Here is a 116,737-nt window from a genome sequence, read left to right as displayed (position 1 = left end):
TTTATATTTTCTTGATGTTCATTTTATTACTTTTTTTCTTATTCTTATTTTTTAATTGTATATAGATTTTTACTATTCTATCTATTTTTTTTATTTATTATTTTCTTCATTTTTTTATCTTCATGTTGAATCCCTATTTTCTTTTTTCTCTCTCAATTGTATTTGTTTCATTTTTTTTCTCTCTCTAACATATTTCTTGACTTTTGTAAGGGTATACTCTTAAAATTGTCAGCGGTAATTAAATTAGATATTTATTTTACCTTTTAAATTAGACTTATAATTTTCTTAATTTAAGACAACTAGAAATTACACAGTACCGAAAGGGCAGTTCAAGGGTGCTAACCCTTCCTTGACTGTAACCGACTCCCGAATCCGACACATCATTGGTAAGATGCAGATCAGGTAAGAAATAAGGTATCCGGTCAGCCCATTTTGTTTAAAATAAATGATCGGTGGCGACTCCTAGTCATTTAATCCAAGTCGAAGTCCAATTCCGGGCGCACCCGAAAGACGGTTACGACAGCTTGGCGACTCTGCTGGGGACATGTAAGTGAGTCAGGCTAAGGTAGTTTCCAGTTGTCTTTTTAACGAAAATTATAAGTTTAAATTTTAAGGTAACATTTTGATCCTTATTGCTTACTTTTGATTATATTTTCGAGTAAATAGTTGTACTAACCGTTTTCTAATGATTTCAGCCTCCCAAACTTGTTTTTCACTTTAGGCTCTAAACCTGAGCTCCGAACCCTATTTAAGTGGGGGTGAAAGCAACGCCTTCGTGTGAATTTATTCACCGCACATGCCTAGCAAGTAGCCTTCGGGATTCATATACCTTATGTCTTCGTGTGAATTTATTCACTACACAGACATAAGGGAATGTGTCCTCTCGAGTTTAATTTAGTCCACACAAGCTTGTAATAGGCTTAGGACTAAGAGTCTGGCAAGCCCAAGAGGGCACCAGCAAGGAGAACTCAGGTACCTTTTTTTAGAACCTAAACCGAGAGAATACAGGGAATTAAAGCCCACCCTAAAACCTCATTTCCAAACCCTAGGCTGCTTTTATATTATTTCATGTTTTATTTCATATTCAAAACATGTGAACTAGAAATTTATGCGGTTAGGACTTGTTCAAAATTAACTTGCGGGATAGAGATCATGTCCGGGTAGGAATCATGAGCATGTGGGGTATATATCATGCGGGTAGGACTTTTATTTTCATGACTGATTTAATTATTTTTGTCTCACTAACTCTTTTCATTTTTTGTTCTTTTTTATTTTATTTTCATCATTTGCATCATTCAAAGAGGTGTTGATCCACCAAAAACGTGTTTGTTAGACATAAATAATTTGCATTAATGGACAAAGGGGTTGTAATACAAGAGATAAAAATGCAGAGGACATACTACAAGGTGAATATGTGTCACATTCAATCCAGAAGACGTGGTGCCCACAATTGAAGAGTATATTACTCTGCTGCATTATAAAGGACTCAGAATGAACCGGGTCAACATCAAGCACAATGAAAGTCTATCTTAGAAGAACTGACTAGTAGAGGTTGTAGGGGCAAGATGAATGTTACTGATCTTGGGGGTCCTTTCAAATAAAACAATGGCAAAACTATAGTTGAAATTGGAGACTTTTGCTGACGAATTCAAGAAACAGACAAATGAATTTCACATAGTTCTTATCAATTGAGGGCTTTAATGACGTATTCGTTGAGAACATGTTCAACAGAAGATAAATGCCAGAGATGCATTCATTCAAGACTTCTTGGACTAGTACAAAAAACAACTCAACATTTACACGGTTCATCCAGAGAAGCCAGAGCAGTTCGACAGGTTATTCAACGGGTGACAGACGAAGGCAGAAAACTAGTCAACATGTAGAAGATGTCAGGATATTTTTGTCTCTTAAAAGATAAAATATTTTTGTCCCCGATAAGGATTATTTATAATAGCATACATGTTTTCGGATCAATGCCTCGAGCATTTCATGCATTTTTTCATCTACATTTCATTTTTAAGCATTTTCATAAACATGAAATTTCTTAGTGGAGTATTCGATGAAGTGGTCCTAATCACGTGACACCACATAGAAGAGAGATTTTAATAATTAAAAAAAACTGAAATCAATACAGTGGGAGCCTGATCAGCTGATTGTAAGACAAAGCCTGCCATGATGATTTGAGAACAGAATCACCATATCCTGAAGGCTACGATATTGAAGCTGTGTGCAGTTACCACATAGGAAGCTTCAGATACTGCTCAACGAACTATAAGGCACCGAAGCGCAAGATCCAAAACCTAATAGATTCAGGGGCATTGACAGTCGAAGAAGAGGACATTGCATATACCATTTGCACTTAGAGCATTGTTTTGTTTGAACACGTCTTTGATCTTTCATGTTTGCTTAATCTTTTAAACGATTAAATTTATGTTACTTTCTAAGGTGGAGCAATTGAACAAATTTTAATCTTTAGTTCTTCCAATATTAAATGGATTAAGGATTCTTTTAATTCTTCAAGAATTATAGATTTTTGACATATGGAAAGATTAGACCTTTCTTATCTTGTCTCAAACCCCAAAATAAAATACATTGATTATTTACCCAAAATAACTCATGGTCATTACCAAAAAGACCAAATTTTGACATTACATCCCTTTGAAATTTTTTAACAATGCATTTATCTTTTTGATACACCCATATCTTTCTTTTAGTCAATAAAATCACACCATTGTCTTTTTAGACTCAAAATTGACATTTTTATACCATTAAAACCCAAGGTATTGAGTTGTTCATTTGAACATGAGCATTCTTCTAAGACACAACTTGGGGCATCTCGCAGGTAGCCTGAACATTGAGACATGTTGGGGGCAAGAAGCAGAAAAAAGAATTCACTCGAAATAATTATATCATGCATTAATTACATTGTTTTCATGTGAATAAAATTAATCCTGAAAATCTATCCCCCTGGGGATACCTCTTCTGTGAAAGCTTCTATGTATGAAATGATGAACGACTTTCTTTCTTTACCTCTTCACAACAGGAGAAAATAAAAAGAGAAAAAACAAAGGAAAATTGAAGAAAAAATAAGACAATATGCATATGCAAAGATTCTCTCGATTCAAACGATGCATCGAGATTCAAACTATGAGATTGATCAAGCACAATCATTTCTGAATCACTGAATCACTCCACTCGAAGATCATAGAGCATCAAGAGAGAGACACATACGAGCAGATTCAAATTGAGCAAGATATGATTGAAGACATCAAAATGAATTGATCCTGGTTCAATCACCCTTAAACACTTGTTTGAGCATTTTATCCCTTTCTTTCATAACCATGAACCATGACATACATTACGTGCCTTAAAAGTCCCTTCTAATCATACATGGATTTCTAAACAGAAGACATTATCTTCAGATTTCATCCCGCCCATCAGGATTAATCTTTATTTGCAAAAAATAGTGTAATTAATGTATGATAGAGAAAAATAGCAAAGGGGGTTCAAGACGTAAATTACGAATGACATCTTGAAACCAAATGAGGATTCGAGTTGAAAACCTGAAAAGGCGGCTCGAATACAAAAATTGGGCAGTTGAGGCGATCACACAAATTCCTTAATAAGGCATCGCACAATTCGAGCGTGACCATGAAAGCTGGGAATCGGAGAACACTTCCAATAGAGGAGTATACAAGCTACCCCATCAAACCTTTGAGCATCAAATAAACAAAAATGCCAAACCTTTGACCAAACACAATACCTGTGACTTTTTTATCATTTCCTTACTTAACCATTTCCTAAAAATAGATTTGACCTTGGCACGTGTCAAATAGCTATAATTTATTGAAGGATTAACAATGTAATTAATTCTTTGATATCCAATGAACTCTAGTTTTATGATCTGTCTCAAATGTAAAACCGTGAAAGGGGTAATATTTTAAAAACTTTTGATTAAACATTTTTCGAAACTCTTTTTTGATATTTTCAGAACTTTGAAAATAAAAGAGAAAGAAAAACATTTTTTTTCAAAACAAGACAATCTCTCTAGAGTGGATCTTTGTAAATGACATGTGGCTCTTGGTAAATGACATGTGGCTCTCAAACACAAAGCTCATGCTTAGAATCAATGTTGAAGCAAGAAATGAGGAACAATGAGGGCAACTTTGAAGATTCAATATCAAATGTAAGGGTATTTTTTTAGATTTAACATCAAATGTTGGGACATTTTTTTAGATCCAACATCGAATATTGAGGCATCTTTGGGAATTCAATATCCTGATGTGAATTATCAGATCTTTCGAATGTCTTTCCTCTACGTGCAGGAACCAGCAGGCAAAAATGAGATTTTGTCCGATGAATAAAACAAGAACTAATTCATTATGCATGCATTGTAGAGCATCATTTTTTTCACATGCATAATTTTTACAGCTTTAGAGTCAAGTTTCAACTTCAAGACGAAAGATACTTGATTCAAAGCACATTCAGAAATTGATGGTGGTTGCTCAACTTCACAGCGAAGGGGTAACTGTCTGTCGACAAATAACTTTCCAATTTCATTCAGAGTCAATTTCAAATTCACAACGAAGGATATTAGACTCAAAGCGACACAATTTGATCGAGAGTAGATTTTAACTTCACGACGAAGGATATCTAGCTCGAAGCCAAACTTCACGACGAAGGGGCCATCCACGATTTCAACTCCACGACGGAGGATATCGTACCCACACATCCACGATTTCAACTCCACGATGGAGGATATCATGCCATTTTGAGGCTCAACTTCACGACGAAGGGGCTTCCCAGTTTCAGAGCCAATTTCAACTTCACAGCGAAGGATATTGACTCGAGACAACACAAGTTTAACTTTACAGCAAAGGGACGGCTGGTTGTCAACAAATAATTTCCCAGTTCCAGAGCCAATTTCAACTTCACGGCGGAGGATATTGGACTCGGAACAATACAACTTACTTGGATTTCAACTTCACGATGAAGGATATCCAATTCCTGGCTCAACTTCACGGCGAAGGGGCCACCTACGGTTTCAACTTCACGACAAAGGGAATCATGCTCACCATTGTCTCTCTTGAGATAGTTTCCAAGTTTTGTCTCTCTTGAGACAGTTTCCCTTGAAACAAAATCTTGTCTCTCTTGAGACAGTTTCCCTTGAAACAAATTTTGTCTCTCGTGGGACAGTTTCCCTTGAAACAAAATCTTTGAATATATTTTCCTTGAAACAAATTTCGTCTCCCTTGAGACAGTTTCTTTTAAAACTAAGTTTTGTCTCTCTTGAGACAGTTTCTTTTGGAAAAAATTTTGTCCCTCTTGAGACAGTTTCTCTTGAAACACAAAAAAAACCCTCAAAATTGTTTCTCTTGAAAAAAAACTTTGAAAATGTTTCTCTTGAAACACAAAGCCTTCAAGTTCGATTACGCTCAGCTTTGAGGGCACATCATTTGCAGCATAACTCAAGGCTAGAAGGGTTATCTGTCAACAAAGGCCTTTGAGTTCGACTACGCTCAGCTCCAAGACACATCATTTGCAGCATAACTCAAGGCAAGAAGGGTTATCAATCATCAAAGACCTTCGAGTTCGATTACATTCAACTCAGAGGAAAATCAAATTTGCAGCATAACTCAAGGCAATAAGGGTTATCTGCCAACAAAATTGTCGAGTTCGATTCCATTCAGCTTGATGACAAATCAATCACACTACTTTCCGGTTGTAGTCGAAGTTTTCAAGTCGAGAAGAAAACATGGGTTAGCCGTGCCTTACTGACAAGCAACCATTTTCAAACAACATAGCTTAAGTCAATAAAAACTATCTGTCAACGAAGATTTCTGAGTTCGATTCCGATCCAAGAAGAAGACCGAAGGGTAACGAGAAGCCACGTGCCGATTCAAATTCCGAACTACGACTTCAATTCCATATCATGAACTCAATTTCATTTGCAACTCAATTCGACAGTGAGTTATTGAAACATCAGACTCAGTTTTCAGCTCCATCGAACGAAAAGTGTATCTTAAAATCTTTGCCTTATCCCCGTTATACGACTATGGGCAAAGAGAGGCAGTTGTCAACACATATTTTCGTCCGGGTACAACACTCTCACCAACCCTGATTTAGTGAGATTCAAAAAGCAAACATAGCGTTAGAGTTTTACTAGGATTCAAACTCCTAAAAATAGGATAGAGTTTTACTAGGATTCAAACTCCTAAAAATATGATAGAGTTCTACCATGATTCAAACTTCTAAAAATAGATCCAGAAGCATTATAAATAACCATTGTAACTCACAATTGTAACACATGATTTACATACAAAATATAGAGGAAAGCACGAAAAAATACAAAGGCAAAGCTATTGTAAACGATTCGAAAAGGAAATAAAAGGTAGCATCTTTTTTACCTTGATTCGTTCATTTCTCGCATGTGCATGTTATTTTTCTTGAAATTTGGTTCAAATAACCCAAAATGTGGGTTGCGCCGATGACCAAAAAAAGGCGGGGTTTCGAAGTTTCGAACCTAGATCTACCCCCAAGGCGTGCTCTTATTTTTAAATATTCAATTCTCTCCCCTAAATCCATTTTAATTCGGCCTATAATTTTTTATTTTTCCTTTTAATTTGAGCCCCTAACCTTTTTTTTATTCAATTCGGTCCCTTCATTTTATTATTAATATTTTTATTTCTTATTTTTTAATTCCAACATTATATTTATTATTATATATATATATTTAATTATATATTTTTATTATCTATTATTTTTATTGTTATTATTTTTACTTTTTTATTATTATTTATTCTTTCGTTATTTTAATATATATATATATATATATATATATATATAATTTTTTTATCACTATTATATATTTTATATATTACTATATTTTATCATTATGTATATATACTTTTGATATTTGTATTACTATATAATTTGGTTATTTGTTATTTGATTATATTGCATATACGTATATTTTTCTTTTTTCTCCTTTTCTACTTTATTTCAATTTTTATTTATTTTATATTTCTTGATGTTTATTTTATTACTTTCTTTCTTATTCTTATTTTTTAATTGTATATAGATTTTTACTATTCTATCTATTTTATTTATTTATTATTTTCTTCATTTTTTTATCTTCATGTTAAAACCCTATTTTCTTTTCTCTCTCTCAATTGTATTTGTTTTCATTTTTTTCGCTCTCTAACATATTTCTTGACTTTTGTAAGGGTACACTTTTAAAACTGTCAGCGGTAAGTAATTTAGATCGTTATTTTACCTTTTAAATTAGACTTATAATTTTTTTAAATTTAAGACAACTAAAAATTACACAGTACCGAAAGGACAGTTCAAGGGTGCTAACCCTTCCTTGACTGTAACCGACTCCCGAATCCGACACATCACTGGTAAGATACAGATCATGTAAGAAATAAAGTATCCAGTCAGCCCATTTTGTTTAAAATAAATGATCGGCGGCGACTCCTAATCATTTAATTCAAGTCGAAATTCAATTTCAAACGCATCCGAAAGACGATTACGATAATAGGGTGATTCATGGTGTAGTTTACCCTAAAATTGTCAGCCAATAAAGTGTTAAAACTCAATAGCCATATCTTCAACTATAATCGTCGTACAATTCATCCAATTTGGATTATTAATTAATCTAGTCATCGCGGTCCCAACGATATACAAAAAGAAACTCAAATATGCACAAACACAAGCAGTAGTATCTGAAAGAATCTCCACTGTCCAAGCCAAAGCCTTAATGATAACCAAGAGGAGCAGGCGCTTCTCTCAGCTCCTTACCCTGAAAATGTATATCCTGCATACAAAAGATCCAACCCCCATAAATTAATCCAAATCATGGCAGCAAGAAGAATACATAATTATCTGATAATAATTAGAAACCGATACAGAATTTTATATTAGAGAATGAACTTAAAATTTAAAAATTTCAAGGAAGGATGAACTATAATAGAGGAAAGTAAAACTTACCGAAGCAAAATGATTAACATCCCTGTGATGAGCTTCATCAGCACGGATCACAATGATAACATCCTTCAGCGTAGCATCTTTAGGCAATCTCCAGTAATCTATTGCAATGGAAGGGGCTGGAACGTTTTCAATTTTACCACTTTCAATGTCCTTCAAATACTCTGTATACGAGTGAATGGCTTCCTCCTCCAGATACCCAACAATTCTATGTGCTAATTTGGGAGAAAGCAAATAAAGAACAAAGAAGGCATTGAAGAATACTCCTTGCACAGTAAGAACGAGGAGCCTTTCGTACCACTTGGGTTGCACAAGCTCTATCATCGTCATTAAATGCATCCTCTCGTTCTCGGCTTCTTCGAGCAAGGCTTTGATCCAACCTCCACTTTGCTGGAACTTGCGGAGAGATTTAAGATGCAGAAGCATCCCTCCGACCATGCCGGGAACCGCCGCCACTGTTTCCAGCATCATAGCTCGACAGCCGTACCGTCTCTGGCATTTCAAAGGAGCTTGACTTAAGCATATCGAGACAAACATGAATCTTAAGCAGATTAAGGTAAAGGTAGAAAAGAAGGAAAACCTGGAAGAATATATCCGTAGGAATGCGAAGGATCTTGACTGTCCTGTAAGCAAATTTATCCGTGAAGTTCTTTGGCTCATGGTGCTTTTTCAAATCGATCGACAGGTCTGTTCTGTAAGTTTCCCATGGCTACATGAACAAGTACAAACAAACAAAACAAAATTAATAAATCAAATTAAGGAGTAATGGAAATCTCTCAAATCTCTAGAAACCTTTCTGCAAAAAGAAAAAGAAAAACAGAAAAATAACAGAGCAATCGTTGTTGAAATTGTTTTTATACGACATCATTAACAACACCTTAGATTTTGATCAATATAATAGCAAGTCAACAGAAGAGATTCAGGCGGAAATGGAAATTGAAAAGCCAAACAGCATAATTGATCCAAGAAAAAGGGAGGAAAATGCAAAAAAGAAGAAGAAAACGAGCTTTGAAGTTTAAAACTATAGAAAAAGAACGTATCGTACCATGAAACAGTTCCAGGGCCAAGCGGTGCCATCCTCTCTGGTGATCTTCGGTCTAGAAATCCCCCAATAACTCGACGTCACCACTTCCTTCCCTTTCGTCTCTTCCTCCGCCGATTTCTCGGTTTTCTCCTCCCTTTCAGACGTTGCTTTTTCCACAGAAGCAGGAGCAGAGCTCATCATCCTTCTCCATTCAAATCCACCAAACGTAACACCGTTATGTTGACCACTCAACTGCAAGCTCCTCCCAACTATGGCGGACCTGTACGCGTGTCCACTGCTGCTGCCGCTGCTGCTGCCGCTGCAGTAGCTTCGGCCATTGATCAGGCCCCGCATCACCGACCTTACTACAAAGCGATTCATCTTCTTTCTTGTTTTGAATGTTGAAATGCAATGAAATCGTGCAGGGATGGCGGTTATATATACTTGAAGAATAGAAGAAAGAGAATAATCAAGGACGGGAGAATAGGGGAAACAGATCATGATTCGGTGTTTCGCGGTGTATCTTTGTTGATTTACTCGTCTCTTGATCTGCCGTTACTTGGGGGGCAATAAATTTTTTGGTTGGCTGAGATTTAGCGAAGGTGAAAACATGGTGTGCCTTTTGCACTACCACATAGTTTGCCCGCGAACATCGCTGGAGTGTGGCGGCTGCTTTCGGGATCAAAATTCTCTACGGGTGAGAACTTTGTTAGTTTATCTGTCAAAGATATTTTATTCATTAGTAACGGCCGTGATAGGAAGTCTCCAAATCTAGTGGAGGAGCTTTAATAAAAATTGTATTTGTTTATTAATATATCATGTACTCATAGCGGCTGATATTTTGTTTTACCCTTGATTTTTCCTAAAATTTACCTCCCTGCCACTGGGATTTTCCGATCTTATGGGAATTGTTTTTAATAGAAAACTCTTCAACAGACAATGTTGTTGACGTCGCGAATCAGTGTTTGACTTACACGCGTCACCTTTAGGCAGATATCTGAAAGTTACGTGTCTCGTTCAGACGTGGCTTCTAATTTGCTGTCCAGAAAAATAATGGCCGCAAAATAGATGAAAAGTTTTGGACTAATGTCACATTTAGCCCCTAAACATTTAGGTTATGATAAATTAGTATATGGACTGATTTGATTGGATAGCGTAAAGCTTTCATTTTTCTGTCATTTTTCATGATATAAATTTTTTGATATCTTCTATAAACAACATAATTATCTTCTTAATAATAATATTTTTTAAAATTAAATATTAATTAATACATTTTAATGTTAGACCTACATTATTTCCCCGTCTACCTTGTATTGGTATCAAATTTATAACTTTCAAATAGTAAATATCTTAATTTTCTTCGATTAATTATTTATTTTACTGATGGTATCCACCTTAAAATTTTATTTATATATACCTCATTCAAAATACTTATATCATTAACATATATATGTCGACTTTCAAAATATTTGTAGATCAATTACTATCTTACAATGTCACTTTCAATACCCTCCCTATCATGTAGAAATAGATGGATATCATCAACCATTTACTCAAGATTAGGGTGAATATGAGATATAGATTCAAGAAGTCTAATTTTGATCTTATATGATTAAATATTTTTATTAAAAATAATTTTGAGTTAGCTCAAACCAATTTAAATTTAAAACAAAAAATATTAAATTAAATTCAACTCGTAATGATAATATAATTTCTCTTATGTGTTTAAAAATAATTACTATTAATTCTCTATATTTTATTTTCGGATATCTTCATAACTTTATGAAATAAAAAATGAAAATAATGATAATTATTATAAATGCACTTTTCACAAAATTTTTATTATTATTGAATAAAATTAAAGAATTTATTTATTTATTTCAAATTAAAACATTTTTTAATTTTAAAATTCAGTTCGAATTTAATTAAATAAAAATACTATTAAACGTCAAATCATATGAGATTCATATGAAAATTTCAATTTGTAAACTAAATTCGATCAGCTATAACTCGACTTACTCGATTCATACCATCTTACTAAACGTCAACCTCACGTTCCATAAAAAACATGTATCCCTCATTATTCCCTCATGTGTCATATCATGCACAAATTATTAGTGGAAAATATAAAAAAAAAATATTAGATTGATCAATATAAATATAATAAAAAAATTATCTAATATAATCCATATATATTTTAATTTAAAAAGATAATAATAATTATATATTAATATTTAAATTAAATCTAAAAAATTAATTAGACTAATATAATTTTGGATATCTCATTGTTAAAAAACTAATAATGATGTTGACGTGTCACCATAAAATAGTATCATGTCATCATTAAAAAAATATATAAAAAATATTTTGTCAACAGTTATGTTAATAATTGAAGATACTAATTTTTTTTACTCATATTATTATTATTATTATTATTATTATTATTATTATTATTATTATTATTATTATTATTATTATTAATATATTATTTAAAATTACAAGCCCAAATGGAAACCCAATTACAAACTTGATGGCCCAAACCAACGAACAAACCCTAACAGATTAGGGTTTTCTAATTCCTCAGCCGCCATCTTCAATTCCAGCCGTTGGATCTGGTTTGATCCAACGGTCCACAGTTTGCCAGAGGAAACCCTAGGGTATCAATACCCTAGGGACACGTCCCACCGCCGCCGCTGCTGCTTCCAGAAGACTTCACCGCCACACCAACGTTCCAGCCTCCACCACGTCTACCAAAGAGTCCAGAAGGCCGGCCGTAGCCGCACACGTCTTCCCCAAATGGTGAGTCACCACTGGGAGTCCGGTGACTCACCAAAGGGCATTCTTCGGACCGGTCTGAGACGAACACCGGTGATGGCTATAAAGCCATCACCCCATCTGCAAGAAAGAAAAGAGAAAAAAGAAAAAGACAGAGAGAGAGAGATACAAAGAAACAGAAAAGAAAGAAACAGAAAAGAAAGAAAAGAAAAAGAAAGAAGAGAAACTTACTGTCATCGGAGAACCCCAACCGCCACCGGATCTCACCAGAACCTTCGAAACGCCGAAGGTATTTTTGTAGATTCGCTCCGATTCAGAGCTTTTTAAGGGAAGAGAACACCGGGACCGTCCTTAGGACGATCCGATCTATCCAATAGTATAAAATTAAAATTTTCCGGCCACCGGATGCGGTGGCCGGCGGTGACGGTCACGGCGGCAGACGGTTGCCGTCCGGTGACCGGCTTCCCTCCGGTGAGGGAAGCTAGAGAGAGGGGAGAGCTTTGTTCATTCTCTCTCAGTTAGAGAGAGAATGAAAATTGAAAAATGAAAGAGATGGCCCGAAGGGCCGGCTGTCTTGGGCATTAAATAGCCCTTCCCAAACGACGTCGTTTTGGGGAGGGCTATTCGTGTAATTAAAGAATAGTTAAATCATTTCCGCAGCCATCTAAACTTGTAAACTTTACATTTTAGTCACTAAATCGAATTTATAATACTTTTAATTTGATCTTGAAATTTTAATTTTATTTATTTTAGTCCTTTTTATTAAAATAATATATTTAGGATAAATAACAGATTTAATCCCTCAATTTTAATAAATAATATTTTAATCCTTAGTTTATATTTTTAATTTATTTTATTATAATATCCGAATTTTAGATAATTTTATTTTAGTCACTAAATTATTAAATAAGAAAATAGCATGTTTAATCCATGCAATTCTGATTAATTATGAATTAGGTTTTTCAATTTTAATTTCACTATATTTTAGTCATTTATTTTAAGTATTTTTTTATTATTGCTTTTAAATATATAGTTAGAATTGTATTTTTACTTGTTTATATATTTAAATGTTGTTATATAATAAATAAATATATATTTTAAATAAATTATTTTAATATTTATTTTTAATATCGAAGAAAAGGACAGTCTTAATACAACTGGATGTCCTATTCTGATATTTTAAAATTAAAAAATTAAACAATATTATTTAAAATTTATCAATATCAAAGAAAAGAGCTGTCTTAAGGCACCTAGAAGTTCTTTTCTGATATTTTTAAATAAATAAATATTTTTTATATAATTTTGAAATAATAAGATTATAAATTAAATATATTTTTAAATTTTTAAATTTTAATAATAAGAGACAATTTATAATTAAAAAGTACCAATTTTGGGCGTTGTATGGGTGCTAATCCTTCCCTAAACGTAACCGACCACGAATCCCTTTTTATTAAAAAGAACGAATTTTTGGTTATAAAACGCAGATCAGTTCATTTTTTATTAGTGTTTTCTTAAAACTCTTTTAAAAAATAATTTTTAGGTATTCGACCTACCTGACCCAAAAGGCCGATGGCGACTCCCAAATTATTTATTTTCAAAATTATTTATTCACATCAATTTTCCCGCCAAATTTAATATTTCGTGCCCGGACGAAAACCGGTTACGACAGCTTGGCGACTCCGCTGGGGACTGGTCAAACTTTAAAATCAATTATAAATTGTCTCTATTAATTAAAAATTAAAAGTTAAGATATTTAATTTTTAATTCTTTCTTTTCAAAATTTTTATATTTACTTATTATTTTCATAATATTTATATGTTTCATTTTACTTGTAAGTATTTTATTTCGTTATTTATTTTTCTGTCAAACGTTTGAACATTTCTCCTCACACACAACACTTGCATTGCATAACATAAAGCTCTATAATTGAGTTTGTCCCTTTTAAGTGGGAGTGAAAGCGACGTCTTCGTGAGAATTTATTCTCCGTGTCAGACCTAGCAAGTAACTTTCGGGGTTCATATGCTCTATGTCTTCGTGAGAATTTATTCTCCGTGTTAGTCATAGAGAAATGTATCCCCTCGAATTGAACTCGGTCCGTTTAAGTCTGTAATGGATTAGGATTGAGGGTTTGATAGCCCAAGGGGGCATCAACAAGGACAGTTCGAGTACCTTTACTCCTAGAACTAAAAACCTGCATATAATAAACCCTAGAAACTCTCCCGGTCTGAAACCATGCCGAAATTTTGTCAGTAGGTATACACAAAGGAGAAATAAGCTCTAGCTTTTAATTTATTTTATTTCTTTTTCCTGAATAAATGCATGTGAACTAGAAATCGTGCGGTTAAGTTAAATTTTCCAAATAAAGCATTGAACTAGAAAGCATGAGGTTAAGATTTATACATTGATATACAGTTTTTTTTAGTTGGTATTAACTATTCTATTTTTTTTCATGTATATTACATTGCTCTAATCTGTTCATATTGATTTCTTTTGTTTGCATTACATGATCATGGCATAATCAAGAGGTGTTGACTTGAAAGATTGTTCATCATATTGGAAAGAAATCGTAAATGGACAAAAAGTTTTATGATCAAACAAAATATGATGCGACCGAAGAAAGACATCCTGAAGAAACTACGAGGATCGAGGGAAGTTCTGTACATAGAGAACCGGTTATATTAATACCAAAAGTATTAAACAAAGATCCTACCAGATTGATACCAAAAGCAATTTATGGTAAGAGCATCAGGCAGGGCATTCAGAGTAGTGAAGATTTTTATGAAGCTCAAGCATATTATTTGAAGGACTTGAACGACCAAAACAAGAAATTGAGCACAGAAATGAAAACCATGCATGAAGATTTTCAGAAGATCAGTCAAACCTTTCAAAATGCTGGCCTAGGAGGTACCCCAGAAGAATGGATAACAGGGGTCACCAAGCTGAAAAAGAGCTGCAACATATACGAAGATCTTGTTCAAGAACTTCTTGGACAGAAAAGATCTCTTACAAGGGAAAATGAGCAACTCCGAGAAGTGACACAAAAAAAAATGAAAGAGAATGTCATGGAAGAGGTTACAGTCCAGACAAGCAATATGTCCCTTAAGTTGATAGACTAATTTGGCTTTGGAGAAGTTAGGAATGAAATATATCCCTATATGTAAAGTTTTGTTTTATGTACCGAAACTTTTGCGTTCAATGAAATCTGTTCTAAGATGATCACTCTTGAGTAACACCTTTTCATACATGCATTTGTAATTTGCATTTGTACATTTTTACGTTTGTATTTACATTTACATTTTTAAATTTACATCATGCATTAAAACATATTTAATTAAATAATAATGTTTATTTATTTTCAATATCAAAGAAAAGGGCAGTCTTAATATAACTGGATGTCCTATTATGGTATTTTAAATAATTTACATTTACATTTTTACATTTGCATATTTACATTTGGCATCTTTGCATTTGTATTGCACAATTTGTATTCTTATTATTGCATTCACATATTTACATTTGCATTTGGCATCTTTGCATTTTTTATGTCATAATACATTAAAACATTCATTCATTAAAATAAGGATTTCAAACGAAGTGATCTTGGTTTTTCCTTGAAGCAAGAACGCTCAGCACGACACAAGAAAAATGTCTAAAGAAACTGAAGATAGGCTAGCCAAATTTGAGATAAAGCAGAAAGAAATACAAGAGGAATTGAGGAGCAAGTTGGTACAAATCGAAGCTAATTCTCAGATCGATCTACTGAACAATATGAAAGAAATGATTGATAAGCATTTGACTGATGGAAAGAGTCTTGTTGAAAACCCCACAAATTCTTTAGGTGTTACACCTGTTCAGATTCTTGAGTTCACCTCTATACCCCAGGAAATTCAGTCACCAATTTATTTTGCTGTTAAGAACTCACCATATCAAGCTGGAGCATCATTCCCCACTAATTGTCCTATTACTTCTGAGTTGGAGCCTGATGAATTTTGTAATAAGGTCCTTGACCTAAACAAATCAGTTGAGAAGGAAAAATTCACTCAACGACTGGAAAATATAGAAGAGGTGATAAAATCTATAGAGACAGTTGAGTCATTTTATGGGTTTGATGCCAAAGAACTAAGTTTGGTCCCTGGCCTGGTTATTCCACCAAAGTTCAAGGTTCCAGATTTTGAGAAGTATAATGGGACTACATGCCCTTCATATCATATTACTATGTATTGTCGTCGTATGACTGGTTATGTAGAGAATGAAAAATTGTTGATCCACTGTTTCCAAGACAGTTTATCTGGGTCTGCATCCAGATGGTATAATCAGCTAAAACGTACTCAAATACGTTCTTGGAGGGATTTAGCTCAAGCTTTTTTGGGTCAATACAAGCACATGACTGATATGGCCCCTGATCGAACAATGTTGCAAAGCATGAATATGAAGTGCAATGAAAGCTTTCGACAATATTCACAATGATGGAAAGACGTTGCTTCTCAAGTACATCCACCATTGACTGAAAAAGAGTTCACTACTTTATTCATCAGCACATTAAAATTTCCTTATGTTAATCACATGATAGGGGTTGGCCCTAATAATTTCTCTGACATCATCATAAGTGGAGAAATCATCGAAATGGCTATCAAGAATGGCAAGATAAGAGGCTCTGACAATACTAAAGTCAAGAACGAAGCTGGGGTTAATACAATGAGGTCTTATTCAGTTAAACATGGTGCCAAACCTTATAGAGTGATCAAGAAGAAAAAGAATGTGCAGGGATTTCAATTTCCTCCCTTCCACTGTTCGAGTGAAAAATTGCATCCAAAAATGCTCTCAGCCAGATCAATTACTCCACAACTTGATCAATCACAATGGCCTCCAAATGAGAATTGGACCTATAAGGAAGTTCCTTGGATAAATCAGATTAGAATTCCAAATTGTTCAGCTAAGGTTCCTGGTAACCTTAAGGGAAATTTCCAAGACCCTTTAGAGCAAGCAATTCAAAAATGCAAGATAAAAGAAGGGGTTAATGTTCAATGTTCAGAAACCATTGTTGCAACAAAAACTAATATAACCAAATCCTACGAAGAATATCAGGCACAAGAAAATGAGAAAAGAAATCAAAAGGCTCCCATGGATGTAATTCGAGATTGGCCTATAGGTCTAAGAAAGAATGAGGCAGATATAACCCAGAAGACACCTCAGATACCTATATCAGATTTTCCGAAAACCAGTAAGGCAAGGGGAAACTTAAGGAGTCTGGTTAATACTACCCCAGTTATAGCTGAAATGAGCATTCAGAACCCCCTCAATAACATGAGAGCATTCATTCGTTCAGAACGATCAAAGAAAGTGATAGCCTCGCGAGCAAGAAAAACTCTAAAGGTGTTTCAAGAATCTATCTCAGACCTGTACCCTCATTTTGTTAAAGTTCAATACATTACACCAAGATTGGTGAAGGTGTCACCAAGGCCTTATGCTCATTGCTATGATCAAAATAGCTTCTGTAATTTTCACTTGGGAGTATCTAGACATTCAACAGGGAATTGTTGGTCACTGTTAAAGGAAACAGAGACGCTCGTCGATAAGGGAGTCTTGACACAAGAAATGATCAAGAAATGGGGAGCAAATAAGGATAAAAATCCTGGGCCAAGTACATACCCAATAATAGAGGAGTGATGAGTCATGATAAATAAATAAGTGGAAGTGTTATCTACCACTATAGTACTTTTCTATTTTCAGCATCTTGTTTGAACTTGTTTTTTTGTTTCTTTCTCTGCCTTTTGTGCAAAAAAATAAATTGTGTTGCTTTTATGGTTATGAGCAAAGAATCAAGTTTTAATCTTGAGATTATTGAGTATCAAGTAGATTAAATATTCTTTTAAATTTGCAAGAGTTATAGATCTATTGGCAAGTGATAAAATTATATCTTCCATATCCCATCCAACACCAATTACTCGACCTTTACCAAAACCAAATCCTGACACTACATTTATCTGAGACTCTGAAGAAATGTCTCTACCTGTTTTTGAGACACAAACTCTAGATGTTTACCTTCTCGGGTAGAGTCGATTAATTGATGATACTACCTTCCACCATATACATGACTTTATAAGTCACACATTTGTCCTTCCAAATACAAAACCATCATAAACCAAAAGACCTCAAAAGAACCAAACTTTCAACTATTCGTGAATTTTACTGCAAGAAGAGACGAGATGAGGCATCATGGACCAACTCATTGATGATAATTTCGAGTGATTAGGGCATACTCAAAAAAGAAGGGGAAAGTGATTGATTGAAATAAATATATCATGCATTAATTACATTTTTTTCATGTAAATAAAGTTAATCTTGAATATTCATCCCCCTGTGGATACCTCTTTTTACAAAGGTTTCTGTGTATAAGATGATGAACGGCATTGTTTCATTTATCCTTTAATATATATATATATATATATATATATATATATATCCTTTGTTGTCCCCATTTGAGCCTGAATAATTTTTCTTCTAATTCAACCCTAACCAAGGATCACCCTCTACATTGGGGGGCAAGGTAAAGGATATTGGCTCATAAGAATAAAGATTGTCAATACAGTTTTATTACGAAGACAAGTTTCCATGAAGTCATGAAAGTTTTGAACTACAAAGTATGTCAAATACAGAGTGCTTGAAGATCAATCTAATCAAGAATAATGGAAAACCTCCAAAATGCAAAAGGAAAAGGAGGTGCTCAAAGCAATTGAAGTATTATACTCATCCAGCAAAGAAAGAAGAAAAAAAAGGAAAAAAAAGAAAAAGGAAAATTGAATCAAGATGGGTGATTTATTGAGCCTCAAGTTACAAGGTTGATCAAATACAAACAAGAAGAGCAAGAAATGCTGGAGATATGAGAAAATGGAAATGAATCCAAAATTTGGCAGTCTAGAGGGATCCAGTTGATGGAAAATTCCCCAGCAAGGCAGATCCAAGTCAAACAAGATTGATGGCATCAGAATGAATTGATCCTTGGTTTGATGACCCTTAAACACTTATTTGGGCCTTTTTATCCCTTTTTTTCATAACCATAAGCCATGGCCTACGTTACGTACCTGAAAAGTCCATTTTAATCGTACATGGATTTCTAAGTAAAAGAGAATATCTTCAGAATTCATTCCGCCTCTCAAGATTGATTTTTATTTGCAAAAATTGGTTTTTAAAATCTTTAATGCATGATATGAAAAATGATAAAAGGAGGGTTCAAGATATAATTTTTTAATAAAATATCTTTGAAACCAAAGGAGGATTCGAGTTGAAAACCTGAAAAGGCGGCTCGAATATTGAATGGTGCAACAACGACATAAGAGACGATCTTAAGCTCTTAATGAAGCACCACACATCTCAAAAACGTTCCTGAGAGTCTGGAAACGAGAAGCATCTCTACAAGGTGAGCATAACAACCATTTCTTCAAGTTAGTGGAAGCCCGAAGCAACATACTGAACCAACTTGAAAGAACCTACTTTACCAAAATCAACCTACACCTCAAATCAGTCAATAATTTTGACACTTGCCATAGGACTATGATTTTTGAATGATTTAAAAGTGTAGTTGATTTATTTGATATTCGTTAAACTCATTGTTTATGATTCGATTATATTGTGAACCTGAAAGGGGTAATACTTTGCAAAATTCTTTCATTCTTCAATAAAGAAAGGAGAAAAAACATTTTCAAACAGTACAATCTCAAATGAGGAAGATCCTTAAAGCAATTGTTGCTTATTCTACATCTGTTGTAGAAAAAGAATGAACGAAGCCAGAAGAATGAAGCGCTTCACATTTTTGAAGGCAAGTGGTCCAAGAAGCCAGAAAGTCTGGAGAATTGAACTTGTGACACTCTCCTATAACATTAGCAATTCATCAAGAAAGATTATCGTTTATCTCATACTGAGGGCGATAAGCATCACCAGAAAGATTATTTTCCCCAACCATCAATTCATGTTCTCTAGAAGATTACATCATAAAGCCATGAACAAGTCACTACCTGCACTCTGGTTATACCGTGATGCTGGCTCAAGTCTTGATACATTATTGCTACTTCTTCTATGCTGATCATTTTCTTTGTCAAGATGATATTCATTATGTCCTTCAGAAGATTGCTGAATTTGAATTTGAGGACTTATGGCACAGAATAAGACATTGGAACAAAATCTACCCTTATAGGCCTTTTATATAGGGTAACATTGGTTACAGGACTCCAAAAGTTGAAGATGACAAATTTTACTGTCAACTAAACCGTTCCATAATTCGAAAAGAGTGGGATATATTGAAGCAGCAGAAGAGACAGTTTGTTGTAGCAATCATTGCAAGTAAATGCACCAACAAAAATCTTCAAGCCCATCATAATGATGTTTATTTCTTCCAGTAAGGTTGTTACGCTGGATGCCACTTACAACAAGGTCGAATTCGACAAAACTACTCATCAATTGCTCCAACCGATCATCATTCAGTTCTTGCACATCTGTTTTCAAAAGTATGCCAAGACAGTAGAAGGCGATCTTTGCAGCACTAATCCCAGAGAAAAAAGACAGGACATTGATACCACCATGGAACATGTCTCTATACAGATCCTTGTGTATGGTTTTTAGGGAAACCTAGAAGCATTTCCACCTCATCAGATTCAAGTGGAACAATTTTATTCTTTTCAACCCATACCAGATTCCATTTTCAGCACTCATCAAGAACATACTTCTGGACACTCGAAGGTGGCTCATTGTCATAAGCTTCAAGAGCCTTACAGATCCTTTCTGTCAATTTGGCACTTCATGTACATGTTTATAAACAGTTCAACTTTGTTCTTGGATCCCAGGAAGGCCATCATTTCTTTCTCAATGGAAAAGCATCAGCATATGGAGGAAGCAGAATAAGAGAAAATCTGTTCTCAATTAGCAGAATTATGAATATAGCCCTTTTCAGTGTAGTAGCATGAAAATGCTTCGAATCTACAAATTATGGCTCTACATCGAATAAGTACTATGATATTCCAGTCCAAACATTAACTGGAGCAAGTGCCATGTGCTCATAGCATCTTCTGGAAGTGTTCTTTGAGTTATCTGATCTGGTTTGGTATGAACCCCAAAAACCAATCATTGGATTTGAAAGATGAATTTGCTCATAGGAGAAATAAGAAGACTCAATAGCATCTTCTGAAAGTGTTCTTTAAGTTATCTGATCTGGTTTGGTATGAACCCCAAAAAAACCAATCATTAGATTTTAAAGATGAATTTGGTCATAGTAGAAATAAGGAGACCCAATAGCATCTTCTGGAAGTGTTCTTTGAGTTATCTGATCTGATTCGATAGGAACCCCAGAACCGATCATTGGAATTGAAAGATGAACTGCATGATCATCTTCATTAAGAAGCTTCTTTTCAAGCTTCCTCTGCTTCTTCCTTTTCCACAAATCATAGCCCAAGTTTCGCCTTTGCTTGTAATTGAGATCATTGCATAATGGCTTCCTATCTTCTACCATAAGAAGTGCATCAGTAACCTTAGCCATTTGATCAGCACATATAAAATCTGTCAATTCTGCAATTGATGAATCTGAACCACATCTCTCCATGGTTATTGAAGCCTCAACCTCTGAGAATCCCATTTTTGTCAAGTATAACAGTTTACTCTCCTCATCAGAATCAGAATTCATGATTTCCTCGATATCAGAAGAACTATCAATATCTGTGAAATCATCCTGAAAGATCGCTTCATAATCAGATGAGTTGTTATCAGGATCAACATGTTGCATGGGTGTGGATTTTTGATGAGCTTGTACCATTGTATATGTAGTCTTGCCATTGCATCAGATTACTGTTTGCATAAATTGGTTTCTCTCCCACAGAAAAGTATATTTCAGAGATGGCCTTCACTGAAAGATGATAAGCCACTGTGTCAGCCTGGAACGGATTACCAAGCTATTTTTACTACTCTGTCTGACTAAATCCCTCCAGATACAGAAAATGGTCACCTCATTCAGAAGACATATATCTCAGATGTTTCTGTCAGAATGATTGAATACTTCTTAAGTTTGTGACAATATCAAGAGAATTCTTCCAGTTACCGGACAACACTGCTGTTTAGTGACGCCAGAATGAGAGTATTCAAGATAAATAGATTTGGGGCACGAATAAAGCCACAAGTACCTACAACAGTGCATTGTCAAAATTGAACCTTGTGGGGATCATAACATTTCAGTCAAATAGACATTGAGAGTGAATCAAACAGATCTAGAGAGATATCTTGAAGGCCCATTTTCAACCAGAAATAGAATATTGGGGCATCTTGGAGGCTCATCTCAACAAGAAGTATTGTTGAGCATACTTTTAGCATCTGTATCAGCCAATGTTGAGGCATTTTAAAGGTTCCTTCAGACATATCCATGTGGGGCATTTTGAAGGCTCAGATTAACAAGAAGCCAATGCTGGGGCATGCTGAAAGCCCTTTTCAATTAGAATCAGAAATGTTGATGTATTTTGAACGTTTATATCAGCAAAATACTGGGGCATGCCGAAGGCCCACACCATCATGTGTTAAAGATCATTGACTTGAGCAAATAATTTCCAATGAGACAGAAATATATAAAGAATGAAAATGGTAAAACAGTGGCAGTCGAGCTAACTACACATAATTGCTTCGTTCATCAGGCAGTTGCATTAGGGTCCTGTCGTTGAACCAATATCTACTCAGCAAGTATGGTTTCAAATACCCAATCTTATTAAACCATGTATCACATGACAGTGTGTTCTTTGTTAAGATACATCATGGTTGCATGAATAAAGATGGTCCCCATGCAGACTATTTGATCCAGGGTTCAGTTCCTCAATATCTCAGCTTTGAATTTTGCATTATGTGTGTTGGTGATGATTGAAAATAGCTTTTTGAGATTCCTGACAGTTAGTTTCAATCATACTGTTGAGGTTATGAAGCTGTTTTTCACATCAATTTTTGCTTACTTGATGACATTGAAAAGGGAGACTCGACTCACTTATATTAATGTTATTCCCGTTATTACTGGGGTTATCATATTCAGCCAGGGTGAACTGAGTTTTCATCTATTTTGGTTTTATCATGTGCATTTCATCCTCAACAGCAAGAATTCCATGAACTCCCTTCCGTACATGGATCCTATAGCTGAAGTGTTTCTACTTTCTACAATGCTCATTACAGAAGAAAACATGATCAGTATCACACTTGCCCTTGCCCGAGATGATATCAAGATCAGTTGGTATCTCTTATTCAATTCGATACTAGCATATCTTGTGGATTTGAGCAACTTTTTGGCCATACCAATATCTCATTTGTATTCCCACTGAGTTTTGTTCTCAAGTGGTCTTGTGACATCATACAAAAGCATCATTGACCAGAAATCCGGGCAGAAGCCACAGTAAAGGATGAATGTGTTGTCAAATGTTTTACGAACATCTGAGTAGAAGCTACAACAGGATGAATGTGTTGTCAAACGTTTTATAAACCAGTGATTATGATGCTGAACCAATGTTGTAACCATATGGTATTTCCATTTATTGATCCAAGATGAAGTCTGTCTTCTCCAACCAAGCTTAGAAGCGAGATATGATGAAGATTTCTTTCCACAGAAGGGAAACTGAAATTTTAACAACAAGAAACTAGTGGAGCTAACTAAGGATGAACGACAGGTTGTTGTTAAGCATCTCGACATGATATGGTCCAAGTTACTTTGTTCGATATCCAATTAGATATGGAGACATGAAATGAATTAGGATAAATCCTCCTTGTGATATGTTTCAAGAGTCAAATCAGAACAGACATTGTTCTTCTATTTAATCTCTGCTGAGTTTGGCATATCTACATCTACACTCTTCAAAGATGATAGATTCTCTCTTCAAAGATGATAGATTCTCTTTTTAAAGATAATAAATTCTCTTTTCAAATATGAAAGCTTTATTGGATTTCTACATAAGTCCCGACAAAGAAAGCTGATTTTATCCAAGACAAAATGGGGCATCAAGGTCATAATTCTGACTATAGCAAGAGTTCCACAAATGAAACATTTCTTTTGAGACTTAAATGAAGCAAAGAAGACACCACGATACAAGTTGATCAGATGGTTCTTCAGAAATGCAAGCTTGATAGCATAAGTTGCTACACTGATATCCAAGGGAAACCCTGCAAATAAATGATGAAGTGGAGGAAAACCGAGTTCACCATTTTGAAGTCAAATGAAGAATAACTCAACATTCATGCATCATATTTTAGGTGTTTACAAAAATAGGTGCATTTTCATTCATTTTATTCATGTTGAATTTTTAAACAGAAATTTCAAAGATTTTAGCAAAGATTTCGAATCCACTGGATGGATTATTTTTCCAGAGAAAGTTCATAATGAGAAGAACTCATCTGAAGAAGGAAGAAGAAGTTCATAATGAGAAGAATTTGTTCAACCTTTTACCTGAATTCATCAATTGATGGATCAGCCTTTCCAGAGAAAGTTCATAATGAGAAGAACTTATCTGAAGAAGGAAGAAGAAGTTCATAATAAGAAGAACTTGTTCAATCTTTTGGTTTGAATTCATCATTTGATGGATCAACATTGCCAGGAAGAGTTCATAATGAGAAGAACTCGTCATCTGAAGAAGGAAGAAGAAGTTCATAATGAGAAGAATTTGTTCAACCTTTTACCTGAATTCATCAATTGATGGATTATTTTTCCAGAGAAAGTTCATAATGAGAAGAACTCATCTGAAGAAGGAAGAAGAAATTCATAATGAGAAGAATTTGTTCAGCCTTTTGCTCAAACCCATCACTTGATGGATCAGCTTTTCCAGTTCGAGTTCATAATGAGAAGAACTCATCTGAAGAAAGAAGAAGAAGTTCATAATGAGAAGAACTTGTTCAACTTTTTGTTTGAATTCATCATTTGATGGATCAACATTGCCAGGGAGAGTTCATAATGAGAAGAACTCGTCATCTGAAGAAGGAAGAAGAAATTCACAATGAGAAGAATTTGTTCAACCTTTTGCTCAAACCCATCACTTGATGGATCAGCTTTTCCAGTTCGAGTTCATAATGAGAAGAACTCATCTGAAGAAAGAAGAAGAAGTTCATAATGAGAAGAACTTGTTCAACTTTTTGTTTGAATTCATCATTTGATGGATCAACATTGCCAGGGAGAGTTCATAATGAGAAGAACTCGTCATCTGAAGAAGGAAGAAGAAATTCACAATGAGAAGAATTTGTTCAATCTTTTGCTCAAATCCATCACTTAATGAAGCAGCTTTTTCAGAGAAATTCATAATGAGAAGAACTCATCTGAAGAAAGAAGAGAAAGTTCATAATGAGAAGAACTCATCAAAAGCTTATTCAACCTTTTGAATGACTCTATCACAGAAAAAAAGAGGTCATCATCATCCCCAGCAGAAAGTTCATAATGAGAAGAACTCATCTGGGGAGAGAGAAGAATTTATTCAATATCTTCATTATGATCAAGTGAAGCCAAATGAAAAAAATTTTATTATCTTTTCATCTTTGCCCTATTCTTGTTAACACAAGAATGAGCAAAGAGGGGCAGCTGAAGATACTAATTTTTTTTACTCATATTATTATTATTATTATTATTATTATTATTATTAATATATTATTTAAAATTACAAGCCCAAATGGAAACCCAATTACAAACTTGATGGCCCAAACCAACGAACAAACCCTAACAGATTAGGGTTTTCTAATTCCTCAGCCGCCATCTTCAATTCCAGCCGTTGGATCTGGTTTGATCCAACGGTCCACAGTTTGCCAGAGGAAACCCTAGGGTATCAATACCCTAGGGACACGTCCCACCGCCGCCGCTGCTGCTTCCAGAAGACTTCACCGCCACACCAACGTTCCAGCCTCCACCACGTCTACCAAAGAGTCCAGAAGGCCGGCCGTAGCCGCACACGTCTTCCCCAAATGGTGAGTCACCACTGGGAGTCCGGTGACTCACCAAAGGGCATTCTTCGGACCGGTCTGAGACGAACACCGGTGATGGCTATAAAGCCATCACCCCATCTGCAAGAAAGAAAAGAGAAAAAAGAAAAAGACAGAGAGAGAGAGATACAAAGAAACAGAAAAGAAAGAAAAGAAAAAGAAAGAAGAGAAACTTACTGTCATCGGAGAACCCCAACCGCCACCGGATCTCGCCAGAACCTTCGAAACGCCGAAGGTATTTTTGTAGATTCGCTCCGATTCAGAGCTTTTTAAGGGAAGAGAACACCGGGACCGTCCTTAGGACGGTCTGATCTATCCAATAGTATAAAAATAAAATTTTTCGGCCACCGGATGCGGTGGTCGGCGGTGACGGTCACGGCGGCAGACGGTTGCCGTCCGGTGACCGGCTTCCCTCCGGTGAGGGAAGCTAGAGAGAGGGGAGAGCTTTGTTCATTCTCTCTCAGTTAGAGAGAGAATGAAAATTGAAAAATGAAAGAGATGGCCCGAATGGCCGGCTGTCTTGGGCATTAAATAGCCCTTCCCAAACGACGTCGTTTTGGGGAGGGCTATTCGTGTAATCAAAGAATAGTTAAATCATTTCCGCAGCCATCTAAACTTGTAAACTTTACATTTTAGTCACTAAATCGAATTTATAATACTTTTAATTTGATCTTGAAATTTTAATTTTATTTATTTTAGTCCTTTTTTATTAAAATAATATATTTAGGATAAATAACAGATTTAATCCCTCAATTTTAATAAATAATATTTTAATCCTTAGTTTATATTTTTAATTTATTTTATTATAATATCCGAATTTTAGATAATTTTATTTTAGTCACTAAATTATTAAATAAGAAAATAGCATGTTTAATCCCTGCAATTCTGATTAATTATGAATTAGGTTTTTCAATTTTAATTTCACTATATTTTAGTCATTTATTTTAAGTATTTTTTTATTATTGCTTTTAAATATATAGTTAGAATTGTATTTTTACTTGTTTATATATTTAAATGTTGTTATATAATAAAAAAATATATATTTTAAATAAATTATTTTAATATTTATTTTTAATATCGAAGAAAAGGACAGTCTTAATACAACTGGATGTCCTATTCTGATATTTTAAAATTAAAAAAATTAAACAATATTATTTAAAATTTATCAATATCAAAGAAAAGAGCTGTCTTAAGGCACCTAGAAGTTCTTTTCTGATATTTTTAAATAAATAAATATTTTTTATATTATTTTGAAATAATAAGATTATAAATTAAATATATTTTTGAATTTTTAAATTTTAATAATAAGAGACAATTTATAATTAAAAAGTACCAATTTTGGGCGTTGTAGGGGTGCTAATCCTTCCCTAAATGTAACCGACCACGAATCCCTTTTTATTAAAAAGAACGAATTTTTGGTTATAAAACGCAGATCAATTCATTTTTTATTAGTGTTTTTTTAAAACTCTTTTAAAAAATAATTTTTAGGTATTCGACCTACCTGACCCAAAAGGCCGATGGCGACTCCCAAATTATTTATTTTCAAAATTATTTATTCACATCAATTTTCCCGTTAAATTTAATATTTCGTGCCCGGACGAAAACCGGTTACGACAATAATAATATTTATAAGAATTCTTAATTCTGGTAGTGATGTTCACAAGATGTATGAGTGTTGTCAATAGATTAATTTTTTTGAATAAATATTATCTTATAATTATCTCATAAAAAATTAAGAGTTTAATATATTTAATTTTAACATTAAAAATAATTTAATAAATATTTTTTAAATATAAAGTTGAGACTTATTTTTTTAGTTTCAAAATTAAGAAAGACCTTAAATAAAATTGGATCCAAACATTAGCGTTTGTACGATTTATAGTTTATAAATTTAAAGATTACAAACAATCCTTTTTAAACATTTAAAAGTTTTGTACGATTCAAAACAAAATGGACCCATTTTTTTCTTTAAAATCATGCTTAACTTTAATTTAGGTTTCATTTGGTACTTTATCGTTAAAAAATTAATGGTGATATTAGCATATTACCATAAGGTAATTTCATATCATCATTGAAAAAATAAAAAAATATCACATTAAGATTTCTGTTATTTTTTTAATAGTTGGTATCAAACTGAAACCTAAATTAAACATTATATACAATTTTTCAAAAAAATTAATCTTTAAGTACCAAAACAAAACAAAATAATAGTTTAGATATTAAACATGTAATTTACCCTTAAGACATACCATCCTTATCCCATCTCAATCAAGGTTTTTTTTTAATTCAAAAAGTGATATCAATAATGATAAAGAATGTTATATTTCTTTAAATAATTCAGATAAAATATTATTATTTATAAAATATATTAAACTTATTAAATAAAATGATTTCAATAATAAAAAAAGTATATATTTCAACCCTACCACTACATCACCATTAAGGCAAGACAATCACCTTTTAAAGTAAAATAAAAACGAGACAAATCTGAATTAAGCGATTTTAATTATTAAGGGATGATTGTTATATAGAGATTTTGAGTTTGCACACAACTATGCAGGAGTATTTGAGTGTAAGAAATTAAATGACTGAAAATCTTATAAATATATATTATTTTATAATTACCTAGATTAATTGAGAGAAAAAAATAAAACAAGACAGCCATGTAATACTACATCACCTTAAGCAAATGTAAAACACAACTTCCATGCCAGTAAGAAAATTACAAAACGATCTTATGAAAATTAAAATAAACTAACCATATTATCAATCATTTAAGAAAAACAATTGTGATCGTGGGATCGAGTCTCACGGTGTATAATTTATAATTGGAGATCTCCTACGGAAGCTGTTCTCAATCTGACGTTCGGGACAGCCTACTATTTTATCTTCCTTACCTTATTACATATGGGAATAAGATCAACTAATTTTTATAAAAAAAACAATTGAAGTGCTATTTAAATGAGAAAATTTGATTGCTAGTACCGCGACTCAACTATACGTTTTTTTTTTTTGAAGTACTTTGAGTTTTGAGTTCCGATTTTTTAAAAATTTGAAAGCTTAAAAAATATATACTATATAATATAAGACCGAAAGCGGTAAACGTTTCAGATCCGCCACCAAGAATTTGAACCCGCCGCAGGTGTCGCTCATGAATTGGTTAATTCTAACTTGCCACTATTCAACGACCTGAACTTTCCTGGGTGTTTCGGCTTTCACACAGGAGAAAACAAGACCCCGGAAAGATAAATTAATAACAGTCAAAACGAAGGAAAAATATCATAACATCTCAGCAGCTTTCGTGTATACTTTGCTCATCTCCAAAATCACACAATTTCAAATCGATCTGCCTTTTTTCTTCTTCTCAATGGCGGATCGAGCCTCGTTTAGTTTGGCTCCCCGATTAGGTCAGTTTTCCGTCAAGTCTTTTTCACCAGTGGTTTTCTAATTTGATGTATATTCTTTGTTTAGATTCGCGTACACTTTTAACTTGTTTTTTCATTTGAATTTGCGTGTGGTTCCGTTAATGATCTCTGTTTTTTTTTTTAAATTTATCCTTGGCGGTTTCCGTTTTAGAAAATATAGTTAGGTCCGAGGTACATAGTTTGATTCTATAATTGAGGGTGCGTGGGACGAATTTATAAATTGATAGCATTTAGTAACTCAATTTATCTGGATATCCCGTGAATTGAGGTTTAATTGTCCAATGGCGGAATGACCAGTGGTTTTAGCTTTCTTCTGCTTGCAGAGAGGACTGGGAAGTGTTTTCCCTAGCCATGAAGTTGTTCTGAAGTAAGGTCACTTCATAAAATCTTTAAAGACATTGAAGAGATAATACTAAATAACTCTATCAAATAGGCTTAGTGAATACAATAATGTGTCCATGGTAATCATTTCTGATAGGTATACACCAATTGGAATTGCATTTTGATGCTTGATAATCTGCTATAAAAGCAGACAGTTAAGTTTCCTCCCTAGATTATGAAAAGCAGAAGGTTTATGTGTCGTGGACAATTTGCAATTTTATCTTCCTTTCAAGGTACTGAAAATTCTGGAAACAGAGAATGAAAATAATAATTTATGTTTACGTACTACGTGGAATTGGTGCATGGTTTGAGTTATATAATTCTTTTCATTCGTTATCAGTCAATTTTTTTGAGAGAAATATGGGTCAAGAATGCTATTGAATGATAGCATGAATGAAGCTTTGTTTGTTGTTGCTAGATTCAGGGTTTTATTTCTCAATTCTCTTATGTTTTCTTGTGTATGTATTCTGTTAATTATATTCTGTTTCCTGATTGCAGATATTGAACAGATATTAGTGGAAGCCCAGCATAGATGGTTACGACCTGCTGAAATCTGTGAAATTCTTCGTAATTATCAGAAGTTTCTTCTTTCATCAGAGCCTCCAACCAGACCCTCAGGTAAGAATGTTAAAAACCATTTTAGAGCTGGATAAAATTTATGGCAACGACATAGCTATATTATGATTGTCAAGCAATTGATAAAAGCTACAGAAATAATTGTTTTGGAAGTAGATTAATCTTATTCTGTTGTTACAAGTTACATTCCTGAAAAACTTTGCTTAGTTCAACCATTAAGCTGAACAAAAATGCTCTAAGCAAAACATGCAAATTGATCTTATGACTGTGAAAGATAATTTGATTAAATTGTGATTGATTAGAACTCCAAATAGATTGACATGAATTTTAAACCTGCCAGGTGGTTCACTTTTTCTTTTTGATCGAAAGGTTTTAAGATACTTTAGGAAGGATGGACATAATTGGAGGAAGAAAAAAGATGGAAAAACTGTGAAGGAAGCTCATGAGAAGCTTAAGGTAAGTAATGCATCTATAGAGAATGAAGTTTTCTTGTCTGGATGATAATTTTCCTGATTCAGAATTTATTCAGTGGCTCATACTCCTGAATTGGAAAATTTTCGTAAGAGTAACTTCTTTAAAGCAATTTATAGGTTGGAAGCATTGATGTGTTGCACTGCTACTACGCCCATGGAGAAGAGAATGAAAGCTTTCAAAGGCGCAGCTATTGGATGCTTGAACAGTATGGATTGATTTTTATATATCCTTTTTGTTTTTGCAATTAGTTATAGGCATCCCAGGATGTTCTACATCCCTATGTCATATCACATTTTGCTCTATTTGTTGTGTTTCTTTATTCTGGTTGATTATTTTTATATTCTATTCTAAAACTGTGTGCTAATGCCAGAATGTTAAGGTACTTTAAGCATCCCAGCTATGATGGCATGAAGTAGTATCCCAGATAAAAGTGTTAAAATTTGTTTTATGGTTTCGCCTTGCGGACCATGTAAATGTAATACATGTTAGCTTCTTAATAAGCCTCTATTGGTTGGTAACTGTAGGAATTTGTGCAGTGTAATAGTTATGGCATGATCCATTTTCTTTAGAGTTTCTGCTACAATGAGTACATCATCTTCTCTTTACATAGACTTGTAAAAAAATTTAAGCATTTTTAGGAATGAATTTTGTATCCAATACTTCATTTGCAAACAATGTAACAATGCTATGAGTTCTGTGAGCCTATGGATATTGGATTCTATAGGAATCTGTTCTTTTTGGTGAAACATTTATGAATTATATACTCAATTTCTTGTCTATAACCTTTGTTCATTTTGTTTTGAATGATTTTGTTAATGTTGTAGGGATTTGATGCATATAGTTTTTGTGCACTACTTGGAAGTCAAGGTACTGCTCACTTCTATTTAAAATCCCCAAGTTTTTCCCTTTAATTTTTAGAAAGGCTAGATGATTGATTGTTTGCAAGATTTATTGTGTTGTAGCATACAGTCTCTATATCCACCGTTCTTTACCAACAACTTTAGATAAGAAATGAAGGAAGAAAATTATTTGGTACATCCTTACTCAGCACAGATCAGGACTCAGGTTGACAGTTGACTAGTTTCTTTGTGCCCTTCAATTCATGCTTCATTAATAAGAACCACGGTTGGACTGATTTAAGGAGAGGCGGGGATGGGGGGAATGTTTGTGAGGGTGGTGGAGTTGGGGTTGAACTTGGTAGTTATATGTTGTTTCTTGTTGTATTGTTCTCTGGATTAAAATTCCAACTTACTATTGCCTTCATAAGTATCAACATTGATTGATTGAGTGGTCAGAAATGAATGATTTTAATTTTAACTTTTGAACTATTTCTATTAATTCTTTAGTAGTTTGATTTCAACTATTGAATGGTTAATTTCATGTGTTAAAGTTTCTCTTACTTCAGAGTTCAGACCCCTATTGTCTTCAATTTGTTCAGGGTAGGACGATTGGAGGCATAAGAGAGACCAGTGATGTATCAAATTCTCAAACAAGCAGTCCTTCAACTTCTAGCTATTCTGTTAGTCATACAAAAGCCCCTTTCGGAAATGCAGATTCAGCAAGCCCTACCAGCACTTTAACATCCTTATGTGAAGATGCCGATTCTGGTATTTTTTGGTTCTTTTTTTTTCATTCAAATTCATGCTTTGCTGATTTTGCATTTGAGTTTGATGGGAACTTGAAACTCTTGCAATATGATTATGAAGGTTGGTCATCAATTCCTGGAGATAGACCTGGAGATATTAAATATGGCACTTGCTTGACTGAATCTCAAAGAGCTCTTTATTTTCCATCTAGGGAACAAGGCTTGGAGCAACATATGCCTGCATATGCTGCTGCTGCATCTTCTAATGTTTCAATGACTTCCTGTCACTCTAATACTATGAGCATCAGCCTGCAACAAGAAAACATGATGGAAGGAAAGTTATTAGCCGTTGAGAGTGTGTACAAGGAGTTTGGAAATCCCCTAGAGTTTCCCAATTGGCCTACGGATCCGTTGTCAAATTTTGAATTGCCATATGATACTAGGTCATTTGAGCAAAAGACTCATGATTTTCATTTACAGAATGCTTTTGAGGAATTTACCAGTCATGATGTTCTAAATGAGCTGCCTGCGCACAAAACCCTTCAAATGCAGCATACCGATGCTGATAGTAACTCCGTCACAAAAACATATCCTGAGAATGATATATATTTGAATGGAAATGACAACTATGTGTTCTCTCTGAAAAAACCATTACTTCATGGAGAAGAAAGCTTAAAGAAAGTTGATAGTTTTTCACGATGGGCTACTAAAGAACTTGGAGAAGTAGATGATCTGCAGATGCAGTCCTCGTCTGGTTTTGCCTGGAGCACTGTTGACTGTGGAAATGTATTGGATGATGCCTCTTTGAGCCCCTCTCTCTCCCAAGAGCAACTTTTTAGCATAGTTGATTTTTCACCTAAGTGGGCTTACATAGACCTAGAAACTGAGGTATCAAAGCTTTTGTGCATCTGAACTTAAGTTTCTGAGCAACTGGAAAGTTTGAAGATTTAATCAATACTTGCTTATTCATTTGGCCTTTTCTCTCTCCTGCTTTCTCACTGAAAAATAGATAACTGTCATGTTTTATTGTGCATTTTTACTTTTATCTTATTAATGCAATATATGTTACTGACATTGTCCTCGATGCTGTAAGTTTTTTCAAGGTCATGCAACTGCCCTTCCCCCTTTAGATGTCTATTCAGTTTTCAATTACTTTTGAGAGATGCCAAGTTAGAAAAATGGGATTTTCCCTTCTCATTTACTGTATCATGAAACAGGTGTTGATTATTGGAACATTTTTGAAGAGTCAAGAGGAAGTGTCAAAATATAACTGGTCATGTATGTTTGGGGAAGTGGAGGTTCCAGCTGTGGTTATTGCTGATGGCATTCTTTCTTCTCATGCTCCACCTCATAATGTTGGACAAGTCCCATTTTATGTCACATGTTCCAACAGGTTAGCTTGTAGTGAAGTCAGAGAGTTTGACTACCGAGCTGGGTTCACTAAAAACATAAATGTTTTTGATATCTATGGCGTTGCTTCAAGAGAAACACTGTTACGATTTGAGATGCTACTTTCTCTGAAATCTTTCGGTCCTCCGAATCATCATTTTGATAATGTTATGGAGAAACGGGAGTTAATTACTAAACTCATATCAATGAAAGAGGGAGAGGAATGCCACCAGATTATAGACCGCTCATCCAACCAATATTTGTCTGAATATAAAGAAAAGGAGTGCGTCCTTCAGAAATTGATGAAAGAGAAGTTGTACTCATGGCTACTTCACAAAATAACGGAAGATGGTAAAGGGCCGAGTATATTGGACGAGAAGGGGCAAGGTGTGCTACACTTAGCAGCCGCACTTGGTTATGATTGGGCAATAAACCCTACCGTTACTGCTGGAGTGAGCATAAATTTTCGTGATGCGAATGGATGGACTGCACTTCACTGGGCTGCTTTTTGTGGCAGGCAAGGACCCCCAAACTTACTCTTGTTTGTTTTATATGCTGGCTTAGAGCCTTCAATTTATATTCCGATAATTCTGACTGAATCGACGGTAATCTGATTATGTACTATTTGGTTATGAAATCATTTGATAACATCTCATGTTTTGTTACATTAGTTTATTGGCTTATGATAAAATTAAATCTCATGTTAGAAGCTGAACTTATATTGTTTTTTTTTGTATTCGACTATTTTTATTTTTCAAAACTCAGAGAGCAAACAGTTGCAGTACTAGTCTCCCTGGGAGCAGATGCTGGAACACTTACGGATCCATCTCCAGAATTTCCTTTGGGCAGAACTCCTGCTGACTTGGCTTCTGGTAATGGATACAAAGGAATCTCGGGTTTCCTTGCGGAATCTTCCTTGACCAGTCACCTTTCTTCTCTAACAATGAATGATCGAAAGGAAGCTGTACAGACAGTTTCAGATCGAATAGCAACTTCTCTGAATGATAGTGATGTGCAAGACATGTCATTGAAGGACTCAATTACTGCTGTATGTAATGCCACACAAGCTGCTGATCGTATATATCAAATGTTCAGGATGCAATCCTTCCAGTGGAAACAGTTGTGCAAGTCTGGTGATGGTGTGTCTAATGAACATGCCATTTCACTTCTAACGACTAAGGCATGCAGGCCATTGCAAAGTGATGGGGTAGTTTATGATGCTGCAACACAAATCCAGAAAAAGTTCCGTGGTTGGAAGAAAAGAAAAGAATTCTTGTTAATCCGGCAAAGAATAGTCAAAATTCAGGTTCATTGCTGCTTTTACTTTGTTGGTATCTTTGTTTATATTTTCCCTTTTTCTTCTCTTGTTATTTTTCCTCTGGGAAGGGGTTATGTCATAATCTGGTTGTCTCTATGCGGGTTGCCTTAAAGTGAAGGATAGGTCATCCAATGTCTGGAAACCTCAAGTGATCTCTTTTTGACATACTGATGTTTTCATGGACATTTTTTCCATGTGCGATATTGTTTTTCTTATTTGGGGGTTTTGACCATTTGATTTCTGTTGGCTCCTGTGCCCTAACCTTCTTCATTTGTTTATAGCATGTACTTATCAAAACTGGAAAGTGCTCTAATCTTTTACAACAAATGTGAAATTTAACACTTAAGTTGCAGAATCAGTTGATCTATTATTTACCTCATGAAAAGTTGATTTATTGATGTATAATTTTATGGTTTGAAGGCCCATGTTAGAGGACACCAGGTGCGGAAACAGTATAGAACGATCACCTGGTCGGTGGGAATTCTGGAGAAAGTTATTTTACGGTGGAGACGTAAAGGGAGTGGTTTGCGAGGATTTCGACGGGATGCAATTATCAAAGAACATGCTCCACAGTGCATGCCCCATGAAGAGGACGATTATGATTTTCTGAAGGAAGGAAGAAAACAAACTGAAGAAAGGCTGCAGAAGGCACTTACTAGGGTGAAGTCCATGGCTCAGAATCCAGAAGGACGAGGCCAATATCGTAGGCTGCTGACATTGGTTCAAGGGATTCAAGAAAACAAGGTATATGCTATTTCATTCGACATAAATTTCTAAGTAAAGTTGGCAATTCAGTAAGCTTGATGAAGTTAGACAGCCATATTAATGAGTCAATCTGAAGATCCTTCTTTGCACCTTGAACTTGCCTTGTTTCTGTCGTTTTCTGTTTTGCTTCAACCAGTGGATTCTGGACAACCTTTTGTTTGACTATTCAGAGACCTCCGTGTTTTGATTGTGAAAATGTGTAGAGATGACTGAATTGTTTTGAGATACTCTTCTACAGGCTTGCAACATGGTTCTGAACAGTACAGAAGAAGTGGCTGGTTGTGATGAAGACCTTCTTGATGTCGACTCTCTTTTGGCTGACGACACTTTCATGTCTTTTGCATTTGAATAACCTACCGAAACGTCCAACCTTGTACATAGACCGACAAGTCCATTGCAGCATTTTGGAAGGTCTCTAATTTCATGCTGTCTATAAATATAACATCCAACTCTTTTAGGTTCTGATGTATAATTTAATACTCTGCTCGGTTTAGGTGACTTGATGCACTTGACCTAACTCAATAAAGAGGAAGCTTGGAAAAATCCAGTCAGATTTCATACGATTTATCTGTGTAACAGGAAGTTAGACTATAGATTAAGCGTACATGGTGCTCATGGATAGTTCGGTATTTGTTTGTTTTATGTTCGTTTATCAAACTAAGTAAATGATCATGAACAAGATTGGAGCAGTGATCATGACTGAAGTGCTCACGTTTTTCCGGGGCAAATAATATTTTGGAGTTGCAGGTACAAATACAAATGCATTCAGCTCTTCACCTTATTTGGTGGTCCTGTTCCGGTCCGCGTTTTGGAGGCAATTTTATATTGCTGTCACAAAGCCAACCTGGAACAGAAATAAGGCATTGTTATATTGCTAACTTTTTTTGCATGCTACTAAAAGAAAGAAAAAACAGTCGAAAGCACCATTGTAAGAGGAAAACTGCAAACATACCTCTAACAGTTTCTTCTGACGGCCTCTCGATTCGATAGGGAACCGTCTCAACATGAAGAACCTACCGGCACAGAAGTTTGAGAAGTAAATAGACAAGGAACGGAACCAAAAATTGGTTGGAGTTGATATCTATTCTTACCTCCCACCATATATCATGAACCCCAATGCAGCAAAGAACATCATGACTGCGAAAACAAGAAGAAAATACCAGATATGTTCATCAATTCCTATGAAGCTATTCATTTGTTAACTTCATAAATGGACTGTTCAGACCAGAAACAAAGAGTTTACTAATTTCCACTGTAAGCTGGCTCTTACTTAATCGTACCGAAATCCATAGGCATGCCTGGTTGAAGAGGACACAATTAGGCAACTTTGATGAATTTTAGGTGTAGTTAATAGCTGATGGGTGATAACATTGCTCCTTTTACCTGAGCCAAGTATATATAAGTCCGTTGATGCTGTAGTACGCCGGCTGTAGTTTGTTAACAGGAAGGCTTCTTTCCTAGACAATAAAATGAAAAAGAACGATCCCACAAGCATCAATTCGTAAAGCGACGTCGATTACTTACGTAGGACTTTGTAAAAAGGGATGATTGTCTACCTGGTGATATATCTCAGGCCAGAAAAGGACCAGCAATGCATATGTCGAGAAAAACAGAAGACCGGGAAGATCCAGAAGCACCGTTTCAAGTGCCTGTACCATGGATGAACCAAATACTCTCACTATAAGTAACACAGTACTGGCGTGGCACATCAACTCTAGACAACGATCCGTACCTTCGATTGAACGAGAAACACGCTCTTGTAGGAACCGAACAGAACGGCCCTCACTGTTGAAATGCATCACAAAATCTGTTAGCACAAGTTATAAAACGGCTTTCGTCATAGCTATGCAGGAAACACACAACCCTTACATCCATTCACAATGAAGTTCATCAAGTGGAAAACTTTTTGTGTTGTCCACCCAAACTCTGGCACTCTCAAGTGAATACGACACAGCTGTACCTAAAAAAATGGAAGCATTAATGTCATTCGAAGGCATTAGTCGTATGTCGTGCACTCGTTAATTAGGACAGAAAACATGAAAAGTTGATCGAACATAGCATTTTCGGGATTCGCATGAACCTCACTGTCATACAGTTAGGCTAGCAACGGGTTGGGTCGAATTTGCATACGGTTAGGCTAGCAACGGGTCGGGTTGAGTTTCTAGCAAATTCGACCAGACTCGAGAAGCATACTCTCTTTACATTCGATCCGATCTAGATTTAGGGGTGTCTAATCCGAATCAAATTTTAGAGTAAAAATATGCATTCGGCCCTACTTGACTTATACGAATATATAAAATATTCTTATTATTTTTATTTGGTAAAATAAGCTTTAGTTGAAAAAAATAGAGAGAATGTATTATAGCAATTAGGGCCGTGGCAGTGTTTTCAGGGGCCCTGTATAAATTCTTAAAAAATGGCCTCTATTTTTTAGATATTTTCGATTTCGGGGCAACAATAGTGGCGTTTTCCTGACAAACGCCGCGATAGATCCATCTATAATGGCGTTTTATCAATAAAGCCGCAATAATAGTGGCGTTTTTTTTTTGAAAAAACGTCGTAATAGGTCCATCTATAGCGGCGTTTATTGGAAAAACGCCACTATATATATACTTTTTTGGGCCCTATTTTTTGGGGCCCTGCGTGGTCGTGCAGTTTGCGCCGCCCCAGCCACGAGCCTGATAGCAATTTCCTCGAATAAATATAAAAAAAAAACTATATTACCATTTTGGGTCGAATCAGAGATTTTTCACTCTAAATTCGAACCTAATCATCCTTTATAAAACTTAATTCAAATCAAATCCATTTACTTTTAATATAAAAAATCTCGATCCAATTAAATTGTGTTGGATCAAAACTCGTCAAATTACCAAGCCTAGTCATATTATAGACCCAAGCATGACAGCAATCCATGAGATTAGGATAGCAAAGAATAATATAAGACTAACACTACAGTCCCTTGGAGTTCTTGAACCCCTCTTCCAGTTTATTTACTTAATAGAAGGAACCGGCCAGCTGTTTACTTTAGTCTTCTGAAACATGTGTCGATTGCTCTGAAATAAAGGTATGATTTCAGCCTATATTACTCGAATTATTTCATTTTCATTAAAATATCTAAAAGTATACTACAAATACATGAAACAACTTTGAGTATAAACATGTCGAACGCATATCTGTATCAAACTTCTTGAAGAAGAGCACCTAAGCACTTGTTACCTAAAGGAAAGTTAGTGGCAAAACTTGTTCATGGTACTGCACTGTGCATTCTTGAAGCAACATAAAAATGGGTATCCAAATGACGAGTCATCAATAAAAATAAAGGATAAAATACACTCAGTCGTGGATTCAGAAATATTTTTTAGAGGGTATATATTCTTGAAGCAACATAAAAATGGGTATCCAAATAATGAGTCACCAATAAAAATAAAGGATAAAGTACACTCAGTAGTAGATTTAGAAATATTTTTTAGAGGATATATATATATAACATAAATTTTTTTACGAGATAGACACAAATAAAATTTTAAGATAAATACAATGAAACACTCTTGTTCTTCTTCTCTTTCTTTCCTTTAGTTCAAACCCGTCAATAAATCTTCCAATCTTATCAAGTCCTAATCGACAATAAAGGCTAAATTAAAAAAAATATTTGGTATTGTGAACCATTAAAACAACTTGAAACTGAATAATGTTAATCTTCTACCAAACAAAGTCTTTCCACTAATAAAACTGATTAACGATCTGATGGTTGCTAATTTGGAACCTTAAAATTTTATATTGGTAATGAGACTTTAGCATATTAGGTTAACCCTTTTCTTAAACGTAACTAGTGGAAAACAAATTAAAACTTTAGTGAATCATATGTAACTTAAACTCAGTGACCAAAGTAAAATTGTCCTAAAAAGTTGTATTTTACCCTAAAAATATAATTATAATTTCAATAATAACTAGTAAATGCAAAGCACTATTTACATCAAACAATCAAGGAGCCACAGAAAGAGAATCCTGGTTTGATCGTGAAAAGAAATTGCAGTAAAAAGTTCAAGCTTATATACCATTACATGCATGCATGCATGCAGTTAAAAATTTCATCTTGGATCACATTGTTTCTCTCCAATTCCAGTTATTTATCACAAATTAAACAAGAAAACTGCAGCAAAGTAAGAAATTACCAGGGCAACAATGGAAACAAAAGCATAGGAAGCTGATAACAAAGAGAAAATGAATCTCTGCCATCCCTCATATTCATCAATCTCATCCCACCAATCAAACATCATTCCTCCACCATTCAACAATATTTCCTCAGTTAAAACAAAACCCTTTACTCTCACCATTTGAACCCCTGCAAACAATGAAATCAAATGACAAAAAAAAAAAACCCAATGAAAAGATCGAGGAAATAACCCATAGGGCAAAGTTCATACAAAAGAAAGAGAGATCGACGAGAAAATGTGGGGAGGCGTGGAGAGAAATAATGTAGGATAGTTGGTGGCATATTCGTTGATTTTCGGAAGGTACAATGCTTTGGCTTTGGTAATGGCGACAAATTACAAACTGTGATGAAATCGATGGTGAAAGCTAACCAGTTATTGATGTTTTCCGACTTGTCTTGGCTTTTTATGTAACATCTTGCTGAGAAGCTTCGGGTTAATTTCTTTCTTCCTTCTTTGACTCACTGGACAATGGCAGCCAGCCATGGCCAAAAGGTGAAACTTACAGCCATAAGAACCTCCGGAATGTAGAGTCAAAACCATCGGTTTCAATCGCGTATTTACCCAAATGTCATCTTTTAAAAATATCTATATGGTATGAACGAGGTGACCTAGGCGGTTAAGGGTTGTTGTTATATCTTGAAATTTCATATTCGAGCAAGGCGTCTATAGAAATGTATTAGCATTAATTGTTGTCAAATGATTAAGACTATTTCGATCAGATATTAACTGAGACTAATCATCCGCCTTAATAGTTAAAAGGTACAATATATATCACTGATATAATAATTCTTATGTATCTAAAATGATGTGACGTAATATATATTATATTATTACTTTAAACACATAATATGTATCACGTTATTATTTTAATCATAAATAACGTTAACATTGAAGAAATCGTTTGAATAATGTACCATGTAAACAAAAACGCTTCTTCTAAAACATATTTTTTAAAAGGTGTTGTTAGATAAGTACGTTTTTAAAAAAATATTATTTTAATCAATAATATTATTGGGATATTATTTTAATAGAAGGTCAAGTATTTAAATGATATTCGATTTTAGGGTATTGTTTTGTTGAATTTCATTATTATTAAAATTTATAAAATGATCTTCCGATTATATTATGTTACTTTGTTGAGTTCTCCAACTATTAAAAGTTACAAAATGATCATGTAACTATTTATATGCCCCAAACTCATCCATTTTGTTAAAAAATTGGAGGTTGTCTGAGCTGGACGTCAACCTATTGAGTGCTATTGAGTGTGATATGATAAAATTTGATCCTAACGATTTAAGTTGTATTTTGTAGATTAACTCTTCGTTTATATTATGTTGTCAAGCTAGTGCTTGAAACATTATAACATCGAGTCAATGCTTGAAAGCAACGACGATGCCAGTAGATATTATCAAAATATAATTTTATCATATCTCAATCAACATGTTAATATCCAGATCAAACGACCATCAATTTCTTAATGAAAAAGGAAGAGTTTGGAATATATGAGTAGTTTATGATCATTTTATAACTTTTAATAGTTAAAGACTTAACAAACCAACAATCTATATGGTCAGAGACTCAATAAAATAATGACTTATAGTTGAGGAATCATTTGAATGATGTACCCTTTAATAAAAAAAATAATAAAATTTATTCACATAAAATTGCCCTATTTTCGATTATGTGTCTACTTTATTTTTTTCCCCAATTATATTGAGAGTGCTTTTTCCTATTTAAACCGGGAAAAATCTTAAATATACTTTTTATTATTTGGTTGAAAAACCAATTTAAACTAAAAAAAATGATTGTTGAGCATTAGTTTTAGCATGAAAATTACTTGATTTGATAAAAAAAATAAAAGATTAAATTTTACTTCGAAAAATATTTTAGTATCTAATTTTTTTTCTTCTAGAATAAATGCCTAAATGTTTTCATCAAAAAAAATTTAGACGTATATATCATAATAATCATTAAATTTAGTCGTTAAATGATATGTGTCATATTTTGATAATGATAAAATTTTATTAAAATTATAAAATTTTTAAAAATTATTAGAAAACCCAAACATCCCCAAACTCTTCTTCCCCCCCCCCCCTTCCTCTTTCCACTCTTTCCATGGTGGTTGGCAGATCAATCGTGATCGTCATCTTCATCGACACCAACATCGTTCCCTGATCAAACTTTTGTTAGTCTTTCGTAGAAAAGTATAACTGTTTATAATAGAAAAATGTAAGATTCGTTGAATTTTAAATCACCGTTATTATTTTTAGACATTCAAACATTTTTCAAAACATTATTTAATCACTTATTTTTACTTCTATATATTCAAAAGCAGTAGTGTCATCTTGATGTTTGCCACTTGAAGATTAAACAAATGAGCTGGCTTCAAAGGGAATTCCACTTCCAGAGGTTGGTGACTGATCCTAGGATTCCAATTTACAGGTTTCTGAAGCACTAATTTAATGGAGATTGAGAAAGATAAAGAAAAGAAAAGGGAAAAAAATTACCTTTCTTAATTCTCAGTAAACAAAGAAGAGAAAACCAAACCCAGGCTTAGAGAAAAGTCAATAAGGGCAAGTTCTTTCCTTTCCTCCTTCAGCCTGTTTATTTTCTTTCTCCTTCTGCCCCTCCAAAGACTTTCATTTCATTCTTCTTCCTTTTCAAGGTATTGTCTTTATTCTTCTCTGTTGAAAACAGAGGAAATAGTCTGTTCTTTTCTTCTTGGGAATTTGAGTGTTTTGGTGGATCGGTAGGGGGAATTCAAAGATACCCATTTCATGATTTTGTATTGATTTTCTGTTTGTAGGAATTTTAGGGTTGTTGGTGGAGGGTTTTGCCTGTTTTGATGATCAAGAAAATTTCTTTCATTCTTTTTTTGATTATGCAGGTAGAGGAATTATGTGGAAAATTTTGCTTTCTTTCAGATGTTGAGTGATAGCTGAAGAAGGTGAGAATCTGGAGAGGGGTTGAATTTTATGGATAATCAATGTTGCTTCAAATCTGTATATTCCCAGGTCATCTTATATTCAGTTCAGTCCTTCCAATTTAGATTGTTTCATCATATGTTTATGTATGATTGGATATCCTTGGTTGGTGATTTTGATTAGATTTTTGTAAGGACATGATCTAGTTTAGTGGCATCTTTGATTTCATGCCAGATTCTGTGTGCATGAGCAATTGCTAGCTTAGTACCAAACCTTTTCTGGGTTGTTATTACCTGCATTACTAGTCGATTGTATTCCTTTTATTGTTTTGGTCGGAAGCATCGGAGAACATCACTAGCCTTGTGCTTGTGTTGTGCAAATACTGTTTCATTTACTAACACAGCAATGGCTTACCGTGAGAGAGTGCTCTTCTCGGTTCCCGTGGTTAATGGCTTTTTGGGAATCAGTTAAAAGTTTTATTTACATTTCCTCCTGTCAAATCGTGTTTCTGTTTCCTTTCAAGTTTATTTTCAAACTCCATTAAGTATGAAATATCGTAAAAGATTCTATTTTTATCGTTTAAGCTGGAGGACGATCTTCATGTAGCTCTGGAAAGGGTAGAAGCCATCAGGGCCCTGTCTAGTATGGCTTCACCCTAGCGAAAGGAAAAGCAAATAATCCCATGGAGGATTATCATGTTGCAAAGTTTGCCCAGCTTCGGGAACATGAACTCGGACTTTTTGCTATATATGATGGCCATTTGGGAGATAGTGTACTATGTTATCTGCAAAAGCATTGGTTTTCCAATATCTTAGAGGATGTGAGTTCTCGATTAATCCAATATTAATAATTTTTGTAAGGGCTTAGGGGCTTTGGATACCACAGCCAAAGAGAATCATTCCTGTCAGTTAAATGTTGCATTCGGAAAGAGTGTCTTCTTTTATTATCGCCCCAACTTGCCTTATGCGGTACCGGGGATAATAAACTGAGATGATGGTTCTGTGATTCTTATTATTATAGAACCGAATTCCGGGCTGTGTTAATTGGTTGTTAAATTATGTCCTTTTCCCATATAATAACTTGCAGGAGGAATTCTGGACTGATCCTGGCAGGTCCATTTCTAAAGCTTATGAGAAGACAGACCAAGCAATTCTCTCACACAATCTTGACTCGGGTCGAGGGGGATCCACTGCTGTCACTGCAATTTTGATAGATGGGCAGAAATTATGGGTTGCCAATATTGGAGATTCGCGTGCTGTTCTCTCAAAGAAAGGGCAGGCGAAACAGATGAGTATTGATCATGAGCTGAACACAGAGCGCGGAAGCATCGAGAACAGAGGTGGCTTTGTCTCAATCATGCCAGGTTCTTGCACAACTCCTCTGTGCTTACATCTGATTTTCTCTTTGAGGAAAATTTGTTTCTAATATCACCGAGTGAAACTAATCAGCACTGTATCGGTTTAGTTATTGCTTCCGAAAGCAGATGAATCAGCACTAAAATTTTGTATGATAACGACTTACTGGTGCTGTTGTTGATTGATAATTGATCTTGTTGCATTCTTTCCCAGGGGATTTTGCGAGAGTCAATGGACAACTTGCTGTTTCTCGCGCTTTTGGAGACAAGAATCTTAAATCACACCTCCGATCCGATCCGGACATAAAAACTGCTGATATTGACTCGGATACCGAACTTCTCATCCTTGCAAGTGATGGACTATGGAAGGTGATCCAAATCTCTCTGTGTACGAACCAACAATTCCTAATTTGTTGTTTATTTGTTCTCAGTTTTTTGTATGCAAATGTATCCAGGTCATGTCCAATCAAGAAGCCGTCGATATTGCGAAAAAGGCAAAGGATCCTCTGCGAGTAGCTAAACAACTAATGGCCGAGGCATTGAACCGAGACAGTAAAGATGACATCTCCTGTATTGTAGTTCGTTTCAAGGGTTAAATGCGAATCCGGAAACACGACGGAAGAACAGTTCCTCGATGGCATAAAATACGACTCAATGGGTAAACACCAACTAGCAATCACATCAGAAAATGCATAATAATTAACGGTTGGTGTACGTTAACGTCATTGTATGTTATGCTTTGTTTTTTGTTTTTGCTCGAATTAGTACATCGATAGCATACCTTCAATAAAAAAATTAGTTGACTCTATTCCCATATATAATGGGGTGAGAGGGAGGTAAGGTAGTAGACTACCCCCAACGTCAGGTTGATAGCAGCTTCCGTGGAAGACCTCCGGCAGTCAAAATTATGACCGTGGGACTCGATCCCACGACCACAAGATTAAAAGCCTTGCGTTCTACCAACTGCGCTCTACCTTCAATGAAGCCCCTATAGCTCAGTGGTAGAGCGCCAGTCTTGTAAACTAAAGGTCTGTAGTTAGATCCTGTATGGGGGCAATATGCTTATGTTATTTTTTTATATAAAATTTAATAAAATCTTTAAGCATTAAACACTAAATGTGTTATTCCGTATTTAAAAATTTAAAAATAATTTTATAAAAATAAGTTCAAAGTTTTTGTGCTATTTGAAAATTTTTAAGAACTTTTATAAATTTTTAAAGATCTTATTTTTTTAATTTTAGGATTGTCATTTTTCCATACATAGGATATGTTTGGCCACCAAATCTTGATTATATAAAAATATTTCATATAATTATTAAAAAATTAATTGTCTGTACATGTTTGACAAACACAATGTATTAACATCTTTATTTTGCATTTAGTAGTGCAAAGTGTAATTGTATAATTATATAAGTTAAAATTTTTAAAATAATATTATTGAAGTAATTACATCAATTCTCAATTTTCACTAAGAATTAAAAATATATTTAAATATATCTACTTTAATGAGACTTATAAATTATGTTAATTATCCAAATATACATTATAAGAGATTTTCTAAACGCAACGTTATTACACGTGATAGCTTGTGAAGAAATCACATAGCATTTTTCAAACCGAAAATCCAGATTAATAATATGATGAATGAAATGAAAGTTTAGGGACAAATCGAGAGTGTGTATATAATACAGGGACCAAAACAGATATTAAACCTTAAAAATATGTGAACGGTCAACAAAATTTCCATACCTAGAAAAGCCGGTTCTGGTCTTCACGGTATCAAAATTTAATTTCTCTTCGACAAACAAACCCTTAGTTAAAACCCTCCCAAAACCCTTTATTTCCGTTTCCTTTTTCCTTTCTCTTCGAATCCGATCATGTCTAAAACGCTGAGTCTAATCAAAGCCAATGCTTCCAACCCAAAGGTGTGGATTGTGGCGGGAATAACGGTGGCCGGAATCATAGTAGTGGCGGAGACGCGTAGGAGGAGGAGAAAAGCGATGATCATCAATAGAGAGGATTTTGGCGCTTTCCTCGAACGCTTCGAGTTGATTCCTTTCCCACAGCCTCCACCACCCGCCGCCAAACTTCCGTTATCGGGCCTCACGTTTGCTGTCGAGGACATGTTCGTAATTCCATCACTTTGTCTTTCCTCTTGGTTATGTTTTCTGTCGTATTTTATTTATTTCTCAATGGTTTTTACAGATTTGACGTGAAGGGTTACGTGACGGGGTTTGGGAATCCTGATTGGCGGAGAACACACGAACCTGCTGATCGGACTGCGGTTGTGATTACTGCTTTGTTGAAAAGCGGGGCTAAATGTGTTGGCAAAACAGTTATGGACGAACTGGCTTTTGGGTAACCTTTTATTATGTTTTTATTTTTCTCTAGGTGGAATGTATTTGTTAAAATGTAATCAGTGTTCTTTTGCCCCCCTTTTTTGTTAAATATTAATAGAATGACGGGGGAAAATAAGCATTATGGAACACCTACAAATCCGACCATGCCGTCGCACCTTCCGGGAGGTTCTTCAAGTGGTTCTGCAGTGGCAGTTGCTGCTGAACTTGTGGACTTCGCTCTAGGTAATTTCAGTCCTCGACATTTCTAAGTAATCAATAAACAGTTCCCCAACAGCGTTTCCCATTGTAGTATGCTCTTTTCTTTTGTCTTTTTTTAATGATTAATTAGTTCCTAAAACGAAGCCTGGGATTTCATAGCCTTTTTTGACGACTTTATAGGTACGGACACAATTGGCTGCATGAGGATTCCATCCGCTTTTTGTGGTATTATTGGGTTCCGACCATCTCATGGAGCCGTATCTACGATTGGAATTGTTCCCGTTTCACAAAGTTTGGATGCTATTGGTACTGTAATACAGCTTTCTTATTTAGATTGTTAAGATGTTTGTTGTCCTTCCATGCTGATCATGGCTGTTGATATTTTTAGCTAGTATGAATTATAATTATACCAACTCACTTTGCCTTCACCTACTTTTTATTTTTACTGAAGTGTGTCCATCTGAATGTGTGATCTATTAACGGATTGATACCACTTTGATAAAGAAGTGCAGTGCCCCTCTCGGTTTTATGGCAGACATTGCCTTTTTCAAGATTTCCTTTTTTTCCCTTTTTACTGATTTTGTTAAATTATCATGTCTAAGGATGTTTTGCTCGTGATGCATCTATTCTACATCGTGTTGGACATATTTTACTTCAACTAAAAGCGGTGGAACCTAGAAGGGGAAGGCAGCTTGTCTTTGCCGATGACTTATTCCAGCTCTCAAAGGTTCCCAGCCAAAAGACGGTGCATGTTGTTAGCAAAGCAGTTGAAAAGCTTTCTGGATGTAAGTTTCACGGCCGTCAATTTTATTCATACCAGTTGCATATTTTTTTGGTGTGAAAATCCTGATCATAGTCTGCTGCTCCCTCTCCTGTTTCAATGGTGTGAATCTTACTTCCTGATGTGTCTACCTCTTGTTAATTGCACAGACCAGCCTCCAAAGCATGTCAACTTTTCTCTTTTTGTTACTTCAAATGTACCTAGCCTGAAGGGTTTTCTTCAGCATTCCACAAACCTACAAAATGGAATTTCTGCTTTGCTGGCTCTTTCTTCTGTCATGGTGTCATTACAAAGGTATTTGAGAATAACTCGTCATTACATGCCGGAGCAGATACCTCTTCCACCAGCTTCACTTATTGTAATCCTTCAATTGGGATATTATAATAATCATTGTTGTGCGGAATATTTGTTTCTGGGTTTGTAGACAGACCAACACTCCTAATGTCTTGTAGCTTTACTTTTCAGATACGAGTTTAAAACAAACCATGAAGAATGGTTTAAAGATGTTAAACCAAGATTAGGACCTGAGGTTTCTCATCGTGTTCTCGCTGCAATGAACACTACGTATGAGAATATAAAAAATATGTACAAAGTCAAGACTCAGATACGGGCTGCTATGCAAAGTCTTCTAAAGGTGTTGCAGATTCTTCTCCTACTTCCCCTTTCCTTTTGCTTCTATTTTGTTTCCTTTTTTTTATAGTTAATATATACAGTAATACAAGTAAGTTTCCCCGTTTATTGCCAGGACTGCTTTGTTATGGTTAATTACTGTTACTGTTTTTGATAAGAATGTCAACCATATACAATAATACAAATAAGTTTACCTGTTTATTGTCAAGACAGCTTTGTTACTATGACAACTTCTTAGAATGATCTCGTCTTGTAATTATAAATGAAAACATAGTTTTTGCTTTTTTAATATGAAACAGGGCCAACTACCATCTTATTATGAATTTGAACCTAAAACTTGATATTTGAAAAATTGTTGCCATAGATGAAATGATAGAACCGGCCAGAAGAATAACACGGGAGATTGATAGAATTGATTGAATCAAGATTTATATATATATATATATATATATATATGGCTGGTGTACATTAACAGCGTAACACTGTTTAATTTGGGTTTTACTTTCATGGGTCCAAAAGGCTAGGATGTTAGGACACAGCCTGGAATTGGATTATCTCAATTAACCAAGTTGTCCTCTTTCGTTTCAGGATGATGGGATATTAGTGATTCCCACAATTGCAGATCCTCCACTAAAGCTTAATTCAAAGAAAGGATATTCCACGGAGTTTCATGACAGAGCATCCACGCTATTGAGCATCGCTAGCATGTCTGGGGGATGTCAGGTGGCTTTTGATGTTACCAGGCTTAAGTTTTCAATCTTGTAAGTTGTTTTGTAGCTTGGATATCAGTCTTTTATTTAACCTTACATTCTCTTTCCAGGTCTCTGTCCCATTAGGAAAGCATGATGGTTGTCCTATTTCAGTTTCATTTGTCACATACCATGGAGCAGATAAATTTCTTCTTGATACAGTTTTGGATATGTATGCTTCTCTGCAAGACCAAGTGAGCGTTGCATCCAATTCAGCACCATTGCCTGATGTCAATGGTAATATGGATGCTTCTGAACTCTTGAAGGAAAAGGTTTTACCAACATCTCCCAATATCTGAATTGATTGATTTGCCAAACCAAATTTCTGCCAATGTGAACAGTGCCATGGAGTTTATTTATTGATGGAATCAGTTTGCACTGGTCTGATTATGACTCATCCGAATGATATCTTAATTTGTATATTTGTATTGTTTTCCATTCATAAGTTGTTTTACACTAGTCGAGAAACAGTAGGAAGAATGCCTTGTAACTTGGATGGTTGAGTTCTTGAACCTGTAAAGAAATGATGGTTAACTGCTATTTCTCGCTTTATCACTTGTTCAACTTCTTTCTTTATGTTGCAACATTTCTGAGCAATGTATCCAAGCCTCTCGTGTGTTTGTGATATGTCATTTCTTCTTAAGTTCATTAATAACAACTGTGACCAGGATCAAGAGTAGAATTTTCAGCACAAAATGCTAGTAGACCTTTTTTTTTTTTAAAGTTTCGGTGTCTGGAGAATTAGAACTTGTTATAATTTAAATTAGTATGTTCTGATTTTTATGAGTTTTAGTCAAGGAAAGGTCTGCTGTTACGAGTTTTTTCATGACAAGTTCCATTTCAGGGAAATGCTGCATTTAAGGGAAAGCAATGGAACAAGGCAGTTAATTACTACACTGAAGCTATTAAGTTGAATGAGACAAATGCGACATACTATAACAATCGGGCAGCAGCTTTCTTGGAACTAGGATGGTATAGTGTCTCTAAGATTTGTTGCCACTTTTTATTGCTTTCTTTTCGGTTCACATACTTCCGAAACGAAACTGATTTTCATATATGCAGCTTCCAGCAAGCTGAAGAGGACTGCAATAAAGCAATATCACTTGACAAAAAGGTAATTTAGAATTTATAAAACATGTGACTGTCAATGGTGGTCTTCAATGAAATATCTATCTTTTAAACTTGAAATGTTGAACTTTTTTATGCACGCATGAGAAAAAAGCTGCCGCATTCGAGTGATGTTATTAGTCTGAGTAATAACTCTTTTGCGCAGAATGTGAAAGCATATCTGAGACGTGGGACGGCCAGAGAATCACTACTCTGTTATAAAGAGGCCCTTCAAGGTGATTATAGTTTATGGTGCTTATTATACTTTGCTTGTGATAAGAGACTCTTTTCCTCCCATATGACTAAAATTATTGATAAATACAACTAATTATGCATTTCCGGTTTTTCTTTTATTCCCTTTTCTCTTTCGTCTAAATTATGGAGTGTTTGGACTTAGATTTGGGATAAAGATGGGAAAATTAGTTTAGATAGTAGAATTCCTATTCCTCATCATTTTGGTAGGTTCATTCTGTTCGTACCGGGTTTCCTACCTGATGTGGGTATAATTCAATCATACATAAGGAATAAATTTCATGGAGCATCTTGCAAATAGTTCTTCCGGATACAGAGTGATGGACGTGTATGGGTGTAAACAGATTTACCCTTTTATTTGGAGCCCAAACTCGTTTATATGGTGTTCAAATCTTTAGTAAGTGTGAGATAGTTGAAGATAGTTTAATAATTTATCCTAGAACAATTTTCTTTGTCCCCGTTGCGATCTATTTGCATCTTATAGTTTTCGAATTCAACCCATAGTCTTAAGCAGCGTTTTGTTTTTGGCATTTGCAGATTTCAAACACGCACTGGTTCTAGAGCCACAAAATAAAGTTGCTAGCCTCGCAGAGAAAAGATTAAGAAAACTGGTTAGTTGATACACCCCTTCTCTGCTTCTTATATTGTCTAACGAATATGAAAGAGCGTCGATCAAAGATATGTGCAATCTTTGTGCAATGTCGGCCCTTTGGATAAACTAAAAATCGAAGTAAAAAGCACATATCGTTTAGAGGGTGCCGACTGTTGCAGGTTTTGGCCGTAATTTTAGTTTTGGAGACATTGTTTCTTTGTAATGAATTCATGTTGGATTTGTTCAATGTTGTTGAGAGACACCAATCCAATGAAAACTTATTCAAGTGCTATATTCATGTTGAAAAGGAAAAAGAGTGTAATATCAGTTTTATACCCTGTTTGCTAGGATTACTTATTATTTTTACGCATATCTAAAGGTATACGAGTTATCTCTGTAATTGTCATTCACATGACTTGGTCTGAACAAAGAGATTATTTTACTTATTTTGAAGAAGTTACTAGAATTTTTACTCATCCTTCTTATTTCAACTGTGTATTTGGAATAATTTTTCTTTATTGTGTTAGAACCAAACGAGGCATGATGAGTTTGTATTGTTCGGGAAAATGGGAGATGTGAGAAATTAAAGGGTAAATTATATCCGGGATCACTTAGTCATGGAAGAATATTAATCTAACCATTGATTTTTTTAAAGTTTTTTTTCAATCAGATCACTTAATTATTTGAATGTTATCAATCAAGTTGTCTGTTGTTAATATTTGATGGAGTTGACATGATAGTTAATAAAATTGGTGTAATTATACAATTAGTCTTTATTATTTATATATATATTTTTAAATATTACAGATATAACTAAAAATATAATCCAAGTTTGTAGAATACAATCCATTGTATGCTTCTATCGAGATGGTGAGAAGATCTTAATTTCCATATGGCATGGAAACATGAGGAGGGTTTTCCAAAGTTCAAGTAGCAAAGATTCACTGAACATTTTCTACGCGGAACGTGGCAACGTCCAATGCAGGGCTTTGAACATATGGTGATTTTATTTTCTAGAAGCTCTAAGTTTGACCCGAGTGTTAATTTTTATTAATAAAATATTAACATGATTTAAAAAAATAATAATAAAATACTAAACAGGATTAAATATGTTATTGTCCTTATTTAAAAATAATAATTTAATGACTGACTTAGAAGGTAATTTATCATTTAAATTTTTTATATTAATTTCTTTTATGTATTTTAGAAAACAGTATTGGGTTTGATGAATCATTCATATGATGATAAGCCTCTGCGGTCCACGAAACCACCGTCTAAAAATGGAAAACAAAATCATCTGTTTCCGTTCCCACCCACCAATCCCTAATCCCTACGCTAAAATCACGCACTTTCAGACGAACACAAGCACCAAAACCCAAAGACGTCATCCCTTTCTCTGTTTTTCTCTGTTCCTTCTTTCCCGCTTCGAATATTCTCTCCATTGGAACGATTAAGAAAACCTAACCCCCCTCCTCCCCAGAAGAAGAAAATACCATGGACACGGACATGGACATGGTGGAGAACGCGCCATCCATCATATCCCCTTTGCTCCTCCGGTTCATGGCGTCTCCGGCATTCATTAATGCCGACAAATCATTCTTCAACTTAGCTGAAAGATTCAAGCCCGTTGAAATCATCCGCTACCTTCTTATTTCGTCTTTTCTCCTCTTCCTTCGCTTACTTTCTTTCTTTTCGTCTCCGATTTACCCCCTAAATCCCAACCCCAGTTTTCTACGTTTGATCCCCTGAAAGGAAACGATCGTTACGCGGTTACTTCTGGGGTTGACGATTCGGGGATTGCTCGAGCGCTCTCGCAGGTACTGTCTATTGTTAATGATATTCCCGTTAGTTCGAGGAAGTATGCGATTGTTCGATCTTTAGCCGAAAGACTTATAGAAGAGAATCGTAGGGCAGATACCCATGGTTTGCGTGAAGTTAACCGATCGGTTTTGTCTTCTGCTTTTTCGAGGACCCTTTGCTGCCTCGAGGCTGCAATGGTTGAATCGGGGCAAGATAGGGTTGGTTTTCTTGATGGTGCTGGACCTGCTCCGGTTCAGTATTTGGTGAAAAGGGTTTTAAGGACGGTTCGATCGGTTGGGGATGGGGTTTGGTCCAGGGGAGGAGGACACGGTAACGGGAGTGAGGATGTGAACCGGTCTGGGAATTCGGCTGAGAAGCTGGCTGCTGAGCTTCTTTGGTTGGCGGAGAAGATGGTTGCCTGTGGGTTTGTGGAAGAAGCTGTTGAGCGGTGGGCATCGGCTTCAAATCTGGCTTCGCTTTCTCTTCTGGCTGAGCCACGGGTTCAGGGTTCCCTGGTTAGGGTTTCGGGTATGTTTCCCCCTTTCCTCTCTGTTAAATTTGTAGATTTGAATAACGATGTCGATCATAGTATTACTGTCTCCGTTACGGTTGTGGTGTCCCGATTATGAATATTTTATGTTTTTATATTAAGAATGTTATTATGATGTTGCGACGACATTGGAAAATATTATGATGCGACCGTTATTTAAGACTATTATATTGATTAACAAAATATCGATGTTAAATCTGAATATGTTCGATTTTTGAAATATTACACTGATGTTCTTACCTTTTTTGTGATGATTCAAATGTGCAGCGTTCTTGTTCAAACAAGCAAGGGAAATGGAGCTGGCAGCTGAAGAAACCGGAGAAGGCAACGAGGAGAGCCGGAGGCAAACGAAGATGAAGATGCTAAAGTCATGGTTGCCATTACTCTGCAGAGCTAGCAATGGCACTGATGTGCCGGTGCTCGGCATCAGCGAAAGAGCTGAGCTAGAGAAGGTCTTGGAAGAGAGCATAGGAAGGCTAGAACACGAGGAGCAAGAGCAGGTGCTCTCCCTATGGCTCCACCACTTCGCGTATTGCCCGTCCTCCGACTGGCCTAACCTCCATGCCTCGTATTCTCAGTGGTGTACCGATTCTCGCAAGCTCTTGCTCCTCCATTGAAGATGTGAACCAAAAGAATCAGCTTGTATAATACAAGGATAGGACTATTGATCATCATGATACAATTATCCCATGTATAACTATATTGTTTTGGTCTTGATTCGAATATATCCATAACATATTGCAAGAGGTTTCATTATACGAGGGTGGGATACTTGTGCAGTATTTACAATGATATTAGACATGACATAAACATGTCGAAATCTATATGATATAAATATAATACATGATAAACACGTGATAATATAAACTATTATTACAAAGCCAGATAGTTGTAGTCAATCTTTGGATAATGAGTGGCAACATGTCACCTTCGAAGGTGATGCAATGTCGATAGTTAACAGACTGAACAATTGCCACGAAGATCTGTCGGTTATTGGCCTTTTACTCAACGAGGCCTATGAAACCCTTGCAAATAAACCAGTTCAGAATAAACCAGAGTTCAGAACTAGATATGTTAACCGAGAGGCTAATAGGGTGGCGCACTGTTGCTCAATGGGCTTTATCGAGAGAGAATTCATTTTGGTTTTATTACGACGAGCTGGATTGTATCAAATCTATTGTACTACTTGACGCCATTGGCATTGAAAGTTGCATTTTAATAGAAAAAAAAGTAGGCAATCTTTGCTCTTATATCACATGTAGATAAGGCTGTCATGGTCTGCTATGTTTCTAGTCAAATCAGTTGGACCGATCGAAGTTTAAATTAAATAAGGCACACAATTACTGAATTATTTACCAGAAACCACCTAATGACGATGACTCTTTCCATGGATAACCATATGCTCACAGGTTTGCTGACATGAATCTTGATCTGGTGTTCTGTCAGTCATGTCATCCACCGTTCCCGAATCACTTGAAGGCGAATCAGAATTCATTGCATGAGCAGAGGTAGATGCAGGAATATCCGTATTAGGAACAGTGTTCGATTTATCAGGACTTGATCCTTCATTGAGTTCATATGTAGGCACAGAAGTACTAGTTTCAAGAATTGAATTCTGTGCAATTTCGATTAATGCATCCATTTTCGAAATCCTCGTAGGAACCTCTTGCTTAGTTGCAATCTCGGTTATCCTCGGAAGTTTCGTTAAACCAGGTGAATCTTCGATTCCTCCCACAAAGTTCCTAACATGGATCCCTACATGGCCATTGTATCTACGTCGTTCATGAAATACCTTATGACAGAACTGGCATTCAAATTTCCTGTCTCTAAGTATCACGCCATCCCCAACAGGAGAACCACGCCGGTACCTCCTCGTAGTCCTCAGGTGAAATGACAAAAGGTGCAGCAAATATGCATCCTTCTCATCAAATGTCATATTGCATTTACGACATAAAAAAAAACCATGTATTTCAACTTCAGCCAGGTTATCCATTCCCAGTAAGTTGACTTCCTTCTAGCGTTGTGCAGACGGCCTTCGATCATCGTCTTTCTGGATAGCACCTTCCTGCTATTCCATGAACACATCGAATATTGTTAAGTATTTCTTTTGCAAAATTCTGAAAATTTTCAGTATAATATGGTACAGATAAAATCTCTTAGATCGGCTTAGAATTTTTAAACTGTGGGGCCGCCTTGTTACTGTACATTCCTTGAAAAATTTCTCAAACTATTTGGCATATAGTTCTTATTGCTTAAATTTCATATCTGCGGTAAATAAATGGATTTCTGAATTGATTGCAAGTGCCACTCAGAAAATGACGAAGCAAAAGGAGGAAAGGTACGTTCACCTTTTTTCACATATTTTTTTATAGCACAATAAAGTTTGCAAAGCATTGAACCTGATTAACAATGAAACTTATCTAAAATTATCCTAGACTGAATCTATTGAGCGTTTTTGGTGATGGAAGGGAGTGTTATTCTCCCTTGAGGTCGTGGGTTTGATCAGTTGTGTTTGTAGGGTGTGTTGTCAATGGTTAAAAAAGATTATGAACAAATACTAGTTTGTAATTACTCGGACTATTAAAAAATTATATGAGACTTAAGGAATATTTAAACTAAAAATGTGGGTAAAGGTTGAATTATCTAGTTTCAATACTAGTAAGTGTTCGAAAAATAATTGAATGAATTGATACTATAACTAATTAATAATAAGTGATGTCACTTGATGAATGAACTTAATTTTTGGTTTAAAGTTACATCCATTTAATCATACCTCTTCAACAATTCTCTTCATGAAAATATTAAATCCTTTCATGAAAATATTAAGCCCTTTCATCAGAAGGATAAGTCATTTAATCTAAAGGTTAAGTCCTTTCATCGAAAGTTCCTAACCCCTTCAATCAATTTCTTCACCTATAAATAGGTTAGTTGAGGCACAATCTAAGACACAACTTTGAGACACAATTCACAACGTTGAATTAGGGAAACACTTAGAAAATTCCTTCCAAATTCGTTCTTTCCAGTGATAGAAAAAGATAATATTGTGTTCGACTGATCACTATGGTTGTGCTTACTATTGTGATCGTTTGTTGTTGTATCCTGGGAGACCGATGTCCAACGATAGTTAAAACACCGAGGAGAGGACGAATATGTCTTAAGGAGATGTTCATACATGCCTCAACAAAATTCTTCTTCTGATTTCTAACACCGTTACCTATACACGAGTAACAAATCACATTCCTCTATTTTAATTCTTTATTTATTTGTTTCGTTTGATTATATAATAATATTTATTTATTTATTATTATTATCTCGGATTAACATTTTATCTAACAGTATGTACCTAATAAATAATTACACCCTAAAAGTTGGAGGAGACCAACCCCTTCCCAACCCTAAAATAATTATCAAAGGATAGACATGAGGTTCGAATTTAACGAGCTTTGATCTATCCTAATTTTATAAGATTAAATTTTATTGTATATGGAAAATTCGAGTTCATGTTATGCCACAGGTGAAAGGTATACTACCTTAATCGAATCCCACCTGCTAAAGGAAAACATCAACTATCAGCAACAGCAGAACAGAGTAAAAAAAAAGTTCATAATAAGATATTCTTTTAAAATAGTATCGAATTTATTTTTAATATTTTTTTATTTAAAATTTATTAGAAATTTGAACGTCATTTGACACACATTTCTTTAAGTGACTCTGCTTTTACATTCATCCATATAATATTATGGATTTATGCAAAATAAAATAGAACTCTCTGTCTCTCTTAAGAAATATTATTTAACAAATTTTATATATTTTTATAAAATAGATTTTACATTAATAGTAGTGTTCAAGGAGACTTCATATTCGTTTAGAATTTTTAAAATATAAAAATATATAAATTTTGTTAAATAACATTTTATAAGAGAGAGAAATAGAGTTGTATTTTGTTTTGCATAAATCTATTTATTCAATAAATAGATTTAATTGCATCTTACGCCCCTAAATTATGACACTGTTTAGTGCGATCCTTTGGGCAACATGGAATAGAAGAAATGAAAGCATATTTAAACCGGACATGATAGAGAGCAAGTCAATTTTCGACAAAGGAAAACGAATAGCACTAGATATCATCAAAGCGAGAAACGATCCTACCACAAGAAATAGCCGAGCTAAGACAAGAACCACGATCTGGCAACCACCAGAACACCAATGGTGCAAAATAAACACAAACGGAGCTAGAAACACCATCTCGGGTCGATCGGAACACCAAGGGCGAATGGCTATGGGGATTCGCTAAGAAGATTGGCTTCTATTCCACACTCGAAGCGGAGCTCTGGGGAATGCTGGAAGGTCTACAAATTGCATGGCATACAGAAACTGATTATCATAGAATCAGACAGTAGAGAGGCGGTTAGATTACTCCAAGAAGGAACCTCTGAAGATAAGCAACTCACAATTTTCCACCACATTGAGAAGCTCATTAATCGTGATTGGATGGTAGTTTTCAACCATATCCCAAGAGAGGTGAATAAGGTCGTAGACCTCATCACCAAGCAGGCATGGCAAATCAACAATGGAATGCATGTTTATCACCAGCCGCATGAAGCAGTGATAGATAGTCTCAACTCAGATGGGTTAGGCATAGTTAGTTATTATTGCATAAAAAACCTTAATAATTAAGGTTAATATTACATTTCATAGACTAGGTAACGATTTCCCTAACGAAATTATCTTAAAAGTGATTACTGGCACTATCTCTTCTCTTCATCAGGAGGTGTTGCTGATGGATTAACCATGATCTGCACTCTTTCCTTGTGAGTCACCGACCTGAATTTCGCAACCATCGGTTTCACCTTCTCGGTCATCTTGACGATGACCGAGAACAAAAGCCGATAGAACACAACCATTGCGAACAAGATGGCAAGATCAACCCATTTAGTGTATTCCATCTCTAAATGCCATTTATGCTTCAAGATTTCTTCACCACTAATCGTGGTGCTGACCCTCCAAATCCACCTTGTACATTAGGGAATGTCATGCCTTCAAACTCGTTCTTGAACAATCCCTGGTAAGCATACTTATGGAAAGCGATATGGTACAATGGATATTTCAAAACCGGCTTCGGAAGATCGGTCGGTAATCGGAAGAATCCGCCGACCAGAATCATTAGGCCTTGAATTCCGGAACCTACTATGATTCCCATCAGGAAATTGGGTACCAAACTGGCGACTATCATCATTAAGCTCTCCACCAACATCATGCAAGCGAATAATACTGTTACGAAGAAGAAGAAGTGTTGATATCCCTTGTGAAGTCCCGGAAGGAAATAAGTAATTGCGCCTGGAATAAGTGCCACCATTGCCAAGAATGGCAGTGCAGATAATGTGTTTCCAATGACAAAGGCAGTCACTCCATAGTGGCCGTTTAGTCTTTCGCGTTCAAATATCTGAGAAAAAAATTAATATTTGATGGACCGACAATACAATCGTCTAGTAAAATTCGATGAAAACAATCACAAACCTTCATTTCCTCTACAAAAGAAGGGAATCCACCAATGGCCATGAAAGTTAGAAATGATGCCACAAACATCATCAGTGAACCTCTAGCCTGAACCGATTCATAGTCCATCCCAATGTGGCTAAACACGGTGCCGATGACAACGGATAACGTGATATAGATACACAGACGCATCCAATAGTAGCCGAGATCACGAGACATGTTAGTGAAAGATCTTCTAGTCAGGACATGGCACTGGGTGAAGAACTTAGCCTGCATTTTGTTCTTCTGCAACGCTTCCCCACCCTAACAGACACCATAATTACGCATCCAAAATATTTGTTCATGTCATTCCATTCAGGAAAAAAACAATGAGATGCTATTAACCCAACCTGTTTACAAATCTGAGCTATCTCTTGCTGAACCATTTGATATACATTAGAAGACTTGTATGAATTCACCAGGATATCAATTACTTCCTCTGTTGGGATTCCATTAGCGTATCCTAGCTCGATATCCTGGTTAAAGGAGAAAACCGTATACGATATTAGTCGTTCGAGTCTTGTGAAATAAAAAAAATAATCGTTTACGGTAAAGGGTCGGATCATACCTTGTCAAAGTCCTTATTTATGGTTTTGAGGAAGTGATCAGATGGATTCTGGAGATTGGGGCATGGGAATCCATTTAAAGCAAAAAACTAGATCATATTTTAGAAAACAAGACAGATTAGTTTGTTAATTGTTATGCCAATTCTACATGTGGGAATTATTGTAGTAGGTAAAGGAGAATAATATACTTCATTTGCTGCAGAAACGGGACCGAAGTAAACTGTTTTGCCTGCAGATAAAAGGTAAAGATTGGTGAAGAGTTGAAACACTTCAAAGCTAGGCTGATGAATGGATGCAATGATTGTTCTTCCAGTATCATCCTTCTGGTTCAAGCTGGCTATTCTGCTCATAACATAGTAAGAAGCAGCACTGTCAAGTCCACTAGTGGGTTCATCAAGGAACAGAAGCTTTGGGCGAGTGAGGATCTCAATGCAAATGCTAACTCTCCTCTTTTGTCCACCGCTCAGCCCTTTAGCTCCCCACCCACCAATCCGAGTATCAATGGCGTCTTGCAATCCCATTTCTCTTATTGTCATCTCAGCTCTCTCTTTCTTCTCTGCTTTCGTCATTGTATCAGGCAATTGAAGCTGAGCAGAGTAGTAAACAGCTTCACGAACAGTCAGCGTTGTGATCAATGCATCGTCTTGGGTTACATATGCCTGCAGTAAAAATGCTTTCCATGAAAAAGATGGTAACTTTTTTTAATGAAATTTAATGTTTTTGTTAATTTCTATCTTCTCCTTACTGATGTTCCATAAGCCAAGGATTGTGTACGTCCATTGATGAGAATATCCCCTGCTTGCCTTGTGTTTGGACCAAGTCTCCCTGTAAATGAAAACTGATTATATATTCTCTCCATGAATGAACTTTCACGGAACATATGTGGTTTAATGAATTACCTGCTAAGGTATCGAGAAGTGTGGACTTCCCACAACCAGAAGGGCCCATTATTGCCAACAGCTCACCGGGGCGAGCATAGCCGGTTAAGCCCCGAAGGATCGATCTTCCTCCGGCAACCGTGACCCACAAATCGTCCCAAGTCAATGAAACGCCGTCCTCCATGAACCTGTTACTTCGGCGTCCATTGTTTCTCGCTTGAATCGGATTAAGGTTTTCAACTTCGAAGGCAGCCATGGTTTCTGATCTACTCTGCACACTAAAGTAAGCAAAAAGGAACCGAGATCGAAACAGGGACTGAGGTCTCGTTTTACTACAAGTTCGCTTACTCCTTTGTGTACATTATGGAGAAAACCAGAAACACGTACTATATTTATAATGGGATCACTTGAGGTGTACTAATTTTTTTTATTAAGTTAAAGTTGTTTACAAAATAATATATATTTTAAGTATTCTTAACCGTCCGATAATAAACGTCTAATCATCCTTGCAGATACTTATGTTTGAACTCGTGATCTTTAGAAATAACAACGATTCTTTTAACTAAAGTAAGTCGGTTCGTGTATTTGAGGTGTAATAATTATATTTGCATGATTTTATATTAGTGGTATAAATTTATATTAGAAAATAAAATATATAAAATTATAAATATAGAATATAAAATTAAATTATAAATGAAAACTATAAAATATATTTAAATTAATTGAGAGTTTTTCTTTTTAAATGCGATCACACTCTAATACCGCTCTATGCCTCTATCTATCCATAAATGCACGAACCACAATTTGGCTTAGTAGTCTAGGTTAATTATTTAATTTTTAAGAAAGAATGAAATTATAAAATTTTAAGGAATAAAATATATTTTTAATAAAAATTATAAAATATTTAAAATATATGATTATTTGCTTTCGTCAATGTCTCTCGATCTATCTCTACGTATGCATTGCAAAGATAATCGTGTTTCTCGTGGTAATCGTGTTTCTCGTGGCCACTTTCCACTTTGGGCGGAGGAGATGTCTGAGAGTGACACCGCGGGCGGCGACGACGAATACAAAAAGAAGAAGGAATACGTCACCGTGGTTGTACTGTGTCTGAAACTACGTGGTTTAGGTTTTTATTATGTGCATTAGGTTTATACACGTTTAAATAATAAGATTTTTATGATTGGGTTGGCATGGATGATGTTTGTTAGTTTTTGGAGGTTGGGGTTGGAATTAGGGTTGTAAATGTGAGTCGTTCGAGATCGTTAAAATTTGGTCATCTCTTAAATTAAATGAATTCGATTAAAACTCAAACTCGACTCTAATTCTTAATGAGCTGAAGTGAGCTACTTCATACTCGACTCGAAAAGTTCATGAACAACTCGAAAAAATAATACATTAAATTTTTTGTTTTTAAAATTAAATTATTAAAGATATTAACACACACACATATATATAATACAATATAAGATTTTCATGTAGTTATAGTTCAAGTTCGAGCTCGAGTTTGAGTTTCAATCGAGTTAAGTCTGAGAATATTTTGAGTTCATATTTTTTTCGAGCTCAAATTGAGCTTCAAATTTTTTTTATTTCAACTCGAGCTTGAAAATTTTAAGCTCGCAACATTTCGAGTCGTGTCAATCTTCAATTTTTTATTTCGAGTTCGAGTTGAGCTTGACAATTTTAAGTTCGTAAATTTTAAGTCAAATCGAGTTCAGTTCCACACTTTCCAAATCGAGTCGAACTCACAATACTCGAGTTTAACTCGACTCATTTACAAATTTGATTAAAAGTTTGAGTCTAGATTCATGTAAATTATTCAAAATATTATCATACAAATATGAACTAATTATTGTTTTTTTATCGAATATTTGAATGACCAAATATTCAAATATGAATTTCATTGAATAATGTTTTAAACATTGGTCTTACATAACTCAAAAGTCAAATCCATGGGAAATTATAAGACACTCGTTGGATACCATGTTTTCCACACCCCATTTTATAGGTAGCATTTATAGCATTTACAAGGACTATTTATCTAACCCTGGCCTCTCCTCCATTAGTTTTATTCTTCTTTTATTATAATTTTCGAGTCATTTGAAAAATCAAAGATGAGTGTAATGTATACCTGTAATGAATCAAAAGTGTCGGCCGAAAAAGCGGAAAAAAATAAATTGAAAGTCAGTATAATGATAGAAATAATATACGATGTCTAAAATTATTAAATGATTTTAAATTATAATTGAGATTTAAAATTACGACATTAATTTTTTTTAATTTTTTAAATTAAAATAAATATAAGATAGTATATGTTAAAAAATAATTTTTAATTAACATTAAACGCCCACATCTTGATATTCATAAAGCTTAAACATGAGACCTTAAGAAATAATAACAATTCTTTTACCATCGAGTATATATTAAAACGAATTAAATGAATAATTTTTTTATTAAAATTTTCTTTGTAAATGATCTACAAAAGATGAAAATAGAGATGTCCTATAATTTCGTTAAGTAATAATTTGATAAATTTAATCACTAATGTATTGTCTACTTTAAAATTTGATAAACTCCAAAAATATTTTTTTTTTGGTATATTGGTATTAGGACAATAAATATGTATCTAGTTTTTGTCCTAATGAGATTCCTGGTAAAATTTGATACGACACTACTTATTTTCTATTTTCTCATTAAGAATTCTTTTATATAATTTTTTAATGAGATATATTATCATTAATGAATATACGAGGAGTGTTATAAATATTTATAATTTGTGGATATTTAATATAATTAGAACTTTAGAATTTTTTTTTGGGGCGAACACATAGTATTATATGTTCGAATCCAGACTTCGAGAGATAACAACAATCTCTTAACTACTACATTAAAGTCATTAAAACTAAGGTTTAATATGATATTTATAAAGTTTGAAGAGAGTATGATATATATATATTTCATCATCTTTAATTGTTTATTAAAATATTATTAACTGCTAGTTAATTTAACGGAATAAAACGTTAGATCCTTTAAATAAAGTCAACACTTCAAATCCTTATGTTATGAATAGAAAAATTAAGAGAATAATTTTTATAATGAATCATAATAGATCTTTACATTACATAATTTAAATTAATCGATAAAAACTTTATTTATCATACAATAATATGTAAAATGATTTTATATCCCCTAATCCTAGTAAATATTGCATTGAATAAACTAAACATCTTACTATCATGATACAAACTACTATGATCCCCATCAGGAAATTAGGTACCAAACTGGCGGCAATCATCATTAAGCTCTCGACCAACATCATGCTAGCAAATAACACTGTTACGAAGACGAAGAAGTGTTGATATCCATTGTAAAGTCCCGGAAGGAAGTGCCACCATTGCCGGGAATGGCAGAGCAGATAATGTGTTTCCAATGACAAAGGCAGTCACTCCATAGTGCACGTTTAATCTTTGGCGTTGTCGACACCGTTTTTCACCCGAGCGGGGAAAGACCGATATCGACTCGGGAGATTTTTCTTTTGAAATGAATTTCGAAATGTGAGAAGTCGCCACCAATCATTTAAGGTGCGATTGTGACACCATAAAAACTGAGTGATTTTAATAAAACATTTTATTTTTATCAAAATACCAAGTTTTAAGGTCTGCGAAAATCTAGAAATCATGTTCGGGAGTCAGTTACGCGTGAGGAATGATTAGCACCCTACAAACGCTCAAAAATTAGTAAATAGTTGATTACCTTATATTTAAAATCAAAAAATTTGAGTTCGATCTTTATTTAATTTAAAAATCATCACGAATGCAAAAAGTTAAAAAGGATATTCGTTTATTAAGGCCGATAACATTCGCCCCTAGAATAAACGCGAGAGATCAACTATTGTGTCTAATAACCAAACATTACCTTAATTTTAAAAAAACATGATGTAGTTTTGAAAATAATGTCGACTTATTTCGGAATCACCAGTAGTCACCCCCTAAGCATGATTGCGAGGATATACTATTAATTCCCTAGAGGATATACTATTAATTCCCTAATACGTGAACATTACATTAGGGCTAAAAATAAAATGCGATCAAATAAATTTTATTTATTATAATTGAACTAAAAGTAAATGAAGGCTTTTTCTTTCTTAAAGTGTCAAATTTTAAAAATTAAATGACATAAAGGCTCAAACCTAAAGTGTATGTTCTAATATTAACCCTAGTTGATTTTTAAACCGATTATTAAATCAAATAACCAAAGTGGTCCCTTGAGCATTTACGCGAGGGCCGACTCGAGTTATTTCCTAAATTAGGGGATTATATTAAAATCTATCTAAAAGTGGAGGCTCAGTGCCGACGTGCATGTCTGGCTTTGCTGGGACTGGGGGAAAATGGTGGCCACGGGTTGAGGCAGAGGAAGGGTGAAATCTGGTTGGGTGTCTGGACGGTGCAGGTTGATTGGGGGAGTGGGTGGCTCGCTACCTAGCTAGGTTAGATCAGTGTCTAGTCTTGGTTGGGCCCTAGGTCGGGTTTTTTAGTTGGGTCTCGGTTGGGTTAAATTGTTAAAGTGGTTTGGGTCTTATTTTGTATGGGTTTGGGCTTGATGAAAAATGGTGCTCACAGGCGTTCGAATGTCTGAGAGAACACACACACAAAAATTTGATGGACCTATGATACCATCGGAAACAATCACAAACCTTCATTTCCTCAATAAAAGGACGGAATCCACCAATGGCCATGAGAGATGGAAACGCTGCCACAAACACCATCAGTGAACCTCCAGCCTGCAATAACAAAGGCTCAAAATTGTTGAAATCAGCCTGATGATTAGCACTTTAGCAGTGTTGAAATCAAATCCATGTGTATTCCTTTACGAACCCGAATCGATCCATAGTCCATTCCGATGTGGCGAAACACAGTGCCCAGTGCACCAGTTAATGCAATATAGATACCTAGACGCATCCAATAGTAGCCAAGATGGCGAGACATGTTAATGAAAGATCTTTTAGTAAGGATATGGCACTTGGTGAAGATCGTAGCCTGACTTTTGTTTTTCTCCGATGCCCCACCACACTAACGGACACCATAATCACACTTTGATCACAGATTAGTGCCTCTCGATTATCCATTTTAGATACGCATAATGCAAAAATAGTTCTATAGCTTGCATTTTACTAAATAGTAATTATGGTATATATTCTTTTTTTTATAACACTTTGATCCGATTCATTTTGGAGTAAAATATTTTCTGTTTTGATAGAAATCATTAGTTGACTACGATCAAGTTTATCGCTACAATGACAAATCTTATATGTCCAAAATAATAATGTGAGACATGTAACCTTCCTAATATAATGAGATGACTCATATCATGTGTTTAAAGTGATTATATGACACATGACATATGTCTATAGTGATGGTGATGGCATGACATTGTCACATGTCAAATATAAAGACATAATGTTGTCACGTGTCTATGGTAATGATAGAGAACATGACACATCATGACTTTTGATACATTAGACTTGTCCTGTCAACAATAATCATTTAATGTTAATCAAGTAACGATTTTTATCTAAATAAATAAAAACTAAAATAATTGTTTAATCAAATATTGGTAAATGTAATTTTTTACTGTGTTTTTTAAATATGTGTTTTCGATAGGCTAAAATTAGTTGATATTAACCACCCGTTTACAAATCTGAGCTATCTCTTGCTGAACCATTTGGTATACATCAGAAGACTTATATGACTTCACCAGGATATCAATCACTTCTTCAGTTGGGATTCCTAACGTGGGATTCTGATGGGAATGAAATTCACATTCCCATGTTTGGTTGGGTGAAAATCTCATTCCCGGGTAATGTTTTATTACTAATAGTAGATTTTTTGGGGTATATTACCGGGAATGCCATTACCTCCATTTCCTTAGGTATTGTTGGATTACCGGCGTTTTGGACTAAAATACCCTTAATTTTTTTTCTTTTAAAAATATCCTTATTCTGTCATTGAATAATAAAAATTCTACAAATGTTAAATTACAAATTTATCCTTAAACTATTTTAGATTTACAAAAAAAGTCTATAATTAAAATTTTATATGAAGTTCAGGGGTTAAAATAAAATTTTACCCTTTCATTAAACGTTTTTATATTTTCAATTTTGTAAAAAAATATATAAATTTTATGAATTTAATTTTTTTAAAGAAAATATATAAATATTTTCCAACTTGTTAAAAAACAAATATATAATAAGGATAATTTGGTCAAATATACATTCTAATAATCTTTTATCCCTTTAACCAAACACGATAATCTTACATTCATGCTAAACCAACCAAACATAAAATTCAACATTTCCAATAATCTTATTCCCTGGTAATCTTACATTCCCACCGGTAATCTTACATTATGTGAACCAAAATCACCCTAAGTTCAATATCCTGGTTAAAGGAGAAAATCATTTATGATATTTCATGAAAAATAATAATTATAGTAAAGAGCTCGATATTCTCTAAATAAAGTGTAGTATTCGAATCTTAAAAAATAAAAGGAAAGAGACCATGAGTGATGAGGGAGTTACTGGATCCGAGTCTAAAATAGAACATGATACCTTGTCAAAATCCTTATTTATGGTTTTGAGGAAGTGATAGCAGATAGATTATGGAGATTGGGGCAAGGGAATCCATTTAAAGCAAAGAACTACATATTTTAGACGAACAAGGGGGATTAGTTTGTTTTTGCCAATTCTACATGTAAGAATTATTATACTAGGAAAAGGAGAACATACTTCACTTACTGCAGAAATAGGACCGAAGTAGACTGTTTTGCCTGCAGATAAAAGGTAAAGTTTGGTGAAGAGTTGAAACACTTCAAAGCTCGGCTGATGAATGGATGCAATGATCGTTCTTCGACTATCGTCTTTCTGATTCTGCTCATAACATAGTATGAAGCGGCACTGTCAAGTCCACTGGTGGGTTCGTCAAGGAACAAAAGCTTGGGGCGTGTGAGGATCTCAATGCAAATGCTAACTCTCCTCTTTTGGCCACCACTCAGCCCTTTAGCTCCCCACTCACCAATCCGAGTATCCATGGTGTCTTGCAAACCCATTTCTCTTAGTCATTTCAGCTCTCTCTTTCTTCTCTGATTTTGTCATTGTATCGGGCAACTGGAGCTGAGCCGAGTAGTAAACAGCTTCTCTTACGGTCAGTGTTGTAATCAATGCTTCGTCTTGGGTTACATACGACCGCAGTAAATATGATTTGCGTGAAAAAAAATGGTATCTGTTTTAATCAAAATTAATGGTTAATCTCTCCTTACTGATGTTGCATTAGCCGAGGATTGTTTACGTCCATTGATGAGAATATCTCCTGCTTGCTTGCCTTGTGTTTGGACCCAGTCTCCCTGTAAATGGAAACTGATCATCAATTTCTCACCATGAGTGAACTTTCATGGAACATATGTGGTTTAATGAATTTTAAAAAAATAATGTGGTTTAATGAACATATTATTATTTTAAAAAAATAATATGTAACTATTAATATTATTAATAGTTTAATTTTAAAAAATTAAAAAATTTAATATATTATTTTGTTCAATTTGTTTACGAGTTTTTTGGGTCAAATATCAAGTAACTAATTTTTTATGCGTAGATAAATTGTGTATATTACTCGAAGTAAGCAGAAGAATCTACTACAACTCACAAAGCATCCAGCAAATGGATGCCTCACAGGGAACACCCCAACGAATACAAAGCCTCAGCAAAACACGAAGATGCCTTAAAGGGGAATACCCCATCTACCACATAACCTCCTATTTACATCATCAATAGCATCAAGTATGCAACAACATCTCCTCACTCCTAGTAGTTTCCAATTCACCACAAAAAGTACCCGTTCATCCATAACTATGTCCATTCTCATCAATCTATCCTTAGTTGGGAGTCATCCTAAGATAGCCATCCAACATATGATGGAGTGCTTCGACACATGAAGAGGGAATCGCAAAGTACTCTGCCACTGGACTTTTGCCCCTTCCACCCTGATAGAAGACCAAATCTGTCGCATAGTAAACCTTGTAAATTAGGAGCCAACGCAGAGAGAATATGTGCCTCGTCTCGCAAGGCCAGAAGCTTCCTCAAGACCCAACTGACATTGCATGTAATCTCAGCTTGCCAATAGTCCACACCTTTAAAAACATAAGCCTTAATCTAAGCTACCCAAAAGGGTCCTTCCCCAATCAACATATTTCGAACAAGCATGAACAGGCAAGCTTTATTCCAGCACTTAATATTCTCAAGCCCTAGCCCTCCTTCATACTTCAAAGAACAGATCTTCTCCTAACATAACCTAGCCCCCGACGCAGCCAAGTCCTGCCCCTTCCAGAAGTATCTAGCACAAAGTTGGTCAATCCTCCCCATGACAGCCTTAGGTAGAATCAGTTGCCTACACTAATAATTTGTCAGGCTGAACGTACGAATGAGTTGAAGACGACCAGCGTCGCTAAGTTGCCTACCTCCCCACTGCCCAAGCCTGCCTTTGATTTTATCAATGAGAGCAGAACAGTCCTTCTCACTTGGCTTCTTTATTACCAGAGGCACTCCAAGGTACCGAACATGGAGCTTGCCTACACGAAACCCCGATAAGTCCATAATAGCCTTTGCTTGTTCTGCAGCAATCCCAGAGATAAAAATTTCACTTTTACCCAACAATTCCATTCGAGGCAGCTACATATACCAATTTAGACAGAATATTCATACCCAACATAAACAGACAAGGGGATAAGGGCTCCCCCTGTCTGACACCTCTCGCTCATTTAAAGGAACCAACAAGACTACAGTTCAAGGAAATCAAGAATCTAAACATAGTAAAACTAGCTTTTATCCAACCCCTGAATTTCATCGACAATCCCAAAGACTATAAGATCCCAAGAATAAATTCACAATTAAGAGAATCAAACGCCTTTTGCAGGTCGATCTTAATTGCGCATCTGAAGAAGAAAGATTTCCGAGCATACATTTCACTAACTCTTGAGCGAGAAAGGTATTGTCAACAATGCTACGCCCTTTCACAAATGTAGTTTGGTTAAAGGAGATCATACTAGGCAAGACGGCTGAAAGTCTCCCTACAATAATCCTCTTAACAACTTTGTAGAGCAACAGGAGATTGGACAGAAATCTTTCATCACACTCGCATTCAAAACTTTAGGAACCAAAGGTCCAAAACCAAGGCAGGAGATTGGACAACTTTGTAGAGCAACAGGAGATTGGACAGAAATCTTTCATCACACTCACATTCAAAACTTTAGGAACCAAGTCCAAAACCAAGGCAGTTGCAATTAGTGTAGCTAAGTTTAGTTCATTAAAAAACTAAGTCTAGCCCGAATATTGTCGTTTAATTTAAATATTGATTAAACTTTAATTAAATTAAATTCAAATAATTTACAATATGTCTCATTTCATGTGAAGTCCTATCTACCAACTTAAAATATGAAAACAAACAAATTACGCGTCTAAGCGAAAACGTCCAATTACCTGAGGATATTTTTAATAATTTTGTAGAATCGTTTAAATTGAATATATATATATATATACATTATAAATTATTAATATATTTATATTTAACACATTTATAATGTATTTGAATACTGTTAAATTATTATAAAAATATAATTACTAAGATATTAATAAATAATAATATCTTTTTGTAATTATATATATATATATATATTTGATTTATAAGATATAATTACATACTATTTAAAAATTATTAATTGATGACTTTCTAGATAGTATAATACATAAGAAATATCAAATTGATAAAATAAGTAAATTTATTATTATATTAATTTATACTATATAAAAGGCTTAAGTATAAAAAATGCGTCCAATTTATGTCTGTTTTTTCAGTTTAGTGCTTAACATTTATTTCGTTTCAGTTTGGTGCCTAACGTTCCATTCTATTACTCAAAATGGGTCAAGTCATGACGGACCGTTAGTTTTCCCCGTTAAGTGACACGGGTCACAATCTCGTAATTTTGAAATTTATTTTTTTAAAAATATTAAAAATATTATTATATTTATTTTAAAAAACCCCTTATTTCTTTTAAATTACAAAAAGTCTCAAAATCCCTAAAATTCTCAAATCCTAACATTAATCCGCAGTCGCCGCCCTTTTCGGCCACAACCAACGCCACCTTCGCCGACGTTGTCTTTGTCATCTTCCTAGTTATAAGTTACAGTAGTTGTCGTCGATTGACCATCGAAATCGCTTGTGATTGTGATTTTTATCTTAGGGTTCGCGGGGTATAAAACATCAATTCGTTGTCGATCGGCTGTTGATCAGTCATGATTTCATGGGGGTTTTGATCACTAGGGATGTGGGGTCGGGTGGAGCTTCATCGGCGGAAAAGGGCGGCGGTCGGCTTGGTTTTGGGGTTGAAATAAAGGTTTTCAAAGTTTTCAGGTTATTTCAAAATTTGTGTTTTCTTTTTTAAAAATATATATAATTTTATTTTTTTTATTTTTTATATAATTTTTAAATTATCATATTGTGACACATGTCACTTAACGGACAAAATTAACGGTCTGTCACGGCTTGAGCTATTTTGAGTAACGGAATAAAACGTTAAACACCAAACTAAAAAAAAATAAACGTTACACACTAAAACTAAAAAAATAGGCATAGATTATGCACCTTTTGTATATTTACACCTATATAAAACTGAAAGTGTTAGGTACTCACTTTTAAAATCGACACGATAGTGTTGCTCTTCCTATTTGGAAGGATACATTTGTCAAATTTTAAAACTAAGATGCCTTGAAATGTACTTTTACCTATTTTAATAGATAAGATTATGATCGAAGATTGTGTCGGTTTTCTTTTGATTTTTCAAACCATACCCAGACAACCGAAGTAACACTACCAAAAATGAACTCCTAAGTCGCTGGTGTGTTCGTCTTCTTTCTTTTTCCTCAATCTTTGTGTATTCCATTGTTAGTTTCCTGTATTCCTGCTGATGGGATAGCTAACTGTATTCTCTTGGTCATTGAGATTGAGATATGTTGCAGCCATTGACGACGACTACGCCTGCCTCCTCGTGCTTGGCGTCAGGTGGAGCGACACACCATGAATACTTCGTCAAGCATTGTTGCTTTACCAGGTGGGTTTTTGTTTTCGCTTATAATGATGCTATTTTCACTTACAATGATGCGACATTGTTCATAGTCATAGTTCTTGTGGGTTCGAACAGTCTGAGTCTCTTGAATTCGGTTTAGTCTTGAATTAGGTTTTTCCCTCAGGTCTCAAAAAACTTTCAGAGGTTCATTGCATTTCAGTTTTGATGATCAAACTTATTCCCGAATCGGAAGAGTAAAAACCAGGTGCCTGCACCACCAACAACATACAGTTCCCAGCATTACATCGGACATTTCAGATGGCACCTGCCAAGAGCACAATGATGTTTCTAAAGCAACCTTGATATGGAGGGCGGTTAAGTTGCCGATTTACTCGGTTGCTCTGGTTCCTTTGACTGTGAGTTACTTTGACACATGGAAGTTTCGACATAAAGAATTGTTTATGTCTGGATAATCCATCTATTAATTAGTTTTACATAGGCTTCTAATATACACCGAGATCATACCGATGAAACTTTCTCGTGTTTAAAGCAATCGGGCGTTATTGTGTAACTAATAGAAACAGCTGCATATCATGTAGGACAAGGTATGGATTTTCTAACGGTAATACTATGATTGATGATATTAGATAATGCTCAAGCCTCTAGATACAGAATCTAATCGACCCCTCAGTTCTAGTGCAATCTCAAACATAAGTATCTAAAGCATCAGCCAATATCTTTTACTTCTACGTTCGATAATTCACTAATGTGCGTTTGTTCAATCTTTGCAATAACTTTTTCTGCATTATTTGTTAATATTTTGAGCAGGTAGGTGGTGCAGCTGCTTATTTGCAGACAGGCTTGTTTTCGGCTAGGCGTTATATCGTGCTCTTGGTTTCTTCAGTTCTTATCATTACTTGGCTCAATCTAAGGTGAGTTACAGAGGTTACAAACAAATTACCGGAGCAATCTTTAGGCTGCTAATTAGAATATTTATGTTTTGTGCATGTGCAGCAATGATGTCTACGATTTTGATACCGGAGCAGACAAGAACAAAAAGGAATCGGTAGTAAATTTGGTTGGCAGGTAACTTGATTCTTTGCTTATTGCAAATGTTTGTTTCTTTTGTTTTATTTCCACTAGCTTTTCCAGCCATCTGATGAAAAAGACACTATTCTGTATTGTGCTCGGGAAAGCCGCTCAGAACCCCTTATTGCTGCATACTTGTCGATTGCACTTGGCTTTATCGGTCTGTCTTGGGTCTCTTTAGATGCAGGAAGCATGAGTTCATTGATCCTACTCACTTGTGCAATCTTTTGTGGTTATGCATATCAGGTAGAGTGAATCTAATTGGAATTGATACAAACAATTTGCAACTATTTTTATCGTGTGACGGGTATGCATGATGAGTGTATCAGGCACGACATGTCATTCATCTACAGTAGGAGTAATGTTTTTTCAGCGATCACTTCTATCCAGATTTATGTGATTGTAATGCATACTTAGCTTTGGAATCCATTGCAGTGCCCACCATTCCGGTTAAGTTACCAAGGATTGGGAGAGCCTTTGTGCTTTGCAGCTTTTGGCCCGTTTGCTACCACTGCTTTCTACCTGTTGCTCGGCAGCACAAGGTTGTTCACTGAAAACTAGTTCAGAATTTCTAGATTGCAGTTTTGTATTCCTTCAATACATTAATTTCGGGTATTTTTGGCAGTGGGACAATCTTCCTCCCCTGGACACGCATGGTTCTTTCAGCATCACTACTCGTAGGCTTGACAACTACCCTTATTCTGTTTTGTAGCCATTTTCATCAGGTTAATATTTCTCGATCTTTTCAACTCTTTTATGTTATTCACATTTTCACCCTAGGTTTTATATGAATGACATGGATGCTGTTTATGTCAGGTTGAAGAAGATATAGCCGTCGGGAAAATGTCACCTTTGGTACGTATACTTAATCTACTCTTGTAGTCTTTTCTTCGTCGCAGAGGCAGAAAAGGAATATTTTTTTTACTACTCCGATCACAGGTAAAGATGGGCACTGAGAGAGGTTCAATGGTTGTGAAAGGAGCGGTCTTCACACTCTATTCTTTTTTATTTGCTCTCGGTCTATTTAGAACTCTTCCAATAACTTGCATTGTAAGTAAAAAGTTAACGTCTGTTTAAGGAAATGCATTTAATCTATCTGATACTAAAAATAGTTCATGGTTCATCAATAAGCTTATTGCAACTGTCTTGTTTGTCTTCGGTTTTATCAGATTCTCTGTGCCCTGACCTTACCTATAGGAAAACTGGTAGTTAACTTTGTCGAAGAGAACCACGAGGTAAGCTGTAAACTTGCATGTCAACTCATCCTCGATGTCGGTAACGAAGATTACCTCAAAGATGCAATAGAAAAGAGTGATTGTAATTATTTCTTGCAGGACAAAGGGAAGATCTTCATGGCAAAATATTACTGTGTGAGATTGCATGCTTTATTTGGAGCTGCAATGACCGCAGGGCTGGTTTCAGCTAGAATACTAGGCAAACCGGTCAGCATATAACACTACAAGAAGTAAAGACGACACTGTCGTGTATCCGAACTTCGAAAGCAATATAAGCAGGAACGGAAGACATAGAAGCGGCAGATATCTTGGACCTCCTCTTTGCTAAACTTTCACCGTGGCACTCCCGCTGCTCCTTCAACCTCATGGCAAGCAGTTTTCTGGTACTTAGCTGCCACTGCCTTGACCTTTGCAATTATCCTTCTCTGCAATTCTGCATGTTTCCTCTGGAATGTCAATGGCGTTGCCAACCTCTGGATTTTTGGAGCTTTACGGACCTTCTTGCCTTCCAAATTTTAAATTAGTCCCAAAGTTTCGGAATGCTCTAATTAATTTGTCAGAAGTATCAATATTATAATTTCTCAAATCATTATTAGTTTTATGCATTGAATGTCAATTCGAATTTGACATGAATTATTTATAAAATACATGGATCAAATGATATACAAGTATGTACCTACCGTAGCATTAACTAGTTTGAGTCTAACATGTTAAGAGAGAAGGCAGTGTGCCATAATTTTTTTAGAAAAAGACTATTTTTCCCAACATTTTAAAGTTTAAGGACCGATTTGTAATATGAGTTGTGATTTAGGATGTCAGATAAATTATTCCGTTCTAGATCATAAATTATTAACTTTGTAGTGTAAAGTACATCCGACGTCATTGAGTTATGTTCAAAGAATCATTTTTTACCATTGAACTTTTAAGAGATACAAAATAATCATTAAAATATTATAATTATGATAAATTTAATAATTATTTAATAATTTGATAAATTTTAATAATTATAATGATCATTTTATAATAATTCAATAAATTTAATGATCATTTTGTGATTTTTAAAAATTTAGTATCTAAAACAATTACTTGAGTATAGCTCAATGACTTTTGGTATACTTTCCCTTTTATTTTCATAAAATTCCAATAAAGTCCCTTTGGTTACATCGGAACTGGAACCAACTCTCATTTCTCCCCAACTGAAAAAAATCTCTCAAATCATTTCGATTTCATTTTTCCAACCAAAATCTCTGAACCAAAAAATCCATGGCCACCCCTTCCGCACGTGACGAGAACGTCTACCTGGCGAAACTCGCCGAGCAGGCCGAGCGCTACGAGGAGATGGTCAAGTTCATGGAGAACGTCGTGTCCGCCGTCCCCGCCCCCGACGAACTCACCGTCGAGGAGCGGAATCTCCTCTCCGTAGCGTACAAGAACGTGATCGGCGCCCGTCGTGCCTCCTGGCGGATCGTTTCCTCCATCGAGCAGAAGGAGGAAGGACGCGGAAACACGGATAACGTCGCCATCATCCGTGACTACAGGGCCAAGATCGAGGCGGAATTGTCCGAGATTTGCGCCGGAATCCTGAAGCTCCTCGAGGAGAAGCTCGTTCCGGCCGCCGGGACCGGTGATTCCAAGGTTTTTTACCTGAAGATGAAGGGAGATTACTATAGATACTTGGCTGAGTTCAAGACTGGCGATGACCGGAAAGTGGCTGCTGAGAACACGCTCGCTGCCTATAAATCTGCTCAGGTTCGGGGTTATTTCATCATTTACTTTTCGGTCTTGCGCATTTCTTTGCTTTGATTTGCTTTATTTCTAGGGTTTGATTAATATATGATGAATATCTTAAATGTCCAAATTAAATTAAAATTCTTCTTGGTGTTGTACAAGAAAGGTCGTATAAAATCAACGAAGCTCATAATTTAAATCTACGAGAAAGAAGCATAAAAAGCACTATATAAATTTAAACCTATCACTCATGTGTAATGTGCATAGCTGAATTTCTTGTTAAAGCCAAGATAAATTGTGTTATGCCCTTTACTTAGCCCCCAACGATCTAAAATTCAAAATAATTTTGGTGTTTTGTGTTAGTTCAGTTATCATAGGGAAATAATACTATTAACTCTTCGCTTTATTGAGCCTTTTCTGTTCAGGTCCCAAATCGATGCAATTTCTGTTTATGTAGACCATTTGACTGCTATTTTCTTTTCTTTAAAGTTCGCAATCAATTTGGATCTGAAGTTTTATTATTATTATTTGCATATGCACACTTTTACATTTGAATAGAAGATATTTACCATTGCTAAAGTGATTATGACTTGTGTTTTGTCCATAATCTGGGCTCCTTTGCAATGTTATCTGCATCCTTTTGTTCTGTATTCTTTGTAGGACATCGCAACTGCTGAGCTGGCCCCAACTCATCCTATCAGATTAGGATTGGCTTTGAACTTTTCTGTCTTCTACTATGAGATCTTGAACTCTCCCGATCGTGCATGCACTCTTGCAAAACAGGTAGGATAATGGGACTTCAGAATTTTAGTTTAGGCTCTGTTTGGTATGAAGGATGGAAATTTTTTAATCTATTGGTTAAGCTACAAAGTAAGAAAGTAGTTATGAATTTTAACCATTTGATTAACAAATTTCCATCCTTCCTACCATGCAAAACCTTAGTCTTTATATTCTTCTTATTCTAAAACGTTGGTGAGCTTTTGTGGTGCGTTTTGATTTGTGTTACAAATCTTATTCTAAAACCTTAGTCTTTATATTCATCTTATTCTAACTCGTCTCCAATAACTATTTGTCAACATCTTTTGTTTCTTTCCTCAGGCTTTTGATGAAGCCATTGCGGAGCTGGATACTCTTGGAGAGGATTCATACAAGGACAGCACTTTGATAATGCAACTTCTCCGTGATAACCTCACTTTGTGGACCTCGGATATGCAGGTCAGACCCCACACATTTCTTTTTCTTTTTGACCTTTATGTTTTGCCTTTTGTATACCTTATTTTGTAATTATTATTTTAACTACTAATATGTTCTTTTATCTATTGTAGGATGATGGGACTGACGAGATCAAAGAAGCTCCCAAACACGAAGAAGAGAAACAAGCCTGAAGTCGCTAATCTTCATGGTAGTGTTTCACTTCTCTGGTTGTTTTTGTATGAAGAAGTCGTTCGGTCCTACTTTCGCCTTCAATTACTCATCTTTTAGTAGACCAGGCCTCAATTTTAGTAATTCACTGGTTATTTGTTCCAAGTTGAATCTTTCTAGCTTTCTAATTGCTGCGAGGTCTCGTATGCACACTTTCTTAATTGTTTTTCTAGACAATAAGGGAACTGATTGAGATATTTCCTAAGCATAAGGTTTGTAATATGCTTTCATTGAACTATACGCTTGATATTTTATGGTGCTTTGTTGTTTTACCATATTGACTATGCATGTTTCTCTTCATTCTCTTTGTCCCCTCATTTATGCTTGATGATGAATTGTCGATATATACGTCTTTGACTATGGTGCTTGAAATTCTTTTGGTCAAAGTAGGTGTCTAATCTTTTATTAGGCAACCATTTTAATGTTTCTTAGTTAATGTCTGTTAAAAGAATTGATTCCGTCATTGATGAAACGAGTTCTGTAAGTTAGTAATAATTTTAAAGGATTTTAGGGTTTCTCAAATCAAAATTGATTTTTCAGAGTTGAATTTTTTATTTCACTTTTGAATAGATGAGTTTTTGAAATTAAATTGTGAGACTTAGAATTTTTAATATAACCTTTTTTTAACTGATGTATTATACAAGTATTCTAATTAAAAAGTAGGCATCTAATATGAATATCCTTTTTTCAATTAATTTTTTTTTGTGCTATGAGATGTATTTATGCTTTTTACCGTCCAAAAAGCACTTTTTTAGTATTGCTTTTTACCGTCCAAAAAGCACTTTTTGACAAAGGGTCTTTGTCATCAAAAGAACTTTTAGAAAATGTATATACTTTATACCAAATCAAGGAGTAGAGTGCTAGGTGTTTTTGGAAACAAAGAAATACAATCGTATTTTCAAAAGCAAATTTTAACAATAATATCAATATTGAATTAGTCTAATATTTATTTATTAAATTTATAATATCCTTTAATTTATTGTAATAATAATAATATCAGTTAAATTAAGATTTTTTTCAATTAATCAATATTTTATTAAGGTATGGGAGTACGGAACAGTAAATATGAAAAGTTTTTTTCAACCGGTTAGGAATAGGTTTCAAATTATTGGTAAGTTGGATGATAATGGCCGACACCACCGGAGCCAGCTGTCTCCGTCGGTCACTGTAGCCACACAAAACTTGAGGTCTGGCAGAACCATTTGTAGTGCGGCCTCAACTACGAACTCTGAGGGTAAGTTTGGTTCACGGAATGTAAGATTACTAGTGAGAATGTAATATTATAGGGAATATGATTATTAAGAATGTTGTATTTTGTGTTTGGTTGATTTAGCAGGAATGTAAGATTGTCATGTGTGGTTAAAGGAATAAAAGACTATTGAAATGTATATTTAATCAAATTGTCATTATATATTTGTTTTTTTAACAAGTTGAAAAATATTTATATATTTTTTTAAAAAAAATTAAATTCATAAAATTCATATAATTTTTTTACAAAATTAAAAATATAAAAATGTTTAATGAAAGGGTAAAAATTTATTTTAACCCCTGAACTTCATATAAAATTTTAATTATAGATTTTTTTTGTAAATCTAAAATAGTTTAAGGATAAATTTGTAATTTAACATTCGTAGAATTTTTATTATTCAATGACAGAAGAATGATATTTTTGAAGAAAAAAAATTAAGGGCATTTTAGTTCAAAACACCGATAATTCAACAATACCTAAGGAAAGGGAGATAATGACATTCCCGGTAATATACCAAAAAAATCCACTATTGGTAATCTTACATTACCGGGAATGGGATTCCCGGGCTAACCAAACGGAGGAATGTGGATTTTATTCTCATGAGAATCTCACATTCTCCATCCAAACGCCCCTGATTTGTTAATTTTAGATTAAATATTTCTATTTGTCCTATACTGATGTTGTGGATTAAATATTTATTTGATTTTTTTATTTTTTATATTTTGATATTTCGATCTTAAATCAAACAATAGTAGTAAAATGAATTAATAATCGTTGTATTATGCATAAATTATAATTTCTATTTTATTTCTTAATTTAATAAACTTTTTGTCTTTGTAATTTAATCATATATACTATCTATGTATTATTTAGAATAAGACTAAAATTTTAAATTTTAAAAATATGTGGATTAGAATTGATTAAATTGAAATATAGTGATTAAATTCACAATTCATTTATAATGATGACAAACAATATCATTTTAATGTTGATTAACATCAGAGCAAGTATATTTGGCATCAAGTTTTTTATCTTTATTTTTTATATTCACTTAGATCATAAATTCTATATATATATATATATATATATATATATATATATAAATTCTTATTTTATTTAATAAAATTAATAATTATATATATATGTATGCGTCCACGCACATGATATTAGAATTTGTCTAAACTCAAGTCAGATCGAATGACAAATAAAATAATATTATACACAAATCAAATTCAAATATATAAAAAATTTGAACAACCCAACTCATGACTGTTTAAACAAACCGGGCTAGGTCCTAACCCGATCCTAAACATACCGGGCTAGGTCCTTATACTCTTTTATATTGGAGTATTTATTTATTTTAAAGTAAAAAAATGGCTCACACAAAGTATTCCCGACCCATAACTGATTTAACTTCCACCTTCATTATGTTATTGATTTCAATTTCGTTTTGAAAATTTCATTACCCGGAAATCAGTTATTAATTTCAATTTTCTCTCAAAATTTTGAGCAACAAAAAAAATACGTTATGGAAATTGATAAGCAAACGGCGATCGCCAAAACCCAATAAGAGCGACGGCGAAAGGAAGAGGAGCTTGCATCACTCACATCTCACACACACACTGGTTAAATTGATAATCTCAATCTTTACCGCGGAACGGAAATAGATGCCACGCTGGTTAAATTTCTTGCGCGTACGGTGAGATTGATTCATTCATTGTAATCTTAAGTAGCATCCTTTGAAATGGTTATACTAATACGGCAACTTAGGAGTTCTATTGGTAGCAAAAGGATCTTGAATTCAAACTTATTCAGTATAGCTGGATTAGCTTCCGAAGTTTTTGGGGCTAAAGCTCTGATAATTGAATTTTAGTTTCATGAGCCTTCGGCATTTTCAAGCGAAGGTGTTGTGTTTCTTTACAAGTCCATCGAAATGTCCTCTCCTTTACTTTCTCTAATGTAACTAACCAGATTTTCATACCCTTTTTAAAAAGGTTTTCTTTCCATTTAATCTGTATTTGTTGAGGACAAACGAGATTAATTATTAATTACGTTAGTGATGACAAGGTTAGAGATACAGTTTGGAAGATCAGAAACAAACCAAATAGGAGAATTACATCCGAGTGCCCATTGAGCTAAACCATGCGCAACCATATTAGCTTCTCTACGAGCAAATACAAACTCTGATTCTAGGGTGCAAAGCGAGGAGTTGTCGAGCTTCGGATAGATGGGTGCCCACTATAGAGAGGTCGAGAGAGGAGTTGTTTAATCTAGTCACAATATTCAACGCATCTCCTTCAATAATAATATCTTCCCAGCCATTTTTAGTGGCTAAAATTATGCCTTCTGTAAAATCTTTGGCCTCTACCATTTCAGCTGAAAGGTAGTCTTCCATTCTTCTTGCATGTCCTCCAACAACAAGGCCATTATGATTATGGGTCTCTGGCCATGATCCCTAGGGCAGCAACCTTAGTCTCTGCATGCCAAGCACCATCAACGTTGATCTTCAGGCCGCCGTGTTGGGGACGTTTCCAGCTGGGTTTTTGGGGATGTCTTGTCAATGAGTTTCCAGCCGGTGCACATTTGAAATTTGAAAGAAGTAATGCGTTGTCATGTACAAGTTTAGAAGGTTGTAAGTTGTTCTCATACACCCATTTGTTTCTTCTGTTCCATATACTCCAAAGCAACATAAGCAGTAGGGAAAAGCGGTCTGAGTCAATGAGATTGACAACGTGGTTTAGCCAGTCTTTGGGAGAGGTTAGGGACGAGTTTAAAACAGCGACTGTTCAAGGTTTGAAAGATAGAACTTCTCCAGCCAGGGGGCAGTCGCGAAGTGCGTGTGAGACTGATTCTTCTGCAGCAGTGCACATTTTGCAAATGCCTTCATCCAGACCAGCAGTGAGGAGTTTAGAGCCAACGCCTCATGGTAGATGCGCCAGCCAAAAATTTGATCTTTGGGGGGATGGGGGCTTTCGCGAGGACTTGCCACAGTTTGGAAGGTTCTCTTTCAACGTTTTTCCATTTCAGCAATCAATGGTAGGACGATCTTGTGGAGTATACGCCTATGGAATGGTGGCTCCATATTCTCAAGTCGAAGCAAACTGGTGCAATCGGGCATTCCAAGATATTTGTAGCGTCTGCATGGTTGAAGATCTGACGGATTTTAGCGGCGTTCCATTTGTTTGTACCTTGGATCATAAATTCCCTACATTCAATGGGATTAGTGTAGTTATCCATATAGTTGTTTTGAAAGACAACTTTAGAAAAACCACCCCAATTTCAATGTGAACCGTTGGGCCACATCTTCCAAATTGCTCAGGAGTTGGCGCGAAGGGGCGGAGCTCTCGGTTCTTGGCTGTTGGGTTAGTATTTTGGGTTAAATGAATAAAATAAATTAAAATGAAACAGAAAAAGCGCCTTTGGACCCATTACGCAAATTTCTGCATTAATATAGCCGCCCTTTCAAATTAAGCCTGATATAATAAACAAACCAAAAAGCTCCTTTGCAAATGCAAAACCAACCTTTAGTTTCTCTTTCCTACTGTTTTTTGGCAAAACAAGTGGTGAAGAGAAAATGAGAGATAATTCCCAGGTAATATCCATCTAGTGTAAAACATATTAGAATAGATTGTTGTAATAATATTATGTGGATTAGATAGAGAAGGAGATACAAAGAAAGATGTTGTTTTTCTATTTGATCTCCTTGCCTTTAACACTGGGGATGGTGATTTTGACTTTGAAATATTTCGCGGCCCCGGAAGTTCCTAATTATGTTCTTTTCACCGTTGGATATACATGGTTTTGTTCTTTCTCCATCATCATCCTTGTACCTGCTGATATTTGGACGGTACTTTCCTTAGATTAACACCCTTAATTCTATCTTGCAATTCTTCTGATTGTATTTCTCAATTTGGAAATACTGGATGGAAATTTAAAGCTTTTTCTAAAGATGAATTTTATTTGATCAATGCTGGTATGGGATTGGAATACTTATTCCAATTGTCAGCTTTGAAAAGAAAACAAAAAGAAGATCAATAATAGAGAAATGGGCATCTGAAGTCTATGCCCTATCTTGTTTTCTAAATGGCATTGAAGTTCTAGACATTTGCTTTCGCCTAGAAATTATGCATGAATTTGAATTCATTGCTTTTTTTTCTTCCCTTTCATCATGCAGACGATATTTGGTCAGTACAGCAGAGGGATATCTTTCTTTTGGAGCCTAACCTATTGGAGTACATTTTTGCTAACTTGGTAAATACACTGTTATCGGCAGAATTGTTTTGCAGCATCTTTCTGCATTTCGAAATATCTTATATACTTGTGTCATTTGATTGTTGCGCTTTAATGACCTTTTGTTTATTATGTTGCGGTCTAGTGTAAACATTTTAGAAGCTTCATGCTTAAAAGCTGCATGTATTCTCATTGGTTTATATTAAACTATTTCCTAAGCAGGGGTGTGGTGCCTACTATTCAGGGTTATGAAGATGCTGGAGATTTCACCGTGGTTGAAAGATTGAAGACTAGCTTACATGAAAACTTGGTCTTCTACCTATGCGTTGGTTCTGTTGGACTTGTTGGACTCGTTTTATTCGTTATTTTCAGCAAAAATTGGTTTGTTTTCCTTTTGTAGCAACTGATTGCTCTGATTTTTATTCATCCTTTGTTCCTTATCTTGTTTGTCAACATATGGTTATTCCTGGATAGTTTTTCGTTTTAAGGTTAGGTGCTAAATTGGTGTATTTAGTAACTTATTCTTGTTAGATATTCCCGTATCCTTTTTTTTGTTTGGTAAAGGACAAGGTCCTTTTTCATCTTCATCTATTCTTGTATTTATGTCAATCTGTTTGTATTATGTAAACCTTAATGAAAATAGGTTGTGAACTTTGACCGTCTTTTCTCCTACAAATATCTGCTTCTGTGTTTTGACTGCTGATTTTTCTAGCATCCTTTGTGTTGATTAATCCCTTTTTTCCTTTTGTGGGAAGGAGTGGAGACATTCTTGGTTTTGCCATGGCTTGCTCCAATACTTTTGGACTTGTTACTGGTGCGTTCCTTCTTGGCTTTGGTCTTAGTGAAATCCCTAAGGGCATTTGGAAGAATGTGGATTGGACTTTTCGCCATAAGGTTCTCTCACACAAAGTTGCTAAAATGGCTGTTAAACTTGATGATGCTCATCAAGAATTTTCTAGTGCTATTGTTGTAAGTAAATCTATAACTTTTTCATTCATAAATTCAACAGAAAGGAAAAAAATATACAGATCATGGTGATAATTTATTTACATATTGAAGAACTTTCTTTGTTAGCACTAATGAAGGTGAATTTATTTAGGTTGCTCAGGCGACCTCAAATCAGATAAAGAAGCGTGATCCTCTAAGACCGTATATGAATATTATCGATAGCATGTTATATGAAATGGTACCCCTCTTTGTCAATGGGTCTGTTTAGTCTCAAAATGTAGTTTCATGTACTTTCCTCAAATACATTATTTTCTGTTTTGCAGTTAAAAGAAGATCCTTCCTTCAAGCCTCAAGGTGGAAGGTTTGGGGAGAATGATATGGACTACAATACTGATCAAAAATCAATGGCAACTCTCAGACGTCGACTTAGGATAGCTAGAGAGGAATACTGTAGATACCGAAGGTACACCTATTTTGGTTTTTATGGCATAAAAAGGACTCAGATGTTGCTGTAATATGCTGCCAAAGTGTTCGTTTTTTCCTTCTTTTTTCTCTTTTCCTCTGATAAGTGAAGTTAACCGTTAAGACTTTTGCAGTGAATATACGAGCTTTGTCTTGGAAGCTCTCGAACTGGAAGATACTATAAAAAACTACGAGCTCCGTAATATAACTGGATGGTTTGTACTTTGCGCTTATACTACCCTTGCCTTCATATTAAGCTATATTCTTTTTCCCCCTGATCTCATCTGCAGGACATCAATCAACCCTACACTGAAATTATAGGTTCCTTAGGTGTATGAAAACATGTTTAAGTACTTATTAACACTATGATTAATGAATAAATTACTGTAAAAGATTATAAAATTCTCACACCTTGTAAGCATATCAAATTTAAAAGTTAATGTTTACACACCTTTTCAATGATTTCATAAATTAGAAATTTATGAGAAAAAAATGGAAACAATTTACGATTTTGGGAAGCCATTTAATTTTAGTGATATATATCTCAAAAAATTCATAACATTACATTGCATGGCCATGGCCTCCTCTGTCTCTACAACTGATATGCACATAAGGTGCATTTTATTAGGGATGGTAAAGTTATTTACATATATTCTGATTTGTTTATTATCATGTATGCACAGTGACGGATCCACACCTAGATTAGGGTGGGCAAGTGTATACCATGAAATCTGAATTTTCTTCAGTTATTTACCTATTTTACTGATGGTGCACACCCTAAAATTTAATTTGTGTCCACCCTATACAAAAATCTTGTGTTGTTAATATATATGTGCCCACTCTAAATTTTTTTTTCTGGATCCAACATTAGATAAAGTGCACATGAAGTAGCTGATCTGTTCAATAGAATGTTCTCTACATTTTCTGGATTAAATTATATAATCTTTGCATGCCATGGAGTGGCGGTTATAAGAACTTGTGTTGCTGTTTTGTTAATGAGAAGCTTGTCTAGAATTTAGAAACCATTCATTCCTGTGTAGGTTATATCAAATAGCCAATTTATATTTGAAGGATAAAATCAGATTAGTTTACTACAATTTAGAACTTGTTTGAAGGGAGTTGTCATTATATTCTGTTAAACCAATGGTTACTTTGGAAATGAATGGTAGTATTAATGAGGCTTAAAAATGCTAAATATTTTGAGTTGTTGCATCCTGCTGCATGATCTATGAGTTGCTATTCTTGTTGGCATCATCATCATCATCTAAAATATAAGTTAGAAGTCAGTTCACATTCAAGTTTTTTTGGTGCTATCCATGTATTCTATCATGGCTAAAAGTGTTCCTTTTTTTAAAAAGTTTGCCCCAGATTCATTTTAAGGTGTTGCAGGAAATTTGTTTCAAGTTTCAAGCCCGAACGAACAGGCAAATTAGGGTCCTCTTTTGATATGATGGGTAATTGCTTTATTCTGAATGCTTTCCTTTATCTTATTTTCATTAGAAGCTGAGTTTCTGGGTGCCGAATAAACCTATCCATCTAGGTACTTAAAGTTCGCTATTTCATCTGTTTTATGATTTCCTTTTAAAATTAGTTATTCCTTGCAGAGTTCGTCTGGCGTTGTGTTCTAAGAAAGCAACTAGAGAAACTCTTTGCAATAATTCTGTGTTGTATGTCTGCTGCAATTCTTTTAGCAGAAGCTACCATACTGCCTGTTGGAGTTGATTTATCTCTCTGCTCCATCCTCATAAACTCCGTGGGAAAGCAGGAAATGCTCGTCCAGGTAATATATTGAGAAACTGGATTCTTTAATCTCAAATTTGTAAATTGCTTATTACACTAATATATATGCTAACAAAGAACTGAATTACAGTAATCAACCCTACAATCTCTATATGTCAGTAACAAATTCACCAGTGAACATTTCATATGCCTTCTTAACTCCCTATTAAAAACCAATAACTGGAACACAACCTAATTTATAGCGTGTCAATTGCTTATCTGCTACTAACACTGAATCAAAATTTGGTAACGTTTGTCAACGTTTGACTAAATAGTCACTTTGATCCATATTTTTTAGCACTTTGACCTTCAGTGTTTCATTTTAGCCTAAAATGATCTCTGATTGGATGGAAACCATTAGTAACCATTAGTTGACTAACGGACAATGCTCTTCGCTGGCGTGACAAGACTCGTGTCCAAAGCATTGATGTGACACATACCACATATACATGAGTGATTATGTATTGCGTCAACTAACAGTGTATTGACTGTTAATTAACTAATGGTTTTCATCAAACGTGTCATGTAGGACCAAAATTCTGCATTCGATGATTTCTCCTTGTCCACCAACTCCTGACCCATCACCCTAATCGATTTAAGCTGAGAAATGGTGTATTTGGGTGGAATCTTAAATGATCTTGTTGGTTTGCAGGTTATTGCATTTGTCCCTCTGATGTATATGTGCATCTGCACCTATTTTTCCTTGTTCAAAATTGGAATGCTGATGTTCTATTCATTAACACCAAGACAAACAAGCTCAGTCAGCTTGCTTATGATATGCTCGTAATTCTTCTTTTTTCTTTCACCTTAAAACTTTTACTTGTTCTCTCATTTTATTAGGATCTCACTCCTAAATGTATCAGGATGGTTGCACGATATGCTCCTCCAATTTCATACAACTTCCTTAATCTTATCCACTTCCCTGATAATAGAAAAACCATCTTTGAGAAGGTTAGTAGTTTTGCTATTTAATTTTGCTTTTCTTGATGCCATCCAGCTACACGGACGGACGCAAGACTTTTATGATAAGGGATGAAAACAAATTGTCAACAAAAAATATAAAGAAAATACATAATTTATATGAGAATTTAGAATTTTCTAGGATGAACCGCCCCGCCAACCCCCTCTCGGTCCATCCCATCCAACGACATTATGATATTAATGTTTCAATCTTGTGCATCAGTTGTTCAAAGCAGTTAAGGTTATTAGATTGAGTTTCTCTTAAAAGGTATTTGATCATCTTAAAATCTCATGTAACATATATGCAGCGAATGGGGAACATAGACGATGCAGTCCCTTTCTTTGGTAAAGGGTTCAACAAAATCTATCCTCTCATCATGGTTATATACACATTGCTACATGTGGCAAACTTCTTTGATCTGGTCATTGATTATTTTGGAAACTGGAGATCAATGTTCAATTTTCAAGAGCAAGATGAGGATACAGATGGATTCGACCCATCGGGACTAATCATCTTGCAGAAAGGTAAATTACCACACCTTGCTATCATCATGCTAAATGTCATAGTTTCTTCTTTGTTTTCTATAAACTACACGTTTTGAATCAACACTTCTTTTCAGAACGGGCTTTGCTTGAGCGAGGGCATAATGTTGGTGAGCATATTATTCCTTTGGCAAGGAATTTCGGCAGTGTGAGTGTTGACATTGAACCTAGCAGCAATGAGATGGTATGTCTGCTCTTGCATTTATACTTTTCATTTTTTCTATTGAAGTAACTCTCTGAAAATGGCATTCATATCATGAGTACGAGGCTGAATCCTCCAAATGCATAGTAAAAGGTAACTGAGCATACTCATGTTAGACGTATTCTTGTACCCAATACTCACATAGAAGTCCGAAATCCGAGTAACATTTTAAAAATGCTCTTTTGGTATATCAAAAGCATGCCAATAACTTTGGTCGTGCACATTTTTTGCTTTTACGTGATTATTTTACTTGGAAACGGTATCAGGAGATGGATACTGCAGAAATCGGAACAATGAGGGAATTTAGACCTCTGAAAGAAGAGGTTCAACAGGTCACAAGCAGAGAAGCCATTGACAAGAAATATTCCACCTTAAGAGAACAGAACAAGCAAGCGTCGAACACAAAGTCAGCTCGCGAAGAGTCGACTTCCTTCAAGAGTGCAACGAGACCACCACCTGAAAGATCAGCCTCAAAATGGGAATCAATGAATTCTGGTCTTCTAAATTTCAAATCCATCCTGGAAGTGAAGAAATACCTCCCTTTACGCCAGACCCAAGAAAACACTGTGTCCTCCTTGGCTTCCTCATCGGAATCCCTTGATGAGATTTTCCAGAGATTGAAACGACCAACTCTGGACCTTAGAGACTACAATGCTGAAAATGATCTTTTGTTTTGAACACGACACCGAGTTCAGAAACTTTGGTCAGTCTAGATAGAAAATGTAGCAATTCCTGGAACAGAATCAGAAGACTTGTTCATTTTTCACCAAGGACCGAAGCATGCGTGTTTTTGTAGCAAGCTGAGTGCCAACTATGGTACAATTCACATCATCTGTACACTTGTAAGTTGTAATAGTAAACATTGATTATGAATGTTTGCTTCCTTGTTCCTACAGATTATTTGTTGAATCTAATACGATGGAGTTCTCTTTACAGTTAAATGAGAGCCATTCTCATTTTCATCACTTTCTTTGTTTTACCTGTAAGTTAATACACATTGGAATATACATGCCTCTATAGTTGTTTGAAATTAAGTGCAGGGCGAAACCTGGAATTATTATAAGCTAGACGAAGCGAGGTGACTCGGATCATTCAGAACAATTTTATTCTGATCAAACCATCCAGATTGTTGTTGTGCAGATCAATCCCCAAAAGAGAAGCAGAGAAGGACTGTAGCTTTCTCAGCCTCTCGAAAACATCTGGAAGTCTACCAACAAAGCCATTTGAGATATCCAATTCAATAAGGTTAGAAATGTTACCGATCCCATAACTCGTAGGCCCTGAAAACCAATTTTGTTGGAGGTGCAATACTCTGAGAAGTTGTAGCCGGAACAAATTCTCCGAGAAAGTTCCTGACAGACCATTTCCATTAAGGAAAACATAATGTAATGAAGTACAGTTCTCCAAATATATTGAACCGTCTCCGAAGAAATTATTTTCAAGAATAAGATACCGGAGCTCCAAATATATTTCAGTTGTCAATTCAACCATGCAATAGTTATTTGATTGTATTATTTGAACTTGTAACTTAAAAAATATTTATTCATCTGAACTGTGAACTAGTAGCTGGGTTTTATGAATCCCTAAGAAAATACAACATCATCATGTGAACGGTAAAGAAGCTTTTCCCCCAAAAAAAATGACTTCTTACAACAGGGAAGAATGAGACTAACAGAGTAAATCAGAAGAGACCCAAAAATTTCCACCAGAAGCTTCCAACGACGACCCAGATGATGGCATTAATAAAAGCCATGACAAATCCCATTTTGAATACATCAGGCAGGTCTATGTATCCGGCTGTCAAAAAAACAAAAGAATTCATCACTTACCCGATGCAAACATAGTATAGAGACTCTATTAAGATGTTGGTATATTTAGCAATAATACTTGCACACAAAAGCAGGCTTTCTGTCAAAGGCACGGTGCTCATGTGCATGTGTACAATAGAAAGTGAAGAAAACGAGACGCACCTCCATAGTAGACAGCGGCCTGACCACTGCTATAATGTGTTATGGAACCAAAAAGATTGGTGTTGTAAGCAAGAGCCAGCGCTGCTAATATACCAGGCACCCCAGCCGCCAAGTGCATGGCAAGAAAAGCGGAGTATAATGCACCAACATGACCAGTTTGACTTGCAAATAGGTAGTGGATAAAGAAGTATGATGCTTGAAGAACACCAAATGCAGCCGGCCAGCTCAAAGAGAAAGATTGAAGGAACTTAGCTACACAACCAGACATCCAGCTCACAATCCCAAGGTTTGTCAATTGGCCTGCCATGCCTACCAAAACAGCAAACCAAGCCAATGTATCCCAAGCTGATTTTTCGCTTAAGCAGTCATCCCAGTCAAGCACGCCTAGCAAGAGGAGTATTGACAAACCAATCATTGCAGCCACAACGCTTGGTATACCAAGTTTCTCTCTGCATATGATTCCGGAAATACCAATAAATCAGAAAAGTAACCAATTATATGTTCTGAAGCAAACATCGAAACCGGAAATATCAATAAATCAGAGAAGTAACCAATTATATGCTCTGAAGCAAACATCAAAACCACAAAAATCATAGCTACAATCTTGCAACCTATGAGCATGCATGGAGACTATCTATAAATGGTAAAAAGAATAAGGTTATAGGATGCATGCATACAAGGCAAAATCTGAGGAAGTTCTCTATTTGCACGTTGATGCTAAAATCAACCAAAGCACAGATGAGTGATTGCTTAATTTTCTGAACAACCATGCTTCAACACTTCAAATTATATTCCTCGAAACAAATCATTTCCTAAACATTAGATTACACAACTGATTGAAGTTCAACTTCATCTTCATTGATGCATCTACAACTTCATCTATTTTTGATGCCGAGGCTTCCAGGTTTTATATCTGATGACCGATATGTCAAAAGTATAATCACATAATTTTTTTCAGAATACGAGACAAAAGTAAAACAAGATGGTATACTCATTTTAACATTCACATGACAGTAGACTTCGCATGTGCAAAGCTTAACAAGGGAGGGTAACAAGTAAAGGTAGCTAATGAAGTATTTCCATGTACACACGAACATTAGATGCAAAGATATCGATGTCTCAACTCAAATAGAAAGAGAAGTGAACTGGTATGATGAACTGCCACTTATGACTTACCCACAGACCCATAGAGTAACTGCAAGAAGCATCGTTCCAACCATGACCCATTCATTTCTAGTGATGGGACCCATGTTCTCTAGTTTCTTTGCTGCCATTGCAGGGGCATCTGGTGTATCTTTGGTTTCAGGAGGGTAGAGCTTGTACAAAACAAGCGGAGTAAGCAGTAGAGAAACAAGTGCCGGTACACTAGCAGCCTTGAACCACGAAACCCAAGGACTCGAAATAATAATCCCGAGCTCCTCTGCTAATTTGAGGCATAGCAAATTTTGTGCCGCTGCTGTCAGGAAAAGAGCACTAGAGTTTCCAGCAGACTGCCATAGATGATCCACCAGTAATGTGTAAGACAAAGACCCAAAGCTACTAATGCAACGAGGAACAAAAGATATTCACAAATCCAAATGACATATAGAAATCAAAGAGCCTTACTAGTTACTACATGAAAACCCCGAATCCGGATTAATCCAACAGAGTAACAAAAGTTTACTTCCAGAATCTAAAAGTATAAAATCAACTAACAATATAAAGAGCCTGACCATACTAGAAACCCATAATCCATATTATTCTATCATATGTCTACTTCCGGAATCCAACATTATAAACTTAATTATTCCCAAACATAAATTCAAACTAAGAATATAGAGAAAAATAAACTAAGAAGGTGATGATTACTAATGAACTAGAAATAAGGCAAACCTGAAACTGAGATTGAATTAGATAACTCCCAAGCTTCTTAGATGAAGAATCTCCAGGTCGGCTTCCAGCAGAAAGAGACAAGGACTTGATAATGGGCAAGAAAACCCCACCAGCTCTAGCTGTAGTACTAGGCATCGCCGGCGCAATCAAGGCCTCACTCAAAGTCAGCCCATAAGACAATCCCAACGTGCTTTTCCCCAAGCATTTGACGAAATAAGTAGCGATCCTATCACCGAGCCCCGTTTTAACGAATCCGCGAGCGAAAAAGAAGGAAATGACGATCAACCAAATGACTTCATTGGTGAAGGCACTGAAGGCGGATACAAACGGCAGTGTTCCTGTGACAACTGAAGTTGTGAGGCCAATAAAAGCCCAAGCTCCGACGGGTAAAGGGCTCAAGACTAAACCGGCGATTGTGGATAAAAAGATGGCGAGGAGCTGCCATGCTTGTGGGGTTACTTCAACGGGTTTGGGGACTAGGAAACGAACAATGAGACTTATGGAAACCGAGAGAAACAAAGGAAAGAGCTTAGCTCCTTGGGGAGGCGGAGGGGAGGTTGTCGTTTTAGACGGTGGGTCGTTGTCGTTTTGAGAAGCGGCCGCCCGGATAGGTGAAAAGAGGGGCTTAGATCGTTTCGAAAGTGCGGCGAATAAGAGGGGCTTGATCGGAGATCGGAGGGTGGGGATCGAAGAAGAAGGAAAAACGGACGGTTGGGATGATTTTACGATCAGTTTAGAGAGGCGGTGAAGAGAAGTGCGGGAGGAAAGTGAGAAACAAGTGGTGGAAGCGGTGGATAGAGAGTTGAGGACTAAACTCTCCATTGTTTGGATTGAGAGAAAATGAAAGAAAAAAATGGAAATCAAGCGAAGGTAAAATCGAAGACTGAAAAAAAAAACGGTAATCCCGAAGAGGGTGATGAATCTAATTCTCTGAAACTGGTGAATCGGGTCGGGTTTGTTTAGAGGGAAATTTCATAAACTTTTGGGTTATAATACAAATCGGTATATAAATTTAAAATTTTTTCTTAAATCGGTAACTAAACCTGAAATATTTCTCAAAATGGTATCCATGTTGACATAGCACCTCAACATCCACTTAAGCATTACGGGTGTATTCAGATTGATTCGGTTTATTTTTTAATAGAAGAAGAATCTGATTGTATTGTACGGTTTTAAAAAAATTAAATTAAAATCGGATGATATAAAAGTTAAAAATTTTGGTTCGATTGATTTTACGACTTCTAATTGTTTATCATTTTTCAAAATCAACATCCAATAAAAACAAACTTCAAACTTAAATCGTGTACAAACACGGAAGTTTAAATTTATAAAAGAAAATATTATTAGTTTTAAGATTTTATTTATTTAAATTTGTCTTATACCAAACAAATTCAAAAAGAATTTGATTTGGATCATTTATCTTTTCTTTTTAAATTTGATTTGATTTAGAATAAAGAGTTTCTACATGAAAACAAATCGAAATCGAATCTAATTAATATCATTAGTTGCAGAAAATCACATCATCAACATGTACCAACTTGAGAATACTTCCCACATTTAGGTACCAATCTGATTTTTTTCTAAGTTCAAGTACTAATTTAACGTAAAAATATTCACATATCAATTTTAAAAAATATTTACAAAATTCAGGTACCAATTTATGTAATAAACGTAAATTTTTTGAGCCGATCGCTTCTTGGATAAAGGTCATTTTATCTTTTCCTCCACCAATTTTCGTAGCCATTAACAATAGACAACGAAAGCATCTGTTTTAGAATTGTTTTTTATTCCATTGTCACCTTCTCCATAAAAACAAATTTATCATAAAATTTAATGAAAATCAAAAGAAAAAAAGAACAATTGATCGGATCATAGTCCGATTAATATTATTGTTATTACAATAATGCAGAATTAATATATAAGAGGCGGAGTTTGAATTGATTTCAAGGGAAATGGAAGTCATATTTGAATTTAAGAGATCATAATAGGGTAGTTTAAGTTTATTTAGTTTAACGATCGTCAACGTTAACGGTCAACTTGATGACTAATCATGATGAACAGTGGTCAAAATTTGACTGATTTTTCCTACATTGAAGTAAATAGATTTTAAGATCAAACAGTGTAACGCATGGCAATGATGAAACATATACAGATATATATTAATTAACAATAAAACGGTTCCTTCAAACTCAAAATTTCAGCTTCAAGGTCGCATACAGGATACTCTTGTGGGCAGCAGCTATAGTGATCCTCGCAGCATGTCGCGGATTCCGGGGCAGCATCCCCAGCCAAAGCATTGATCATCATACTCATATAAGCAGCAGCAAGTGGTTACTTGAGGGCATAAGTAGTACGCATCACGAGTGCTTGGAGGTCTTAGGGGAGAAGGCAGAGACGGGGAAGGTTTAGGCGGGTTCATCGCTTTCTTGACGGGGTACGAGGCCATCATTGCAATGCCTCACTTGCCGTGGAGGTGTCTGCGACATTACGTTCTATACATTATCTCCCGAATTAGTACCTCAAGATTTTTTCACTATCCAATAATCTACACTGTCTTCCGTCTTCCGCGTCATATCCCAATGAGGCCAATGATCGACATGTTCAAAGCCAATGACAGTCTTAAGTAAAGACATTGTTGTTTCTGAGATTTTGTGTAGAAGGAAGATGAATGAGATAAGGAGGAGAGATAGATATTTATAGGAGAAAGAAACTGCGTTGAACTAGGATTGAGAACTGAAAATCTGGTGTTTGTATCTGTCACGGTTCGATTATGAGAGAAGGGAGACCCTACCCTACCCTATATTTGGAGATACAAAGTAGAGACGTTCCTCGAAAGTCCTCTCTATGTTCTTATTCATGATATGTCTAACCTTTACATAAATTATATATTTTAATGATATACGTCCAATTTTGAATTTAATATCGAGTTACAATCTCAAGGTTTAAGACTTAAAATTTTTAGTTTTGAAGTTTAAATTTTATATAATATGTATTGAATAATATATATATATATATATATATATATATATATATATATATATATATGCATATAGATGTATGTCACATTATCGCATTGATATCACTGTATTAATTAATCTTAAAATTTTGATCCTATTTGTAGATGCTCGTTTTGTCCGGGCTTATAAAAAATCGCTTGCAACCCGTACCCAAACCATTTGGAAGCCCAAATCAGTCCAAAAACAACAGGATTATCATTCCAGTTGCTAGTCCACATGAAGCCCTGCAAAACAAAAACGATTATGGGGTAGCAAGCGGTTATGGGAGAGAAATGAAGTGTTGATCATGGGAGGATACTGGGGTAATTAAAAAAAGGGTACAAAGTCAGTTTTTGGGGAATAATTAACCACTGAAAATGGGGGGAATCACTAAAAAAATAGATATCACGCGCAAAAGAAAAAGGGAAAACGGAGATCATTTTCTGAAGGAGGAAGAACCAGAAAAGATTTCACACGGAGAGACCGAGAAAGATTAGTTATCACGAGAGGAGGAGAAGCAAATAACCAGGCTAACTATCAACAATTCCACACTGTAAACGGAATACGAAAGAAAACAATTGTGTAATCTTATAATTCAAAAACAGATAAAGCAACAAAGGTACATTTGATATGCAATTGTTATCTTTGTGTGTGTGTGCAATTGTTATGTAAAACTAAAATAGGAAAAGGATCATTACATGTCTGTTTGGTTTATCGTTAGAGCTTAAGTTGGTCATCTCCCCTTTCGAAACTGAACCAAGTAATAGAAATTTCTGTAAGGTTCTTACCTGTTCGAAACTCATAAAAAACATAAGCTATGAAATATGGATAATTGATATAAGGCATGGAAAATGACAATTCTATAAATTTATAATGATATGCACAAATATGATTAACCTGATAAGGCTCAGAATGATGGGTTCAATGGTGTTCAAAGGTGAGGGAGAGAGTGTCATGTGTAGCCGAGAGAGATGGAGAGTAGAGAGCTTGAGCGGCTGAACTTTCTTGCTTGTAAGTTAGCTTAGGTTTAGGTAAAAATTAGGTTTTATATTAAATGTTTAGGGTAAATTAATTTTCAGCCACCGAGACTTTAGGTAGATATGTTATTTGGTCCTTATAGGTTCAGGGGTTTTTTTACTTTAGTCACATTCAGGACTGCTTTCGAATTCTGCCATTTTGTAGTTGTCCTGATTTCGCAGTTTTCCTAATTGTTGTGTTAGTTGTAATTTTTTGGGTTATTTGTGTTTAAATACTTTATATTTATGCGTGTTTTTTATTTAAGTCCCTGTTTTTATTTTTTGATTTGTATATTTAATTTTACATATATTTAAATTTAGTCTTTATTTTAACATGTATATATATACACTTTTTAAAATTTATAGTTTAGCATGTTATGATTTTGTTTTTATATTTAGGTCACATGTGTACATTGTATGTTAATATGCATGGTTTATAATCCGTAATTAAAATATATGTATGTAATTTTTTGTATGTCACGTTGTAAGATGTTTTTTATTTTGTTAATTAATTTTGGCATGACATCCTTTTTTTGCACTATTCGCATGGTAACCTCGACATAAATACATAATCGGACTGAGGGTAATACCCTTTTAATTTAAAATTGTCTTGAGTGGCTTGTCTTAACTGATTAGAGAGCCATTTTGACTATTTTAAATTAAAAGTGTATCCCGACAGTGAAACCTAAAAAATCGATTCTTCACCTAAAATTTGGGAATGGAAGAAAAAGAAATGTTCGGCTATTTAAATTTATCGAGAAAAGGTTGTTATAGCTTTTAAGATATGGTCTCGATATTTGTAAATAATCGAACATTCTTTATCTTTCTAAAACGACTTGGTAATTTTAATGTAATTTATTTGGGTGAATTTGAATATTATAATGAAATTTTAATATTATATTATTTCGAGTTGAGTAGGAATTAATTTTTTCAAGTACTGATAAATTATTCCTTCTCGATATGAAATAATTTAATATTACTACATTTCATTGTAAAATTCACATTTTTTCGGGATCATAAATCAAATCAAGTTCGAATTTGTCAAGTTCAATGCAAAGACATTAATTAATTGACTAGGTACCGTTTTAGGGCGTTGTGGGGGTGTTAATCCTTCCCCACACGTAACCGACTCCCGAACTCAGATTTTGGTAACGAATACCTCATTTTTTTTAATTAAAATTAATTTTTATTTAAAATGACAAAGCGTTTTTGGGTGCCCAATCACACCCTAATCAAATATTGGTGGTGACTCTTCGAACCATATTTTTCGATTGTAAAGGAAATCCAAAATTTTTTGAAATGAGAGGTTTTTTAAATCGCATTTGTTTTTAAATTAAAAGAGGATAATTAAGAATTAATGTGGTTTTTGAAATCTCACTTTTTCACATTTAAGGAAAAAATCGTTTCGACAGCTTAGCGACTCTGTTGGGGACCTCTTTTTTAGAGAGTCAGGCCGATAGTTGATTAATTCATTGTCTTTTCAATTGAAAATTATAAATTCATTTTAATTTGGTTTTTGATCCCTTGTTTGGTTTTTAATAAGTTTTGTTTGTATTTTGATTTCTTTAATTTAATTCAATTGACAATTAAATAGTTGTACTAATCTGTTTGCTAATGGTTTCAGAATAATTGTTTGTTTTAGGAATTGATTTTGAGTATTTTTATTGTTTGTTTTTTAGCTTTTCCTCACACACTGCACAACTGCATTATCATGACATGAGCTAAAGCCCCGCTCTGTCCTATTTAAGTAGGAGTGAGAGACTATGCCTTCGTATGGTTTTCACCTCCGCATGGGATAGTGGATCATTCCTAGAGCTCACGCCTTATGGTCCTCTTGATGGTAATCACCTCCGCATTGACATAAGGAGGTGTGTTCCCTCGAAATTGAACTCGATCCCCTAAAGCCTGTGATAGGCCAAGATTGAGGGTTCGGCATCCCAAGGGGGCACCGGCAAAGACAATTCGAGAACCTATTACTTTAGAATTGAACCCGGCATATAATGAACATAGAGCCTGAACTTAGGTTGAACCAAACCTGAACCTTAAAAATCCCGTGAGAAGAGTACACAAGGAAAAGCTTTTTTTAGTCATTTATTTTCGTTTTTCGAATAAATGCTTGCGAACTAGATATCATGCGGTTAGGTTTATTTTTCTTGAATAAGCATGCGAATTAGATATCATGCGGTTAGGATTTCTTTTTGTGAATAACAAAGCATGGGGGTAGATATCATGTTGGGTAGGATCTGATAAAGCATGATTGGGTAGCCAGCATGTGGGTAGGATTCTTTAACAAATTATTATCCCGACTTAATTGCTTTATGTTTACTAACTGATCTTTTGTTGTCTTTGCTTTATTTCTTTTCTGTTATGCATTCCAATGTCCATTACATGGTGTTGATTTGGGATCGATGTCCATATAGAAGGCCAATAATATGGAACGAATGGTTCAGAGAGAGGTTGAGGACAATGCAGATGTTTTGAGGTGGTTGGAATAGTCCCAACTGACCAACAGGGACAGTGTGATGCCTGGATATGTGTCGGAGTTATTTGGTTATACTCGCATCAACGTACGTCAGAATGATCTGAGTGAACTAAAATAGGTATGGGGAAGATAAGAAGCAGCCGATAAGGAGATGTTTTATCAGTTGTACGGCGATATTCCTTATCTTCTGGATGTTCCTATTGACCGAAATCTGTTTAGAGCATTGGCGCAGTTCTGGAATCCGGCTTATAGTTGTTTCACATTTGGTAGAGTGGATCTAACACCAACAATAGAGGAGTATCAAGCTTTGGTCCATTGTCTGAGGTCCCAGATAGATATAATATATATCAAGTTGCCAGTCACTCATTCGTTTAAGAAGAAATTACTATTGATGACCGGAATGAGTGAAGATTGGGTAGTCATAAACATTAAGAAGAAGGGAGACAGTGAGTGCATCTCTTGGGCTGCTTTGAAAGAAGTAATTGCTCATCACCCTGATAAGAGAAAGAAGCTTGACTTGTTTGCTTTAAGGATTTATGGGCTCGTTATTTTTCCAAATGTGCTAGGATATGTAGACGTATCAGTCGTTGACATGTTTGAAAGATTAGACAAGCGTGTGGATCTTGTTCCAGCTATTCTAGCTGAGACATTCTGGTCTTTGAGTTCTTGTAGGTACGAAGGAGAAGGACAGTTTATAGAATGTGTGCCTTTGCTGCTAGTGTGGATTCTGAGTCATTTTGATGTAAGGCTCTTCTGATGCCTTAACAAATGATTGTGGATCTAGGAAGGAAGCAAAACAACCTGCGAAGTGAATGGCTCAAAACAGAATGGCTAAGGGTGGTAAACGTAAGGGTGATTAGGTGGGTTGTTTAATTGAGAGATGGAAGCGAAAGATGGTTGATATGGCTATGGTTATGGTTTATGAAACAAAGGGATGGTTGTGATGATAGTATCTTAAAGAATACTCAAAGAAGAACCAATGCTATATAGAGAAAAGACCCAGACTTTATATTGCTTCTTTAAGGGGTGGTATGAAGTACTTTGACCCACTAGTTATAAAGAACTAGGAACCAAAAGTATCAAGGTAAAAATAGAAGGGGTTAACGCCACAAGTATAAATTATACTTGATAAGTCGATAAAAAGTCACCAGGACTTAAGGAAGAGAATAATCTCACTTTAATTAAAACCAATGTCTGATTACAAATGAAATAGGAAAGCCTATTTATAGTTTTTGAAGGGACTTGGCCGAATAGGTACATGTTAGTTCGGCCAGCCCTTGTATCTTCCTAAAATGACATGATTTTTAATGAAAAAACATGACTTTAATGAAAATACATGCTCTTGGCCGAATGGTTATGTGTTGGTTCGGCCCTAAGGATGATTTGAATGCATTTGGAAGTTATTTGGGTGCCAAAATGAATAGGAAAGAGTCTTTGGCCGAATAGGAAGCATCCCTTGGTGTTTTGGCGCCAATTTGATGTCACATGGAGTGCACATGCTTGAATGATGCACATGGAAGCCTACATGAATACACATGGGTCTTCTTGCTATGCTTTGATGAGGTTGCAACCATAGGATGATGTCTTGAAGTCCATGGAATGAAGATAGGAAACAACTAGGCGTGAATTAGCTTCCAACGTGTATCTAGATGACATGGCATCCATTGGGCAGCCTAGAGATGAACTAGCTTCAAGGTAAGCTAGATGAGTGTCTTGGTAGCTAACTAGGTGAGTTATAGCTTAATGAAATCAAGCTAGTTAGCTTTGGTCTTCTCAGCTCCTCAACTACTCTCCCAGCTACTTCCAGCTACCTCTAGTCCACTTTTCAACAATTTGGTCCAAAGCTCTCCTCCAGCTAAGTTCAGCTACATGCTAGCTCCTCCAGCTAAGTTGAAGCTCCTTATGTGATGAAATGAGCTGCCATAATGTTCACGAGCTAGTGTGAGCTCATATGCTTGTCCTTTTAGCTAACCAAGCTACCATAATATGCCTTGTTTTGTGTTTCACCTATAGGAATCACCAAACAAATAAAATAAGCAATGTGTGAGCTTATTTAAGGTGAAATGCATGCTTTCGTGAGGTGTTTGAGTGATATAAGCTATGAATGCATGTCATGAGCTAAGTACATAATGATATAACATATGTAAGCTAATGTGTAAGACCTAGGAGTTAAAATGAATGCATATGAGCTAACAAATGAATGATTAAGCATGCTGCCATTTCATGAATGTAATGAATCATGCTTAAATGGATGTAAGATTAATCTAACATACTTATAACATTGTGTATCAATCATAAAGATCTGGGTATATGTTGTATGCATGAATATCATATAACATGGTATTCATAAATGATAAATGAAAACATGTAATAATAATATCCTAAGAAATGATATGTAATCATAACATATATTTGAATGATACGAAAGACTTGATCAACTAAGCATAGGATGGAAATAATAATATGATAAACTTATACTAACATGTGAATGAATACTTATGATAGAATAGAATGTATAAATGATATAATATAAGATAGGGTAAGAAAGAACTCCCTTAGAATCAGCAATGAAAAACATCCATGGTGTGATTAAGTCATGGAGAAAATTGGAGCTAGTTTGGATCGTATCACATTTCAAACATGTTGAAAGAGTACCAGGACGAGTGTTTCTAGAGGGGTTTTTACCTTTGAAGGATTTTCTTTCTAAATAATAGCCTCATCTTCAAGGATATCAGAGATGGTGATATTTTGTGGCGAGCTTCGTGGAATGTCTCTTCGGCTATACTTTACCGATGTGGAGAGCGAGATTGGGTTCCTTTACCAGGTATATGGGATTCTGTTGGGTATGCACTGCTACTAGTTTCCAGACAGTATGGGTCAAGGCAATTCTTTCCAGCCACATAGGACTTGGTAGGGTCGGATTTTGCATTCAAAGGAGCTCAGTATAAGGGTAAAGTTAAAGGGGTTGCTGAGGCCTAGAAGCAAACTCGTTGTGTGAATCTGTTCACTTATGATCTCAAGTTATCTTAAGAGTACGAGCAGTGGAGAAGCGGTCGAGTAAATGACAACATCCCGATGGTGAATCCTGAAAACATTCAGCCTGTGGAAGAACAGTTGAGAATGATGTCATCTCTATTAGAGTTAGCTAAGCGCGATTTCGAAGCAGAACAGAGACAATGGAGAATAACTTTGCAGAAGCTGGAAGATGAAGTGTATCAAAAGGGATTGGAGATCGACATTCAGAAGAGTAGAGCAGATAAAATTGAAAAAGTGGAGAAGCAACTTCGGCTAGACTTTGACGATCTTCGGTCAACTTATCAGCGAATGGTAAAAGCTCAGACAGGTTCTAGCTTGAGTAAGTCTGTCGAATGGAGGCAAGAGGTGGCGAGCCTCAAAAGAGTAGCCGGAGAGAGTCAAGAAGAGCTCAAGCAAAGCAGACACCAAGTCAAGATTTTATCGAAGGAAAAGGATTCTTTAGAGCAGCGGTTACAAGAGAGTCAAGCCCATAACGAGAAGTTGAAGGAGAAGATTTCAAGTTTAGAGACTGCATTACGACAATATCGAAACAGGAAAGGTAGCTCAAGCCGTGGGGAAGTTGAGAGTTTGAAAAAATAAGTGAGTGAGCTTGAAGCCATGGTTCAAGATTTTCAGAGGCAAGCAAGTGAGCTATCGATAGTTCCTTATGAGGGGGATATACAGTGGCATTTTCGATGCGAGCGAGCTCAAGCGAGAGTTAAGCAAAGAGATGACCTTATTGCTTGTTACCTAGGACACGCGCGAATAATAGCTCAATATTTGGTCATTTTATCTGAGGAAGCTGCTGATGTGACTGAAGAACTGGATCCCGAGGCTGAAGAAAACTAGAAGATCGTGGAGTATCTAGCACATGTACAACAAATAGGAGAGATAGTGTAGATTTATTTGTGATATGTTTTAACTTTATAATTGAACGTCGTTCTAATATAAAGAGTTGTTCTAAGGAGTCATTCTAGGATCAACACCCTGCATTTTTTAATACATTTAAATTTTTGCATCGCATTTTATTTATTCATAATCATATATTTCATATTCATTAATAAATATCAGATATAACAAAATGACTCTATGACAAAGTAATACTGGAAAGTCCCAAGCATACCTACAGAACCAGGAAGAAATTTATGGAGGAAAAACTTGCCCAAATTGAGAAGGCTCGGTTGGAGTTACAAGATGATATCAAGAAAATGCAAGAAGATATGATGAATGCCCAAAAGGAGATGTTTACCAAGTTTACGAGTATGTTGGAAGGAATAAATCCGGAATATGGGAAAAGCCCTGTGCCAGGAGCTGTAACTGAGGACCCACTTTATCCTCCAAGGTTCACCCCAGAATAATCTCAGAACCTTCAAGTGACCCCTGTTCATGTCGGGAAGGTACACATTAATCCAGTCGGTGCTTCTGTTAACGTACAGCCTGGATCTAGTTCGTATCAGGAAGAACATCAATATCATCAAGTTTCGGACCTTGATGAAGAAGCCAAGAAGGACCAAAACAATCCGCTGGAAGATAAATGGAAACAGTTAGAAAGAGAAGTCAGAGCCATGAAGGAAGATACTAGTGTCTATGGATTCGACGCAAAGGAATTAAGTCTAGTTCCTGATTTGGTTTTGCCTCCAAAGTTCAAGGTTCCTGACTTTGAGAAGTTTGATGGTAACAGGTGTCCCTCTGCGCATATCACGATGTTTTGTAGGAAGATGACTGGATACATAGGGGACGATCAATTGTTGATACACTACTTTCAGGAAAGTTTAATTGGTTCGGCAATCCGGTGGTATAACCAGCTGAGTAGAGCTAATATTAAATCGTGGAAAGACTTGGCTAAGTCCTTTATTGAGCAATACAAATATGTGAAAGATGTTAGGCCCAATAGGATGATGTTGTAAGGAATTGAAAAGAAGTCTAACGAGAGTTTTAGACAATATACTCAAAGATGGAGAGATGTAGCGGTGCAAGTCCATCCACCATTGGAAGATGAGGAAACAAATATGCTTTTTGTCAATACCTTAAGGGCTCTTTTTTTTCTCGCATCTTATCGGTAATCCTTATCGAAGTTTTTCTGATGTAGTTACGGCGGGAGAAATGATTGAAATGGCGGTTAAGAGTGGAAAGCTCGAGGGAGGAGGGTCTAGTAAGAGGCCACCAACGAGGAAAAAAGAAAACAAAATCAGTAACGTGAGGCAATATGATTCTAATAATATCATTGTTTCCTGACCTCAAGGAGCAGGGTCATCAACACAAAATGACAATAGACAAGGGGCAAGGGATCAGAAGAGAGAGATACCTCAATTTAACCCCATCTCGATGACTTATAAGGAATTATTTCAGATTTTATATGATTGGCATGTGGTTTTGTCGTATCACGTGACACCAATACAACCTCATTTTTCCAAATGGTATGATGCTAGTGCTAAGTGTGAGTACCATGCAGGAAATCCTGGGTATTCAATTGAGAATTGTATTGCGTTTAAGAAGGTTGTTCAAGCTTTGAGAACAAGGAATGTCATCAACTTTGGTGACAGTGAGCAGCCGAATATAGCTCAGAATCCGTTGCCAAGCCATGCAGGGGCAGGAGTTAACGCAATTACTGAAGATAAAAGAAAGAGAATTGTAAGAAATATTAGTGAGGTGGTATCACCCATGAGTTGGGTGTGGTATCAGATGGTTAAGGTATGATTGTTGAAGCCCAGTTTAATGGGTGAACAGTTTAACAGTGGAGAGGTATGTCAGTATCATAACAGTGAAGGACACAGTATTCAGCAATGTCCTGACTTCTTATCTTTGGTACAAGACATTATGGACAATAAATAAATTGAGTTCTTTAAAGAGATTGTTGAAGAAGAGGAAAAGGAAGTTTGAGCTTCAGAAGGATCATCTAAAGGGGTTTACAATGTTAGTTGTCCCCTAATTATTACTCTCGAGAATCGATTACCTGAAAAGGTAGCTCCGAAAGTGGTTATTACACCTCCATCTCCATTCCCATATCGGGATAATAAAACAAGTGCCTTGGAAATATGATTGCCAGATGGGAAATGTAACAAAAGAGAATGAGGAAAATATATGAGGTGGGACACTTTACCAGAAGTGGTAGGTGTTATTCTCTTAATTCACCTAAAGAGTCTGAGAAGAAGGTTGCGGTTAATAAGGGGAAAAAGATTGATGTGCAGATAGAAGAAGATAAGCCCGTTATCAATGAACCTGTAACTGAGAGTGAAGCAATGAAATTTTTGAAGTTTCTGAAGCACAGTGAGTACAGTGTTGTGGAACAGTTACACAAGTTGCCTGCATGTATTTATGTTTTATTATTACTTTTGAGTTCAGAGGCCCATACGAATGCTCTGTTAAAGGTTTTGAACCAGACTTTTGTTCCGAAAGAGTTGCCCATTGAAAAGTTAGACCGGTTAGTTTCCAATATACAAGCTGATAATTTTTTATCTTTTTCTGAGGATGAGATCCCTTCTGGGATGATTGGTAGTCAGAAGGCTTTGCATATCACAGTTAACTGTAAAGGCATGTGTTGTCCTGGGTTTTGGTCGATAATGGTTCGGCTTTGAATGTGATGCCCTTAGTGACTCTGAAGAAGCTTCCATTAGATAGTACACTTATGAGAACCTGTCAAAGTGTGGTTCGAGCTTTCGATGGGACTAAAAGAGAAGTGTTAGGCAAGATTGATGTTCCTCTGACTATTGGTCCAGCAACTTATGAAGTGGAATTTCTCGTAATAGACATTATGACTACGCACAATTGTTTGTTGGGAAGGCCTTGGATTCATCAGGTCGGTGCAGTTCCGTCCACATTGCACCAGAGACTGAAATTTGTGATTGATGGAAGGTTGGTATGTATTCATGCTGAAGAGGACATTATTGCTTCTGTTTCTACTACTGCTCCGTATATTGAAGTGGATAAGCAAGCGGTCGAGTGTTCTTTCAGATCGTTGGAGTTTGTCAATGCTACGTTTGTGGCTGAAGGCAGGAATATACCAAAGCCTAGATTGTCAAATAGTACCAAAATGGGACTCAAGGTGACCCTTGGAAGAGGAGCAAAAGTTGGGAAAGGGTTAGGAAGTCAGTTACAAGGACTGGTGAATCCAATATGCCCTGTTACTAAAAGAGATCAGTTTGGGGTATCAGCCAACTTCAAGGGATAACCTAAGGGGAATTAAGAAGGGTCAGGAAATGAGAAAGGCCAGATTGGCTGGTGAAGACCTTAGCTGGGAACCTATGACCTTCCCGCCATTGAGCAACAATTTCATATCTGGGGGGCATATGTTTCAAGGGAATTCAAGGAACACTGAGGTGATGGTTGAGAATGCCTTGGGAGATTTAGGCATTAATGTTATAACTGATGGTGAGTTTGAGGAAATGAGAGCTATGGGAATTTATCCTGCACCGCCAGGCTTCGTGTTGAACAATTGGACCGCGGAAGAACTGCCTGTAGTTTACAAATCTGTTACAGAGTAATGCACTAGAACTTTCTCCATGTTGTTCATACCCTGGGGCAATAGGTGATTTTATGTAAAGGGTTAAGCTGTTTGTTTTTTCTTGCTTTCAATAAAAGATGCATTCTGTTAGTTCCAAATGGCAAACATTCTCTCATTCATTTCATTCATTCATTCTTTGTTATATATATATATATATATATATATTCATTTATTTCTATTTATTTATATGGGAAAAGATCCACCCATATGTATATATATCTTCTCTTTTGTTTTTCTTTCAGGAACTCAGATATCAATAATATGAATGCTAATGACTCTGACCCGGAGATTGATTTCGAGAAGCCCATATGTCAAGGGGATATCAAAGATTGTGATGATGATGAGGGATGTGAACTACCTTCTGAATTGCTAAAAATGGTGGAGAATGAAGATAAACAGATTTTGCCTCATAAGGAGCCTACTGAGATTTTGAATTTGGGGACGAATAAGGATAGGAGAGAAGTAAAGATTGGTACCACTCTGTCAGTTGGAGGACGACAAGATTTGATAGAATTGCTTCAAGAATACAAGGATGTGTTTGATTGGTCATACGAAGATATACCAGGTTTAGATACAGAATTGGTTGTTCCCAAACTGCCAATAAAGCCTGAGTGTAAGCCGGTACAACAAAGACTGAGAAGAAAGAGACCTGAGATGCTGCTCAAGATTAAAGAGAAAGTGAAGAAACAATTTGATGTCGGGTTTCTTAAAGTGGCTAAATATCCTGAGTGGGTGGCGAATATCGTCCCAGTACCGAAGAATGATGGAAAAGTTCGAATGTGTGTCGACTACAGAGATCTCAACCGAGCTAGTCCAAAAGATAATTTTCCTTTGCCACATATAGACACTCTAGTGGATAATACTGCTGGAAATTCTTTGTTCTCTTTTATGGATGGTTTCTCTGGCTACAATCAAATTAAGATGAACCCTGAAGATAGGGGAAAAATGGCGTTCGCTACTATGTGGGGAACGTTTTGTTTTAAAGTAATGCCATTTGGATTGAAGAACGCAGGGGCAACATATCAAAGGGTCATGGTGACGTTATTTCACGACATGATGCATAAAGAAATAGAAGTTTATGTCGATGATATGATTGTCAAAGCTAAGACATAGGAAGAACATATTGGGAATTTGAGAAAGCTCTTTAAAAGACTAAGAAGATGTCAGTTAAAACTCAACCCAAATAAATGTACTTTTGGGGTAACATCTGGGAAGCTGTTGGGATTCGTAGTAAGCCAAAAAGGAATTGAAATAGACCCAGATAAAGTAAAAGCTATTCAAGACTTGCCACCCCCACGAACACAAAAATAAGTCAGAGGATTTTTGGGAAGATTGAATTATATAGCTCGGTTTATTTCACAGCTGACAGAAAAATGTGATCTCATATTCCGCCTTCTTCACAAGAATAACTCAGGGGAATGGATTGAGGATTGTCAAATAGCTTTTGAAGCAGTGAAAGATATTTTTTGAGTACTCTAATCTTGGCGCCACCCATCTCAGGCAAACCATTGATTCTGTATTTGTCGGTTTATGAAAATTCAATGGGGTGTGTGCTGGGGCAACGTGACCAAACTGAGAAGAAAGAAAGGGCTATCTATTATCTCAATAAGAAGTTCACTGAATGTGAGACTAGATACTCACCCATTGAAAAGTTGTGCTGCGTTTTAGTATGGGCTACCCGAAGGCTTAGGCAATATATGTTGTATCATACTACTTGGATTATATCCAAGCTTGATCCCTTGAAATATCTAATGGGTGTGCCTGCATTATCTGGAAGATTAGCTCGTTGGCAGATACTATTGTCCAAATTTTACATCCAATATGTAAACCAGACACTAATTAAAGGAAGTGATATAGCGGAATTCATTGCAAGTAGGGCTTCGGAAGAATATGAGTCGTTGAGCTTTGATTTCCCAGATGAAGATTTAATGGCTATTTCGGTATAAGAAGTAGTGGCATCCACTAGTAAATATTGGAAGTTAAAATTCGATGGTGCTTCAAATGCCATGGGACATGGAATCGGGGCAATTTTGGTCTCACCAGAGGGAGAACATTATCCTTTTACCAGTCGGCTTAATTTTGAGTGTAAAAACAATATGTCCGAGTATAAAGCTTGTGTTTTGGGTCTTAGAGCTGCTGTTGAACGCAAAGTAAAAATGCTCAAGGTGTATGGGGATTCAGCTTTGGTAATTTACCAGCTCAGAGGATAATGGGAGACAAAAGATCCCAAGCTTGTAGAATATCATAAGTTGGATATGGAACTTGTTGAAGAATTAGAAGAAGTAACTTTCAATTACCTCCCCAGAGAATAGAATCAAATGGAAGATGCCTTAGCCACACTGGCAGCGGCATTTAAGATGAACGAGCATTCAAATATGATGCCCATTGAAATGAAAGCTTATGAGTATCCAGCCCATTGTTTTAGTATTGAAGAGGAAGAAGATGGAAACCCCTGGTATTATGATATCTTGCAATATATAAAGTATCAGAGTTATCCAGAACATGCCACTGAGAATGATAAGAGAACCATTAGAAGAATGGCATCAGGGTATGTACTTGATGGTGAGACCCTGTATAAAAAAAGTCTAGCTCAGGTCCTGTTAAGGTGTGTGGATACGAAAGAAGCCAAATTGATTCTTGAAGAAGTGCATGAGGGAATATGTGGTACTCATGCTAATGGGCATGCTATGGCTAGGCAGATTATGAGATTTGGGTATTATTAGTCAACTATGGAAACAGACTGTATCAATTATGCCCGAAAATGTCACAAATGTCAGATTTATGGAGATAAGATACATACTCATCCTCATTCGTTGCATGTAATGACAGCGCCGTGGCCATTCTCAATGTGGGGTATGGATGTTATTGGGCAAATTTCGCTCAAAGCTTCAAATGGTCATCGCTTCATCCTGGTAGCCATAGATTACTTAACCAAGTGGGTAGAAGCAGCTTCTTACACAAATGTTACCCAGTCGATAATATGAAAATTCTTAAAGAAAGAGATCATTTGTAGATATGGTTTACCAGAGAGGATTATCTCTGATAATGCATTGAATTTAAACAATAAGATGATGGACTCGGTCTGTAAGCAATTCAAAATAAAGCATCATAATTCCCCCACTTATCGCCCAAAGATGAATGAGGCAGTAGAGGCGGCTAATAGGAACATCAAAAGGCTCATAGAGAAGATGACTGAGACCTACAAAGATTGGCATGAGAAGTTTCCATTTGCTCTGTTTGCCTATCGAACTTCTGTATGGACGTCAACTGGGGCAACTCCATTTTCTCTGGTATATAGGATGGAAGTTGTTTTACCTATTGAAGTGGAAATTCCCTCACTTCGGATTTTGTCAGAGGTGAAGCTCAATGAGGCAGAATGGGTACAGGCTAGTTATGACCAATTGAATCTGGTTGAGGAAAAGAGATTGAAAGCTATTTGTCATGGGCAGATGTACCAAAAACGTATGATACGAGCACATGGTAAGAAAGTTCGACTTCGAGAATTTCATGAAGGAGATTTGGTGCTTAAAAGGATTTTGCTTGTTCAAAAGGATTCCCGAGGAAAATGGATGTCCAACTGGGAAGGACCGTATGTTGTCAAGAAAACCTTTTCTGGGGGAGCTCTAGTCTTAACCAAAATGGACAGATCGAAATTACCCTATCCAGTGAATTCCGACGCCGTTAAAAGATATTTTGCTTGAAGAGGAAATGAAAAAATAAAAATAAAAAAAGAAGAAAGAAGAAAGAAGAAAAATGAAAAATGAAAAAATGAAACAATGAGAAAAATGAGAAAAAATGAAAAATGATGAAAAATGAAAAGAAAAAAGAAAAAAAATAGAAAATAGAAAATGGAAGAAAAAAGAAAATGAAAAAAATTAATAAGAGGAGGGTTCAAGATGAAAATTCGAAAATGGTGTCTTGAAACCAAAGGAGGTCTCAAGTTGAAAACCCACAAAGGGCGACTTGAGTTTTGTTTAAATTCAGAATTCGTGCATGGTAGAGATTCTGAATTGATTTTGGAAGTGGAAAGAGCTCCTGATATGGGTAGTAACAATGACAGTTTGTGATCAGGGTTGAGACTAAAGATTAATGAGTCTCGATTGAAACAACCAAGAGAGCAATTGAATGCACATGAGATTCAATACTAGTTTAGGGCATCCAATGATGGAGATTTGGGAGTTTAGAAGTAGCTTCACACTCTTAAGCATCATCACAATTTTGGAGATCCTTTCGACATGAGCTACACTCGAGTCATTCTAACAGCGTGCCAGTTCAAAAGCATTTGCATTATTGATATTCGAAGATGCCTACTCTTCTGTTCTTTTGCTTTTCCCAGTTAAAAATTTGCCATGTACTTACCTAAAAATTCTCTGCATTATATAAATAAAGAGATGTCTTTTCTTGTTAATTTCCCTTTTGCAAATATCTTATTTTGAAAAGTTAAAACATATAGCTTAACTTGAAGTACATAAGATCATTTTGTATTATTGTGCAAAAGGTTTTGGAAAATACAGGTATTCTGAAGCTGACAATGGTTTAAACATGTAAGCTTGTGTGGATACAGGAAATGAAAACCTTGGAGTTCATAGAAAATATCAGCCATTAAAAGATGACCCAAGGAGATTGTTATTTATCAAGAAGTTGGTCATGAGTACTAGTGGGTTTCAAGAAAGAAAGAAGTCAAGGTCCTATTAAACCGAAGGATATGGTATTGAGATTGTCAACTGGGGTGAACTGGTCAAATGTTCTGTGCCCAAGATGAAACTCAGTTCCATCGAGATCAAATGAGATGGTGTTCTTTCGAATAAGAAAATGCATTAAATTGCATAATTGCAAACATTTTAGGCATGAATAGGATCATGGCATTCATAATTGCATGATGACTTAAATATCTACAGGTTTCACAAGGATAGTTAAAGATTAAAGATATTGAAGCATCGAGATGAAGATAACTGGTTTTGAGATCTTGAAAAGAATGATGTTTAGACGAAAACTAAGCCAAAGTAGATTCACGTTTGACCTTCGAAACAAGTCAATCTTAAGCCTTCACGAAGAGTGGTGAAGCAAATCATCTATAAGTCTTCATGGAAGAGTAGTGAAGCAAACTCATTTTATGAATATCGAGTCCTATACTCTCTGAAAGAATAGGGAGTGGACACGTTTGTTAAAGATCGAGTCCTATACTCTCTAAAGGAATAGAGAGCGGACCTATTTTATGAAGATTGTTCGAGTTCTATACTCTCTGAAGGAATAGAGAGCGGACTCGTTTTATTAAGATTGTTCGAGTTCTATACTCCCTGAATGAATAGGGAGCGGACCCGTTTACTGAAGATTGTTCGAGTCTTATACTCCCTGAACAAACAGGGAGCAGACACGTTTGCTAAAGATTATTCGAGTCTTATACTCCTTGAACGAATAGGGAGCGGACCCGTCATTCGAAGATTTCTCAAGTTTTATTTATCCCGAAGGAACAGTGGAGTGCTTTAATCTTTTTATGTTTTCAGGACCGGACAAACTCGATCATCTTTTGATCTTTGCTCTATTCTCGTTGCATAATAATTAGCAAAGAGGGGCAGTTGTAGATGTTCGTTTTGTCCGGGCTTATAAAAAATCACTTGCAACCCGTACCCAAACCATTTGAAAGCCCAAATCAGTCCAAAAACAGTAGGATTATCATTCCAGTTGCTAGACCACATGAATCCCTGCAAAACAAAAACGATTATGGGGGTAGCAAGCGGTTATGGGAGAGAAATGCAGTGTTGATCATGGGAGGATACTGGGGTAATTAAAAAATGGTACAGAGTCAGTTTTTGGGGAACAATTTACCACTGAAAATGGGGGGAATCACTAAAAAAATAGATATCACGCGTAAAAGAAAAAGGGAAAACGGAGACCATTTTCTGAAGGAGAAAGAACTAGAAAAGATTTCACACGGAGAGACCGAGAAAGATCAGTTATCACGAGAGGAGGAGAAGCAAAGAACCAGGCTAACTATCATCAATTCCACACTGTAAACAAAATATGAAAGAAAACAATTGTGTAATCTTATAATTCAAAAACAGATAAAGCATCAAAGGTACATTTTTTCGAGGAATTCTTCCTCAATTCCTTTCGTTTTCCAGTTCGTTTTTGTTGTCTTTGTGTGTGTGTGCAATTGTTATGTAAAACTAAAATAGGAAAAGGATCATTACATGTCTGTTCGGTTTATCGTTAGAGCTTAAGTTGGTCATCTCCCCTTTCGAAACTGAACCAAGTAATATAAATTTTTGTAAGGTTCTTACCTGTTCGAAACGCATAAAAAACATAAGCTATGAAATATGGATAATTGATATAAGGTATGGAAAACGACAATTCTATAAATTTATAATGATATGCACAAATATGATTAACCTGATAATGCTCAGAATGGTGGGTTCAATGGTGTTCAAAGGTGAGGGAGAGAGTGACATATGTAGCCGAGAGAGATGGAGAGTAGAGAGCTTGAGCGGCTGAACTTTCTTGCTTGTAAGTTAGCTTAGGTTTAGGTAAAAATTAGGTTTTATATTAAATGTTAAGGGTAAATTAATTTTCAGCCACCGAGACTTTAGGTAGATATGTTATTTGGTCCTTATAGGTTCAGGGTTTTTTTTTACTTTAGTCACATTTAGGACTGCTTTCGAATTCTGCCATTTTGTAGTTGTCCTGATTTTGCAGTTTTCCTAATTGTTGTGTTAGTTGTAATTTTTTGGGTTTTTTGTGTTTAAATACTTTATATTTATGCGTGTTTTTTATTTAAGTCCCTGATTTTATTTTTTTGATTTGTATGTTTAATTTTACATATATTTAAATTTAGTCATTATTTTAACATGTATATATATACACTTTTTAAAATTTATAGTTTAGTATGTTATGATTTTGTTTTTATATTTAAGTTACATGTGTACATTGTATGTTAATATGCATGGTTTATAAACCTTAATTAAAATATATGTATGTAATTTTTTGTATGTCATGTTGTATGATGTTTTTAATTTTGTTAATTAATTTTTGGCATGTCATCCTTTTTTTTGCACTATTCGCATGATAACCTCATTTGCATAACTCGATATAAATACATAATCGGACTAAGGGTAATACCCTTTTAATTTAAAATTGTCTTGAGTGGCTTGTCTTAACTGATTAGAGAGCCGTTTTGACTATTTTAAATTAAAAGTGTATCCCGACAGTGAAACCTAAAAAATCGATTCTTCACCTAAAATTTGGGAATGGAAGAAAAAGAAATGTTCGGCTATTTAAATTTATCGAAAAAATGTTGTTATAGCTTTTAATATATGGTCTCGATATTTGTAAATAATCGAACATTCTTTATATTTCTAAAACGATTTGGTAATTTTAATTTAATTTATTTGAGTGCATTTGAATATTATAATGAAATTTTAATATTATATTGTTTCGAGTTGAGTAGGAATTAATTCTTTCAAGTATTGATAAATTATTCTTTCTCAATATGAAATAATTTAATATTACTACATTTCATTGTAAAATTCACATTTTTTCGGGATCATAAATCAAATCAAGTTCGAATTTGTCAAGTTCAATGCAAATACATTAATTAATTGACTAGGTACCGTTTTAGGACGTTGTGGGGGTGTTAATCCTTTCCCACAAGTAACCGACTCCCGAACTCAGATTTTGGTAACGCATACCTCATTTTGTTGTTTTAATTAAAATTAATTTTTATTTAAAATGACAAAGCATTTTTGGGTGCCCAATCACACCCTAATCAAATATTGGTGGCGACTCTTCGAACCGTATTTTTCTATCGTAAAGGAAATCCAAAATTTTTCGAAACGAGAGATCTTTTAAATCGCATTTGTTTTTAAATTAAAAGAGGATAATTAAGAATTAATGTGATTTTTAAAATCTCACTTTTTCACATTTAAGGAAAAAATCGTTTCGACACTACTATATATATTAAATAATTTAAATTACTTTTACTTTGAGACTTTTAAACATGAAGACAAAGTTCATATTTGTGTATCATCCGACCCATTTTGTGTTCGTATTAACGCACTTTTTTGACAAAAATTATGCTCTTTTTATATTTTAATCACTTTAGTTTTTTTTAATACTAAAACTAAAATTACTTATAACTGTTGATAATTTTATTATAATCAATGATAAATATCAATGGCTTCAGATGTTACTGTGACAACCACAATAATTCTCTAAATAATTTACGCATATGAAATTTCCATTAACTATGTATTACTAGTTCTCATTCAATTCTATAGTTGGATTAACGAGACAAGATATTAAATCATCCGACTCATCCAATTAAGAAATGATCGAAAACTATTTTTAAATAATTTTTTTTGGTTGAAATAGGTAAAAAGACCGCCTAGCATCCCATCTGTCCACTATCAGCAGCTCCTCTGCTTTCTTAGGGTGCATTTGGTTCACGAAATGTAAGATTATATGTGGGAATAAAAGATTATCAGTGGGAATAAAAGATTATCAGGGAATAGAATTACTGGAAATATTGTATTTTGTGTTTATTGGTTTAGCAAGAATGTAAGATTACCGTATTTGGTTAAAAGAATAAAATATTATTGGAATGTATATTTGACCAAATTGTCCTTATTATATATTTGTTTTTTTAACAAGTTGAAAAATATTTATATATTTTCTTTAAAAAATTTAAATTAATATAATTTATATAATTTTTTTACAAAAATGAAAATATAAAAGTGTTTAATGAAAGGGAAAAATTTTATTTTAACCCCTGAACTTCATATAAAATTTTAATTATAGATTTTTTTTGTAAATCTAAAATAGTTTAAGGATAAATTTGTAATTTAATTTTCGTAGAATTTTTATTATTCAATGACAGAATAAAGATATTATTGAAAGAAAAAAAAATTAAAGGTATTTTAGTCCAAAAATCTGGTAATCTAACAATACATAAGAAAAGGGAGGTAATGACATTCCTCGTAATATACCCCAAAAAATCCACTATTGGTAATATAAGATTACCGGGAATGACATTCTCAGCCAACCAAACGGGGGAATGTAGATTACATTCCCATGGGAATCTCACATTCCCCCAACCAAACACACCCTTATGGTAATCTTTTAGAAATTTGGTATCATCATGGTGCTTCCACATCTGCTTGGTGATGAAATCAACAACGCGATTGGCCTCTCTAGGTATGTGTTTCAGGTTTACTTCCCAATTTCTCTTTAACATTTTTTCGATATGTTGTAGAATCGTTAGCTTCATGTGTTCGATCGATTTGTTCTTGATTAGGTTGATAGCTTCTCTATTATCAGATTCTAAGATCACGTTTCTTTCTCCCCTCATCCAATCAATTCTTAAGCCTTCATGGATGCCCTATAATTCTGCTTCCAAAATAGAACATATCCCTGTTTTTTTTCGAAACCCCAATGCCAGTTACCATTACAATCTCTTGCAACAACCCCACACATAGCTTCTCCAGTGATTTGTCTGTTGGTATCATCTGTGTTTATTTTACAGTAATTGATTGTTGGTTTTTGTCATTTGCATCGGGAGCTATCTTTGATTTGTGTGCTGACAGAACTAGTAGAACCCAAACTCTGTAATTCTTGGGTAAGTCTTTTAGCCTGTTGGATAACCGATTTCCTTTCAATCATTTCTGGGTAGAAAATTTTTAAATAATTAATACTATAAAAATGTTTTTATATTTTTATATATATCTGTATAGTCTTTAAATAAGATAATTAAAATTTTTAATTAAAAAATCAACAGAAAGATAATAGATTTTTTAAAAGTAATATCATATATTAAACTAGCCGTAAACGATATTAGAATTCAAAAATCATAATATTTGCGATACAAGACGGATAATTATACGAAAAATAGAAAAGACAACTTGAAGAAGAAGTTCATTGAACGAGACCATGAAAGGTGATATTTGCAGTGCGGCAAACAAAATGGATCGAAACATGGCGATGAACCTTCAGGAGCCGACGTGCTTTTATAAGATGGAAGCTCGCCGCCGAAGTATCAATGTAACCGAACGTTGATTGACGTACCAAATTTGCATACTCAACAACCATAGTGGAGACAGACAACTCCAAGGCTAGGCGAATTCAACTAGTGATGGCTTAGGATTCTACATTGCTAGCATCGGCGATAATGGTTAGCGGAAGTACTGCATGGCCAGCGATCATGAACCCATTAGCAAGAATATCAATTACAACAGTCGCAGGATCCGAGGAAAATACCCATCAGCATTAATTAAATTAGTACTTTGCGCACGAATCAAGTGATCTACCTGTTATTTTTGACGTCTTGAGTTGGAGCATTGCATATGCTAGAGGCATAAGCATTCATTATCAAATGATTTAAAGTTTTTAGAAAGATACTATCTTCTTAAGAGAAAACGACCCACCGGGCTTTTGGAATGTACGTAGGATTAGGATGGTTTGATTGAAGGTAGGAATGGACGTAGGATTAGCATCTTGGAACCGGGCTTATCTTCTTCAGTTGCTTCGGTAGCTTTTGGCCAATGAAAGATCGCTTTGGGTGGCCTGGGTGAAGTTGTATGTCCTTAAAGGGACTGATGTTTGGAGTTTTGTCTCTAAAGCTTGGGTTAGTTGGAGTTTAAGGAAGATTCTCTCTCATAGGAGATTGCAAGACCCTTTTTTGACGCTGCTGGTTCGACCCCTATTTGGACAAGGTGGATTTGGCAGGAGTTAAGGGTGTAAGGGAATACAATTTCATGGCAGAAACCGGTCTTGTTTCCATTCCATATTCCTAGACATTGCTGTTATTTCTTGGTTGGCGTTGCTGGTTTTGGTTTGGTTGGTTTGTTGATTGTTATAGCTTATTTTGTTTTCTTTAGATTTAATACATACATTTTATCTTTAAAAAGTTATAAAATTCTAGAAGGAAAAATAAATTAAAAATTAAAAATATAAAAGTATCTAAAACTAAATATTATTTTAAAATTTTCAGGAAAAACGACCCACCGGTTCCCATTCCTGATTGTACGTATGTTTGCAGACTAACAGCTGGGTGGTGCAATCAATTTGCGATGTCTAATTTTGCCATCCGACAGGTCAGCCAATTTATTGCTCTGTAACTTTCCCTTGTGCTTGTTTTGTTTGGGCTAACCACTCCGAATACCTTTGAATTTTAAGTTTAGTTTTGATTTCATCATCGAATTTTAAATTGATTCATCTGTAACACCGAATTTTAATTTAGAATTTTAAATATGATAATTTGATTTTTGACGTAGGGTTGACGAGGAAGCCAAGAATATAACTTTTTTAATCCATCTAATTATATTCTTTATCAAAATTATGATTTTTCATTAATTTTGAGATGTTGTTTGAACTGTCATTGCCATCGTCTTTTGCAAACACCTTAAACATTATTGAACATGTCTCGTTTTCTTCTACCAATTTGTGAGTTTAGGATTTTTTCCCCTAAAATCTCTTTAAAACATTAAATTAAATAAGATTCTATAATTTTTTTAAGGTTTTAAGTTTTTAGGAATTTAATAATTGAGTTATTTATTCAAAAATTCAAATAGTGAAAAATATTCTTTTAAGAAGATAAATAATATGTCTTTAAATTATTCTTATTTAATGATTATTAAATGAGATCAAAGTATTAAAATGTCATACATTTAGATAGATTTTAATCTATTTTGAATAAATTTTGTAAAAAAAATCAACTCATTAAAATATAGAAGTTAAATGCACATATTTTTATATGAATGTTATCATTAATAGTAACGATAACAAA

At 35.2% G+C, this 116,737-nt stretch overlaps 10 protein-coding genes, 2 long non-coding RNA genes, 1 other non-coding gene and 2 pseudogenes across 14 annotated transcripts; 9 read left to right on the top strand and 6 right to left on the bottom strand.

The window, feature by feature from the left end:
• Positions 1–7,624: 7,624 nt before the first annotated feature.
• LOC120214942 (ubiquinol oxidase, mitochondrial-like) lies at positions 7,625–9,429 on the bottom strand. Its single transcript, XM_039212744.1, has 4 exons — positions 9,035–9,429; positions 8,570–8,698; positions 7,993–8,481; positions 7,625–7,819 (listed from the first exon to the last, which is right to left on the bottom strand). The coding sequence occupies exons 1-4, from the start codon at positions 9,392–9,394 to the stop codon at positions 7,760–7,762; spliced, it is 1,038 nt and encodes a 345-aa protein (XP_039068675.1). The 5' UTR covers positions 9,395–9,429; the 3' UTR covers positions 7,625–7,759.
• An 8,846-nt stretch (positions 9,430–18,275) lies between these two features.
• On the bottom strand, positions 18,276–35,350 carry LOC120214953. The gene is made up of 3 exons (XR_005524913.1): positions 35,223–35,350; positions 24,978–24,984; positions 18,276–18,289 (listed from the first exon to the last, which is right to left on the bottom strand). It is a non-coding gene; the product is annotated as an uncharacterized LOC120214953 (long non-coding RNA).
• LOC120214940 (calmodulin-binding transcription activator 2-like) lies at positions 29,016–36,076 on the top strand. Of its 2 annotated transcripts, XM_039212742.1 has the most exons (11): positions 29,019–29,157; positions 30,055–30,174; positions 30,473–30,588; positions 30,723–30,811; positions 31,431–31,473; positions 32,045–32,213; positions 32,313–33,079; positions 33,409–34,097; positions 34,346–34,886; positions 35,319–35,642; positions 35,902–36,076. In XM_039212742.1, exons 1-11 carry the CDS (start codon positions 29,118–29,120, stop codon positions 36,013–36,015), a joined length of 3,012 nt encoding a protein of 1,003 aa, XP_039068673.1. In that variant the 5' UTR covers positions 29,019–29,117; the 3' UTR covers positions 36,016–36,076. The 2 variants fall into 2 exon arrangements, with proteins under 2 accessions (XP_039068672.1, XP_039068673.1); XM_039212741.1 differs by having other exon boundaries at positions 29,016–29,157; positions 32,045–33,079.
• A 407-nt stretch (positions 36,077–36,483) lies between these two features.
• Positions 36,484–40,111, bottom strand: LOC120215041 (tobamovirus multiplication protein 1-like). Its single transcript, XM_039212834.1, has 9 exons — positions 39,836–40,111; positions 37,533–37,623; positions 37,396–37,448; positions 37,220–37,312; positions 37,059–37,120; positions 36,889–36,971; positions 36,755–36,800; positions 36,616–36,676; positions 36,484–36,507 (listed from the first exon to the last, which is right to left on the bottom strand). Exons 1-9 carry the CDS (start codon positions 39,995–39,997, stop codon positions 36,484–36,486), a joined length of 675 nt encoding a protein of 224 aa, XP_039068765.1. The 5' UTR covers positions 39,998–40,111.
• Positions 40,112–41,959: 1,848 nt separating this feature from the next.
• LOC120214952 lies at positions 41,960–43,287 on the top strand. Its single transcript, XR_005524912.1, has 3 exons — positions 41,960–42,106; positions 42,213–42,626; positions 42,802–43,287. It is a non-coding gene; the product is annotated as an uncharacterized LOC120214952 (long non-coding RNA).
• A 162-nt stretch (positions 43,288–43,449) lies between these two features.
• LOC120214950 (probable protein phosphatase 2C 9) lies at positions 43,450–44,955 on the top strand. Its single transcript, XM_039212751.1, has 4 exons — positions 43,450–43,621; positions 43,888–44,164; positions 44,370–44,524; positions 44,611–44,955. Exons 1-4 carry the CDS (start codon positions 43,484–43,486, stop codon positions 44,749–44,751), a joined length of 711 nt encoding a protein of 236 aa, XP_039068682.1. The 5' UTR covers positions 43,450–43,483; the 3' UTR covers positions 44,752–44,955.
• A 184-nt stretch (positions 44,956–45,139) lies between these two features.
• Positions 45,140–45,211, top strand: TRNAT-UGU. Its single transcript has one exon. It is a non-coding gene; the product is annotated as a tRNA-Thr (tRNA).
• Positions 45,212–45,956: 745 nt separating this feature from the next.
• On the top strand, positions 45,957–51,076 carry LOC120214939 (outer envelope protein 64, mitochondrial-like). Its single transcript, XM_039212739.1, has 13 exons — positions 45,957–46,280; positions 46,361–46,513; positions 46,613–46,737; positions 46,894–47,019; positions 47,316–47,498; positions 47,644–47,788; positions 47,960–48,128; positions 48,713–48,847; positions 48,945–49,145; positions 49,718–49,845; positions 49,936–49,987; positions 50,147–50,216; positions 50,770–51,076. The coding sequence occupies exons 1-13, from the start codon at positions 46,033–46,035 to the stop codon at positions 50,850–50,852; spliced, it is 1,818 nt and encodes a 605-aa protein (XP_039068670.1). The 5' UTR covers positions 45,957–46,032; the 3' UTR covers positions 50,853–51,076.
• A 1,379-nt stretch (positions 51,077–52,455) lies between these two features.
• Positions 52,456–53,908, top strand: LOC120215040 (the record flags this gene model as incomplete). The annotated part of the gene is made up of 2 exons (XM_039212833.1): positions 52,456–53,152; positions 53,442–53,908. Coding segments are annotated over 2 exons (1,047 nt in total), but the record flags the coding sequence as incomplete, so codon positions are not given.
• Positions 53,909–57,429: 3,521 nt separating this feature from the next.
• LOC120214938 lies at positions 57,430–60,521 on the bottom strand (annotated as a pseudogene).
• Positions 60,522–63,342: 2,821 nt separating this feature from the next.
• LOC120215039 lies at positions 63,343–67,606 on the bottom strand (annotated as a pseudogene).
• Positions 67,607–71,191: 3,585 nt separating this feature from the next.
• Positions 71,192–73,820, top strand: LOC120214825 (2-carboxy-1,4-naphthoquinone phytyltransferase, chloroplastic-like). Its single transcript, XM_039212626.1, has 11 exons — positions 71,192–71,307; positions 71,447–71,678; positions 72,091–72,194; positions 72,277–72,348; positions 72,459–72,597; positions 72,787–72,893; positions 72,977–73,076; positions 73,168–73,206; positions 73,291–73,401; positions 73,521–73,586; positions 73,686–73,820. Exons 1-11 carry the CDS (start codon positions 71,207–71,209, stop codon positions 73,803–73,805), a joined length of 1,191 nt encoding a protein of 396 aa, XP_039068557.1. The 5' UTR covers positions 71,192–71,206; the 3' UTR covers positions 73,806–73,820.
• Positions 73,821–74,763: 943 nt separating this feature from the next.
• LOC120214935 (14-3-3-like protein) lies at positions 74,764–76,971 on the top strand. Its single transcript, XM_039212737.1, has 4 exons — positions 74,764–75,335; positions 75,975–76,097; positions 76,413–76,529; positions 76,640–76,971. Exons 1-4 carry the CDS (start codon positions 74,850–74,852, stop codon positions 76,697–76,699), a joined length of 786 nt encoding a protein of 261 aa, XP_039068668.1. The 5' UTR covers positions 74,764–74,849; the 3' UTR covers positions 76,700–76,971.
• A 4,493-nt stretch (positions 76,972–81,464) lies between these two features.
• Positions 81,465–88,035, top strand: LOC120214937 (LMBR1 domain-containing protein 2 homolog A-like). The gene is made up of 14 exons (XM_039212738.1): positions 81,465–81,832; positions 82,160–82,236; positions 82,438–82,596; positions 82,971–83,184; positions 83,315–83,401; positions 83,487–83,626; positions 83,760–83,840; positions 85,015–85,079; positions 85,230–85,405; positions 86,057–86,187; positions 86,268–86,355; positions 86,673–86,889; positions 86,985–87,091; positions 87,376–88,035. Exons 1-14 carry the CDS (start codon positions 81,665–81,667, stop codon positions 87,784–87,786), a joined length of 2,121 nt encoding a protein of 706 aa, XP_039068669.1. The 5' UTR covers positions 81,465–81,664; the 3' UTR covers positions 87,787–88,035.
• A 678-nt stretch (positions 88,036–88,713) lies between these two features.
• LOC120214934 (dicarboxylate transporter 2.1, chloroplastic-like) lies at positions 88,714–91,822 on the bottom strand. Its single transcript, XM_039212736.1, has 4 exons — positions 90,952–91,822; positions 90,256–90,569; positions 89,080–89,528; positions 88,714–88,906 (listed from the first exon to the last, which is right to left on the bottom strand). The coding sequence occupies exons 1-4, from the start codon at positions 91,771–91,773 to the stop codon at positions 88,791–88,793; spliced, it is 1,701 nt and encodes a 566-aa protein (XP_039068667.1). The 5' UTR covers positions 91,774–91,822; the 3' UTR covers positions 88,714–88,790.
• Positions 91,823–116,737: the final 24,915 nt, after the last annotated feature.

Source organism: Hibiscus syriacus, unplaced genomic scaffold, assembly GCF_006381635.1.
Source record: "Hibiscus syriacus cultivar Baekdansim isolate YM2019G1 unplaced genomic scaffold, ASM638163v2 tig00110109_pilon, whole genome shotgun sequence".
In the NCBI taxonomy this organism is placed as follows: Eukaryota; Viridiplantae; Streptophyta; class Magnoliopsida; order Malvales; family Malvaceae; genus Hibiscus; species Hibiscus syriacus.
This window is presented reverse-complemented; position numbering and strand designations above follow the sequence as displayed.

Coding starts and splice junctions, on each gene's coding strand:
- LOC120214942 (XM_039212744.1), bottom strand. CDS start 9,394: ATGAATCGCTTTGTAGTAAGGTCGGTGATGCGGGGCCTGATCAATGGC. Junction 8,699..9,034: donor GGCCCTGGAACTGTTTCATG/GTACGATACGTT, acceptor TTGTTCATGTAG/CCATGGGAAACTTACAGAAC. Junction 7,820..7,992: donor ATGTTAATCATTTTGCTTCG/GTAAGTTTTACT, acceptor TTTTGTATGCAG/GATATACATTTTCAGGGTAA.
- LOC120214940 (XM_039212741.1), top strand. CDS start 29,118: ATGGCGGATCGAGCCTCGTTTAGTTTGGCTCCCCGATTAG. Junction 30,175..30,472: donor GCCTCCAACCAGACCCTCAG/GTAAGAATGTTA, acceptor TAAACCTGCCAG/GTGGTTCACTTTTTCTTTTT. Junction 33,080..33,408: donor ACATAGACCTAGAAACTGAG/GTATCAAAGCTT, acceptor ATCATGAAACAG/GTGTTGATTATTGGAACATT.
- LOC120215041 (XM_039212834.1), bottom strand. CDS start 39,997: ATGGTGAGAGTAAAGGGTTTTGTTTTAACTGAGGAAATATTGTTGAAT. Junction 36,801..36,888: donor TAGTAAACTCTTTGTTTCTG/GTCTGAACAGTC, acceptor TTGTTTTCGCAG/TCATGATGTTCTTTGCTGCA. Junction 36,677..36,754: donor TTCATGATATATGGTGGGAG/GTAAGAATAGAT, acceptor CTGTGCCGGTAG/GTTCTTCATGTTGAGACGGT.
- LOC120214950 (XM_039212751.1), top strand. CDS start 43,484: ATGGAGGATTATCATGTTGCAAAGTTTGCCCAGCTTCGGGAACATGAA. Junction 43,622..43,887: donor TTTCCAATATCTTAGAGGAT/GTGAGTTCTCGA, acceptor AATAACTTGCAG/GAGGAATTCTGGACTGATCC. Junction 44,165..44,369: donor CTTTGTCTCAATCATGCCAG/GTTCTTGCACAA, acceptor ATTCTTTCCCAG/GGGATTTTGCGAGAGTCAAT.
- LOC120214939 (XM_039212739.1), top strand. CDS start 46,033: ATGTCTAAAACGCTGAGTCTAATCAAAGCCAATGCTTCCAACCCAAAG. Junction 47,020..47,315: donor ACAAAGTTTGGATGCTATTG/GTACTGTAATAC, acceptor ATCATGTCTAAG/GATGTTTTGCTCGTGATGCA. Junction 47,789..47,959: donor GTCATGGTGTCATTACAAAG/GTATTTGAGAAT, acceptor TTTACTTTTCAG/ATACGAGTTTAAAACAAACC.
- LOC120214825 (XM_039212626.1), top strand. CDS start 71,207: ATGTTGCAGCCATTGACGACGACTACGCCTGCCTCCTCGTGCTTGGCG. Junction 71,308..71,446: donor AAGCATTGTTGCTTTACCAG/GTGGGTTTTTGT, acceptor TTTTTCCCTCAG/GTCTCAAAAAACTTTCAGAG. Junction 72,349..72,458: donor GTAGTAAATTTGGTTGGCAG/GTAACTTGATTC, acceptor TGCTCGGGAAAG/CCGCTCAGAACCCCTTATTG.
- LOC120214935 (XM_039212737.1), top strand. CDS start 74,850: ATGGCCACCCCTTCCGCACGTGACGAGAACGTCTACCTGGCGAAACTC. Junction 75,336..75,974: donor CTGCCTATAAATCTGCTCAG/GTTCGGGGTTAT, acceptor TATTCTTTGTAG/GACATCGCAACTGCTGAGCT. Junction 76,530..76,639: donor TGTGGACCTCGGATATGCAG/GTCAGACCCCAC, acceptor TATCTATTGTAG/GATGATGGGACTGACGAGAT.
- LOC120214937 (XM_039212738.1), top strand. CDS start 81,665: ATGTTGTTTTTCTATTTGATCTCCTTGCCTTTAACACTGGGGATGGTG. Junction 82,237..82,437: donor AGTACATTTTTGCTAACTTG/GTAAATACACTG, acceptor TTTCCTAAGCAG/GGGTGTGGTGCCTACTATTC. Junction 83,185..83,314: donor AATTTTCTAGTGCTATTGTT/GTAAGTAAATCT, acceptor GAATTTATTTAG/GTTGCTCAGGCGACCTCAAA.
- LOC120214934 (XM_039212736.1), bottom strand. CDS start 91,773: ATGGAGAGTTTAGTCCTCAACTCTCTATCCACCGCTTCCACCACTTGT. Junction 90,570..90,951: donor TAATTCAATCTCAGTTTCAG/GTTTGCCTTATT, acceptor CATCTATGGCAG/TCTGCTGGAAACTCTAGTGC. Junction 89,529..90,255: donor GTTACTCTATGGGTCTGTGG/GTAAGTCATAAG, acceptor AATCATATGCAG/AGAGAAACTTGGTATACCAA.